The sequence below is a fragment of the Heterodontus francisci genome, chromosome 36, assembly GCF_036365525.1.
Source record: "Heterodontus francisci isolate sHetFra1 chromosome 36, sHetFra1.hap1, whole genome shotgun sequence".
NCBI lineage: Eukaryota > Metazoa > Chordata > Chondrichthyes > Heterodontiformes > Heterodontidae > Heterodontus > Heterodontus francisci.
The window spans coordinates 30,335,346-30,479,524 of record NC_090406.1 but is presented as its reverse complement, the minus strand read 5'-3'; the positions used below and the strand labels follow the sequence as shown (position 1 = coordinate 30,479,524).

Below are 144,179 nucleotides of genomic sequence, written 5' to 3'. Positions count from 1 at the left end.
GGCACTGGCAAGCAAGAACCTGGTATAAAGTGTGTCTACTTCAACGCCAGGAGCATCCGGAATAAGGTGGGTGAGCTTGCAGCATGGGTTGGTACCTGGGATCTCGATGTAGTGGCCATTTCGGAGACATGGGTAGAGCAGGGACAGGAATGGATGTTGCAGATTCCGGGATTTAGATGTTTCAGTAAGAACAGAGAAGATGGTAAAAGAGGGGGGGGGTGTGGCATTGTTAATCAAGGAGAGTATTACAGCGACAGAAAGGACGTTTGAGGACTCGTCTACTGAGGTAGTATGGGCCGAGGTTAGAAACAGGAGAGGTGAGGTTACCCTGTTGGGAGTCTTTTATAGACCTCCGAATAGTTCCAGAGATGTCGAGGAAAGGATAGCGAAGATGATTCTCGACAGGGGCGAGAGTAACAGGGTAGTTGTTATGGGGGACTTTAACTTTCCAAATATCGACTGGAAATACTATAGCTCGAGTACTTTAGATGGGTCAGTTTTTGTCCAGTGTGTGCAGGAGGGTTTTCTGACACAGTATGTAGACAGGCCAACCAGGGGTGATGCCACATTGGATTTGGTACTGGGAAATGAACCCGGCCAGGTGTTAGATTTAGATGTAGGTGAGCACTTTGGTGATAGCGATCACAATTCGGTTAGGTTTACCTTAGCGATGGGCAGGGACAGGTATATACCGCAGGGCAAGAATTATAGCTGGGGGAAAGGAAATTATGATGCGATTAGGCAAGAGTTAGGATGCGTAGGATGGGGAAGGAAACTGCAGGGGATGGGAACAATCGAAATGTGGAGCTTATTCAAGGAGCAGCTACTGTGTGTCCTTGATAAGGATGTACCTGTGAGGCAGGGAGGAAGCTGTCGAGCGAGGGAGCCGTGGTTTACTAAAGAAGTTGAAGCGCTTGTCAAGAGGAAGAAGAAGGCTTATGTTAGGATGAGACGTGAAGGCTCAGTTAGGGCGCTTGAGAGCTACAAGCTAGCCAGGAAGGATCTAAAGGGAGAGCTAAGAAGAGCAAGGAGAGGACACGAGAAGTCATTGGTGGATAGGATCAGGGAAAACCCTAAGGCTTTCGATAGGTATATCAGGAATAAAAGAATGACTAGAGTTAGATTAGGGCCAATCAAGGATAGTAGTGGGAAGTTGTGTGTGGAATCAGAGGAGATAGGGAAAGTGTTAAATGAATATTTTGCGTCAGTATTTACAGTAGAGAAAGAAAATGTTGTTGAGAATACTGAGATTCAGGCTACTGGGCTAGATGGGATTGAGGTTCACAAGGAGGAGGTGTTAGCAATTTTGGAAAGTGTGAAAATAGATAAGTCCCCTGGGCCAGATGGGATTTATCCTAGGATTCTCTGGGAAGCTAGGGAGGAGATTGCAGAGCCTTTGTCCTTGATCTTTATGTCGTCATTGTCGACAGGAATAGTGCCGGAAGACTGGAGGATAGCAAATGTTGTCCCCTTGTTCAAGAAGGGGAGTAGAGACAGCCCTGGTAATTATAGACCTGTGAGCCTTACTTCGGTTGTGGGTAAAATGTTGGAAAAGGTTATAAGAGACAGGATTTATAATCATCTTGAAAAGAATAAGTTCATTAGAAATAGTCAGCACGGTTTTGTGACGGGTAGGTCGTGCCTCACAAACCTTATTGAGTTTTTCGAGAAGGTGACCAAACAGGTGGATGAGGGTAAAGCAGTGGATGTGGTGTATATGGATTTCAGTAAGGCGTTTGCTAAGGTTCCCCACGGTAGGCTATTGCAGAAAATACGGAAGTATGGGGTTGAAGGTGATTTAGAGCTTTGGATCAGAAATTGGCTGGCTGAAAGAAGACAGAGGGTGGTGGTTGATGGCAAATGTTCATCCTGGAGTTTAGTTACTAGTGGTGTACCGCAAGGATTTGTTTTGCGGCCACTGCTGTTTGTCATTTTTATAAATGACCTGGAAGAGGGTGTAGAAGGGTGGGTTAGTAAATTTGCAGATGACACTAAGGTCGGTGGAGTTGTGGATGGTGCCGAAGGATGTTGTAGGGTACACAGGGACATAGATAGGCTGCAGAGCTGGGCTGAGAGATGGCAAATGGAGTTTAATGCGGAAAAGTGTGAGGTGATTCACATTGGAAGGAGTAACAGGAATGCAGAGTACTGGGCTAATGGGAAAATTCTTGGTAGTGTAGATGAACAGAGAGATCTTGGTGTCCAGGTGCATAAATCCCTGAAGGTTGCTACCCAGGTTAATAGGGCTGTTAAGAAGGCATATGGTGTGTTAGCTTTTATTAGTAGGGGGATCGAGTTTCGGAGCCACGAGGTCATGCTGCAGCTGTACAAAACTCTGGTGAGACCGCACCTGGCGTATTGCGTGCAGTTCTGGTCACAGCATTATCGGAAGGATGTGGAAACTATGGAAAGGGTGCAGAGGAGATTTACTAGGATGTTGCCTGGTATGGAGGGAAGGTCTTACGAGGAAAGGCTGAGGGACTTGAGGTTGTTTTCGTTGGAGAGAAGGAGGAGGAGAGGTGACTTAATAGAGGCATATCAGATAATCAGAGGGTTAGATAGGGTGGATAGTGAGCGTCTTTTTCCTCGGATGGTGATGGCAAACACGAGGGGACATAGCTTTAAGTTGAGAGGTGATAGATATAGGACAGATGTCAGAGGTAGTTTCTTTCCTCAGAGAGTAGTAAGGGCGTGGAACGCCCTGCCTGCAGCAGTAGTAGATTCGCCAACTTTAAGGGCATTTAAGTGGTCATTGGATAGACATATGGATGAAAATGGAATAGTGTAGGTCAGATGGTTTCACAGGTCGGCGCAACATCGAGGGCCGAAGGGCCTGTACTGCGCTGTAATGTTCTAAAAAAAAAAGGACTGAATCTACTGGGGACCTCGCTGCTGCAGGTTAGTTACTGTCCGAAGCACACAACTACCAATGCATTATCCATGGGCTGTTTTTGGGCCTAATCTCTTCCCATGTGTAACTAGTGTTCTTTGAATGGTTTAAAATAATAGTCCATTTCCCATATCAGAGATGGGCAACAAATCTACACACATATGCACAGAGAGACACACATAAATACACAGATATGCACACAGAGAGAGACACATACACAGATATGCACACAGAGAGAGACACACATAAATACACAGACATGCACACAGAGAGAGACACATACACAGACATGCACACAGAGAGAGACACACATAAATACACAGACATGCACACAGAGAGAGACACATACACAGATATGCACAGAGAGAGAGACACACGTAAATACACAGACATGCAGACAGAGAGAGACACACGTAAATACACAGACATGCACACAGAGAGAGACACATACACAGATATGCACACAGAGAGAGACACACGTAAATACACAGACATGCACACAGAGAGAGACATATACACAGATGTGCACAGAGAGAGAGACACACGTAAATACACAGACATGCAGACAGAGAGAGACACATGTAAATACACAGACATGCACACAGAGAGAGACACATACACAGATATGCACACAGAGAGAGACACACGTAAATACACAGACATGCAGACAGAGAGAGACACACGTAAATACACAGACATGCACAGAGAGAAAGACACACGCAAATACACAGACATGCACACAGAGAGAGAGACATACACAGATATGCACACAGAGAGAGACACACATAAATACACAGACATGCAGACAGAGAGAAACACACGTAAATACACAGACATGCAGACAGAGAGAGACACACGTAAATACACAGACATGCACACACAGAGAGACACACATATAAATACACAGACATGCACACAGAGAGAGACACACATAAATACACAGACATGCACATAGAGAGAGACATATGTAAATACACAGACATGCACAAAGAGAGAGACACACGTATAAATACACAGACATGCACACAGAGAGAGACACATACACAGATATGCACAGAGAGAGAGACACACATAAATACACATACATGCACACAGAGAGAGACACATACACAGACATGCACACAGAGAGAGACACACGTAAATACACAGACATGCACACAGAGAGAGACACACATAAATACACAGACATGCACACAGAGAGAGACACATACACAGATATGCACAGAGAGAGAGAGACACACGTAAATACACAGGCATGCACACAGAGAGAGACACATACACAGATATGCACACAGAGAGAGACACACGTAAATACACAAACATGCACACAGAGAGACACACATAAATACACAGACATGCACACAGAGAGAGACACACGTAAATACACAAACATGCACACAGAGAGACACACATAAATACACAGACATGCACACAGAGAGAGACACACGTAAATACACAGACATGCACACAGAGAGAGACACATACACAGATATGCACACAGAGAGAGACACACGTAAATATACAGACATGCACACAGAGAGAGACACACGTAAATACACAAACATGCACACAGAGAGACACACATAAATACACAGACATGCACAGAGAGAGAGACACACGTAAATACACAGACATGCACACAGAGAGAGACACACGTAAATACACAGACATGCACACAGAGAGAGACAAACGTAAATACACAGACATGCACAGAGAGAGAGACACACGGAAATACACAGACATGCACAAAGAGAGAGACACACGTAAATACACAGACATGCACAGAGAGAGAGAGACATGTAAATACACAGACATGCACACAGAGAGAGACACACATAAATACACAGACATGCACACAGAGAGAGACACATACACAGATATGCACAGAGAGAGACACACATATAAATACACAGACATGCACACAGAGAGAGACACATACACAGATATGCACACAGAGAGAGATACACATAAATACACAGACATGCACAGAGAGAGAGACACATACACAGACATGCACACAGAGAGAGACACATACACAGATATGCACACAGAGAGAGATACACATAAATACACAGACATGCACACAGAGAGAGACACACGTAAATACACAGACATGCACACAGAGAGAGACACACGTAAATACACAGACATGCACACAGAGAGAGACACATACACAGATATGCACACAGAGAGAGACACACATAAATACACAGACATGCACACAGAGAGAGACACATACACAGACATGCACACAGAGAGAGACACACATAAATACACAGACATGCACACAGAGAGAGACACATACACAGACATGCACACAGAGAGAGACACACGTAAATACACAGACATGCACACAGAGAGAGACACACGTAAATACACAGACATGCACAGAGAGAGACACACATATAAATACACAGACATGCACACAGAGAGAGACACATACACAGACATGCACACAGAGAGAGACACACGTAAATACACAGACATGCACACAGAGAGAGACACACGTAAATACACAGATATGCACACAGAGAGAGACACACATATAAATACACAGACATGCACACAGAGAGAGACACATACACAGATATGTACACAGAAAGAGACACACGTAAATACACAGACATGCACACAGAGAGAGACACACATAAATACACAGACATGCACACAGAGAGAGACACATACACAGATATGCACACAGAGAGAGACACACATATAAATACACAGACATGCACACAGAGAGAGACACACATAAATACACAGACATGCACACAGAGAGAGACACATACACAGATATGCACACAGAGAGAGACACACATATAAATACACAGACATGCACACAGAGAGAGGCACACATAAATACACAGACATGCACACAGAGAGAGACACATACACAGATATGCACACAGAGAGAGATACACATAAATACACAGACATGCACAGAGAGAGACACACATACACAGACATGCACAGAGAGAGAGACACACATATAAATACACAGACATGCACACAGAGAGAGACACATACACAGATATGCACACAGAGAGAGACACACACATAAATACACAGACATGCACACAGAGAGAGACACATACACAGATATGCACACAGAGAGAGACACACACATAAATACACAGACATGCACACAGAGAGAGACACATACACAGATATGCACAGAGAGAGACACACATAAATACACAGACATGCACAGAGAGAGACACATACACAGATATGCACACAGAGAGAGATACACATAAATACACAGACATGCACAGAGAGAGAGACACATACACAGACATGCACAGAGAGAGAGACACACGTAAATACACAGACATGCACACAGAGAGAGACACACGTAAATACACAGACATGCACACAGAGAGAGACACATACACAGATATGCACACAGAGAGAGATACACATAAATACACAGACATGCACAGAGAGAGAGACACATACACAGACATGCACAGAGAGAGAGACACACATATAAATACACAGACATGCACACAGAGAGAGACACATACACAGATATGCACACAGAGAGAGATACACATAAATACACAGACATGCACAGAGAGAGAGACACATACACAGACATGCACAGAGAGAGAGACACACATAAATACACAGACATGCACACAGAGAGAGACACACGTAAATACACAGACATGCACACAGAGAGAGACACACATAAATACACAGACATGCACACAGAGAGAGACACACGTAAATACACAGACATGCACACAGAGAGAGACACACATAAATACACAGACATGCACAGAGAGAGAGACACATACACAGACATGCACAGAGAGAGAGACACACATATAAATACACAGACATGCACACAGAGAGAGACACATACACAGATATGCACACAGAGAGAGATACACATAAATACACAGACATGCACAGAGAGAGAGACACATACACAGACATGCACAGAGAGAGAGACACACGTAAATACACAGACATGCACACAGAGAGAGACACACGTAAATACACAGACATGCACACAGAGAGAGACACACATAAATACACAGACATGCACACAGAGAGAGACACACGTAAATACACAGACATGCACACAGAGAGAGACACACATAAATACACAGACATGCACAGAGAGAGACACACATATAAATACACAGACATGCACACAGAGAGAGACACATACACAGATATGCACACAGAGAGAGACACACATATAAATACACAGACATGCACACAGAGAGAGACACATACACAGACATGCACACAGAGAGAGACACACGTAAATACACAGACATGCACACAGAGAGAGACACACGTAAATACACAGACATGCACAGAGAGAGACACACATATAAATACACAGACATGCACACAGAGAGAGACACATACACAGATATGCACACAGAGAGAGACACACGTAAATACACAGACATGCACACAGAGAGAGACACACATAAATACACAAACATGCACAGAGAGAGACACACATATAAATACACAGACATGCACACAGAGAGAGACACATACACAGATATGCACACAGAGAGAGACACACATAAATACACAGACATGCACACAGAGAGAGACACACGTAAATACACAGACATGCACACAGAGAGAGACACATACACAGATTATGCACACAGAGAGACACACACGTAAATACACAGACATGCACACAGAGAGAGACACACATAAATACACAGACATGCACAGAGAGAGAGACACATAAATACACAGACATGCACACAGAGAGAGACACACGTAAATACACAGACATGCACACAGAGAGACACACATAAATACACAGACATGCACACAGAGAGAGACACACGTAAATACACAGACATACACACAGAGAGAGACACACGTAAATACACAGACATGCACAGAGAGAGAGACACAAATGAATACACAGACATGCACACAGAGGGAGACACAAATGAATACACAGATATGCACACAGAGAGAGACACACGTAAATACACAGACATGCACACAGAGAGAGACACACATAAATACACAGACATGCACACAGAGAGAGACACACATAAATACACAGACATGCACACAGAGAGAGACAAACGTAAATACACAGACATACACACAGAGACACATGTAAATACACAGACATGCACACACAGAGAGACACACATAAATACACAGACATGCACACAGAGAGAGACACACGTAAATACACAGACATGCACACAGAGAGAGACACACATAAATACACAGACATGCACACAGAGACACATGTAAATACACAGACATGCACACACAGAGAGACACACATAAATACACAGACATGCACAGAGAGAGAGACACACGTAAATACACAGACATGCACACAGAGAGAGACACACATAAATACACAGACATGCCCACAGAGCCACATGTAAATACACAGACATGCACACACAGAGAGACACACATAAATACACAGACATGCACACAGGGAGAGACACACATAAATACACAGACATGCACACAGAGAGAGACACACGTAAATACACAGATATGCACACAGAGAGAGACACACGTAAATACACAGACATGCACACAGAGAGAGACACACGTAAATACACAGACATGCACACAGAGAGAGACACACATAAATACACAGACATGCACACAGAGAGAGACACACGTAAATACACAGACATGCACACAGAGAGAGACACATACACAGATATGCACACAGAGAGAGACACACGTAAATACACAGGCATGCACACAGAGAGAGACACACATAAATACACAGACATGCAGACAGGGAGAGACACACGTAAATACACAGACATGCACACAGAGAGAGACACACATAAATACACAGACATGCCCACAGAGCCACATGTAAATACACAGACATGCACACACAGAGAGACACACATAAATACACAGACATGCACACAGGGAGAGACACACATAAATACACAGACATGCACACAGAGAGAGACACACGTAAATACACAGATATGCACACAGAGAGAGACACACGTAAATACACAGACATGCACACAGAGAGAGACACACGTAAATACACAGACATGCACACAGAGAGAGACACACATAAATACACAGACATGCACACAGAGAGAGACACACGTAAATACACAGACATGCACACAGAGAGAGACACATACACAGATATGCACACAGAGAGAGACACACGTAAATACACAGGCATGCACACAGAGAGAGACACACATAAATACACAGACATGCAGACAGAGAGAGACACACGTAAATACACAGGCATGCACACAGAGAGAGACACACGTAAATACACAGACATGCACACAGAGAGAGACACACATAAATACACAGACATGCACACAGAGAGAGACACACGTAAATACACAGACATGCACACAGAGAGAGACACACGGAAATACACAGACATGCACACAGAGACACATGTAAATACACAGACATGCACACAGAGAGAGACACACGTAAATACACAGACATGCACACAGAGAGAGACACACGTAAATACACAGACATGCACACACAGAGAGACACACATAAATACACAGACATGCACACAGAGAGAGACACACGTAAATACACAGACATACACAGAGAGAGAGACACACGTAAATACACAGACATGCACACAGAGAGAGACACAAATGAATACACAGACATGCACACAGAGGGAGACACAAATGAATACACAGACATGCACACAGAGAGAGACACACATAAATACACAGACATGCACACAGAGAGAGACAAACGTAAATACACAGACATGCACACAGAGACACATGTAAATACACAGACATGCACACACAGAGAGACACACATAAATACACAGACATGCACACAGAGAGAGACACACGTAAATACACAGACATGCACACAGAGAGAGACACACATAAATACACAGACATGCACACAGAGACACATGTAAATACACAGACATGCACACACAGAGAGACACACATAAATACACAGACATGCACACAGAGAGAGACACACGTAAATACACAGACATGCACACAGAGAGAGACACACATAAATACACAGACATGCCCACAGAGACACATGTAAATACACAGACATGCACACACAGAGAGACACACATAAATACACAGACATGCACACAGGGAGAGACACACATAAATACACAGACATGCACACACAGAGAGACACACGTAAATACACAGATATGCACACAGAGAGAGACACACGTAAATACACAGACATGCACACAGAGAGAGACACACGTAAATACACAGACATGCACACAGAGAGAGACACACATAAATACACAGACATGCACACAGAGAGAGACACACGTAAATACACAGACATGCACACAGAGAGAGACACATACACAGATATGCACACAGAGAGAGACACACGTAAATACACAGGCATGCACACAGAGAGAGACACACATAAATACACAGACATGCAGACAGAGAGAGACACACGTAAATACACAGGCATGCACACAGAGAGAGACACACATAAATACACAGACATGCACACAGAGAGAGACACACGTAAATACACAGACATGCACACAGAGAGAGACACATACACAGATATACACACAGAGAGAGACACACGTAAATACACAGGCATGCACACAGAGAGAGACACACATAAATACACAGACATGCAGACAGAGAGAGACACACATAAATACGCAGACATGCACACAGAGAGAGCCACACATAAATACACAGACATGCAGACAGAGAGAGACACTCATAAATACACAGGCATGCACACAGAGAGAGACACACATAAATACACAGACATGCAGACAGAGAGAGACACACATAAATACGCAGATATGCACACAGAGAGAGACACACGTAAATACACAGATATGCACACACACAGAGCCACAGACACACAAAAATACACAAAGGCACAGACAAGCACCCACAGACACAAACACACACAAACAGGCATCCAGACACACACAGATGGGTGGAACTGTTGCAACAAGGAGACACTGCAGGCCTCAGTGAAACACCCAGAGAAATAGTGAGCAGAGAGCAGGTCAGATTACAGAAAAGAATTTGTTAGTCCAATCTCCCAATAACTCTAAGAAGGGCTTTATGAATTTTTAAGTTTGGAAACTGGCCTAGTCAAACAAAAAGTCAGTGGGACTCGTAGCCAACTCTAGCTTGGCACTTGGCCCACATACTTAACTTTTCATTTTATACCCACTGAGGGTCCAAGACATTTCCATCAACTTAAGTACAGGCCATGTGGTGACAGGTTAAAGTCTCAGCGACAGTCCAGGAATGACTGGTCCTTAGTGAGGAGTTTCACTGGGTCATTACACTGGATGGCCTCCACATAATGGACTCAAGTGCTAATCCTCTGTGGCCAGGCCAGTGTGGAGCTGTAAGGACACTGACTTTCGTTTGCTGTCAACTGTCTGTTGTTCTTCATGCATTCAGGCCTCCCAGGGTGGCCTCTGGCTGTAACAGGTCAGGACCAGACCAAACAAGCCAAGCTCTATAAGCAGCTGGTTTTACTCCAGATCTGAAACCTCACCACCTGTGAATACACTGTGCTCAGCTCTCTCTCCGTAGGCAACTGGCTAGATTCTAAACGTGTAGCGGACATCAACCACCCCCCCCCCCCCACCCCAGCACACACTGAGAAGAAAGGTCCCAGTGTCTGTCCCACAACTGCACCAAGATAGCTATGGGTGGGCTACAAATTAACCTCAGGACCCCGATGTTAGGGGCAGATGTTCACCAAGAAGGCTGCCCACCTCTGGATTAAAGACAGCACATAAAGAATAAAGATTGACAAAGAAATTCCAAAGCAGTTTTAACTGATTAATCAATGAAAGTCCCTGCTCCTAATCATTATCAATAGCTCCTGCTGGAAAGACAGTGTGTGTGTATGTGTGTGTGTGTGTATATGAGGAAAGGCCAGGTCTGGGCTCCACCGTACTGCCAGCCAAGGGTTAATAGCTGGTGAACATTAATTGATTGGTCATTTGTGTAAGGCACCAGAGAGATCCCAGTGATCCATGTTCCACATTGTCTCCCCTTTGTGACCTACTGTGCTGTGTTTAACCATGCACCCTGACTCTGTGCTGTGTTTAACCATGCACCCTGACTCTGTGCTGTGTTTAAACACACACCCTGACCCTGTGCTGTGTTTAAACACACACCCTGACCCTATGCTGTGTTTAAACACACACCCTGACCCTATGCTGTGTTTAAACGTACACCCTGACCCTATGCTGTGTTTAAACACACACCCTGACCCTGTGCTGTGTTTAAACACACACCCTGACCCTATGCTGTGTTTAAACACACACCCTGTCCCGATGCTGTGTTTAAACACACACCCTGATGCTGTGCTGTGTTTAAACACACACCCTGACCTTCTGCTCTGTTTAAACACATACCCTGACCCTGTGCTCTGTTTAAACACACACCCTGACCCTGTGCTATGATTAAACATGCTCCCTGACCCTGTGCTGTGTTTAACCGCACGCCCTGACCCTGTACTGTGTTTAAACACACACCCTGACCCTGTGCTGTGTTTAAACATACACCCTGACCCCGTGCTGTGTTTAAACACCCTGACCCTATGCTGTGTTTAAACACACACCCTGACGCTGTGCTCTGTTTAAACACACACCCTGACCCTGTGCTATGATTAAGCATGCTCCCTGACCCTGTGCTGTGTTTAACCACATGCCCTGACCCTGTGCTGTGTTTAAACACACACCCTGACCCTGTGCTATGATTAAACATGCTCCCTGACCCTGTGCTGTGTTTAACCACATGCCCTGACCCTGTGCTGTGTTTAAACACACACCCTGACCCTGTGTTGTGTTTAAACATACACCCTGACCCCATGCTGTGTTTAAACACCCTGACCCTATGCTGTGTTTAAACACACACCCTGACGCTGTGCTGTGTTTAAACACACACCCTGACCCTGTGCGGTGTTTAAACACACACCCTGACCCTGTGCTATGATTAAACATGCTCCCTGACCCTGTGCTGTGTTTAACCGCACGCCCTGAACCTGTGCTGTGTTTAAACATACACTATGACCCCGTGCTGTGTTTAAACACAAAACTTGACCCTGTGCTGTGTTTAAACATGCACCCTGACCCTGTGCTGTGTTTAAACGCACACCTTGACCCCATGCTGCATTTAAACATGCACCCTGACCCCATGCTGTGTTTAAACACACACCCTGACCCTGTGCTGTGTTTAAACATACACCCTGACCCTGTGCTGTAATTGATCAAACACCATGACTGCACTGTGTTTGATCACACACCATGACTGTGCTGTGTTTGATCACACACCCTGAATGTGCTGTGTTTGATCACACACCATGATTGTGCTGTGTTTGATCACACACCATGACTGTGCTGTGTTTGATCACACACCCTGCCTCTGCCTGTATCACCTGTGCTTTAAACTGCAACCCATGATTAAGGACCCCCTGCCCCGCCCTGCCGATTCTCCCTTTGATTAGTACCCTATCCCTACTCATTGACCTAATGATGGCCAAGGAATGGTCACTCAGTAACATTAGGAGTTTGCAAGGGTGATTGTTGGGTAAGAAATGGCCCCCAGGTCCATGATGCATCAGACCAGTGCATTGCGGAGAGCTGCTAATACCCAGTGTGGTCTTTTATTGTAAGGAAGGCAGGGATCAGCACAGAGACTGTCAGCCAGGGTCCTATGTGTCAAACACTAGAAAGCTGACCTTAAAGAACAGACTGTTTATGAATAATATTTATAATTCTGCCCAGATCATGTTCTCATGCAGCCATTAACTGAAAAAGATTAATTAAATACAGCACTAACTGCAGTTTGCACTCTCTACTAACTAGCTCTTACTTCATCAAACGCTATCAAACTGCAGCTCTACTAAACAGCAGGTGCTCCCTTTAAACAACACAGTCAATAAGCAACCAGTCCATCCCCAGTCAGGCCCGAAGGATGAAGCCTGGCTAATTCACAGTATGGTCAGCAGCTCAGTTAATGTGGAGCAGTTCACCGACAAGAGGAAACACCTTCAGTAACTGAGCATGGAGCTAGCAGTTGATGGAGACACTGGACCCATGGACAAGCTCCATGTTCAATTTAGTACACAGTATTTAGTATATAGTATTTAGTATGCTGTATTTAGTGTATTTAGTGAGGAACAGTGTGGCTTTCGCGCAGAGAGATCCACCAATGACATGCTGTTCTCCCTTCGCCAGCTACAGGAGAAATACCGCGAACAACAGATGCCCCTCTACGTTGCTTTCATTGATCTCACCAAAGCCTTTAACCTCATCAGCAGACGTAACCTCTTCAGACTACTAGAAAAGACCGGATGCCCACCAAAGCTACTACGTATCATCACCTCATTCCATGACAATATGAAAGGCACAATTCAGCATAGCGGCGCCTCATCAGACCCCTTTCCTATCCTGAGTGGCATGAAACAGGGCTGTGTTCTCGCACCTACACTCTTTGGGATCTTCTTCTCCCTGCTGCTCTCACATGCGTTCAAGTCTTCAGAAGAAGGAATTTTCCTCCACACAAGATCAGGTGGCAGGTTGTTCAACCTTGCCCGTCTAAGAGCGAAGACCAAAGTACGAAAAGTCCTCATCAGGGAACTCCTCTTTGCTGACGATGCTGCATTAACATCTCACACTGAAGAGTGTCTGCAGAGTCTCATCAACAGGATTGCGACTGCCTGCAATGAATTTGGCCGAACCATCAGCCTCAAGAAAATGGACATCATGGGACAGGACGTCAGAAATGCTCCATCCATCAATATCGGCGACCACGCTCTGGAAGTGGCTCAACTATCACCAGTAACCTGTCTCTCGATGCAGAAATCAACAAGCACATGGGAAAGGCTTCCGCTGCTATGTCCAGACTGGCCAAGAGACTGTGGGAAAATGGCGCACTGACACGGAACACAAAAGTCCGAGTGTATCAAGCCTGTGTCCTCAGTACCTTGCTCTACGGCAGCGAGGCCTGGACAACGTATGTCAGCCAAGAGAGACGTCTCAATTCATTCCATCTTTACTGCCTCCGGAGAATCCTTGGCATCGGGTGGCAGGATCATATCTCCAACACAGAAGTCCTCGAGGTGGCCAACATCTCCAGCATATACACCCTACTGAGTCAGCGGCGCTTGAGATGGCTTGGCCATGTGAGCCGCATGGAAGATGGCAGGATCCTCAAGGACACATTGTACAGCGAGCTCGTCACTGGTATCAGACCCACTGGCCGTCCATGTCTCCCCTTTAAAGATGTCTGCAAATACGACATGAAGTCCTGTGACATTGATCACAAGTCGTGGGAGTCAGTTACCAGTGATTGCCAGAGCTGGCGGGCAGCCATAAAGGCAGGGCTAAAGTGTGGCGAGTCGAAGAGACTTAGCAGTTGGCAGGAAAAAAGACCGAAGTGCAAGGGGAGAGCCAACTGTGTAACAGCCCCGACAACCAATTTTATCTGCAGCACCTGTGGAAGAGTCTGTCACTCTGGAATTGGCCTTTATAGCCACTCCAGGCGCTGCTTCACAAACCACTGACCACCTCCACACGCTTACCCATTGTCTCTCGAGACAAGGAGGTCAAAGAAGAAGAAGATTTAGTATACTGTATTCACTGCTCACAATGCGGTCTCCTCTACATTGGGGAGACCAAATGCAGATTGGGTGACCGCTTGCAGACCCATCAGCTCAGTCCGCAAGCATGACCCTGATCTTCCAGTTGCTTGCCATTTTAATTCACCGCCTTGTTCTCATGCCCACATTTCTGTCCTCGGCCTGCTGCAGTGTTCCAGTGAACATCAATGCAAGCTCGAAAAACAGCACCTCGCCTTCCAATTAGGCACTCTACAGCCTTCTGGACTCAATATTGAGCTCGATAATTTCAGACCATGAGCCCCATTATTTTTTGTTGATTTATAATTTTTACTTTTATTTTATTTATATTGTTACGACCAGGTGAGAAAGGCATCTAAGGTTCCCTCTCAGCCTTCACCTGGTCTTACCAGAACAAGGTTTAATTTTAAACACGCAGTGCTTTTAGCTCCCCCTTGGTGAATCCTTGTTCACTCTTTTCTTTTGGGCCTCCTTATCTCGAGAGACAATGGATACGCGCCTGGAGGTGGTCAGTGGTTTGTGAAGCAGCGCCTGGAGTGGCTATAAAGGCCAATTCTGGAGTGACAGGCTCTTCCACAGGTGCTGCAGAGAAATTTGTTTGTTGGGGCTGTTGCACAGTTGGCTCTCCCCTTGCGCCTCTGTCTTTTTTCCTGCCAACTACTAAGTCTCTTCGACTCGCCACAATTTAGCCCTGTCTTTATGGCTGCCCGCCAGCTCTGGCGAATGCTGGCAACTGACTCCCACGACTTGTGATCAATGTCACACGATTTCATGTCGCGTTTGCAGACGTCTTTATAACGGAGACATGGACGGCCGGTGGGTCTGATACCAGTGGCGAGCTCGCTGTACAATGTGTCTTTGGGGATCCTGCCATCTTCCATGCGGCTCACATGGCCAAGCCATCTCAAGCGCCGCTGACTCAGTAGTGTTTATAAGCTGGGGGTGTTGGCCGCTTCAAGGACTTCTGTGTTGGAGATATAGTCCTGCCACCTGATGCCAAGTATTCTCCGAAGGCAGCGAAGATGGAATGAATTGAGACGTCGCTCTTGGCTGGCATATGTTGTCCAGGCCTCGCTGCCGTAGAGCAAGGTACTGAGGACACAGGCCTGATACACTCGGACTTTTGTGTTCCGTGTCAGTGCGCCATTTTCCCACACTCTCTTGGCCAGTCTGGACATAGCAGTGGAAGCCTTACCCATGCGCTTGTTGATTTCTGCATCTAGAGACAGGTTACTGGTGATAGTTGAGCCTAGGTAGGTGAACTCTTGAACCACTTCCAGAGCGTGGTCGCCAATATTGATGGATGGAGCATTTCTGACATCCTGCCCCATGATGTTCGTTTTCTTGAGGCTGATGGTTAGGCCAAATTCATTGCAGGCAGACGCAAACCTGTCGATGAGACTCTGCAGGCATTCTTCAGTGTGAGATGTTAAAGCAGCATCGTCAGCAAAGAGGAGTTCTCTGATGAGGACTTTCCGTACTTTGGACTTCGCTCTTAGACGGGCAAGGTTGAACAACCTGCCCCCTGATCTTGTGTGGAGGAAAATTCCTTCTTCAGAGGATTTGAACGCATGTGAAAGCAGCAGGGAGAAGAAAATCCCAAAAAGTGTGGGTGCGAGAACACAGCCCTGTTTCACACCACTCAGGATAGGAAAGGGCTCTGATGAGGAGCCACCATGTTGAATTGTGCCTTTCATATTGTCATGGAATGAGGTGATGATACTTAGTAGCTTTGGTGGACATCCGATCTTTTCTAGTAGTCTGAAGAGACCACGTCTGCTGACGAGGTCAAAGGCTTTGGTGAGATCAATGAAAGCAATGTAGAGGGGCATCTGTTGTTCACGGCATTTCTCCTGTATCTGACGAAGGGAGAACAGCATGTCAATAGTCGATCTCTCTGCACGAAAGCCACACTGTGCCTCAGGGTAGACGCGCTCGGCCAGCTTCTGGAGCCTGTTCAGAGCGACTCGAGCAAAGACTTTCCCCACTATGCTGAGCAGGGAGATTCCACGGTAGTTGTTGCAGTCACCGCGGTCACATTTGTTTTTATAGAGGGTGATGATATTGGCATCGCGCATGTCCTGGGGTACTGCTCCCTCGTCCCAGCACAGGCACAGCAGTTCATGTAGTGCTGAGAGTATAGCAGGCTTGGCACTCTTGATTATTTCAGGGGTAATGCTGTCCTTCCCAGGGGCTTTTCCGCTGGCTAGGGAATCAATGGCATCACTGAGTTCCGATTTGGTTGGCTGTATGTCCAGCTCATCCATGACTGGTAGAGGCTGGGCTGCATTGAGGGCAGTCTCAGTGACAGCATTCTCCCTGGAGTACAGTTCTAGGTAGTGCTCAACCCAGCGGTCCATCTGTTTGCGTTGGTCAGTGATTATGTCCCCCGATTTAGATTTGAGGGGGGTGATCTTCTTGATGGTTGGCCCAAGAGCTCTCTTCATGCCATCATACATTCCTCTGATGTTTCCGGTGTCTGAGGCCAGCTGAATATGACTGCATAGGTGTTGCCAGTAGTCGTTTGCGCAACGCCTAGCTGTTCTTTGTGCAGTACTTCTGGCTGCTTTAAGTGCTGCGGATGTTAAATCGCTGGGGGCTTTCTTGTAGTTCAAAAGTGCAATGCGCTTAGCGGCTATGACAGGTTCCAGCTCTTCATTATGAGATTGAAACCAGTCTGCATTTCTCTTCGCACTTTTGCCGTAGGTGGTCAAAGCTGACTCATAGATGGCGTCTCTGATGTGGGCCCACTTGGTCTCAGCATCCCCTGTGGGAGTGTTTTGAAGGGCTGTTACAAGTGAATTTAGAAATTTTTGTAACAGCTGTGGGTGAGAAATTCTGCTCGTGTTGATGCGCGGGTGGCCCTTCTGCTTGGAATGATGCAACTTCTTTGGTCTGAGTCTAACCTTGCTGCACACCAGGGAGTGGTCGGTGTCGCAGTCCGCACTGTGGAAGCTGCGTGTGATTTGAACACTGTTTAAGGCGGCTCGCCTTGTGACAATGAGGTCTAGCTGGTGCCAACGACGTGATCTTGGGTGCCTCCATGAAACCTGGTGACAGGGTTTAGTGTGAAAGAACGAGTTGGTGATGCAGAGGTTATGATAGGTACACAACTCAAGCAGTCTCTGCCCGTTCTCATTCATCCTTCCAACGCCATAGCGCCCAAGGCAGGAGGGCCATGAGTCATGGTCGGCCCCAACCCTGGCATTAAAGTCCCCCAGCAGGAATAGGTGTTCGGTGTTGGGGATGCTGCTAATGATGTTATGGAGTTGTTCATAGAACTGGTCTTTAGCTTCAGGTGCGGAGCAGAGTGTTGGAGCATAGATGCTGAGTAGGTGTACTGGACCAGAGGTGGTGAGCAGTCGGATGGACAGTATGCGTTCCGAGCCATTTGAGGGAGGCTCTATCATGCTGAGCAAGGAGTTTCTGATGGCGAAGCCCACTCCATGCTGTCTTGGTTCTTCAGGATCCCTGCCCTGCCAGAAGAAGGTGTAGTCTTGCTCTGCTAGAGAGCCACTCGCGGGGAGGCGAGTCTCCTGAAGTGCTGCAATGTCCACATTGAATCTACTGAGCTCGTTGTTAATGATGGCGGTCTTCCGAGAATCGTTGATTTGTGTAAGGTCTTCCGACAAGCCAGGACACATAGTTCTGACGTTCCAGCTTGCAAAGCGAAGGGCTGGTACCTTCTTTCCTTTTTTCATGTTGTTTGGTGCGGTGTATCAGTCCACCTTTCGGGCAATGACCCTGAGCTCCAAGCACCCATTGAAGCAGGCAGACTGTGGCGGGACAGAACCTTATTGACCGGGGGCTGCCCGGTTTGAGGCGGGCGGTAGCTGTCCAGTGAGGTGCAATGACCTCTCCCACCGACAAAGGCAACCCGTGGCGCCCAGTTTCTACGCCAATTTATCTGGACTTATAACCCGTAACTGCTGCCTTCCGTGTTGTTTTAGTCGCTGTGAGGCAACTATGGAGTGACCTCTCCATGGCGCATGCCTGGGCAAATTTATGGAGGTTGAGAGTTGCCCAGTCGTTAAAACCCCCCTCTCGGCCTTTCTGGTGGGGTCCAAAGGAGTGCAGGACACGACGTTTGGCACCAGTATGGCTGCAGGAACTGCCGGAAACATGCCAAAGGTGACACATGACCGCCTACGGGGTTCCGCTCCGGATTTTCTGTTAGGGTTTACTCCCTTAGCCTTGGTCTCTCCCGAGACGCCCACAAGGCAGTGGGGTTGTTGGGGCCCCTACACAGGTGTAGGATGGTGCCGGTGGGAGGAGGGGATGCAAGGGGGAGGGGTAGAGGGAGGGGGTGGGGGGTGGTGCAGGGGAAGGGGGTGCGGGGTGAAGATGGTGCGAGGGGGGGGCGGGCTGGGACGGGGTTGTGAGGGGGTGAGCTGAGAGGGTGGAGCAGGGAAGGGGACGGGGGTGGGGGGGGGTGGAAGGGGGGTAAAGGGGGGGGGGAGGGGGGGTGGAATCTGGTGCAGGTAATAAGCCATTTCCTCAGTGCCCACCATCGACGTCCGGAAAGCTCATCCACGTCCTTCGGGAGGTGAAGCATCATTTGGCAGACTTAGAGGTGATTACATTTGCTAAGGGTTTTTTTTGCAGTGGTTTAAATAAAGGCATGCAGCATTGCCGACAGTGCGCTGCAGATGCTCTCCGAGCCATCTCCCGCGGGCGCTTTGAAGTTGCGGCCGGGGGGGCCGTCGTGGATGTTTTGGGTGTTCGGGGCACCTTTTCACAGGACTTCTCTCGGGTCCCGCAGCTCCTTCTTCACCTCAATGGACTTACCGCATGCCGTGGCTGCAGACATTCTGGACTGTGAAGACAGCAGGATCGGAGATTGAAGTATCGGCAGCTGTGCTCGTCAGTTTCATCCGGATCAATTTCATTGAGAAATCCTTGTTCACTACGTTCCAATTATAAGGCAAAGAAACCAGCACAAACAGATTTGCTTAGGTTTAAAGAAGAAAAGTTGAAATTTATTAAACTTAAATATAAACTCTAATTTGGTTGATACCAACGGATACACGACACGCCCAAGCTAGCATGCATACGTGATACACACTTGCAAATAGACAGAAAAGTGAAGAAAAAAAAATAAACTGGGAAAGTTTGAGACAATATCTGAAGAGTTTTTGTTAGGGTTCTTCGAGCTCACTGTAGAGTCCTTGATTGTAGGTAGATCTTGCTTTTCGTTGTGGCCTAATATTCTTCTTAAACCTTGTTTGCTGTGGAAGACTTTTCTCTCTTGGGGTTCACGAGTCTTCAGTGGATTCAGAGGCTTGTGAGAAAGAGATGGGAGGAGACAGGAGAGGTCTTCTCAGTCCAGGAGCAAACAGTCTTTCTGAGTTCAAATTCTCTGGGGCTAGTTCAAAAGACCCTGGAGCAGCTAGTTAGTCATGTTACCAGCTGGTCTGACCAGTCCTGGATTGTATCACCTCAGCAGTCTCTGGAATACTCCTCTTACACACAATACCTGGTGATCAAGGTCTATTGTGGGTTGAATGTGTCAGGGAATGGTCCTTTGTCCTTCCAAGCACTGTCTGTTAATATGAAAATGTCTTTTTCCAGCCATGGTTGATCTGTTTAACAAGTCTTTTCTCGCTCCAGCAACAGTTTAAAATCAATGTTCATGACAAAATTAATGTGCCTCATTCTTGGCAGGTGGGGGCCTAGCATGACAATATATATAATTTACTCCCTTTTTAATTATTTATTTTTTAACCATATGCTCATCTTAAACTTATTTTTCATGTTTTTGTTTTCGTACAGAGCTGTTCATTATTCTGCTATTCGCACTCTCTCTAGACTCGTGCTTTGTCTTTCGCTACAACTATTTAGCACTCCATTTGCATTCTGTTCCATGATATCTGTCATTTAATCTCCTCCCCCCCCCCCCCCCTCTGTCCTATCAATAGTCCTTCCTTCTTGTCTTCTTCCCACCTCGCCCCTTTCACTTGCTCAAAGACTGTTACATTTCTAACTCTTGCCAGTTCTGATGACGGGTCACAGACCTGAAACGTTAACTCTGTTTCTCTCTACTCAGATCTACTGAGTATTTCCGGCACTTTCTGTTCTCATTTCAGAGTTCCAGCATCCGCAGTATTTTGCTCTTATTTCCATGACCAACCTGTTGCACAAACTTTGCCACTTGTGGGATCTTGCTGTGCACATATTGGCTGCCAAATTCCCCTGTATTACAACAGTGACTAAACTTCATAAAATAATTTATTGCTTGTTAAAGCACTTTGGGGCATTCCAAGGTGGTGGAAGGCCCTATAAGACTGCAAGTGTTTTCTTTCTTTGAAGTAACAACAATTTAGACTGATTAAAGGTAACCCTCTTCCAATCCGCCTAATCTCGATGTATATTGTGCTGATATGCAAACCTGTAGAGAGTTTGTTGCCATCTCCTGGGCACAGCAGTTTTGTTATGTGGGGTGAAGTGCCAGCTTGAGTTGGCAATGTGGGGTAGGAGGGCCTGACAATTATTCACAGCCGTTTGTCTGAAGCGTGTCTCTGATTTAAAAGGTCCCATACAGTCAACATAAAGATATCAGAGGAAGGGGAAAGCTGAAGACAGACTTTCTGATTTCAGACCATTGAATTTGTACTGGAGTCACAGCCAATTTATCCCAGTTTAACTGAATAGAATCACACAGCACAGAAGGAGGCCATTTGGCCCATCATGCCTGTACCAGCTCTTTGACAGAGCTGTCCAATTAGTCCTATTTCCCTACTCTTTCCCCATAGCCCTGCAAATTTTTCTGCTTCAAGTATTTATCCAACTCTGATAGTTACTATTGAATCTCTTTCCACCACCCGTTCAGACAGTGAATTCCAGATCAAATGCATTTCTGATGATAATAACTCACTGTGTAACAAATAGAGGGGGTGGGTTTCCAGTGGATCTTTACTGAGGAGCATTCCCTAGCGGAGGCACTGGGACTCAGGCTGGAACCTATTCCATACAACGGCAAATTTGGAGGGGGTGGAAAGGGCGGGGACCTCTTCCAGTTTCCCCGCCTACGCCCTGATTGCAGTGTGGGGGTGTGGCTGGGGATGAAGGGGTGGTCATGTGGGGGCGATCCCAGACTGTCTCGGGATTCCTGACGCACACATCATCTTTAGGCCCAGAGAGACAGTTATAGGTGCTGTTCAGGGCCACAGGTGAACCTCACTGCGCAGGAATCGGCCGGCAATCGACCCCTGTGGAAATCGACTGTGGTTTTTAATTCTGGGCCCACTATTGAGGGAGCAACATCACAAAGTCAAATCTAAATGTGGCAGCAACGTCTTTAAGCTGAGTGGTCTAGGCAGAGGCAGGCACGACTCTGGTATTCCAGCTGGCAGTGGTTGGGAAACCCCTGGAACAACACTACTGGGGAGGACGCACGCCCCTAATATGGTGATGACCCCATCCTAGGATTTGTTGGGGTCACGATGTCTGTCCCCCGAATGATGCAGCAAATTTCTACTCTACGTGGGTGAATGTGCACCTGGGGGTTCTTCTATTGCTCTCCCATAACAGACAGAAGGGCTATGAAAAAAAAGTTATGCCATTTTGGCGTGATTTCCACAGCTCCTCCGGGTGGGATGAGTGAAATAACCCCAGAGCACTTCCTTTGTCTGTCAGGATACTTTCAGTCAAGATTCTCTTTAGTAAGGAGAGGCTGCCATCTGGTGGCTTGTCCAAGAGCTGATAACAGGAACAACTTGCATTTATATACACCTTTCTTTGGCCTGTCTCGAGAGACAATGGGTAAGCGCCTGGAGGTGGTCAGTGGTTTGTGAAGCAGCGCCTGGAGTGGCTATAAAAGCCAATTCTAGAGTGACAGACTCTTCCACAGGTGCTGCAGATAAAATTGGTTGTCGGGGCTGTTACACAGTTGGCTCTCCCCTTGCGCCTCTGTCTTTTTTCCTGTCAACTGCTAAGTCGTCGACTCGCCACTCTTTAGCCCCGCTTTTATGGCTGCCCGCCAGCTCTGGCGATCACTGGCAACTGACTCCCACGACTTGTGATCAATGTCACAGGACTTCATGTCGTGTTTGCAGACATCTTTAAAGTGGAGACATGGACGGCCGGTGGGTCTGATACCAGTGACGAGCTCGCTGTACAATGTGTCCTTGGGGATCCTGCCATCTTCCATGCGGCTCACATGGCCAAGCCATCTCAAGCGCCGCTGGCTCAGTAGGGTGTATATGCTGGGGATGTTGGCCGCCTCGAGGACTTCTGTGTTGGAGATACGATCCCGCCATCTGATGCCAAGGATTCTCCGGAGGCAGCGAAGCTGGAATGAATTGAGATGTCGCTCTTGGCTGACTTACGTTGTCCAGGCCTCGCTGCCATAGAGCAAGGTACTGAGGATACAGGCGTGATACACTCGGACTTTTGTGTTCCGTGTCAGTGCGCCATTTTCCCACAGTCTTTTGGCCAGTCTGGACATAGCAGTGGAAGCCTTTCCCATGTGCTTGTTGATTTCTGCATCGAGAGACAGGTTACTGGTGATAGTTGAGCCTAGGTAGGTGAACTCTTGAACCACTTCCAGAGCGTGGTCGCTGATATTGATGGATGGAGCATTTCTGACGTCCTGTCCCATGATGTTCGTTTTCTTGAGGCTGATGGTTAGGCCAAATTCGTTGCAGGCAGCCACAATCCTGTTGATGAGTCTCTGCAGACACTCGTCAGTGTGGGATGTTAATGCAGCATCGTCAGCAAAGAGGAGTTCCCTGATGAGGACTTTCCGTACTTTGGTCTTCGCTCTTAGATGGGCAAGGTTGAACAACCTGCCACCTGATCTTGTGTGGAGGAAAATTCCTTCTTCTGAAGACTTGAACGCATGTGAGAGCAGCAGGGAGAAGAAGATCCCAAAGAGTGTAGGTACGAGAACACAGCCCTGTTTCACACCACTCAGGATAGGAAAGGGGTCTGATGAGGTGCCGCTATGTTGAATTGTGCCTTTCATATTGTCATGGAATGAGGTGATGATACTTGGTAGCTTTGATGAGGCGCCGCTACACCTTTAATGTCGTGAGATGTCCCAAGGCACCTCACAGGAGTCTAATCAAACAAAAATTGACACCAAGGTTAGGAAGGAGACAGTCAAACAAGTGACCAAAAGCTTGTTCAAAGAGGTAGGTTTTAAGGAACATCTTAAAGGAGGAAAGAGAGTTGGAGTGGTTTAGGGAGGGAATTCCAGAGCTTGGGATCCAAATAGCTGAAGGCATGACCACCAATGATGGGGTGAAGAGAATGGCAGCTGTGTAGGAGGCTAGAGCTGGAGAAACACAGAGCTCTTGGTGGATTGTAGGGCTGGAGGAGTTTACAGGAATAGGGAGAGCTGAGGCCTTGGAGCCGTTTGAACACGAGGATGAGAATTTTAGAATCGACGAGTTGCTGCACTGGGAGCCAGTGTAGGCCAGTGAACACAGGGTGATGGGTGAATGGGACTTGGTACAAATTAGGATTCAGGCAGCAGAGTTTTGGATCAGTCAAATGAATGAAGGGTGGATAATGGGAGGCTGGCCAGAAAGGCATTGGAATAGTCAAGTCTGGAGGTAACTAAAACATGGCTGAGGGTTTTACTGGATCTAAAGAAGCTTACCGCACAGCCCATTGTGTCTGTGTTGGGTCTTTGCTAAAACATCCCAAAACTAATCTCATTACCTCATTCACTCCCTTTAGCTCTGCACCTTTCTCTGCTTCAAATATTTATCCAATCTTCCCTTAAAAGATGAAACAACCACATGATGTGACAAAACATTCCATGCTTGATAACAAACGGTATAATTTTCTCCCAATCTCTGCCTTCACTCCCAATGACAATTTGAAATTGATAATAGAAAGCAGTGATTTGCTTCAAGGCTGCAGCTTGTGACGATGTTTTATTATGGAATAGTTCATTCAGTGCCACAAGGAGAAAGATTGCTTCACTTGGGACCCTCTGCTGGTGCTCAGTCCCCCAGTGCCAGGAGTATTTGCACATTTCCCTGGTGACCCAGGCAGCAGCAAACTCTGAACAATAATTCAGGAGTCAGGCATATGCGATGGTCATCACACAGGACAGTAGCTTGAATACTAAGCACACACAGGCTCGCACTCGAGGTGTTATTGATGTGGCTGCTGTTGAAACAGATATTCCCGGCAAACAGGCAAGACCACCGGTCACAGACACAGAGGAAAGGCAGAACAAGTGAGCCCCCATTCCTCCAGTATGTTGTATATGAATAGTCCAGCAGTGTCCATATACAGCAGCCTCCAAATGCAGTGTTGGAATGGGTATGGGCCATTCAGCCCCTCAGTCCCACCATTCTATTAGATCATGACTGCTCTGTAACCAACTCCATTCACTTATTTTTGATCCATATCTCTTGATACCCTTACTTAATAAGAATCTATTGATCTCAGTCTTGAAAATGTCAAATGACACACCCCCTCCTCCGCCCAGCATATTGGAGGAAGGAGTTCTAGTTTCCCATGAGTATGTGAGGGTAAAATTGCTTCCAAATTTCACTCCCAACTGGCCTACGTCTAATTTTAAGAATTGTTCCCTCGTGTTCTGGATTCCCCCACTAGCAACCTCATTTTAAGCAGTGATCTCATTGCTCACCTTTGCACTGAGACTCTTCTTTTCAGATCTCTCCAGTCTCCCTGAGTAACCCTGTGATTATATCCTGGTTGATTGCCTCCCACATCAGCAGCCACTGTGCTCTCCACATTCCTACCCTCTTTTGTTTATTAGTTATAAAACTGTAGGAGTGGGGGGAGGGGGAGGTATTTTACCATGTGATGCAGCCAGAGGTCATGTGATGATTCCTCCGGGAAGAATCTGTCCCATCAGAATTGGCAACCCGAGGATCACGTTCAGCTCTGGTCCCCGTACCAATCTCTGGGCTGAAGATTTAGGTCCCGCCGGGGGCAGGAACGCAGACAGGCAGTGGGTGAAAATATTGGTAGCAGCAGACATGCCAGTTTCCTGCCGTTCCCAGCACCGCCGAGTTTCACCAGGGCAGAGGGAGCACGGCCCAAGGTCCTACCCAGTGCATTATCCACAGCAATTAATATTGTTAAAGAGCTTGTTGAGTGGCATGTTTTGATTTTGAAGGGGGTGCACTGGCTGCAAGCCCGGTCAGGGGCAGACCAGGTGCATGCAGGCGGACACAAGGTGGGGAGCCAGTCATGGCCGCCTCAGGGAATTAGCTGGGCCTAATGAAAGGGTGAACAGTGCAGAGGGGGATTCGGTCATTGGCGCACCACGTGCCTTCAGGTAAATGCAGGTTGCAGGGAGAGTGGGCAGCGCAAGGTGTTGTCACCTTCCTGGCATAAGAGGAGGGGACAAGGCTTCAAAACACAATAGAGCGGCCACCAGAGCACAAGGAAGGCAGCAGCTGGCAATGGGGGCACAACACTCAGATTTTGAGTCCAGTGGCGACGAGGAGCAACACCCTCCACAGAAAGGGCAGAGCACCAGGCATCAAGAGGGCAGGGGAGAGGGACAAGAGGTTGGAAGGCAACGAAAGCCATAGCTTCAGCATAGGATCCAGTGGTAAAGAAGGACCTACCTTGAGATGACCAAGAACCAGTGCCACAGAAGACTGCGACTCTGCAGGCAGATGGTCACAGAGATCTGTACCCTCGTCACCAAAAACCTCACACTCCGCAGCACTGGTCATCGTGCCCTGCCAGTACCCATCAAATTCACTGTGGCCTTGAACTTCTTCATTTCTGGCTCCTTTTAAGGATCAGCTGTGGACCTTGGTGGCATCGAGCAGATGGCTGCACACCACTGACTCTCACTGGTCACTGATGCCCTCTTTGCGAGATCTGAACAGTACCTTCAATTCCCAGGCATTTGCAGCCTCGCAGGCACAGAGGGCAGTGGGTTTTGCCTCCATCGCTGGACTCGCCCAGGTCTAGGGCACCATTTATTGCACCCGTGTGGCCATCAAGGCACCCAGTGACTGGCCAGTGAGATCCATCAACAGGAAGGGCTTCCACTCCTTCAACTTTCAGCTGGTCCCTGACCATGTATATGCTCACTTTCCTGCCAGCTGCCATGACTCTTTCATCCTCCACCTGTTCAGGATGCTGCAACTCTTCATTCCACCCCCAAACTACGTGGATGGATTCTAGGGTACAAGGGATATCCCTCGAAGAGATGGCTACTCACCCCTTCACAAGACCCTGAGGCAGAGCCACAGAAACGCTACAACCAAAGCCATCTGCTCACAAGGACCACCATCGAGCAGGCAATCGGGCTTCTGAAGATGCGGTTCCGGTGCCTGGACCAGTTGGGTGGTGCCCTGCAGTACAATCCTGCAAGAGTCTCATGCATTGTGGTGGTCTGCTGTGCTCTCCATAACATGGTCCTCTAACAGGTGTGGACCTTGCAGAGGGTGAGGCCCCAGAAGGACGCAGCTCATTGGAGGAAGTGGAGGAGGAAGAAGGGGGAAGATGGAGAACACAGAGGTGCCTTGGTGGAATTGGGAAGTGGTCGGTGCTGGCGCGAGACTTGATGTTTTTTTTTATTCATTCATAGGATGTGGGCGTCACTGGCTAGGCCAGCATTTATTGCCCATCCCTAATTGCCCTTGAGAAGGTGGTGGTGAGCTACCTTCTTGAACTGCTGCAGTCCATGTGAGGTAGGTACACCCACAGTGCTGTTAGGAAGGGAGTTCCAGGACCCACGACAGTGAAGGAATGGCGAGATAGTTCCAAGTCAGGATGGTATGTGACTTGGAGGGGAACTTGCAGGTGGTGGTTTAGTTTAGCTTAGTTTAGTTTAGTTTAGAGATACAGCACTGAAACAGGCCCTTCGGCCCACCGAGTCTGTGCCGACCATCAACCACCCATATTTATACTAATCCTACACTAATCCCATATTCCTACCACATCCCCACCTGTTCCTATATTTCCCTACCACCTACCTATACTAGGGGCAATTTATAATGGCCAATTTACCTACGAACTTGCATGTCTTTTGGCTTGTGGTGTTCACATGCATTTGCTGCACTTGTCCTTTTAGGTGGTAGAGGTCATGGGTTTGGAAGGTGCTGTCGAAGGAATCTTGGTGCGTTGCTGCAGTGCATCTTGTAGATGGTACACACTGCTGTCACTGTGCGTCGGTGATGGAGGGAGTGAATGTTGTGGATGGGGTGCCAATCAAGCGGGCTGCTTTGTCCTGGATGGTGTTGAGCTTCTTGAGTGTTGTTGGAGTTGCTCCCATCCAGACAGGTGGAGAGTATTCCATCACACTCCTGACTTGTGCCTTGTGGATGGTGGACAGGCTTTGGGGAGTCAGGAGGTGAGTTACTCGCTGCAGGATTCCTAGCCTCTGACATGCTCTTGTAGCCACGGTATTTATATGGCTACTCCAGTTCAGTTTCTGGTCAATGGTAGCCCCTAGGATGTTGATTGTGGGGGATTCAGCGATGGTAATGCCATTGAATGTCACGGTGATCTGTTTAGATTCTCTCTTGTTTGAGATGATCATTGCCTGGCACTTGTGTGGCGCGAATGTTACTTGCTACTTATCAGCCCAAGCCTGGATATTATCCAGGTCGGCTGCATTTCTACACGGACTGCTTCAGTATCTGAGGAGTCGTGAATGATGCTGAACATTGTGCAATCATCAGCAAACATCCCTACTTCTGACCTTATGATTGAAGGAAGGTCACTGATGAAGCAGCTGAAGATGCTTGGGCCTAGGACACTACCCTGAGGAACTCCTGCAGTGATGTCCTGGAGCTCAGATGATTGACCTCCAACAACCACAACCATCTTCCTTTGCGCTAGGTGTGACTCCAACCAGCGGAGAGTTTTTCCCATGATTTCCATTGACTTCAGTTTTGCTAGGGCTCCTTGATGCCATACTCGGTCAAATGCTGCCTTGATGTCAAGGGCAGTCACTCTAACCTCAACTCTTGAGTTCAGCACTTTTGAACCAAGGCTGTAATGAGGTCAGGAGCTGAGTGGCCCTGGCGGAACCCAAACTGAAAGTCACTGAGCAGGTTGTTGCTAAGCAAGTGCAACTTGACAGCGCTGTTGATGACACCTTCCATCACTTTACTGATGATTGAGAGTAGACTGATGGGGCGGTAGTTGGCCAGGTTGGACTTGTCCTCCTTTTTGTGTACAGGACATACCTGGGCAATTTTCCACATTGCTGGGTAGATGCCAGTATTGTAGCTGTACTGGAATAGCTTGGCTAGGAGCGCGGCAAGTTCTGGAGCACAGGTCTTCAGTACTATTGCCAGTATATTATCAGGGCCCATAGCCTTTGCACTGACTTCAGTCGTTTCTTGATATCACACGAAGTGAATCAAATTGGCTGAAGTATGGCATTTGTGATGCTGGGGACTTCAGGAGGAGGTTGAGATGGATCATCAACTCGGCACTTCTGGCTGATGATTGTTGCAAATGCTTCAGCTTTATCTTTCGCACTGATGTGCTGGGCTCTCCCTTCATTGTGATGGTCTCATAAAGATGCCATCAACGTCAGGGATCGTCTGATTCAGGCACATTTCAACTGAGCCCCTCTTACCCAGGATAAGCCCATAGTCTGGAACTCACTCGAAGCTGCCTGTGCTAATAATTCCATTGAAGACACAGCCTGGAACATGTAAACTCTTACCACCAATGAAGGATGCACATCTGCCCAGAGGTTTCACTGCTACAGTCCACAGACTCATGCTCACCTTCACAAATTCATACCTCTGGTCCTACCATTAATAAAAGGTCTGGCTTCATATGAATATATGAACATACCCTCTAGCCTGCTCCACCATTCAATAAGATCATGGCTGATCTGCTTGTGTCTCGAATTCCACACTCCAATCTACCCCCGATACGCCTTGATTCCCTTGCCTAACAAGAATCTATCTAACCCCGCCTTAAAATTATTCAATGACCCCGCCTCCATCATCTTCTGAAGCAGAGAGTTCCAAAGTAACATAACCCACTGAGAGAAAAAATTTCTCCTCATCTCTGTCCTAAAAGGGTGACCCCTAATTTTACAACAGTGGCTCCTAGTTCTGAATTCACCCACAAGAGGAAACATCCTTTCCACATCCACCTCGTCAAGAGCGTTCAGGATCTTATAAACTTCAATCAAGTCTCCCCTCACTCTTCTAAACTCCAGTGTAAACAAACCCAGTCTGTCCAACCTTTCCTCATAAGGTAACCCGCTCATTCCAGGTATCAATCTAGTAAACCTCCTCTGATCCGCCTCCAAAGCATTCACATCCTTCCTTAAATAATGAGACCAAAATTGCACATAGTATTCGAGATGTGGTTTCATCAATGCCCTGTATAACTGAAGCATCCCATCCTTACTTTTATTTTCAATTCTTCTCGTAATAAAGGATAGCATTCCATTAGCCTTCTTTATTACCTGCTGTACCTGTATACTAACTTTTTGTGACTCATGCACTAGAACACCTAGGTCCCTCTGCACCTTGGAGTTCTGCCGTTGTTCTCTGTTTAAGTAATACTCTGCTTTTTTATTCTTCCTGCCGAAGTGAACAACTTCACATTTTTCCACATTATACTCCATCTGCCAGATTTTTGCCCACTCACTCAACCTATCTATGTCGGACTGCAAGTTCCTTATGTCCTCTTCACAACATACTTTCCTATCTATTTTTGTGTCATCTGCAAATTTAGCTACCATGCCATTGCTCCCCTCATCAAAGTCATTTATATAAGTTGTAAAAAGTTGAGGCCCCAGCACAGACCCCTGTAGGACTCCACTCATCACATCCTGCCAATCAGAAAAGGACCCATTTATGCATATTCTCTGTTTTCTGCCAGCGAGCCAATCTTCTATCCATGCTAATATGTTACCCCCTACACCATGAGCTCCTACTTTGCACAATAACCTTTTATGTGGCACCTTGTCAAATGCCTTCTGGAAATCCAAGTACAGTGCGTCAGCGGGCTCCCTTTTATCTACGGCACATGTTGCTCCTTCAAAGAAATCCAATAATTGGTTAAACACGATCTCCCTTTCACAAAACCATGCTGACTATTCCCAATTACCTTAAGTTTTTCTAAGTACCCAGCTATAGCCTCCTTAATGATCCATTCTAACACCTTCCCCATGACAGACGTCAAGCTAACAGGCCTATAGTTACCTGTTTTCTGCCTGCCCCTGCTTCTTGACTAGACGGGTTATATTTACTATTTTCCAGTCTGATGGAACCTTTCCAGAATCTAGCGAGTTTTGAAACATTAACACCAATGCATCTACTACCTCATTAGCCACCTCTTTTAAAACCCTAGGAGGAAGCCCATCAGGACCTGGGGACTTGTCAGCCCGCAACTCCATTAGTTTGCTCAGTACCGTTTCCCTGGTGATTGTAATTTCACCAAGTTCCTCTCTTCCTTCCACCTCCTCATTTACAACTATTACTGGTATGCTTTTGTATCCTCTATAGTGAAGACAGAAGCAAAATATTTGTTCATTTCATCTGCCATTTCCTTATTATCTACTATTAACTCCCCATTCTCACTCTCTAGAGGACCAACACTCACTTTACTTACTCTTTTCCTTTTTAAATGCCCGTAGAAACTCTTGCTATCTGTTTTTACATTTCTAGATAGCTTCCTCTCATACTCTAATTTCTTTCTCCTGATTAACCTTTTAGTCATTCTCTGCCATTCTTTATATTCTGACCAATCAGCTGACCTGCTACTCATCTTTGCGCAATTATATGCTTTTTCCTTAAGTTTGATCTTTTCCTTAACTTTTATTAGTTAACCACAGATGGTGGATCCTCCCCTTAGAATTTTTCTCGATAGTAGGAATATACTTATCCTGAGTATTCTGAAATATCCCCTTGAATGTCTGCCACTGCGTCTCTACTGATCTATCTCCTAGCCTAGTAACCCAGTTCACTTCAGCTAGCTCAGCTTTCATGCCCACATAGTTGCCCTTATTTAAGTTTAAAATACTAGTCTTAGACTCACTCTTCTCTATTTCAAACTGGATGTAAAATGCAATCATATTGTGGTCGCTCCTACCTAGAGATGTCTTTACTCGGAGGTCATTAATTAATCCTGTCACATTACACAAAAAAAGCAAGCCTAATATAACCTGCTCTCTGGTTGGTTCCAGAACGCGCTGCTCTAAGAAACTATCTCGAAAGCATTCTATAAACTCCTCATCCAGGCTACTATTGCCAATCTGATTTTTCCAGTTTATATGTAAATTAAAATCACCCATGATTACTGCTGTCCCTTTATCATAAGCACCCAATATTTCTTCTTGTCTACTTCGTCCTACATTATGGTTACTGTTAGGGGGCCTGTAGACCACTCCCACTAGTGACTTCTTTCCCCTACTATTCCTCATTTCCACCCAGACTGATTCTACCTCTTGATCTCCTGAACCAAGGTCATCTCTAACTATTGCAACAATGCCATCCTTGATTAAGAGTGCTATCCCTCCACCTTTACCTATCTTCCCATTCTTCTTGAATGTTATATACCCCCTCAATATTCAGAATCCAATCCTTGTCATCCTGTAGCCACATCTCTGTAATGGCTACCAGATCATATTTATTTACTTCATTGTGTGCTATCAGTTCGTCTACTTTGTTATGAATGCTATGTGCATTCAGATACAGAGCCTTTAGTTTTGTCTTTTTTTTATCTTTGTAAAATCTAGTCTTGACTGTTGCAGTGTTCTAAGGTTTTTTCTCTCTGTCCCTTCCTGCCATTCTCTGACCTTCATTTCCCATGCTCTCCTGCCTTGACTCTACCCTTTGGTTTGCTACATCTACCCAGGCTTGATCCCTCACTTCCCTTGTTTAGTTTAAAGCCCTCTCTACTTCCCTAGTTGTACAGTTTGCTGGAACACTGGTCCCAGCACGGTTCAGGTGCAACCATCCCAATGGTACAGCCCACTTTCCCCAGTACTGGTGCCGGTGCCACACGAACCGAAACCCACTTCTCCCACATCAGTCTTTGAGCCACATATTCAATTCACTAATCTTATGTGCCCTCTGCCAAATGGCACGTGGCTCAGGTAATAATCCAGAGATTATTACCCTTGAGGTTCTGCTCTTCAATTTGATGCCTAGCTCCTTCATACTGTCTAGGCAGAACCTCTTTCCCAGTCCTACCTATGTCTTTGGACAACAACAACTGGATCCTCCCCATCCCACTCCAAGTTCCTGTCCAGGCCTGAGCAGATGTCCTGAACCCTGGCACCGGGTAGGCAACACAGCCTTCTGGACTCACGCTCCCGGCTGCACAGAGCAGTGTCAATCCCCCTCACTATACTATCCCCTACTACCACTACATTCCTTTTTGCACCCCCCCATTTGAATGGCTTCCTGTACTACAGTGCCATGGCCAGCCTGGTCATCCACCTTGCAGATCCCGCTTTCATCCACACAGGTTGAGAGTGCCTCAAACCTGTTTGACAATTGCAAAGTCCGAGACTCCTCCACTACTGTCTGCTCAGTCCCTTTACCTGCCTCACTCATGGTCACACCCTCCTGTCCCTCATTGCTGACCAAAACAGATGACCCTGTTCTAAGAGGTATGACTGTCTTCCAGAACAAAGTGTCCAGGTATTCCTCCCCTTCCCTTATGTTGTGCAGTGTTTGCAGTTCGGCTTCCAGATCAATAATCCTGATCCGGAATTCCTCTAGCTGCTTACCCTTCCTGCAGTCGTGTTTGTCCAGGATCGCCCTGGCATCCAAAAGCTCCCACATACCACAGCTGCAACATAACACCTGTCCTGCCATTGTTACTTATGCTAGCAGTTAATTTACTTTAGTTACTTTCTTAATCATTTTCTTAATTAACTCTCTCATTGTTTCCTAACCTATTAAGCTTAACTAGTATTACTGAATAAAACCAATATCAATGCCAATATTTACATGGCATAAACACAAACAGTGCACAGTTACAGGTAGGAAACACCTCACTCAGTGCTCTGCCTGACACAGTGGCATCCACTCTCTGCCACTCCTACCCAGTGCTCCCTTTGTGGCCTTGGATGAGGTGGAAACAACCTGCTTATGTATCTGTCTGCGGCTGAGATGCACGTGGCGGTCGTCCTCGGCATGGAGTTGCCAGTGGGGGCACTGGGCCCCTGCACGGATGGTCACGCCATCAGAGGGGCCAAGGAGGCCGATGATACTGATGGTGCTCCACAAGGGGTGGCTCACCCAGTAAAACAAGGTGACCTCCCTGCGGGCTTGTGGGGGAGAGGAGTACCTCTTCCATGGGCAATCTGTGAGCCACGGAGGGCCCCGGCAGCAAAGGCTATCCCTCTGTTAACACAGCCCCAACCCCCAGCCCTCATTGCCCATCCTCCCCACCCCTTAGCTGGGCCCTGCCGGACTGGCCCCATTGACTCCCCTCACTTACCGGGGGTCCAGGGCTCCAGCGATGGGCCTGGTTCTGGGCTTCCTGTAGTACCAGCAGTGGCCACTGCTCCTGGTGGCACTGCTGATACTACCGAGCTGCTGGCCTTCTGATTGGCCAACAGCTCTTGGAGGCTGGATCCCTGTCCTTAAAGGGACAGGGATCCCAGCGCCGGACATTTAAGTACCTGAGCGCCGTTGAATCGCACTGAAGGGGCTCTGAATGGCAGAGGTGGGGGTCCCCTCACCTTTTCGGCCCAGCACTGGGAGCCCCACTGGCACAACTAAATCCAGCCCTTGCTCCATCAGTAGGTCAGCAAGTAGTTTGATGGGTAAAACAGCAGCCACAGTAATGGCTGCCACTGTGGGTTTAAATTGGCCCACTCTCTTACAATCCCACCTCTGTTCCCACCCCCGTGATCGCTAATTGGCCGCCAAACCCGTTTCTAGACCAGTTATGGGGGTGACCCCTTGAAAATCAGGACCAGTGACTCTTTCCCCCGGGGCCGGGAATGGGACCTGGAAACATGGCCAACATCCGTTTCCCACTCCCCCATGACCACCACCCCCCACCCCCCGCACCCCCCCTGCACCGGAAGGAAAGTCCTGCCCTCTGCTCCTGTTACATAGAATTAGATATTATTTACAGCACAGAAACAGGCCATTCGGCCCAACAGGTCCATGTCAGTGTTTACGCTCCACACAAGCCTCCTCTCACCCTATTTCATATCCTTCTATTCCTTTCACCCTCGTGTTCTTGTTTATATTCCCCTTGAATACAACTAAGCTATTCACGTCGATGTCCCCCAAGGGTAGCTGGTTCCACATTATAAGCGCTCTCTCAGTACGAATGTCCTCCTGAATTCACGATTGGATTTATTAGAGACTATTTTATATTTATCACCCCTAATTTTGGACTCCTCACAAGTGGAAACCACTTCTCTGTATCTACCCTATCAAACCCTTTCATAATCTTCAAGACACCGATCAGGTTACCCCTCGGCCCTCTCTTTTCTCTTGTGGAGCACTATTGATCTTTGTCATCAACCATAGTTGCTATTTGTTTACACAATGTTGCATGTCTCTTCACTACACCACAGTTTGCGCTGGCACTGTTTACAGTCCTTCCCCCGTCCCCAGCCCCCTTCAGTTTTAATTCGTCTTAGCCCCCTGTGCCTGTTGCTCCAAGTAATGGGACACAATAACAGAGGGAATGCAAAACTCACAAAACAATCATGTTGAACTTCCATTCACAGTATTACTGTATGGCCCCATCTGCCATTCGAACAGAGTTGGGATTCGGGTGAGGAGCTGGGGTTTGGAAAGTCTGGAGTGAGGAGTGTGTGCGAAGTATGAAGCAGAGTTTATACAGTGGAATGAATGAAAAGCAACGAATGAGGGTGGCATCTGAGGATCATGGAAAAGGGAATAGGTGGTAGGGAAGGCGGACTGTAGAGCAAGGGGCATTTCCAGTCAATGCTCAAGGAGATGAAATAGGCCACAATTCCATATACTGTGCATGCCCTGGGTAAGGGCAGTCATTAACTGAGGCACACAGGTTTTATTTCTGCTCTGTGCTGAGTTAGTTGATCTCTCCTGGATTTAGGGTAAGGCTGGCGCAATTGGCCTCAGTACCACAGGTTCGGGGAAAATGAGCCTGGGTTTCCACTCCTGATAACTAGGCTGGAAAGTGGATGCATGTAGAAATTGATTCAGAACACGGCACGGCTTCAACACGATATCTCTTCAGTTGAACTTACTGTCTGGGCCACATGTGAAAAATGTCCATTTAAGCAAGTTTCTGCAGCGTAAGCTGTGCCTGTGTTGTATGAACCACAACAACAGCCAGCAACACCAGAGAGGAACCAGGCCAATGGGGAAAAACAAGTTATTCTCCACACAGGTTAAAGGTGTGAACTGCTGTTCCCCTAGTCAGTAACAGATGTGCACCATTATTACTAAAATCACAGGATACAGGTGTGTGTTGGTGTTCCCCCCAGTCCCAGAGTACAAGTGTGTCTGTGTGTTGGTGTTCCCTACCCCACCCCAGTCCCTAGGTACAGGTGTGTGTTAGTATTTCCCCCCAGTCCCAGGGTACAGGTGTGTGTTGGTGTTCCCCCCAGACCCAGAGTACAGGTGTGTGTTGGGTGGTTCCCTCCCCAAGTCCCAGGGTACAGGTGTGTGTTGATGTTACCCCCAGTCCCAGGGTACAGGTGTGTGTTGGTGTTCCCCCCAGACCCAGAGTACAGGTGTGTGTTGGTGTTCCCCCCAGACCCAAGGTACAGGTGTGTGTTGGGTGGTTCCCCCCCAGTCCCAGGGTACAGGTGTGTGTTGGTGTTCCCCTCAGTCCCAGGGTATAGGTGTGTATTGGTGTTCCCCCTAGACTCAGAGTACAGGTGTGTGTTGGGTGGTTCTCCCCCAGTCCCAGGGTACAGGTGTGTGTTGCTGTTCCCCCCTGTTACCCCCTCCCCCGCCCCTACAGCCATTCCCGGATTGCAGGTGTGCCTGGTTACATACAGATGATCAATTGCAGACTTTGCACTAGGTGGCAGTTTTCGTTTAGATCAGTCATGTCTGTGCTCAGTTCCTCTACCTGAGTTCCTGTTCTCTACAGACTGAGCCGTTCCTCTCTAAAGCCGTTTGCTTTTCACCCGGCTGCTCCGGTCCTGGTTTGTCAATTTCGGGAGTTAATTGCTGGGTGGAAGCTGCATTAGCTGGAAGCGGCAGGTCGGTGAGAAACTTCAGTGCCTAAGTTATTACTTTTAGAGTTGTTTTAATGGAATGAAAGGGGCCAGAGCTGCTGCGAGTGCGGCCGGAGGGATGGGAGGAGATGGTGTGGGTAGAAAGGGGTAATGAATGGGGGTTAAAGGAGAGACACAGTAAAAGCTGAAATAGGGATAGGAGGGCTAGAAATTAACAGGGAAATGAGAGTGGAGGGATAGCACATAGAATGGGGCAGGTGGAATGAGAAGATAGAGGGAGTGAAAGATACGGGGTAGGATGGGAGTTTTTGCTTAATTAAATAAGAATTCGAACAACTTTATGGTGGATGTTCTTTTTGCAGTCGTCTTTTCATTTAGTTTTGAGATTATGGAGCCAGTTACCTTTTTAATGTCTACTATTCTGGGGATTAATCTCAGTATATTTTAAGATGCCGCTCGGTTGGAAGCTGTGAAGTTTTCTGGCTGGTAAATTGATAGACCATCCTTGTTCCCCCTGTAACCTGGCCGTTCCACTTCTCATCAGAACATTCTGTTTTCCTAATATTGGAACTTAAATGTTTAAAATGTCAACTTTCCAGAGGTTTTGTTTTGGCTGTGTGGTGAATTATCTTTTGACTCTGTTTGCTGAATAAATAATTGTAAAGTAATTTCTGACTGAGTGGGATCAAAGGGCTCTTTGATATGACCCAGTTTAAGCTTATTGTGTACAAAATATGGATTAATTGTTTTCTTCGGGGTTCAGGATATCCATATGTACAAAGGGAAGGCTTCCTTCAGCTTGTATGAGATCCATGACCACATTATCACATTGATCAGTGGCAAAAATAAGGGATCCAACTTCAGGGAAGGGTTCTGCCTTGACCCTGGAGGGGAAATCTGGCTGAATCCCCTTGTATGAAGATCTGGATGGTGAAGAGTCAGCTCTATTCCAGAAAGGGAGACAAAGCAGGAATTTTCAGGCCAGTTAGCCTAACATCTGTCATAGGGAAAATGCAAGAATATTATTAAGGAGTTTAAAGCAGGGCACTTAGAATTTTTTTTAATTCTTTCATGGGCATTGCTGGCAAGGCCAGCATTTGTTCCGAAGAAGGGTCACTGACCCGAAACGTTAACTCTGCTTCTCTTTCCACAGATGCTGCCAGACCTGCTGAGTGAATCCAGCATTTCTTGTTTTTGTTTGTTACCCATCCCTAATTGCCCTTGATAACAGAGTGGCTTGACAGGCCATTTCAGTGGGCAGTACAGAGTCACTGGTGTCACATATAAACCAGACTAGGTAAGGACGGCAGATTTCTTCCCTAAAGGACATTAGTGAACCGGATGGGTTTTTATGACAATTGATAGTTTCATGTCACCATTAATGAGACATTCTTTCAATTCCAAATTTTTTAATTAATTGAATTTAAATTCCACTAGCTGCCATGGTGGGATCTGAATCTGTGTCCCCAGGGCGCTGGCCTGGGCCTCTGGATTACTAGTTCTGTGACATTACCACTATGCTACTATCTCCCCGATGCAATTAGGCAGAGTCAACATGCTTTTGTGAAAGAGAAATCATGTTTGACTAATTTATTAGACTTCTTTGAGGAAATAACAATGTGGATAAAGGGGAACCTGTAGATGTTCTATGCTTGGATTTCCAAACGGCATTTGATAAGGTGCCACATCAAAGGTTACTGCACAAAATGTGTTCATAGTATAGGGGGTAACATATTAGCTTACCTGATAGCTCTATCCATGCTATCAGGAAGCAGAGTGTAGGGATAAATGGGTCATTTTCAGATGGAAAGCTGTAATTAGTGGGTCAGTGCTGGGACCTCAACTATTTACGATCTATATAAATGACTTGGACGAGGGGACTGAAAGTATGGTTGCTAAGTTTGCTGATGACACAAAGATAGGTAAGAGAGTATGTTGTGGGGAGGGTATAAGGAGTCTGCAGAGGGATTTAGATAGGTTAAGTGAGAGGGCAAAAATTTGGCAGATGGAGTATAATATGGGAAAAATGTGAACTTGCCCACTTTGGCAGGAAGAATAGGACAGCAGTATGTTATTTAAATGGAGAGAGATTGCAGAACTCTGCAGTACAGAGGCATCTAGGTATCCTGGTGCATGAAGCACAAAAAGTTAGTATGCAGGTACAGCAAATGATTTGGAAGACAAATGGAATGTTGTCGTTTATTGCAAGGGGGATGGAATATAAAAGTAAGAAAGTTTTTGCTACAGTTGTACAGGGCATTGGTGAGACAACATCTGGAGTGCTGTTTACAGTTTTGGTCTCCTTATTTAAGAAAGGATATAATTGTATTAGAAGCAGTTCAAAGAAGGTTCACTCGACTGATTCCTGGAATGAGAGGGTTATCTTGTGAGGAATAGTTGGGCCGATATCCATTGGAGTTTAGACGAATGAGAGGTGATCTTATTGAAACATAAGATCTTGAGGGGACTTGACAGGGTGGATGCTGAGAGGATGTTTCCCCTTATAAGAGATTAGTACAAGGGGCCACAGTTTAAAAATAAGGGGTCTCTCATTTAAGACAGAGATGAGAATTTTTTTCTCTCAAAGGGTCATTAGGCTGTAAAATTCTCTTCCCCTGAGAGCAGTGGAGGCTGGGTCATTGAATATTTTTAAGGTTGAGTTAGATACGTTCTTGACTGACAAGGGAGTCAAAGGGTATGTGGGTAGACAGAAAAGTAGAGTTGAGGTCACGATCAGATCAGTCATGATCTTATCAAATGGAAGAGCAGGCTTGAAGGGCTGAATGGTCGTCTCCTAATTCATATTATGTAAACCTAGTCCATGACATTGGACGTTAGCAAATCACACTGTCCTATGTGAGTCCTTTCTCCATACTGAGGAGGGATACCTAGTGATGAAGGAACACTGAGGCTCAGGATGACAGCTGCCGGAGAGTGTTTCCTGGAGGCTGGGTGTGTGAACATGTGCTCCTATCCAGGTCTCAGAATCTCCTCCATTTGGAGAGAGACAGGCAGCTGCTCCAGTTGGTGGAACCAACCTGTGAGGAGTTTATGTTGTGTCCCAACTGTGGCAACTTCTGGTTGACACTGTCCATTACCGTTTTTTAATTAAAACATTGCAATGTTTAATGGACAATTGGTGTCCTGATGATGAATTCTTTGTGGTATCTTTGGGATTGGTTGGACTGTAAGATGTCAGAGACTTTTCTAGAGTAGATAAGGTGGTTTGTGTTGTGTGCATTTATACATTGAGGCTCTGGATTATGCGCTATTTATATGTGGTGGTGTGAGCCTCCTCTTTACCACTGGCTCCTGACCGGGTAGCAGCATTAGGTTGGTGGCCTTATGCCTCAGAGTCAAAAGATAAGGGGTTCAAGCACAGCCCCCAGAGTTATGGCTGATGCAGTACAAGGGGACAGCTACATTGTCAGAGGGGATGTCCTTCAGATGAGACATTAAAGGGAGGCCCTGTCTGCTTAGTCCAATGATTTCAGGTGAATATTAAAGATTCCAAATAAGAGCAGAGTTGTCCTAGAAAAGGCTGAGCTGGGATGACTGCTCTCTTGGCTGGTTTATTCTTAAATTCCTTTCAGAACACTGTCCAAACATCAACTGACTATCCAAAGGAAACCAATAATAATCTTGAGAATCAAGCCTCCTGACCCCTATAAATCTTGACCTGTCAATTCTCTGTAAACATCTCCCCTTAATCCAGAAATCCCCTGCTGGGTATTTATTTGAAGACAGGTGATTTCCAGTAAGGGTTGTTTACAATAAAGGCTGGCTCAGGTCAGCAAATGAAACTTGACCCGAGCCCGACAGAACCACGTCCGACCCGAGTCCGACCCGGCCCAAGTCCTTTCATTTTTTCCCGCGCCTGACCCGACCTTCAGTTAACCTAGTTTCTGTTTTTCACTTTGTTGCTTGTCTGCACAAGCGTAAAAAAACTGTTACTAAACAACCTTTCAAGTCCAAAAGGTACATTAACATTGGAGCCATGTACCGGAGGTGTTGATGGAGTGTACCCAACCAGAGCCCCAATGCTCGACCCGGAAGAGCGACCCGACACGTTGTCGGGTCCCGTCTGGTTCGGGTCAGGTAGCCATGCTCTAGTTTACAAACCAAGTCCCCTCAGTGTCCTTTCAATGACCCCAGTGGGGGGAAAAAAAATCCATGGAATCCTTTTCATTTTTCCCAAATAAAACAATGTCCATAATTCTTAAATACATGAGTCTTCAAAAATACTTTAAAAATATGGAAGCACTGTCATAACGTTGGGGATAGAGGAAAAGTCTGCAGATTTTAGATATGAGACAAAATAGTGAATTAGGAAAACTATTTCAGCTACGGAATTGGTTTGTGGATATCGCATCTTTTTAATGGGGTGAACTATTGCTAATGAGCAATTCAATAATTCATGGTCTTCTCCTGCACTCGAGGCATCTATAAAATATTGATGGTACCTTTGTTCAATGTTGCAGACATCAAGCATTTACCAGGATTGTTTGCCCTGGTACAGTTGGGTTTGTTCCAGCTTACAATGGAGATTGTGAACAGTTTAGATGCTGATTCAGTGTCTTTCGCAAGATAATTATGGACGAGAAATTCAGCTTATCTGAATTTATTCATTCACTTGATGTGTTTCCTGCACTGAACACACAGCTAGGTCTGTGCTGAACAATTCATCTCCCCACTGCGAGGGAAGAGAGATAGACAATGCCAGGAGGATTAAATTGGATGTAATTATCAGCAGCCAGTGTTGAACATTAGGACAGGGGGAGGAGGCGGGCTGAGGTGTGTCTGGGCAGAAGGAGGTGGGCAGGGGCTGTGGGGTAAGGATGCACTCTGCTTGAATGAAGAACAGCAATTTAGAACTACTTTTTAGATCACTGGGTGATGCAGCTTCAGATAGCCCATGGGAGTAATTTTGACTTTGGGTGATGAAAGATGATGGACACAAGGCAAACAATCCATTCAGGTGGGGTGTCTTCTCTTGATGCAACTTCGCTAATGGCGGTGAAGGCCAATCCTCGAGAGGCAGGTTCTGCCACAAGTGCTGCACATGAAGCTGTCAAGTGACACTGTGAGTTGTTTTTGACATTGGCACCTGTTGCCAAGCTGCTGTAGTCATTGGTCGTTGTGGTAGTGCATGCCAGTCCACGGGATGTGTCACCATTTCCCTCTTTTGCCAGCAAGTGACTCCTAAGTGCGATAGTCAACATTTAGGACCTTCATGTCATGCTTGCAGGCATCCTTGAAGCGGAACTTTGTGCATCCCACTGGTCGTCTGGCCCCAGCAACCTCACCATACAAAAGGTCCTTGGGTATGCAACCGTCTTCCATCCTGTGGACGTGTCCGATCCACCGAAGCCACCTCTTTGATTAGCGCCAACAAACTTGGGAGCTCTACCGCATTTGTGAATTTTGTCCTGCCAGGATATACCCAGAATGTGCCGCAGACAGCGAAGATGGAAATTACCAAGTTCTTTTCCTGGTACCTGTAAGTTGCCCTTGTTTTACAGCCATACAGCAAGGTGCTGAGAACACAGGCTCATTAGCTCGGTCCTAAGTTGGCCAAAGGTGGTAGCTGCTTTCTCTGTGTATATCGAGCTTTGCATCAAGGGACAGATTCTGTCACTGTGGATCCAGGGTAGCAGAATTTGCTAATCCCTTGCAGTGGGGTTTTATTTAGTGTGAGCAGGGGCAGAGATGCAACATCTTGTCCCATGACCACAATTTTCTTGACTGTTATAGTCAAGGAGAAGCAGTTACAGGCATGGGAGAGGCAGTCCATGAGTCCTTGTAGCTGAGTTTCCATGTGAGTGACTAGCACAACATCAGCGTAGAGGAGTTCTCTGATCAGGACGTGATGTGTTTTTGTTTTCCCTTTCGGGCTTTATTTATTTATTTAGAGATACAGCACTGAAACAGGCCCTTCGGCCCACCGAGTCTGTGTCGACCAACAACCACCCATTTATACTAATCCAACATTAATCCCATATTCCTTACCGCATCCTCACAATTCTCCTACCACCTACCTACAGTAGGGGCAATTTACAATGGCCAATTTACCTATCAACCTGCAAGTCTTTGGCTGTGGGAGGAAATCGGAGCACCCGACGGAAACCCACGCGGTCACAGGGAGAATTTGCAAACTCTGCACAGGCAGTACCCAGAACTGAACCTGGGTCGCTGGAGATGTGAGGCTGCGGTGCTAACCACTGCGCCACTGTGCAAAGTTGCCATCTGACCTAGTGTGCAAGTAGACCCTTTCCATATCTGCAGGGAAGGTGAAGGTCAGGAACATGGAAAAGAAGATGCCAAACAGGGTGGGGGCTAGGACACGACCCTGTTTCACTCCATTCTTCGCTCCGAAACTGTCGGAAATGGAGCCATCAAACTGTACAGTGCTGTGAGAGACTGAGGAGCTTTAATAGGCAGCCAATTTTTCCCAAAATCTTGCAGAGCCCTGCTCTGCTGATGGTGTCAAATGCCTTAGTGATATCTACAAAAGTAAAATAAGGTAAAGGGGTATACTCTGTTCCCTACACTTCTCGTAGCTGGTGTATGGAGAAGATCATATCCACAGTAGATCTGCTGGCACAGAAACAGCACTGTGCTTCCGATACACTGGGTCTGCATGTAAATGGAATCTTTTAAGTTTGACCCTAGCAAAGGCCTTCCCCTTCTCACTAAGTGGCAAGATGCCCCTATGGTTGTTGCAGTCTCCTCTGTCGCCTTTTGTTTTTGTAGTGTGATGAATTTTTAGGCATCATGCATTTCCTGTGGAATAGAGCCAACTTTTCAGCAAAGAAGCTGAAGGTCACAAAGGTGTGGCAATAGATGGGATTTTCTGTGCTTGAGCAGTTTGGCTGAGATTGCATCCTTGCTGGGTGCCCTTCTGTTCGCTAGGTGATCTATGGCCTTCTCGTGCTCCAGTGATGAGGGTCCTTCTTCTAACTCATCCATGACAGGAAGTTGCAGGAGAGCGTCAAGCACAGACTGGGAGATCTCCGACTCAAGAGTACAGCTCACAGTTGTGTTCAGCCCAGTAGGACATCTGTTTACTTCTGTCGGTGAGTACTTCACCATCTGCTGACTTCAAGGAAACAACTTTGGTGATGGCAGGGCCAAGTGCCCTGTTGATCCCTTCGTACATCGCTCATAGATTTCCTCTGTCACATGCAGTTTGGACTTCTTGACATAAGCTGATCCAGTGTTTGTTTACGCATCACCTCCCTCTCCTTTGCACAGCTGTCTTGGCTACTTTAGGTCGTGCAGTGTCTTAGCTGTTGGGTTTATGTTTACGGCTGTTGTTATGACCAAGTGAGAAAGGGTCTGGGGTCTTTATCAGCCTTCACCTAGTCTTATTGTAACAGGGTTTAATTTTAAACACACTGTTTTGAGCTCCCCCTTGGTGAATCCTTGTTCGCCGCTTTCCAATTATAAGGCAAAGAAATGAGTACAAACAGGCCTTCTTAGTTTTAAAGAAGAAAATTGAAATTTAGGTATCTCATTCTTGGCAGGTGGATGCCTGCATGACACTGTCCAGAATTTGTAAATATGTAAATAGAAAAGAAGCTTGTCTTTGCCTCTACATCACATAGAAGTGAATGGATTGAATGGTTCATCAGCAACATTTTGCATTTAGAAAAAGGTGGTAGCTGTAGAGCAAGGCCAGTCTCCATTTCACTGCACCCCTCCATCACCACCCACCCCAAACCAAACCAAGTCTCCAGTACATTCAATACATTCATGTCTAACTCTGCTCTGTGCAGCATGTGCTGTTTTAACCTTCAAATGCTACATGCAAATTCTCCACAGTCTGAACACGTCGTTTATTTACCAGTTAGTCTAACACCAACCTGCTATAATGGAAAAGAGGACTGCAACCTGATCTTATCTCATCTCAAGAATTTTAAAAACTGAGTTCTAATTTTCAAACTGCCATGGTGCATTACTAGTCCAAGTTAAAACAGACTGATTTTGTTGTATATTTGGAGGAAGTTGTAAAGAAAGAAGGGCATCAAGGTGACCAGATTACATGTTTAATGTCATCATGCACTGGGCATGCTCATAACATAGGAATACATTACACTGCTTTCCCTTTGGAAAAAAAATTATAAACTATTTACAGGTACACTAACTATACAACTTCAAAAACACAAATCTGAATATGCACACTTGGCAAAATAACAACTGATTCTTTTCTTTCAACGATATCTATAAATCAAGTTTAAGAACAGGTTTACAAAGTCTTCCTGATCTCTCAGATTTTGGACTGTGGTTTCAGTTCAGGGCTTGGAGAATATCTTGTTTATTTTTTGAAACTGGTACTTCTGACGCCAAAATCTGAACTGGTTCACACTCTGGCCAAAGCTTGCTATCAAGTAGGTCATGTGATCTACATAGACTCCTTGAAATGGATGAGTTGCCCATGATGATGGTTGTAAAGGAGTTTTTGGTGGCTTATTCCTGCAGTTTTGGCAAACGATACATTAGCTAACCAAAGATTCTAGATCACGGTGTAGACCAGGCCAATAAACAAAACTTCTGGCTGTGGATTTCATGTTAACTATACACATGTATTCAGTATGAAGTTCTGTCAGAATCCTGTCTCTTAAAGAACTAGGTACTACCACTCTGACCCCAATTAATGCATCCCTATTCACAACCAGTTACGTTGAGTGTGGAATGGTTGAAGTTCCTTGTCTGTACACCAGTGCAACTCTGTCCAACCATTTAACGTCTGTTTGTAGATGCTTTTTTTCTCGCTCTCTGAGAGCCCTTCTTCACCTGGCTTCAAGTCATGATTTGTGTTGTAATGAACGAGTAGTGCATCACCAGTCAAGCTTCTCTTACATGCATCATAAGAATCTTCTGCTTTAGACCATTCCCATTCCACATCTTTTTTCAACAACTCATATGTAGCTAACACCATTGCAAGCTCGGGCAGAAATCATGAGTAGTATTGGACCATGCCTAGAAAAGATTTAAGCTCAGACACATCTTTTGGCTTTGAGGCATTGACTCTTACCTCCTATCTTTTTTTTTATCAAGCCAAGGTACACTACCTCAAATTGCACAGAAGCACATTTGCTCCTTTTCAACACATTGTGATCATTGAGCCTTTCACTTCATCCAACACTTGAAGATTCTCCTCCACTGTGGTCACGATTAACACATCAGCCTGATTATGCATGTGATGCAGCACCCCTTGCAAAATCTTATCCATTTTTGGAAGATTTTCAGTGAAGACTTTATGCCATAGGGTAACTTCATGTAAGAGTATAACCCCATGTGTGTTTGTCGTGAGATTCTGCTGACTCTCTCTCTTGATCCATATTGAGCTGTGCATAAGCATGGGACAAATCCAACTTTGTGAATAGCTTGGATCCTGCCAACTCTGCATACAAATCTTGAGAGGTTAGTAGTCGATACAGCTCATTGTCCACTGCCTCATTGATTTGTGACTTTGCAGTCCCCACAATCATAGTCTCACTGTTTTGTTGACTTGGGCATTACTACATTTGGGGTTGCCCAATCACTGTGATCAGTTTTCACTAGCACATTGTTCCTCTCTAGCTTCTTTAGTTTTTCTTCAACCTGGGTTTTGAGAGCATAAGGAACCAGCCTCGCCTTGCAATATACTGGTTTTGCATCAGGCCTAATGCAATAATTCTACCTTTTGTGGCTATTTTCAAATGTTTTTGTAACTACTCAATAGCTGATCCTGCTTCTTGGTTGTCTCAACTTGAAAAACATGCTTCCAGTCCAACTTCAGCTTACAAAGCCAGTCTTTGTCCATTAACATTGGTTTGTTGATGTACCTCACTACAACAATGGGTAGCTTAGAGTCATTGAGTCACAGAGAGATACAGTACCGAAACAGGCCCTTCAGCCCACCGAGTCCGCGCCAACCATCAACCACCCATTTATACTAATCCTACATTAATCCAATTTTCTCTCTCACATCCCCACCTTTCCTTAATTCTCTTACCACCTACCTACACTAGGGGCAATTTTTTACAATGGCCAATTTACCTATCAACCCGCAAGTCTTTGGCTTGAGGGACTTGCTCTTATATTGGACATTGCACTTTTTGTCCAATTTCTAACTTCACAGTATGTTTTCAATTGAACTGTGTTTTCAAAGGTAAATCACTGAATTTGCTCTCGTGTCTTTGCTCAAAATTGAGCAATCTGTGCTGATTCAATGTGCATGTTGACGTATTGTTGATTTACTAACATATTTGTACAAAAAGTCTCTCACTTGCACTAGTGGCATAAATGCTGTACAGCCCCAGCTCTTTGCTTAAGCATTCTGGATTCACTTCAAGATTGTGAACTCCACCCTTGTAATGGAAAGCATCGGCATAACTACTAGAAAGAGTTCTTTTCCCTGCTTTGGCCTTCCCTTGGCAAGCAATTGCAATATGGCCTATCTTTTTGGCATTTCTGTACTGGCATGCTGTGTGGTTGCCATTACGGTAATAACTCACTAAACCTTTATCAAAGGCACTCTTCTGATCAGGTCTCCTTGCTTTAGATTTGGCAGAAACCTTCTGACAATGGACAGAAGCTGTATTAGGTACTTGCATCGGACAAAATTCCCGGGCATTTTTCAATGCCATCTCTATAGTAGAAGTAATCTTGCATGCTAGCACAAACAAGATTTTTTGTGTTTAGTAACTTCGACTAGATTCTTTCATCCACCAATCCACACACAATTCTGTCTCATAGTACAAGGTCTAAGAATGTACCAAAACTCTAATATTGTGATAAATTCTTCAGCATCTTGCCAACTGTTTTTGCTACTTCTCTGGTTTCTGGTTCCAAATTTGTAGCTTTCCACTATCTCTAATGGCTTAAGGTTGAAATTTTTTTGAATGGCACATTGTTTGCCTTGTTGGGAGCAAGAAAGTTTGTGTGTGTCATACACTACACTTCCAGGCCAATCTCCATGAGCAAAATTGCTTTCTTGAGCTCAAGAATTGCCTTATTCTGAGTCTGCACCTCCTTCACTTTCACCTTCGAGTTCTAATATTAGCTCTGAAGAACATGTCTGTTATTTTAATGTATGAACTGAATGGTTCTTGAGCTGTATCATACGTTCTACTTTTTTTATTTGTTTCATGTGATGTGGGCGTCGCTGGCAAAGCCAGCATTTATTGCCGGCCCCTAATTGCCCTTGAGTAGATGGGGATGGGCAACCTTCTTGAATCACTGCATCCCATCTGGTATCCAATGGGCACAGCTACTTGTTCCATTTTCAAAATGTAACAGTGACCCTGTAATCTGTCTGTAACAGTGATACAGAAGCTAAGTCAGCCTAATCAGAACAAACTCGCCAAAACCAGTCTAGTCGATAGTTGAAGAAAATAGACACTAGGACCCTGCAGAATCTTCAACTGAGGGTTTCTGAAAATATGTGGCTGCAATGAGGCTCAGCACAATCTAGCTGAAAATCTTCATCCCACCAGGTTGGTCAATGGGAACTAGCTCATTTTGTTTCTCATGGTCTCGACTGTTGTTTTGCTGCAAAAACTTTTGCACTTTAATCCCATTTCGTCGCCAAAATCTGTTAATATATTGGGAAGAACTTGTAAAGAAAGACACAAAGATGGCCAGATCACATGTTTTAAAGACATCATCATGCACTGGGCATGTTCATAACATAGAAATACATTACAGATTTGAGACCTGCCCACACAGTAGGGGCTGTACCTGGCACAAAAACAGGGTTGTACACAGTGCAACTTGTTTGAGTTGGTTGTGCCCTTGCCTCTTGAGTCAGGAAGTTGTCTGTTGAAGTCCCATGGCTTCAGCTGCTTCATCAATGATCATCCCTCCTTCATAAAGTCAACAGTGGGGACGTTGGGTCCATGGTGTTCAGCTCCACTTACAACTCATCCAATAACGAATCGGCCCATGCTGGCCTGCAACAGGACGTGGACAAACATCCAGGTTTGGGTTAACAAAAGGAACAGGGAATATTCACAAAAATGCTTGGTAATGAACATTGAGCAGTGCTGGGTTCTCTACTATTTACAAACTATATCAATGACTTGGATGAAGGGACCGAATGTATGGTAGCTAAATTTGCCAATGACATCAAGTTAGGTAGGATAATAAGTTGTCAAGAGGCAGCAAACAGTTTTCAGAGGAATCTAGATAGGTTAAGTGGGCAAATATTTGGCAGATGGAGTATAATGTGGGAAAGATGAACTTGTTCACTTTGGCAGGAAGAATAGAAAAGCAGTATACTATTTAAATGGAGAGAGAATGCAGAACTTGGTACAGAGGGAGCTGAGTGTCCTGGTGCATGAATCACAAAAGTTAGTATGCAGGTGCAGCAAGTGACAAATGGAATGCTGGCATTTATTGCAAGGGGAATGGAATATAAAAGTAGGGAAGTTTTACCGCTGCTGTACAGGGCCTTGAGAACACATCAGGGGGAGTATTGGGTACAGTTTTGATCTTTTTTGAAAAAGGATATAATTGCATTGGAGGCAGTTCAGAGAAGGTTCACTCAACTCATTTCTGGGATGAAGGACTTATCTTGTGAAGAAACATTGAACAGGTTGGGCCTATACCCACTGGAGGTTAGAAGGATGAGAGGTGATATTGAAACATAAGATCCTGAGGAGACTTGATAGGGTGGAAACTAGAAAGACTTTCCTCTTGTGGGGAAGACTAGAACTAGGGAACACAGCTTAAAAATAAGAGGTCTCCCTTTTAAAGACCGTGATGAGAGAAAATTCTTCTGAGGTCGTTAAGTCTCTTCCCCAAAAAACAGTGGAGGCCGGGTCATTAAATTTATTCAAGGCTGAGTTGTAGATTTTTGATAGATGAGGCAGTCGAGGGTTATGGGAGGGGGGGGCCGAGGGTGGGGCAGACAGGAAAGAGGAGTTGAGACAACAGTTAGATTAGCCATAATCTTATGGAATGGCAGAGCAGGCTCGAAGGGCTGAATGGCCTACTCCTGTTCATATGTTCCTAAGAAGTCCAACCACCTTCCCCCTAAGCTGTAGTGATTCAAGCAGAGGCCCACCATCCTCTTATGGCAATTTGGGCTGAACAATGTTGCAACTACAGGATTATCCACATTCCAATTTTTTTTTAATAAACAAAAAAATATAAAGTAGGTTGATACTTCAGTGCTGTTCTAAGGACAGCTGCACTGTTGGAGGTGGAACATACTTAGTTGGTCTCGTTCATGTGGATATCCGATGAGCTGAAAGGCCAGCTTCATCAGAAATAACCTTGAATGTGGGCCCCAAGTAGTGACTGTGCGTGTTTTGTTGCTGTCACTGTGTAGGTCGCTGGCTCAGTTGCCTGCAGTGGTATTTTAACTGAGCTGTGCTGATGTCGAGAGGGGAGAAATTAAATCTGAGCACAGTGGACTGCAGCAGTAAAAGTGTGTGTCATTTGAGTGGGTGCAGCCTCTCAATCAGCCTGCTAGTCAAAGCTTTGTGTGTGACTGAAACAATACCAATGGAGTGAATTTTAACTTCCATCAAAAAACTGGAGTTAGTGGGATCGGCCGTCTGTTATGCCAACCTGATTTTCCCTTCTATTCATTTCTCTGTCTATGACAACTAGATGTGATGTGCAATGGGCACCCTGATGCGCTATTGCTAATTGAAATTAAAATCTATCCCGTGATTCGAGACTCAAACAGATTTTTGGTGCTGTTAATTTTGAGCACGTGTGGTGATGTAAAAGGTCATTGAGAATCGCAGCAGTTGATGTAAACGGGGGAGGAGGGGGGAAGGGGTTGTTGGGGCTGGAACAGGATGCGCTCCAGTTCAGCTCAGTTTCCTCTCTCTGACCTTATATATACTACAACATTCCATTAGCTGGGCTTCTCGACGCCACCTGCCTCAGCTCCTCTTAAGTTGGCATTTAAAGGTTTAAGCAGCCTGATTGTATGCAGTTTACCCATTCCCAAAGTTATCTTTTTCCCTGTCTCCTTGGAATAGGAAGATTCGGGGAGAAAATGATTGCACCTGATTCGTTATACATGGTGCCTGCTGGCAGTCGGAGCACTGGGCCAAAAATGCAGCCTGCGGCCGTTAGTGTGAGCTCCTTAACTGAGTTCAAGCTTCCAGAGGTTGGTTACTCGGTGCCAGCAGGAAGGGGCACTGTCCTCTCCTGCATGCGTGCATGCCAACACCCCTCCCCACATCCCCCCCACCAACCCAGACATATTGCAAACTATGTCCCCTCCATGTTGCTCATCAGTAATTTAAAAAGAAAATTGTGTACAGGAAGTAAAAACAGGAAAAGCACAAACGGTCAGTCTGTATCTGAAAAGACAAAACAAAAGGTCAGGGCTTTGGATGAAGCCTGCCCCTTCACCAGTGGTGAATTCTGGATAGCCTGCTGCCTTGGTTCAAGATGGGGACAAAACAGAACACTGCCACTGATCATTTCTGGCAGCTCATGTGATAGACCCAGCTTGTCCCTTGCAGTGTGAGTGGACTCTTTCACAAAAATAACAATTTTTTATGTGGTGTCTTTAACAAAGTAAAATGTCCCAAGATCCTTCATAGGAACAGTTTTATCGAACAGCAATTGACACCAAGTATCATAAGGAGATCTTGGGACAAGTGACCAAAAGCTTGGGCAGAAGTAGGATTTGAGAAGCATCTTAAAGGAGCAGAGAGGTTTGCATTGAAACGGGCCATTCAATCCAACTAGTATGTGCCGGTGTTTATATTCCACACTCATTCCATCTATCTCATCTCAGCCTCTCATTTTCTCTTTCTATTCTCTCTCCTCTCATGTCTTCATCTAGTTTCCTTTTGAAAGCATTCCTGTGGTAGCGAGTTCCAAATTCTAACCACTCTGAGAAAAGGAATTCCTCCTTCTTTCCCAATGGATTTATTAGTGACTAACTTGTATTTATGGCGTTTAGTTTTGGATTCTCCCACAAGTGGAAACATTCTCTCTAGATCTACCCTCTCCAACCCATTCATAATTTTAAAGACTTCTCCCAGGCCACCTCTAAATTTTCGCTCTTCTAAAGAAAATAGTCCCAACCTATTCAATCTTTCCTGATGACTGTAATCTCAGTTCCTTGGAATTCTTTTTTGCAATTTCTCAAGTGCTTCTATATCCTTTTTTTTTGTCATATGGAGACCAGAATTGTGCACAGTACCCTCAGTGCAGCCTGAACGGAGTCCTATACAAGTTTAACATCATTTTACTACTTTTGAATTCTATATCCCTAGAAATAAATCCAGTGCTTCGGTAACATTTTAATTGCTTTTCTGACCTGCTTTTTAATGATTTTGTTCATCTGAATCCCTAGATCCCTTTGCTCTTCTACCCTATTCAGCTTCTTATTCTCTAAACCGGAAAGTTTCTATTTCTCCTATTAAAGTGCTTGGGAATAGAATTCCAGAGCTTAGGGCCTAGGCAGCCGAAGGCATGGCCAACCAGTACTAGAATGATGACGATCGGGGATGCGCAAGAGGCCAGAATTGGAGGAGTGCAGAAATCCCAGAGGGTTGTAGGACTGGAGAAGGTTAGAGATGGAGAGGGATGAGGCCAGCGAGGGATTTGAACAAGTGGATGAGAATTTTTTAGATTATGGTGTTGCATCATGTTCACAGTTTGTGGTTAATGATTCCATCCTGGAGTTTTGTCCACTGTTTGTTAAGTTCTTGCGAGCGAGTGCTTCAAATGTTAAGAGGTATGCAAGTAGCAAATCAAGTTGCAGTGCAGCTGTTGGTAAAGATGAGCTGTAAACAATTATCATATTTTCTCCAGTTACTCCTTTTGATTCCTTTGGTTATTATCACTAATCTGCATATCCCACTCTCTGCCTACCTTTTTCTAAGGTAATCACTGGGTGTGACCAGTGGTTTCTCAATGCCTGATCCAGTAAATTAGCAGCAAATGGGTACCTATTAGTCAGTGGCTTTGCATAAATAACTATCAAAGTCTGCAGGTTTATTTGTAGCAAGAGAATTGCAGTCTGAGAGATTTATATACAACAGCTTTTAAAAGAATGAAAAGCTTCAGCAAATGAGAAAAGTGGGCAACATTGAGACTGAATAAACAGCGTAGACAATGCATATCGTGGAAAAGGAAAAGTAACAATCAATTGCCAAATAGTTTAGTTTCCACTATAGTCGCAGGGATTGAGTTCATAAAATATTCTACTCTACAGCCCCTCCTATCCCATTGTAGTCAGGTCCTGCTGTCACCATCTTATGCTAGCGTTGTAAGACACCTTAGAGCCAAGTCCCACAAGTTTGAAAAGAGGAGGCAGTAAATTAGGAAACAAGGATTAGGTGATGCCAAAATTGGATTTTAAACACCTGCAGATTCTAGGAGGAAACCAAGACTAAGAGCTGAGGAATTTACCAGTCTTGAGGTTCTGTAACTACTGAGTTAGAGCAGAAGACTATACGAGGAGTCTTGGTGTCAACACTTGAGGATGCAGAGAGGAGGAAACAAATAGCCTGGGAGATTCAGATAGTAGAGGCAGAGACTGTCCTCAGTGCAGCAGTGCAAGTGTTTCATTTACTGTGCATTTCAGGGTCTGTTCTGTCTTTCACTAGGTCATTTCAATGTTATTGGCCACTCTTTTTTTTTATTTGAAATAAGGCAGCAGGGAACAGTTCCCATTTCAACTGGAAAGAGACAATAAAATGGGGCTTGTCCCAAAAAGAACTTGCATTTATATAGCACCTTTTCACAATCTCTAGATATTCAAAAGTGTATTACAGCCAATGAAGTGCTTTTTGAAGTGTAGTCACTGTTGTAAATGTTGGGAAACACAACAGACAAGCTGGACACGGGCAACATCCCACAAACAGCAATGACTTAGATGGATAATCTGTTTGTGATGGTTGAGGGATAAATATTGGCCAGTCCTCTTTGAATAATACTATAGAATCTTTTATATCCACCTGAGAGAGCAGGTGGGACTTTGATTAAAATCTCATTAAATAGACAGCACCTCCAAGAGTGGAACGGAAGCTCAAATGTGTGCTCAAGTCTCTGGTATGGGATTTGAACCCATGATCTTCTGATTCAGAGGTGAGAACGGTGCTAGCACTGAACCAAGGCAACTGGTCTGTTTGAGGGGAGGGAAGAGAGGGCACCCTATAGGTCCTCTTCTTGGGCTGATGAATAGCATTTTGTTTGAGGTTCATGTACCCTTGGCATTCCAGCCCACAAGCAGCAAGATCCCGTGAGCTGGAAAACTACCGAGGCATCTCTTTATCAGTAATTGTCCTTTTGAGGCCTGTAAGCTTTGCATAACCCTAATAATGTTCCTGTTTGGTTCTCACTAATTGAAAAGATTACACTCTTCTAAAAACTGCAGGACACTAGGCCACAGAAGAGTATCTCTTAGATACTGTTTGAATATTCAGTTGGGGGGCAGGGGGTAATTTTATTCATTCATGGGATGTGAGTGTCACTGGCAAGGCCAGCATTTATTGCCCATCCCTACTTGCCCTTAAGATGCTGGTGAGCTGCCACCTTAAACCACTGCAGTCTGTGTGGTGAAGGTACTCCAATAGTGCTGTTGGGGAGTAAGTTCCAGGATTTTGACCCAGCAACAAATCAGGATAATGTGTGACTTATGAACATATGAATTAGGAGCAAAAGTAGGCCATTTGGCCCCTCGAGCCTGCTCTGCCATTCAGTAAGATCATGGCTGATCTGTTTGTGTCTTGAATTCCACACTCCCATCTGCCCCTGATAACTTTTAGATTCTTGGGCAAGGGAATCAGCTATCTGCGCCTTTAAAAATCTGAGGCAGAGAGTTCCAAAGTCGCACAACCCTCAGAAAACATTTCTCCTCCTCTCTGTCCTAAAAGGGCGACGCCTAATTTTTAATCCGTGCCCCCTAGTTCTGGATTCACCCACAAGAAGAAATATCCTTTCCACATCCACCTTGTCAAGACTGTTCAGGATCTTATATACTTCAATCAAGTCTCCTCTCACTCTTCTAAACTCCAGTGAAAACAAGCCCAGTCTGTCCAACCTTTCTTCATAAGACAACCCGCTCACTCCAGGTATCAATCTAGTAAACCACCTCTGATCCGTCTCCAACACATTTACATCCTTCTTTAAATAAGGAGACCAAAACTGCACACAGTATTTGAGATGTGGTCTCATCAATGCCCTGTATAATTGAAGCATAACATCCTTACTTTTATTTTCCTTTCCTCTCGTAATAAAGGATAGCATTCCATTAGCCGCCTTTATTACTTGCTGTATCTGCATACTAACCTTTTTGTGACTCGTGCACTAGCACACCTAGATCCCTCTGCACCTTTGAATTCTGCAGTCGTTCTCTGTTTAAGTAATGCTCTTTTTAAAAAAATTCTTCCTGCCAAAGTGAACAACTTCACATTTTCCCACATTATACTCCATCTGCCAGATTTTTTTGCCCACTCACTCAACCTATCTATATTGGTCTGCAACCTCCTTATTTCCTTTTCACAACATACTTTCCTATCTTTGTGTCATCTGCAGATTTAGCTACCATGCTGTCACTCCCCTCATCTAAGTCATTGATCTAAATTGAAAAAATTTGAGGCCCCAGCACAGACCCCTATGGGACTTTACTCGTCACATCCTGCCAATCAGAAAAGGACCCATTTATGCATACTCTCTGTTTTCTGTCAGTCAGTCAATCTTCTTTCCATGCTAATATGTTATCACCTACACCATGAGCTCCTACTTTGTGCAATAACCTTTTATGTGGCACCTTGTCGAATGCCTTTTGGAAATACAAGTACAGTACGTCAATGGGCTCCCTTTTATCCACAGTGCATGTCACTCCTTCAAAGAACTCCAATAAGTTGGTTAAACATGATCTCCCTTTCACAAAACCATGCTGACTATTCCTAATTTTACCCTGAGTTTTTCTAAGTGCCCAGCTATAGCCTCCCTAATCGATTTCTAACACCTTCCCCACAACAGACGTCAAGCTAACGGGTCTACAGTTACCTGTTTTCAGCCTCCCCACCACCACCCTCATCCCTTGAATAGAGGCATTATATTTACTATTTTCCAGTCTGATGGAACCTTTCCAGAATCTAGCAAATATTGAAAAATTAACAGCAACACATCTACTACCTCATGAAGCACCTCTTTCAAGACCCTAGGATGAAGCCCATCAGGGCCCAGGTACTTGTCAGCCCGCAGCTCCATCAGTTTGCTCAGAACTGTTACCCTGGTGATTGTAATTTCACTAAATTCCTCTCTTCCTTCCACCTCCTGATTTACAGCTATTACTGGAATGTGTTTTTTGTATCCTCTATAGCGAACAGAAGAAAAATATATGTTCATTTCATCCACCATTTCCTTATTATCTCCTATTAACTCCCCATTCTCCCTCTCTAGAGTACCAACACTCACTTTACTCTTTCCCTTATTAAATACCCTGTAGAAACTCTTGCTATCTGTTTTTACATTTCTAGCTACCTACCTCTCCTACTCTAATTTCTTTCTCCTGATTACCCTTTTTAGTCATTCTCTGCCGTTTTATTCTGATCAATCATCTGACCTGCCACTCATCTTTGTGCAATTATATGTATTGGTGTTGGAGGGGCACTTGGAGTTGATGGTGTTCCCATGCATCTGCTGCCTTTGTCCTTCTAGATGGTAGAGGTCAATCGTCTAGGAGGTGGTGTTGAAGAAGCTGTGGTGAGTTGCTGCAGTGCATCTTGTAAATGGTACACACTGCAGCCATAGTACACCAGGGGTGGAGGGAGTGATTAGGGTGCCAATCAAGTGGGCTAATTTGTCCTGGATGGTGTCAAGTTTCTTGAATGTTCGAGCTATAACTCATCAAGCAAGTGGAGAGTATTCCATCACATTCCTGATTTCCACCTTGTAGATGGTGGACAGGCTTTGGAGAGTCAGGAGGTGAGTTACTCGCTGCAGAATTCCCAGCCTCTGACCTGTTCTTGTAGCCACAGTATTTGTGGCTGGTCCAGTTACTTTCTGGTTAATGGTGAGTTCCCAGGATATCGGTGGGGTATTCAATTGCATTACCATCATTGAATGTCAAGGGGTTTGGTTAGACTATCCTTGGAGATGGTTATTGCCTGCCACTTGTGTGGAATGGATATTACTTGCCACTTATCAGCCTAAACCTGAATGTTGTTCAGGTCTTGCTACATGTGGTCATGGACTGTTTCATTATCTGAGGAGACGCAGATGGTACTGAATGCTGTACAATCATCAGCGAACATCCCCACTTCTGACCTTGTGATGGAGGGAAGGTAATTGAAGCAGATGGAAATGGTTGCGCCTAGGACACTGCCCTGAGCACCTCCCGCAGCAATGTCCTGAGGCTGTGATGATTGGCTTCCAACCACAACCATCTTCCTTTTTACTAGGTATGATTCTACCCAGTGGCGAGTTTTCCCCTGATTACAATTGACTTCAGTTTTTCTGGGGCTCCATGATGCCACACTTGGTCAAACACTGTCTTGATGTCAAAGGTAGTCACTTTCAACCTCTGGAATTCAGCTCTTGTCCATGTTTAGATCCAGGCTGTAATGAGGTTTGGAGCCCAAACTGAGCAGGGTTTTGCTGAGTAAATGCCGCTTGATAGTACTGATGACACCTTCCATCACTTTGCTGATTTGAGAGTTGGTTGATGAGGTGGTTTGGATTTGTCCTATGTATTGTGGACAAGTCATACCTGGACAATTTTTCACATTGCTAGGTAGATGTCAGTGCTGTAGTTGTACTGGAACAGCTTGGCCAAAGGCACAGCTAGTTCTGGAGCACAAATCTTCAGCACTAAGCTGGGATGTTGTCGGGGCCCATAGGCTTTGCTGTATTGTGTGATCAGCTGTTTCTTGATCACATGGACTGAATCAAATTGGCTGAAGATTGGGGACCATCATTTTTTAAAATTTGAGCTGACAAGGTTTCTGTAGTAAGGCAGCTCTTTGAAAATGAGATTGTTCCTGCTGAGGGTTTAATCTGAATGCAAGAAAGATGGAAATAACTATCTTTTACATCTTCAGAATGTCTCAATGCTTCACCACTCAATGAAATTATTTGGGCAAGGTTTTGTGCAGAGATGCTGCTGTTGGATTGATGATTACACCTGGAGTTATAAGGCTTAAATTTGTTTGAAATTAAAGGTTTGAATGCAGACAAGACCTAAACTGGTCGTCACCTTGAGACAGTCTGCATTGGCAAAACCTGAGGCTGCAGGAATTTCCATTAGTAACATGATGGAATCCAGCTGTAGTATGATCAAGTGAAGATTTAATGTACCTCAATCCACTCTGCGTTTTAAAAATAAACTTAACAAATTAACACCTCTTAATAGTGGAGGGGAATGTAATAGCATATTAATCATTTGTGTGACAACTTCATACAGTAATTCCCTGTGCAATAGCTCAATCCTGATCAGGCACCAGGTGTGCAGAAGCTTAAGACGCTGACTATCCACTTCTGGGAATCCAGCCCAGACAGATGGGATGAATGTCTTCCCTGTCTGCTTGCTCTGAGGGTCCTATTTACGAGTGGCAAGTTCCTAGTGGGCATAAGGCCCTTACACAAATTTCCATTCATTCAGATGCCACAAGAATGGATGTTCCAAGCATAGTAGTGATGCCCCTCTGAGGTTGGAGTTGAGGCACATTATTGGGGCCATATAGCAGAAACTATTTTGTATTTAACCCATTGCTATATCTGATCTGGGAGCACCTGGTGGGACAGTCTACAGGGAGCCTTAACTAATGCTGTTGATGGTATCAAAACATGGAATAATTCTTATTCTCTAGCACTGAGGTTGGCTCCCTTATGAGTTTGGTAGATGGAATGCTTGGCATTAAGTGAAGAAGAAATACTGGGGTTTCAAGACTGTATCTGTTTTGGGATCTCTGTATAACACATGGGCATTGTGATTTCAACAGCTTCTCAGATTCACCATTTTCTTTTTGGCAAACTGAAGGTCTTAATGGAAATTGGTTACAGTGGAAGCATAATGAGAGAGAATGTAACAAAGGGTTTAGCTCCATCAGCTAAAAAAATTGGGTGTAAAATACCAAATATCAAGTGATTCCACAACCACTTCTATTTAAATAGTGCTTTTTAATGTGTAAAATGTCCCAAAGTGTTTCACTGGAGTGTTATCGAACAAAATCTGACCGATGCATGATATTGGGACAAGTGACCAAAAGCTTGATCAAAGACATAGATTTTAAGGAATATCTTGAGAGCAGTAGAGGTGGAAAAGCTTAGGGAGGGAATTCCAGAGCTTAGGACCTATGCAGCTGAAGGCATGGCCTCCAAGGGTGGAGTGAGTAAAATCTGCAATGCACAAGAGTTGCTCCAGAATTGGAGGAGCGCAGAGATCTTGAGGGTTGTAGGGCTGGGGAAGATTACTAAGATGGGGAGGGGTAAGGCCATGGAGGGATTTGAAAACAAGGATGAAAATTTTAATATTGAGGCATTGCCAGACCAGGAGCCTATGTAGGTCAGTGAGCACAGGGGTGATGGGTGAATGGACTTGGTGCAAGTTAGGATACAGGCAACATAGTTTAATTTATAGTTCTGCAAAATGATTTCAGTGTAGATAAAGTGTGAAATAGCTGTATTCTTTGCAGATTTATTTTCCACTGGCTGCTTCTGATTCTGTTATTTGAGGTATCGGTTTTACTTTAACTGCAGTGGGTTTTGAGGTGTTTGGCAGGGCTACATACAATCTGTGGGCTTTTGGTACTGAAGATTGGTGTCCCCTAATCCACCCTGAGCAGACTGGCGGTCATTTGGCAGAACGCCTCATCGCCAGAACTTTCAACCAAGCACCAAGACGTGGCTTGGCTGGTGAGAAAGACCCTCCCTGTCAGACCTTCGATACACAGCCGCCGTCTCACTCGCTCTGCACACTGCCCTTTAGGTGGCTGCGGTGGGAAAGAGACCTTGCCCACCTCCTTCTGGAATGTGCCTTTGCAAAGGAGGTCTGGAAAGAGGTGCTGTGGTTTTTGTGGAGGTTCATCTTGAGCAGATCTGTGACACAGGACTCTTATACTCTATGGGCTGTTCCCAGGGACTCTCAAATATCAACTGCTGCTGGAAGACCACCAACTCAGTGAAAGATGCTCCTTGGTCTGCCCGAAAGTTATGGATCTTCCATTGCAAAGAGATGTCCACGACCGAGTGTTGCAGACTGGCACATTCCAAGGTCCAGGACTACGTCCTGAAGGACGTACTCAAGCTTGGGGAAGCTGCCACAAAGGCCCAATGGGGAAAGGCCACAGTCTAAGGCCTGCCCTGCCATAGTATACCGAGGGGCAGGAAACTGTGTAAAAACCCCTCTGGCTGTATGATTCACCTGAAATGTATGTGGTAAATATCATGTGTAATTGCAATAGTATTGAGGCACCTCCAGAGTGCCACAGGCAGCGTGGAAAGAACTTGAACCATACTGACCTTTCTGTAAAGACCAATTTGAAATGTTGTGGAATGTACTTGTACTTAATAAAATTTCTATATTTTTGGAATAAAGTTAGCTTTTTTCCAACTTTGACATGCTGCGCTCAGCCCTCCCATGTAGGTTTTTTGAATTTTTAAAACAAATCTTGACCACTTCATTGGGTTATTTGTTTGTGCAGTTAAGTGTCATAGTGATGGGTGCTAGATTAATGTATTCTCATTTGTCCTTTTTGCACCACCTCCCAAAACCCGAGTTCCCTCACTCTCTGGTTCATTAACACCTCAAGCTGGTTCCCTGATATAATTAATTAGCAACTTTTAACATTTGCTGTTTAAAATTCATTCACCATTATGATGAACCTATGGCAGCAACAGCAGTGGTGGCCATACTGTGTTTAAACAGCTGCATGTTAAAGCCTGGCTACACGACCCGAACCTGACCAAACCTGACTACATGTGTCTGGTTCAGAAATAAAAACAAGAAATGCTGGAACCACTCAGCAGGTCTGGCAGCATCTGTGAAAAGGGAAGCAGAGTTAACGTTTCGGGTCGGTGACTCAAGAAGGGTCACTGACCCAAAACGTTAACTCTGCTTCTCTTTCCACAGATGCTGCCAGACCTGTTGAGTGGTTCCAGCATTTCTTGTTTTTATTTCAGATTTCCAGCATCCGCAGTATTTTGCTTTTATTTTGCGTCTGGTTCAGGTTAGGTCTGTATTCTGTGTCTAGCATTCGGGCTCTGGTCGGGCTGGACTGTTTTTGTTTTGTATTGTTTTCGTTTTAATCTACAACTTTTTTCTGTTTCATTAATATGTTTGTTATTGATGGGTCAGGCAGTTAAAAAAAAAAATTGAAGGACTCTGGGCCCGGGTCGGGCCCCGGTCGCGTTTTAATTTTATACCCGAGCCAGGCTTTACTGCACATTGTTAAACTGATGGGAGACAGTCACCATGAGAATGGGGGAAGTAAATCCATGCTAAAATGGTTTGTTTTATTAGCAAACATACCATCCACCCTGATGTGTCCCAGTATCTGCCCAGTTTGATTCCAGCACATTCAATCCTACCCCTCATGCTGCCCCTGTGTGTGTATGAATCTTCCCTTCCCCACACCCCCCCCCCCCCCCACCCCCCCTCAACAAGCCACATTTACCCACATTGCTTTTATTAATGGAGAACTTGGAAATCTAGAGATGGGTGGGAGGGAAGAGGAGAAATGAAGGCTAGCGCACTCTGCTTTTCCATTTAATACTTTTGACGAAGGAGGGATGCTCTGTCCACTTGCATGGTTTGTGTTTCACAATCTGATTTTGGAGGGAAAATGTCACAAGCTCATTTTTGGGAGTGAGGGGAGAGGAAATAAAGTTTGCAGTCTTTCTTTCCTGTCAATCACAGTAAAGGGCAAGTGACATTTCGCTCTAATTGAGTGGTGAAAGATGTCAGTGAGGTCCATAGGTTCCAGCTGGAGGAGACCAAAAGATTAAAGAGCCCTTTTAATTAGTGAGGTTTTCTGAATTGGGCATGAATGGGATGATCTCAGCTCTTTTGTGCTCAGCTCAGTGCCTTTACACATAGGCTGGTACCTTATTCATTTGGCTCTGGGTTTTTTGAGCGCTTGTTCTGTAGAGGTTTTATTGAACCATTATTGAATTACATCCCCTTTGTGTGCTGTATATTTTGACGTGAAGCACTGCCTAGGAAACTAACCAGCATGGTTTCACAGGGAACTGGTCTGGGACCCCTGCTTTTTACAATAACTGAATAATATAGAACAGCAGGTCTGTAGTAATAAATCTGCTTGGTACATAGCTTTGGACCAATTATGTAGATTGGTTGAGCTGACTCATGGATTTTTTTATGTGAATAAATGTAAAATAATGCAAGTGGGAACAGGGAACAGTTAAGCATATATAATCTGAAAGGCACTATATTAAGATGCAGTTTGCCCAATCCTGCAGTCCCATTAGTATTGAACAAGTGCCTCCCCTTAAAGGAGTAACACCAGTAAAATTGCAGGATGGTGACCCACCCACACTTACTTTAGTTACTTTTCTAAGTCGCAAAGCAACACATGAATCAAAACTTCAAAATCAGAGCAAATTCAAACCAATAATCATGCATTTGGTTCTGATTTTCGACTGAGGTATAAATTTGGCATGCTGGGGCCAAAGCAAGCCAAATGATCCTTTCTTCTCCCCTTTCCTCCTTCACTTTGCCTTCCCTCCCTGTAAGTTGTCTTGCACAACCCCCATGTAAACTTTCTCCTTCACAACACCCAATTATTATTTGTTTTTGTAAGTGCCTAGGTATCCAGCACCGTCCCAGCTCAAGACTGAAGACCAGATCGAAATGACACTGGTAAACATTAGCAATTAGTTGTTTACCTCCCCTCTCAGCACCCCATCCCTAAAACCGACTCTGGTTTATGCAGTGAGTAGCAGAACCACACAACTTGATTTAACACTGTGAAACATCTCTAGGCACTTCGAGTGTGTTAGCAAACAAAATTTGTCACTGTCAGAGATATTAGAACAGGTATTTGTCAAAGAAGTAGGCTTTAAGGAGTGACTTAAGGGAAAAGAGAATGGAGAAGAGGTTAGGGAGGGAATTCTAGAGTTTGGGCCAAGGCAGCTGAAGATATGGCCACCAATGACTGCGTAATTAAAGTTGGGAAAGTGTACTTCAGTCCTCTGTCTGTACTGAATCATTTGGTGTCAGAGCAGAATTGGGAGCTATTATTGGGTTCAGCACCTATGTTTGAGAGAGGAAATTGAGCCAGAGTCCCTGCTTTTGTAAGTGATCCTTCCTGGAAAGTTTACATGTAGTGTGCAAGTTGGATTAGATTTGGTTGTGATGTCCTTGTGTTCAAATCCCAGCTGGCACTGCCTAGACACACATGATGAGAAACCACTTGAATAGTGTACCAGAATGAGCCCAGCAACCATCAAATTTTAACCCAGTGAGAGTCAACACCTTCATGTGGGGTGGGGGGGTTTGCGGGTGCGGGACAGGAGTTAAAAATGGGTTGCTGAAGTATCGGTTGGTGCTGACCGTCGCTTGGCAGAAGGACCTGTATCTTGTTTGAGTTTCAATGTGTTGGGCCACCGTTGATAATATGTCATTTTAGTCCAAGATCAATTAGCTCCTGCAGCACCTTCAACTGAACCCAGCTACTTTATGTGAAGTTGAAAAGTTGTCAAGAGTGGCACCATGACTACTGCAATGTTATGATGATAACTTGTTGTGTCAACCCTGCTGGCTAGAGACTTTCCTTGCTGGGGGTAGAAACAGGGCTTGGCCCTGTTCAGAGACTGGAGATTGGTTCTGCACTATACCCAAGGCTGGTGTTTGTTAACAAACCTTTTCTAATTGTGACAAAAAATTCTGCCAACAGTTAAACTGACGGCTGATCTGCTCCCTTTTGAAAATAACCTTGCCTACAATATTGCACCTTCTCCATTAGTGCAGAATAATGGTCTGGTCACATCTTGGGAAGTAAGCATAAGAAATGGACATTACAAATTAATCTCCTTTCTTTACAGCTGAGCTGGATCATCCTTGCAGATGTGCTGATTTGGTAAAGGATCCCTAAGCGCTCTCCCAAACTGGGGAGAGTAGTAGAAAGACAGATCAGTGCCCAAAGAGCTGTATGAAAGTGAGGAGGTGAGGGGGGAGTATTGGGACAAAAATATTAACTCTTGCTATATCATATAAACTGGCTGAAGTTTCCTGTAAAACTGGGCTCTTCTATCTGATTGTTATGGAGAGTGTTACGACAGGTTGGAGGAATGCACTGTCTTTCTCTAGTTCCACTACTCACTCCACTGGTCACAATATATATTTAAATGTTTTACCCAGTTACTGATATGGCCAATTGTATACTTGATCTATATTAGTTACAGAAAAAAAAATTCACCAATCCGGTTTCTTAAATCAATAATTTTGTTAATTATAAAAGACTTATTCAATAAAGATACAAAGCTTATTTAAAAAGTTTGAAATATGGAAGTATAAATATGCACCCTTCTAAACTAAGCACATGCACACACCTTTCCCCAGCAAGAGTTTGGCTGGCTCTTGTAACTCCAAGTAGAACTAGGTTTACCTGCCTCATTTGAGGAATAAGGTGTTACTTTTCCTTTTTGACAAGAATTCCCTATAGCTCTCGGGTATCTTGTTCATATCCCCTGAACTCAGTGGTTTTTCTTACTTGGCCTTACAGCTGTAGTCAGAGCTACAGCTTGATCTTTTGTACTCTGTCAGGGCCCTTTTCTCTGCATTGGCCTTGTGTACCACAATATGGCCCATGGGTTTACCCCATAACTTCCAGCAATCTGCATGAAGGTGTCCCACCTTGTGGCAATGGAAACACTGAGGCCTCAGGACCTCAGTCCTACCCTCAGCATTTTTTTCTTTCTGGCCTGAGGAGGAGATCCTGGTATGTTCCCAGCTGGCCCTTCTCATCCCTGGCTACTTGCCTTTCTTTTACCCTCTCACCTTCTGTCATTCTCGGATTTGTGGGGATAACGGAAAAAGGGTTTGGACTTGTGGACAAGCTTGTAATCATCAGCCATCTCAGCTGCCTGTCTGGCTGTTGAAACTTTCTGGTTCTCTACATGGGTTCTTACTAATGGAGGGAGTGAATTTTTCAATTCCTCCAAGAGAACTATTTCCCTCAGGGTCTCATGTGGCCTCTATCTTTCATGCCCACATCCAACGATTAAAGCTAATTTGCTTTTCTCCCTAAAATTCTATACAAGTCTGCCCAGGCTGGTTCCAGAGGTTCTGAAATTTCTGCCTGTAAGCCTCAGGGACCAATTCATAAGCAGCGAGAATAGCCTTTTTTGCCATCTCATAATCTGCAGAAGCCTCCTCAGAAAGCTTAGCATAAATTTCATGAGCTCTGTCAATTAACCTGCTTTGTATGAGCAGTGTCCAGTTTTCTTTCAGCCATCTCATCTGTTTAGCTATCTTTTCAAAAGAAATGAAAAATGCCTCTACGTCCCTTTCCTCAAACTTTGGGAGGGCTTGCACAAATTTAAACAGCTCCCCACTGAGTGCTGGGTTGGAGTCAGATTCTTCATCAGAATTTTCCCTGGAATCAAGGCCACCCTTTTTTAGTTCCAGCCTCTTAAGCTGGTACTCCCTTTTTTTCTCTCTCCTTGCGCTCTCGCTGCCAAGCTTGCTCTCTTTTTTTTGTTTTTCCTTTTTTCCCTCTCCTTTGTCTTGCCTTTTCCCTCACGTGAAATTCTGCCTCTAACTTCTTCCTGTCCAACTGAATCTGTGCTAGTGTGACCTTGTCTTCTTCCTATTCTACTCATCCCTCTAGCTCTTTCACTTCAATCTTCAGCTTTCCGGCCACTCATTTCTGAATTTCAGGTCTCCTAGCTTTTGGTCTAATATCTAACTTCAAGTGCTCTGCCACACTTAACAGCTAGTCAGTGGACAATGCCTTTAAAGAATCATCGTTTATCCCAGACTGCTGCACAAACACACTTGCATCAAAAGTAGCCATTCTGGTTGTATATGCTTTACTCTAATGCACAAGAAACCTGGTGTTTTCCTTTCTCCCCCCCCCCCTTCCAATTATTATTACCCCACTTACAATTGCACTTTGGCTTTGGGTTATCCCAGACCAGCCCCCAATTATATGTTTCGATTGAGGTTGGAGGAATGCAGGAATGCACTGTCTTTCTCTAGTTCCACTACTCCACTGATCACAACATATGTTTAAATGTTTTACCCAGTTACTGATATGGCCAATTATAGACTTTATATGAGTCTCAGAATAAAAAAAATCTACCAACCAGGTTTCTTTTAAACAACAAAATTATTGATTTATTCTTTTGGGCCTCCTTATCTCGAGAGACAATGGATACGCGCCTGGAGGTGGTCAGTGGTTTGTGAAGCAGCACCTGGAGTGGCTATAAAGGCCAATTCTAGAGTGACAGGCTCTTCCACAGGTGCTGCAGAGAAATTTGTTTGTCGGGGCTGTTGCACAGTTGGCTCTCCCCTTGCGCCTCTGTCTTTTTTCCTGCCAACTACTAAGTCTCTTCGACTCGCCACATTTTAGCCCTGTCTTTATGGCTGCCCGCCAGCTCTGGCGAATGCTGGCAACTGACTCCCACGACTTGTGATCAATGTCACAGGATTTCATCTCGCGTTTGCAGACGTCTTTAAAGCGGAGACATGGACGGCTGATGGGTCTGATACCAGTGGCGAGCTCGCTGTACAATGTGTCTTTGGGGATCCTGCTTTCTTCCATGCGGCTCACATGGCCAAGCCATCTCGAGCGCTGCTGACTCAGTGGTGTGTACAAGCTGGAGATGTTGACCGCCTCGAGGACTTATATTGATTTATTACAAAAGACTTATTCAATAAAGATGCAAAGCTTATTAACACAGTTTGAAACCTGGAAGTATAAATATCTACGCTTCTAAAATAACCTAACACACGGGCATGTGCGAACGTGTGTGTACACCCATTAAAGGAAAAAAATAAAAGAAAAATGAAAAACTGGTTCTGCCGTGATTAACTTTTTAAAAAAAAAGTATATGGCCAAGTTATTGTCAATTCTTAAAGAAAAAGGATAAGATATGGAATGTTCCAGATGGCCTTTGGTCTGGCGTCTGGGTACGTGTAAACAGCTGTCACTGGGATCTTTCTGGAGTAGTTCCGTTCAGGAGACGTCAAGGAATAGTCTTGCAGGCTTTTCAGGAGAATTACTGCATCAGTGGTTTCAGCTATCACACTGGATTCTTGGAAGATTTTCCAAAACAACAGGTGGAAAAGGATGGTTTTGGGTGGCTTCTCTCTTAGGCTATACACCAACTGAGCATTCAAACAGTTCAAGCCAAATCAAAAAGCCCAAACCACCTGACAACCATAAACTTAGACCTATGACTTCTCTGTAAACAACTTCAATAGCTAGCAAGGCTCCTTTATGTTTATTTGAGCACTTCATTGTCTGTTCCAGTAAATGTTTGTTTTTTTTTAAATCCCAAAATGTCCTTCCAGTAACTTTAAAAAATAAACAAATCCAGGCATTTCTTTGGACTTTCAAATGAACCGATTTTCATGATACACGAGTCCTCAAAAAAAAAAAATTAATAATGGAAGCACCTTTGTGACCAGAGTTACACAAGGGCAATGATTCATTTCACTCTGTGTTTGACAAACTACTTGCAAGCAGGAATTTGCTGGTGAGTAGTTATGTGGGGTTTGGGTTTCCTTTTAGCTTTCTGCTGGGTGCTGGTGTATTCTATAGGTGTAGCAGGCGGACAAACCTAAACCATTATCAACTGTATTTTTTAAAATTTAAATTCTGCTCTTAGATCTAAGATCAGATCACTATCAGTAGCTTAAAACCGTTGGATCTCAGATGGCCAAGCACCCACTTAAAGGCTAACATTCATCTCTGACTAACTGACAACACAGTAAACCCTGCTCTTCCCAAAAATGAAAACTGGCCTATTTTGTTTGTACTTCAGCCTTTGTTTACTCCCACCCTTTTTTTTTTTGCTGGAAAAATCCCGAGGCTCAGTATTGGTTGCCCAGCGTGGAACAGAGCCAAGTAAGCAAGATGACCAGTGACAAAGCTCTGTCAACGAGGTAGGTTTTAAGGAGAACCTTAAAGGAGAGGGAATTCTAGATTTTTAGGGACTAGGCATCTACAGGCACCCCACCAATTGGGTCGATGAAGAGCAAAGATGCACAAAAGACCAGAATTGGAGAAGAGCAGGTATTTGGATGGTTGTAAGGCCGGAAGAAGTCATTTTACAACTAATGCCTCAGCACTCACCATTGTAAAGGGGTTAATTGCTTGAATGAGATTGATCCATGCAGGACACTTTTTCAGCTCCTCTCCAAAAACATTGAACCTTAAAACAAAAATCTAATTGACCTAAAGTCTGATCTTCTGACTGGCTTGTATAGCTAGATGTAATGCATTATAGGTTATAAGCTGGAGTTGGTTCCTATAGATGGTGCTGTAAATAATTTCAGGCTTGCTATATACAGAATTGGGAACCAAAGAATTGTTCTTTGTTTCATACTGAGAGCTTATGAAATGAGTTTCCTTTTGATTTGGGCTTGTATGTAGACATTTCCCTTGGGACAGCTGGACAGAAACCTGGGATGAATCTGACATTGTGGAGATTTTCTTTTTCCTTTCAGTGGAGTTGCTTCATTAACCATTTTCTACCATCCCAAGCTATTTTTGTTCAGTGCCTCTCTTAATTCAGACTCTGTCTCTGTGGTGCCAAATCGTATATTTTGTTGTCTTTAGGATTGAATTTCCTCTGTGCTGTCTTTTGCAGTTAACATATTGCATAAGATTTGCTTGTTTCAGTCACTGCCTGTTTTTGTTTTGGAAACACATACGCATGAATTTGATACAAAATGAATGAATTAATCAGGGCCCTATAAATGGCACAGAAGAAATTCAGCCCATCTGTGTTTCAGCTACATATTGCAAAATGAAAACAATTAACTGGGTGCAAAAATCATCCCCTCCCTGCCACTGAGTTAACTTGCTATTACTGTTGCTGCCCAATGTGGAGCAATTTCACCATGAGTGCATGGGCTTGCATTACTGCCAGTGTGTCAGTCAACATCTGCTGCTCTTGTGAACTCGCCTCCTGCCGATTCTTCAGATTGCTTTTGCTCGCTTTTTGAAGTTGGGGTTGTCAACTCTGGTTGAATGTATTCCTGGAGATTTCATCACGCAACCTCCTACCTCCGAACGCTCTTCGCAATCAAACAGTCTTTATCCCCATCTCCAATATTTTTATAACTAATGAAACAAAATTGTCTGAAGAAAATGACAAAGGCACTTTTAGAATACCCTTGAGTTACTCTCGAGTGTCCAGGCGATTAATCTTTAATTGGTAGAGACTCCAGGACAATCCTGGAAGCTGGGTAATCCTACTCAAAGTGCAGTCTCTGGCAGAAAGGGGCTGATGTAATCCTGTTAGGCCCAGGGAGGGGGGAAATGTTCCAGTCAAGGCATTAGTGCTAGTGCCTAGGAAGTATCTTTCAGACTCGCTGTTGCAGGGACATGCTGCCGAGAAATATGTTTTCTGTCTAAAATGGCCAGCAGCTCTGCCTGTTAATTTGTGCCTGGATTAAAGTCAGACCCTGATCTCAATTAGATGCTGATTGAATATTGCATCCGGTGGACATAAATGAAGTTATCATTGTTATACATGCAAACGTGGCTGCCTTTTTGTACACAAGAACCCAATAAACAGCACTAAATAAAAGACCAGTTATTCTTCAAACAGGTTATTAACCAGGTCACTGGAAGAACTCTTGAGCTTTTACATATGAGCAGACAGGTGGGGCCTTATTTTAATACCTCATTCAAAAGATGATCCCTTTGACAAAGTGTCAGCCTGGATTGTGTTCAAGTACCTTGTGCTTAAAGCCAACTGATTGAGCTAACTTGCATCTTCAAAAATTTCGAAATTCACTTACACAAGTTTCTTTTACCCAAGGACACAACTCGGGTAGGAAATGGGCAACCACGTGTTGAACTTCTCCCTGCATGTTCTGAAGAAATTTCACTCATTTACAACATCCTTGACCAACACTGGGAGTTATTAAATCTGATCAGTGGATATGGAATGATTTTAATTGTTTAGAGCTCTGATGCAGCTTTCCTTCCTCATGTTGGAATAGGTGTGGTCTTGAGCTCTGCCAGGGCAGGCCCTTGAATATTGGTCCTGAATCAGGTACTTTTACCATTTTAGCTAGGGTCTTAATTGCAGAAAGTCTAAGTTCAGGTTTAGCTTCATCCCTGGTTGTGTATCATGAGACACCAGCATTTAAAGTCAGGGATGTTGTGAATGCTTCACCTATCTCTCTGTATTATTGTGGTATATGTTTAGGAATAATACCAATACACTCTTTTGACACTATTCTTTGATTTAAATAAAACTGGGCCAAACAGATCCCTTTCAAGTTCAGCTGAGAAATATTGAGGAGTTCGTCGCATCACTGCAGTCTGTTGGAGACTGCCAAACAGTGGAAAGGAGATTATATTTGTAGTCAAATTATAGTTGCAAGAGATTTTATTATACAAATATAGACTGGAATAGGGAAAATGTTTGTGGTGAGAAGGGACTTTTTTTTTCTCCGGTGCATTCAGGACAATTTTCTTAGTCAACGTGTTGCCAGTCCATCAAGAAAGAAGTGCAACTTGTCCTCGTTTTCTAGACCATGAAGCAAGGAGTTGGCCTAAAAATAGGTGAACATTTGTGAAAAATGGTCCTTGGGTTTAGTGTCAGTGGAGGTCAAAGTTGGGAGGACTTGCCCAGATTAAATGGAAGGAAAAAACCATAAATAGAAGCATGAAGCAGCAATGGAAAATATTTAAATGAGATGCAAAGGTTACAAATCAAGTACCTTCCAGTAAAGTAGTTTTGAATGCTATGAATGAATAGGGAGATAAAGGGAAAAAAATCACATATAGTGCCTTTACTATACCCTCAATTTCTTTGTGATTAGATTAGATTAGAGATACAGCACTGAAACAGGCCCTTCGGCCCACCAAGTCTGTGCCGAACATCGACCACCCATTTATACTAATCCTACACTAATCCCATATTCCTACCAAACATCCCCACCTGTCCCTATATTTCCCAACCACCTACCTATACTAGTGGCAATTTATAATGGCCAACTTACCTATCAACCTGCAAGTCTTTTGGCTTGTGGGAGGAAACCGGAGCACCCGGAGAAAACCCACGCAGACACAGGGAGAACTTGCAAACTCCACACAGGCAGTACCCGGAATCGAACCCGGGTCTCTGGAGCTGTGAGGCTGCGGTGCTAACCACTGCGCCACTGTGCCGCCCATTGTGAAGTTGTCATTGTTATACATGCAAACATGGCTGCCTTTTTGTGTGCAAGAACCCTATAAACAGCACGAAATAAATTACCAGTTATTCCTCAAACAGATTATTAACCAGGTCACTGGAAGAACTCTTGCGCTTTTACATATGAGCAGACAGGTGGGGCCTTATTTTAATACCTCATTCAAAAGATGATCCCTTTGACAAAGTGTCAGCCTGGAACATGTTCAAGTACCTTGTGCTTAAAGCCCAAACTTCTGTATGAGGAGAAAATGTTACCAACTGATTGAGCTAACTTCCATCTTCAAAAATTTCGAAATTCACTTACACAAGTTTCTTTTACCCAAGAACACAACTGATGGAATATTGGGCATAACTATAGTTTCTAACATGACAAGCTCATGTCCAATTGCATTCCCATTTGGTTTTGTTGTGTGTATTCTAGGTGAGATCACTGGGTTCCTGTTTTGACAGAAAACAAACTGAATTGCAGTATGCAATTCCAAAACATTTTTTGAAAAGAAATCCTCAAATCCAGTTTTTTATAAAAAGGAGTTTAACTTAGAAGCCTTAGTCGGTGGACTTTTTATGGGGCTGTTTTTCAATTGTTAGCTTATTTTTGGTGCAGTATGGCTCAGTTATTAACCAGCTTTTGCAAGTTTTGTGTGTTGGCTTGTATGATGCATGCCAGTCTGTCTGCATGTAGGCACCACTGAACAGTGCTCAGAAACCTGGATGACCTCCTTTCCTTTTTTTCCTGGGTGCTGAGGCCAACTGTAGTGCCCTATTTCTGCCCTGGCTGAGATTATTAAACTCTGCACAGATCAGTTGAGGCAGAGACCATTGCATCTTTTAATTGAATGTTGAATAACTGTTTGAAACACAGGAAGAAGATGGGCTACAGAGAGCCAGCAGGGCAGTGGATTAGTTTTGAATTGCTCTAATCAAGGACTGACACACACCTGATGGGCCAAATGGCCCCTTTCTATGCTCCAAGCTTCTATGGTTCTATCTGGATGAAAGATCTCAGACCTGAAATGTCAACTCTGGTTTGTCTCTCCACAGCCCGCATCCCATGAAATACTGCCTAACCTGCTGAATATTTCCAGCATTTTCTGGTTTTGTTTCAGATTTCCAGCATCTGCAGTATTTTGCTTTTGTATGGATCTATCTGGGCTGCACTTCTGCACTAAGTAGCTCAATACCACACTATGCGGTGCACTTAACCACTGAGCCATTGTACGTCTAAGCACCAGTTAAAAGACCCAGAAAGGGGTTGCTTCCTGTGTAGCCAGTATTTGATCAGTGGAGCAATGAAATGTTGTGAGTACAATGTTAAGTCCTCCTCACAGCTGCAACATTTATTGTGATGCAATGAAATGAAACATGGACAGAAACTGGTTCAGCAAGAAACCCACAAAGTGGCCTGTAATTAATTACTGTAAAGAAAAGCATTAACGTGGGTGGGAATGGGGAACCCTAATGTATTTTCTTGTAGGAGGCCTGAGTAATTGGATAAATAAATGTGCCTTAATTGACCTTTGGGTTGGTGAGAAGAGGGATGGGCACAGACCCATCCCATAGCACACACAAGCCTACCCAACACATGCTTAACCTTTTTTGACTTTTCTTCCATCTCTTGGGCACTAATCCTTTGCTTAGCTTATAGTTCCACAGTGCCAGTGCCTCTCAGGCTTTAGGACTAGGTTTCAGTCTTAAAATAAAAGCAAAATACTGCAGATGCTGGAAATCTGAAATAAAAACAAGAATTGCTGGAAATACTCAGCAGGTCTGGCAGCATCTGTGGAGACAGAAGCAGAGTTAACATTTCAGGTTAGTGACCCTTCAACAGAACTGTTTCCAGCATTTCTTGTTTTTATTTCAGTCTTCATAATTGAGCTTTGAGGGTGCATCAGTGTAAAATGTCCCTGAGCTGAGCCTGATCCAGTTGTCTTTTGGCTCCATCTCACCAGCTGACTGTCAACTGGAATTTCTACTGAGCAATAGAGGCTGGAGCCTGAATGGCCCCCTTCGGATGGTGACTTCCAAGTGATATCTGGTTTGAGATGGAAACACTCACTAGGAATTGAGAAATGTAGCAACATAGAAAAAGGAGCAGGAGTAGGCCATTCGGCCCTTCGAGCCTGTACCGCCATTCAATACGATCATGGCTGATCGTCCAAACTCAGTACCCTGTTCCTACCTACTCCCCCTATCCCTTGATCCCTTTAGCCCTAAGAACTATATCTAACTCTCTTTCTTGAATATATTTAATGATTTGACATCAACTGCTTTCTGAGGTAGAGAATTCCACAGGTTCACCACTCTCTGGGTGAAGAAATCCCTCCTCATCTCCGTCCTAAATAGCTTACCCCTTATCCTTAGATTGTGATCCCTCGTCCTGGACTCCCCCGCCATCGGAAACATCTTTCCTGCATCTAGTCTGTCCAGCCCTGATAAAATTTTGTAGGTTTCTGAGATCCCCTCTCATTCCTCAAAACTCTAGCAAATACAAGCCTAATTGACCCAATCCCTCTTCATACGTCAGTCCTGCCATCCCAGGAATCAGTCTGGTGAACCTTTGCTGCACTCCCTCCATAGCAAGAACATTCTTCCTCAGATAAGGAGACCAAAACTGCGCACAATACTCCAGATGTGGCCTCACCAAGGCCTTGTATAATTGCAGCAAGACATCCTTGCTCCTGTACACGAATCCTCTCGCTATGAAGGCCAACATACCATTTGCCTTCTTAACTGCCTGCTGCACCTGCATGCTTACTTTCAGCGACTGGTGCACAAGGACACCCAGGTCTCACTGCACCTCTCCCTTTCCCAATCTATTCAGATAATCTGCCTTTCTATTTTTGCCACCAAAGTGGATAACCTCACATTTATCCACATTATACTGCATCTGTCATGTATTTACCTGAGGTGCATTAAGGAGAACTTTTTTAGCCAGTATGTAGCAAATCCAACAAGAGAAGGCGCAGTTTTAGACTTCATTTTAGGAAATGAAGATGGGCAGGTGGAAGGAATGGCAGTAGGAGAGCATTTTGGTGGTAGTGATCATAATTGTCAGTTTTAACATTAACTATGGAAAAGGACAGAGATAGAACAGGAGTTCGAGTTCTCAATTGGGGCAAAGCCAATTTTACTAAGCTGAGGAGTGATTTAGCGAAAGTGGACTGGAAACAGCTACTTGAAGGTAAATCAGTGATGGAGCAGTGGATGGCATTCAAAGGGGAGATTCAAGGGGTTCAGAGTAAACATGTTCTCACAAAGGAAAAGGGTGAGATGGCCAAATCTAGAGTCCCATGGATGTCAAGGAGCTTACAGGGTAAGACTAGGCAGAAAAAGAAAGCTTATGTCTGACACTGAGAACTCAATACTACAGAAAGCTGAGAGGAATATAGAAATTGGAGGGGTGAAATCAAAAAGGAAATTAGGAAAGCAAAGAGAGGGCATGAAAGAATATTGGCAAGCAAAATAAAGGTGAACCCAAAGATGTTTTATCAATAAATTAAGAGTAAGAGGATAACTAAGGAGAGAATAGGGCCCATAAAAGACCAAAATGATAACCTATGTGCAGGGGCGGAAGGTTTTGGTATTGTTCTTGATGAATACTTTGCGTCTGTCTTCACAAAAGAGGGGGACGATGCAAATATTAGAGGAGTGTGAAGTATTGGATGTGATCAACATAGGGAGCGGATGTATTAATGGGATTAGCATCCTTGAAAGTTGATAAATCACCAGGGTCAGATGAAATGTACCCCAGGCTGTTAAAAGAAGCAAGAGAGGAAATAGCGGAAGGTCTGATCATCATTTTCCAGTCCTCACTGGATACAGGTGTGGTGCCGGAGGATTGGAGAATTGCTAACATTGTACCTCTGTTTTAAAAAGGGAGCGAAGGATAGACTGAATAATTACAGGCCAATCAGTCTAACCTCAGTAGTGGGCAAATTATTGGAATCTATACTGAGAGACAGGATAAACTGTCACTTAGACAGGCACAGGTTAATCAAGGATAGTCAGTATGGATTTGTTAAGGGGAAGATCTTGTTTGACCAACTTGATCGAATTTTTTGAAGAAGTAACAAGGAGGGTAGTGAAGTTAATGTGGTCTACATGCATTTAAGCAAGGCTTTTGACAAGATCCCACATGGCAGACTAGTTCAAAAAAATATATAATCCCATGGGATCCAGGGAAATGCAGCAAGGTGGATACAAAATTGGCTCAGTGGCAGGAAACAAAGGGTAACTGTTGATGGGTGTTTTTGAGACTAGAGTGCTGTTTCCAGTGGTCTTTTGCAGGGCTCAGTACTGGGTGCCCTGCTTTTCATCGTATATATTAACGATTTGGACATAAACTTAGGGGGCATGATCAAGAAGTTTGAAGATGAGACAACGATTGGCCATGTGGTAGATAGCGAGAAGGATAGCTGTAGGCTGCAGGAAGATATTGATGGTTGATCAGATGGGCAGAAAAGTGGCAAATGGAATTCAACTTGGAGAAGTGTGAGGTGATTCATTTGGGGAGGTCAAACAAGGCAAAAGAATGCACGATTAATAGGAAAATACTGAGAGGTGTAGAGGAAGTGAGGGACCTTGGAGTGAATGTCCACAGATCCCTGAAGGTAGCAGGACAGGTCGATAAAGTGGTTAAGAAGGCATATGGAAGTCTTCCTTTATTAACAGAGGTATAGAATATAACCTCCCTGCTCTTATGCTGGAACTGTATAACTCATTGGCCACAACTTGAGTACCATGTGCAGTTCTGGTCACTTTATTACAGAAAGAATGTAATTGCACTAGACAGGGTACAGAGGAGATTTTTGCCAGGACTGCAGAAATGCAGCTATGAGGAAAGACTGGATAGGCTGGGGTTGTTCTCCTTGAAACAGAGAAGGCTGAGGGGAGATCTGATTGAAATGTACAAAATTGAGAGGGACCTGGCTAGAGTGGAGGTGAAGGGCCCATTCACCTTAGTAGAGAGGTCAGTGACTAGGGGGCATAGATTTAAAGTGATTGGTATAAAAACTAGAGGAGAGATGAAGAAAATCTTTTTCACCCAGAGGGTGGTGATGGTCTGGAACTCACTGCCTGAAAGGGTAGTTGAGGCAGAAACCCTCAACTCATTCAAAAGAAGTCTGGATATGCACCTCCAGTGCTGTAATCTGCAGGGCTACGGGCCAAATGCTGGAAGGTGGGATTAGAATGGGTGGATCATTTTTCGGCCGGCACGCACACACTATGGGTCAAAAGGCCTCTTTCTGTGCCTTAAACTTTCTATGATTCTGTTCTGAGATATGCACTTATGGTTCATTTGTAGAAAGGATTTAACTGTTAGAAGCATGATCACTTTACTCGGCGTTCTTCAAACTTCAAGTGGACGCAGTGAGAGAATTGGCCATGTCCGTATTTGCACTTGAAATCCCAGTGACCACACTGGAAACCAAACTATTCAAAGATGGTGGCTTTAAACCCTGGACATGTCTGCTGTCTTGTATGGATGTGCTGGTATGGAAGAAATTGGTGAAAATGTTTTTTCAAAAAAAAACCCTTCAGAACTAATGCCTAATGTCCTCACCCAAAAACACAGCTAGGAATTCTGCTCGTATTCTCAGTGTTCAGGACCCTTTTGTGATCATCTTTAGATTGAGTTCCTTTTGTGATGTATTTCAACATGCGTAGGGTTGTGCATTGTGCTCTATCTCAAATACAATACTGTCCAATGCCTTGTTTGTAAATCTGTAAAATGAGATTGAGGTAGAATTCAGTTAAGTGTATGAGAATGAACTGAAAGGTATTGACTTCTGCTTGACCACCTGTTTTTCTTGTCTCTAGGATGTCTTCTGTCCTGGACGAGTGGCTGTGGCATCATGAATACTGGCTTCCACCGGGCATCACGTGGAAAGATATGGAAGATTCTGAACATGCCCAATATCCCCGACCTCGTGACCTTGTCATTGCCATCCCATATGCCTTTGTGTTTATTGCTGTCCGCTACCTGTTTGAAAGGTAGTTTGGGGTCAGGTCACCAATATTCTATGTTCTGTACTCATTTATTTCTGTATTGTATTTTTAGTCTGCATGGCGATAAATAGAAAATTCCTCTTCAAAACTACTTCACGATATGAAGTTTTTTTTTGTTTTAAAAACCCGCATAAGACAGGATTGAAGTAAGAAATATGATCAGGTACAGGCTCGATATATAAAAGACTTGCATTTATATAGCACCTTTCACGACCATCAGACGTCTCAAAGTGCTTTACAGCCGATGAAATACTTCTGAAGTGTCACTTGTAATGTAGGAAACATGGCAGCCGATTTGCATTCAGCAAGCTGCCACAAACAGCAATGTGATAATGACCAGATCATCTGTTTTGTCACCATGCTGATTGAGGGATGAATATTGGACAAGACACTAGGGAGAACTCCCCTGCTCTTCGAAATAATGCCATGGGATCTTTTACATTCAACTGAGGGGACAGATGGGGCCTCAGTTTAATGTCTCATCTGAAGACGGCAGCTACAACAGTGCGGCACTCCCTCAGAACTGCACTGGAGTTTCAGCTTGCTCATTCTCTTGATTAATCTCTTCAATAAAACAACAGGGACACTAATTTTATGTGACTATCACTATTATTACATCGTGTGATTTCAATCATGTTTTAATAACTTGATTAGCCAATCTTTTTTGACACCATTAATCCTGCAGCTTCCCCTGATTAGAATTTTTTTTTCATTGAGAAGCCCAGAGTGTCGAGTGGCAGAGAACCAGGTGATGGGCTCCGCCAAGACTGAAGTGAGAGCAGCAAAGAAAGTAATGATTAAATATTAACCCTGGGTTTTAAAAGCCGTGTTTCTACATTACAGCAGTGGCTATACTTCCAAAATAAAGTACTTCATTGTCTGTAAAACTCTTTGGGATGTCCTGAGGCTGTGTGAAGTGCTATATACATGCAACTCTTTCTTTCTGTTATCTCAGATATTAGCAATGACTACAGCATACTCTGTTCCTTCTCAAACAGCACTTTTAAAATTTCATATCTATAACCTTGGAGAAATTGAAAGTTAAATGGGCACAAAATGGACATAAATTTAACTGATTTTTTTTTTGAGGATTAATTGGAGCTAACCTGGGTGCTGGCAAACAGACTGAATCCCATTGACAAAATATGAATGAATTAAGTAACCAGGCGTCTAATCAATATTGAGCTGTTTTTATTGCAATGTGAGTGATCGATCCTGAAGTTGCAGCTTTGGGAATCCTGTGCCGATGGCCAAGGTGAATAACACGAGCGTGGTTGGAGACCCAGTCAGGTGTCATTCAGACTCCATTGCGTAGGTTTGGGGTGCTGACTCAGATTAGCAATCTGACTGTTCCTACGAGGGCTGGGGTGAGAGGAACTGGGCGACTGAGTGCCGGTGGCACTGTGCAGAAGTTTCAAACTGCAGCTGAATTAAAGAGGTCAAATAAGGGGCAGCACAGACATTAGAGAATTGATTGAAGAACACAAATTGAATAGGGAAAATAGCTTTCTGTTCTTCAATGTATTTAGAAAGTGAAAGATGAACATCCTAATCCAACAGTCAATTGTTTAAAAACTGACTACTGGTTGAATTATTTTTGATTTAAGTTTGTCACAAGTGGTGCACCTGGCATAGAATTAGCTTTGGTTTCCATTGAGCCAGGAGTCTGTAGAAACCAGGAAGAACTAGTTATTTGGTTTTTAACCCTTTGACTGCTCCAGGTAAACAAATCTGCTGATTTCAAATCCTGAACACTGAAACATGGCAGGGTTAATTTTAACCTAACTCGGCAGGTAGGAAACCTATGGGATGGGGTGGAACACAGCATTTACAACCCCATCTGTTTATGCTCTCCTTTGACTTCGATGGAGAGTAAAAACAAGCAGAGTATAAAACCAGTGTTGCATCTGATCTTGTCTGGCAGCTAGGTTAAAATTGATGTGGTCATGTTTCAGACATGAGGGGCTGAAAAAGTGGAAAAGGCTGTGGACATTGCCGGGGCTTATTGAGTAAAGTGGAGCAAGATTGTGAAGCGCTTTTTAAAATTCACTTCAAAAATAATATTTTGGTTCTTGGTTCCGAAATATATTTTAAGCCACAAGTAAAGTGAACTTTATCTCACCTCTTGATTCAAAGTCTCTATTGTCAGCTGAAAACGGTGACAATTTTCTGGAACTGTTGATGCAATCTTTTAATTGTTCTTTAGTATTAAACCAGTGCTAATCCTAAATGTCCTGATCACTTCTACTTATATAACAAATAACATTAGTACCTGTGGAGAGACAGGAAAGGAAGGTGGATGAGAAGAGAGGAGGACATTGAAGGGTGGAGGGGTGGGAGAATGAAGGGGGAAGCGCAAATACGATGAGCCGGAGAAAGAGCGAGCAATGGGCTTGATTGTTTAGTCCGAGGTCAGTAGATAATTTAACTGTTACAGAGCCTGTTATATTCTGTACCTTGACCCCACAGATAATGCTCGGTATATTATATTGATGGGTGAAAACCGAGCCAAGTTCAGAATTTTGTTTTCTTCCTCTTACTGTTACTACTCTGGGTTGGAACTCTGCTCTCATGCCCACATAAAATTAACAAGGTTTTATTACGCTTAATCTAATGAAATACTGGTAGTGAGAAATATAACACCACAATAATTTGTATTTCTATAGTACATTTAACAAAAGAAAACATTCCAAAGTGTTTGAGAAGACAAAATTTGACACTGAACCAAAAGGGAGATTAGGGAAGGTGACCAAAAGATTTGTACGAGGTAGGTTTTAAGGAGCCTCTTACAGGAGAGAGAGGAGCAAAAGGTTGTAAGGAGGGAATTCGAGCTTGGGCTGTAAGATGGCTGAATGCACGGCTGCCGGGTCAAAGGGGGGGGAGAGATGTATAGGAGGCCAAAGTTGGAAGAATGCAGAGATCTCTAAGGGTTGTAGGGCTGGAAGCACTTGCAGAAATGCCTATGGGAGGGGCATCATGGCAATGGGGTGGGGGGGGGGGGGGGGGCGGTGTGTGAAGCTATTGTGTGATTTTGAGCACGAGGATGAGAATTTAAAATTTTAGGTGTAGGTGGATTGGGAGCCAATGTAGGTCAGTGAGCACAGGGGTGACGGGTGAGTGGAAATTCATGCGTATTAAATATGAGCAGCAGCATTTCGATGAGCCTAAGTTTATGGGAGGATGGAAGGTTGTTCAGGGCAGCATTTGAAAAATTGAGTATGGAAGAGAAATGTATGGTTTTGCAGCAGATGGGCAATGCTATGGAGGTGTAAGTAGGCAACCTTTGTAGTGGAGATGATGCAGAGCCATGCTCCCTCTGAGGGCAGATAGAACGCCATGGCTGGGAACAGTCTGGTTCAGCCAGAGACTGGCTGCTGAGGGACATGGAATGGGTGATGAGGGGGCAATGTTGAGAGACTGAACTGTTGCTATTCAGAGGGACCTGGGTGTCCTTGTACACAAATCCTAGCAAGTTAACTTCAGGTACAGCAAGCAATTGGGAAATGGTATGTTAGCCTTTATTACAAAGGGATTGGAGTATAAATGTAAAGAAGCCTGACTACAATTGTACAGGGCCTTGGTGTGTTGTGGGATGACCTTAAGAGCAAACCATCTTAAGGAGCTGTAACTGAAGATCACCGGAGGTAGTACTATCATGTCACACATGACCAGTAAGTTGTGGGTGAAGCCTGACACAGCAAGACCTGTTTAGATACAGCTTGTGCAGTAACTGTGTGTGTGTGTGTGTCCCAGTTAAAGTATTATAAAACTTGCGTTTACTTCAGATATTACTTGTAGTCCTGAGTGTCATAATAGCTTACACACCAAAGGAACAAGTAATATTATATGGTGTACCTCCTTTTCAAACCCTAGGATGTAGGCCATCGAGTCCAGGGGATTTGTCGGCTTTTAGTCCCATTAATTTCTCCAGCTCTATTTCTTTACTAATACTCATTGCTTTAAGTTCCTCATTCTCACTAAACCCTTGGTTCTCCACTGCTTCCGGGATGTTTTGTGTCTATATATCTTCACTGTAGAAAAGTATTTTTAAATGTTTCTGCTATTTTCTTCTTGTAAGTCTCTTCCTTTTCCTTTTAATAGAAACTTTCACTTTTAGCCATGGTTTGTCCAGTATTCCAATGGGGCGTTTATTCCGTATTGTTATGAATTGTGAGTTAATCATTTAAATGTTTGCCATTGCTGATCTACAGTCCGAGCTTTTAATTTCTCAATCTACCTTAGTAAATTCACTCCTCATACCTACTTAGTTTGCTTTGTTCAGTTGAGCAATACAGGACTTGACACCTGGAGTCCTCTCTACAGTTTTTCTCTTGCTTATGGAAGGATACATTTACCTGAGAGGAAGTACAACAAAGGCTCACTAGACTGATTTCTGGCATGAAGGGATTGTTGTATGAGATTGAGTAGACTAGGCTTGATATTTCTCTGGAATTTTGAAGGGGCTTGAGAGGATAGATACTGGGAGGATGTTTCCCCTGGCTGGAGAGTCTAGAATCAGGAGTCAAATAAGGGGTTGACCATTTAGGACTGATGAAAAATATTTTCCTTCAGGGTTGTGAACCTTTGGAATTCCCTATCTCAGACCTGTGGATGCTCATTCAGGACTTAATTCCCTTTGTATCCAAAGATCTATTGATTTGATATGGGGAAGTGCAGGAAGGGGAAGCTGAGGTGGGAGATCAGCCGTGATCCTATTGAACTATTTCATGTGTTGTGACTCGCTTTGCAGTGTGACGCCTTGCATTGCTTGTATACTGTACACACCCAAACCCTTATTGAATAATGTTCAAGAATCATGCAGGTTGCAGTGTGAGATGGATTGGAGTGGTGATGTTGTGCTATTTCCTTGTCTGTGCAACAAACATTCACATTCATGTAGCACAATCAAAATTTAACTGAAGAAGCAATTGCTGGGCCATGGGTAGCAACAACTGCCTTCTGAACCCCTTGTTCCTCTCCTTGCAATAAAATGGTTAAACTTTAACACTGACCCATAGTTGAGTGCAGGGTATCTGCTCGACTGCTGCTAATCAAAACTACTGCATTGACAGGTCTTGCCTTTTCTGCTTATCCAGGTTGATTGCTTTACCTCTGAGCAAGCAGATGGGTGTGAAGGAGAAATCCAGAAGGATGGCCCCTCCTAAGCCTACCTTGGAGAAGGTGTATACAACACAGAGCACATGTCCTAAGGAGGTGGGCTAGTTTACTCTATATGATTCCAGCCTGGGATGGGAGGGGACTTGCAGTACGACAAAACAATTTGATGCTCTTCCAATAGACTTCACCGCAAAAAAGCAGTTTTCGTCAGCATCTTCTGTGATCTGAAATTTGCACCCGGATCAATGACCTGAATGGGTTAGCACTTCACAGGATTATGATTACCTTTTATATCACTATGTGTTGCATCAGATTTGTGAAATCTCCTGTCCATTCACTGAAGTAGGAAAGTTTCATTCAAAATAAAATCAAAGTCAGATTCATTACCAAGCAATATAATTATACAGAAGCAAAAGAAACTAGCAGTACAATATTTGACTTGCAAAATATTTTAACTGCTCTGGGGGAAAAAAGTAGTACAAGTCCAATGTTTAAATAGCTCTCTGGATGTAACCTGGGTGCTGAGTTTCAAAGGGCCACTTTTATCCCGTAACATAGAAACAGGCAGTCAACTGGGGGACTGGAGACGATGGGAACACCAGTGCTATTCAGGCAGACAAATAGAGAACTGAGGAACATCTGGAAACGAGCAGCATTTGGGCAGACATGGGACAGTGGGTGAATGATGCCTGCCTTTGGAACCAGCACTCCATGAAAGCATTGACTATGCAGACCTGCAGAATGTTCATTGATTCAAGTAGATGGGGTGCAAACAGCCATTTGGCAGGATTCATTTTGTTTTTGTGGGAAAATATATTGAGGGTCTATTTAAAAAAAAAAGAGGGTGGTGTGTTATTACAAATCATTTTATAGGCCAGCAGAAGTGTCAATTAACGCTGTGGCTGATGCATGGTGATGTCCATCAGTGGTCTATACTACATAACAAATGTCATAATTCCTGACTGGTGATTTCAAAACCTAGCTCGGTTTGACATTATTCACCTGTGTCCCTGACTGGTAACCTGATCCTGCTGGAACTGATTTCCATGTGAGACTAGGGACTGTTCAGAAAAGAGTGTGTGTAAGACTGGCATTCTGCCACCTGTCCTCTGCAATAACTGAATGACTTTGACTTTTGATGATTGACTGCTTTGATCTGATCTATTTTTATTAGAGCAGCCAAAAGTCATTCTGCAGCATCACCCTCTGGGCTTAGGGCTAGTACTGAATCCCTGTGGTGCTGGCATTCCAGTAAAGAGGAGGCTCTTGCACAGTGAGCACAGAGAACTGAGCTGCAACACACAACGGCATAACTGCCAGAATTTTCCTGCTTCCCTCAAGCTGTCGATCGTATGACTATACAGAACAAACATATATTCAACTTGCCAGCTATGCCTAAGTGCAAGCCTGCTTGGTTAGTCCGAGCATTCTTCAGGATGGGGCATCCCACAGAGCTGCTTGTTGAGTGGATCTGACAGTCGGGAAGTTGGAATGGCCTAGGACTGGAACAGTTTTAAAGTCTGTCAGCAACTGGGGCGGAAAAAGTAATTCTAAAATAAAGATCCTTCGTTAGAGAGCACACAAGGGCTCTGTCTGAAACATCAACCAGGCTGTTCTCTGCCAGCTGATTTTGGAGACCACTCTTGACACACAACATAGTGTGTCCCATCCTTCTGGGAAACTGTTACCCAATGCAAGACACCCCACACTCCATCCTCTTCTCTGTCAACGCACACTCAAATTTATGGGGTTTTTTTCCACCTGAGGGGGATGAAAATGAGGGGCAAAAAATAAATTGGAGTTTGTTCTGAATGCTTTTGGATAATCTAAATGTGGGGGCAGACTCTGCTGTCTGGTGAAGTCACAGTGTAAGTTACTGATTGCCAGTACAAGCTGTGCATTCATAAGAATGAGCAGAAAGGTTGATCAGTGTGTTTTACTCTGTTTATTGCAGAGTGATCTCCTTGCCCTTTCCAAGCAGTGTGACACCTCGATGCAAGAGGTGAAGATATGGTTTCGGCACCGGAGAAATTGGGACAGACCCAGCATCACCCAGAAATTCTGTGAAGCCAGGTAAGAATGATGAGGCAATTAAACTAAGAGTGATAGTAGGCTCGTCCTAATATCAGACATAGAGGTGGCTCCAATATGTTAGCTTCTAACAATTCTGAAATCAGATGTGCCTCCCTACCACAGTTAGTTCTGTTGCAGAGATCCTGCCTTTCCTTTGCCTGGGTATTTTTTTTTTAAAATGTTGCAAAGTAATTCTAAAATACAATTAGAAACTAAGTGGTCGCTTGGGTTAAATACACCATCCAGTGTGGTGCTGAAACATCCAGCCACACGACAAGAAGATGCCAGGCTCAGGCTCCATCTATTATCTATGCTGAGTTAGTGGTTACAATTTGTCTTGGTGCCCTAGGTTTGGAGAGGGGGTGAGGGAGGGAAGAGACTCACCTTGGAGTTGCTGCCTACCAGCTCTACAGCATTGCCCATCTCCGCCCATCTGCTGCTGAAACCCTCATCCAATGCTTTTGCCGTGAGATATTAAGCTAAGATCACGTCTGGCTGCTCTGCTGGCTTAGGTGGATCTTAAAGATCCCTTGGTACTTTTTGAAGAGGAGCAGGGAGTTCCCAGCGTTTTGGCCAACAACCAACAAATATTTAAAAAAATTAACTGGCCATTCATCTCATTGCTGATTGTGGGATCTTGTCCACAAAATGGCTGCCAGCTTTGTCTAGATAGCAACAATCATTGCACTTCAAACTAATTAATTGTGAATTAATTCTGCTCAGTGGTGTGTTTGGCGAGTGATAATTCTTGTTGAATTCCAAACTGCTTAGTCCCAAAACTTCCCATCTGATGAAACACATCTATCCCAAGTGCTGCAACTAACGACCTGTTTACTCACTGAAAACAATGTCAACCAAACCAAGTTGGATTTGATGGCCCAATAAATATTGATCAGATCTCTGATAGATTTGTGAAAAGGTGTTTCCAGGATTAGGCAACTGTTGTAGAGTCAGTAATTTATGGCACAGAAGGAGGCCGTTTGGCCCATCGGGTCCATGCCAGTTCTCCACGGGGCAATCAAGTCAGCCCCACTCCCCATAGCCTTGCAAGTATACAATTACGTAAGAAAAGACTCCCCCAAGACCTTACCAAAGAAGATGAATGGATTGAAGAATGAGGAAAGCATAAACTGCAGCAAGTGTATACCAGAATGTCTAGAGAAGTAGTAATTTAAAAGTCAGAGCTTATTCTTGCAGAACTAGATTACATTAATGAGCAATCTGAAAGTTTGAGAGTAGTGAATGGGCCTATTCTAATATTTGGCATTTCAGTCTAATCTCTGTAAGACCATGGATTTCTGAGTTCTGCCCTTTGTGGGAAATATGGTTCCATGGGGTGATGAGTGCTGAGTGGCAGGCTAGTGTTCCTAGTGCTTATTGAGAGTTTCTTTGTATTGTGTGATTGACTTTAAGAGTAATGTCCCTTTAAGATCATTAGTATGCTAATGAGCTAGTGCCAGGACATAATCATCTGACTGGGTGCCAGTCTCTTTCTGCAACTGTAACACCAAGAGACAAGTCCTGTAAATGGTTAGCTCTGCACCGTATATACTTGTTAGCAGTTTTAATAAAGCTGTTTGAGATCTTCAACAACCTGGACTCCACGCACCTCATTTATGTTGCATCAGACAACATAAAAAGCTTCTCATTACATGGTGGCAGCTGTGGTGAGAAGACTAGATAGAAGACCACTGGAAAACATCTTTAAAAACTACCTACAGCTAAAAGAGAAAGTTTCAAAGAAATAATGGCCCAAACAGTGAAGAAAACTCTTACCTCCAGCTGTAGAAGACAGAGTGCTGAACAACAGGCTGCAAATCAATCACTGTGATCTGGTGAGTCAGTGCACCATCTGTACAGGAACCCCAGTTTAAAAAAGCTTTGAAGTGATAGCAAAAGGATGTTTTTTTAAAAGGCTCAGTAAAAGTAAAAACCAGGGAAACCCAATCCCTATGTCAGGCTGATTTGTTTTCAAAGGCTCCCTCACGCTGATTGGGTCCGTGCCTTACAGGAGGCGCCCGACAGCAAAAAGTGTGGGAATCCTCCATACACGCAGCTCCTAGCTAGAGCTATAAAAAAGAAACCCATTAAATAACTCCAGCATGAAGAGCTTTCATTCACTCAGCCAGTTTTTAAAAAAATAACTCCTAAAACCACTTGTATGAAGAATTGCCTTTTTAACAGTTGTTTGAACAAACCCCAGAGAGAAAAACACTTGAAATGCCTATTGCACCGCTGTACAAACATTGACTAGAGTGCTGGAAGCTAGACATACAGACAAGCACTGCTAAACACCTGCTGCTGTCCATCAAAGCAGCCAAGGGAGTTCTTTTTTTTAAAGGGAAAGCAGTACAGTCGCAGAGCAAGTTTTAAAGTAAAAGAACAGCCGGAAAATGGATACTAAACCTCCCAGCATGAACTGGAAGGCCACTGATATCCTACCTGAGTTCCAATTGTTCAAACAATGTAACTGTAGAATCAAAAAAACAGGCTGTACAAATAATAGCGATTGGAAATGAGGGATTGCACAGATTCAATACCTCTGGATTATCTGAACAGGGTCAGAAAGATCCCACAAAGATATGGAAAGTGCTGGAAGATCAGCTCCGTTTGAGAGTGAATCTTTGAATTCGCCACCTGGAATTGATGTCCTACAGGCAACAGCCACAGGAATCAACAGACCAGTTCATCAGTAGATGCTGTAGTAAGTGCAGCAAATGCAACTTCTCAAACTGATCTGTTAAGACTGAATAATGGAGCTGGTAATTATGTCAACACCCATTGAAGCGTTTCAGAAGGACCTCTTGTGGGTGGGGGGTTTGGGGGAAGAAAGGTCACAGCATTGATGCACCTACTGGAAGATGGCAGGAAATACGAAGCCATTGTAGATGCTGTTATCCATCTACAAGACCAGGTGCAGCCAACAGTATTGGCACCCTAACCAGGTGGAAAAGAGTAAGCAAGCTGTGTGGTAAGCGTGGTCTGTCAGACTCATGGCAAAATTGCCCTGCATTTTGAGACCTGTGTAAGGCGTGCAGTGTAAAAGAACACTGGGCCCGCCTATGCAGGAATTCTGGCTCCGAAGATGCAGCCAGACGTCATGGTAGAATACAAGTAAACAGAAAACAGGGCAACAGCAGCAAGGAAAGTGCCAGAGACCTGTATAAATGCAAGCCAATACACTAAGTCACCACTGAAACAGACCTGAGACAAGACCCAGACAGAAGTAATTTTCAGTGAGAAGACGAACAGGTGTTCCACATTGACGTCTTCAACATGTGTCAGGTTCACAAACGATTGGAAGCCACTATTAACGTCATGTGCCTAAAGAAAGCTGGCAAACATACACTCAAGGTCAAGATTGACACCAGCACTAGTGCAAATACTCTACCAGTCCGAATCCTCAAAGATATATACTGGAGTCACTGGGAATCAATGACACAATCGACAACTGCAAAGTTAACTGCATACAATTGGTAATCTATCCCTTGCAGTGGCACATGAACAATACAATGCAAGTGCAGCAAGTTGGCACGGAAACCACAAGCGTTTTACCTATAGACACAAGCAGACCAGCAGTGGTAGGATTTCCAGAGTGTAAGGTTCTCAACATCATAACCATTCACGAGAGCATTGCCAAGGGGAAATCTCAAGGACTGGAACCAGCTCACAGACTTTGACCAGCATCAAACAGTGCAGTCTGAAAATCCAGCAACAACACAACAATGCTGCACCTTCACTTCCACACTCTACAGAACCACCAGCAGCACAACAAGCCAGAATGGACAGGTCCATCCATGAGGCCAAGTAATCTTCCCCAAACAAGTCCTTGACCTTGAGCGCCAAGCCTTCAGATATGGAGGATGAGGAGATTCAAAGAACATGCAATGTCCTATCCATAGAGTCATAGAGTTTTACAGCACAGAAACAGGTCCTTCGGCCCAACGCGCCTGCGCTGACCATCAAGCACCCGCCCTAACTAATCCCATTTCCCAGCACGTGGCCTGTAGCCTTGTGTGTTATGGCGTTTCAAGTGTTCATCTAAATATTTCTTGAATGTCTTGAATGTTCCTGCCTCTACCACCTCTTCAGGCAGTGTGTTCCTCATTCCAACCACCCTCTGGGTGAAAAAATTCCTCCTCAACTCCCCTCTAAACCTCCTGCCCCTTACCTTAAATCTATGCCCCCTAGTTATTGACCTCTCCGCTAAAGGAAAAAGTTTCTTCCCAGCTATCCTATCAATGCCCCTCATAATTTTGTATACCTCAATCAGGTCCCCCCTCAGCCTTCTCTGCTCCAAGGAAAACAACCCCAGCCTATCCAGTCTCTCTTCATAGCTGAAATGTTCTAGCTCAGGCAACATCCTGGTGAATCTCCTCTGCACCCTCTCCATTGCATGTGTAAATAATTTTGATATCTAACTTGATATTTTTGCTTTTAGCATATGAGACTTATCTTTGGAAAGGAGGGGGATGTTGTGTAATTGCCTTTGAATGATGTCCCTTTAAGATCTTGGTATGCTAATGAGCTAAGTGCCAGGATGCAGTCATGTGAATAGGTGCCAATCTATCTCTCTGTCTCCAACTGTAACACCAAGAGGCAAGCCCTATAATGGTTAGCTCTGCATGTATATACTTGTTAGCTGTTTTAATAAACCTGTTTGAAATCTTCAACAACCTGGACTCCACACATCTCATTTATGTTGCATCAGACAACATAAAAAGCTTCTCATTACACTTCCCCTCTGGGGGAGGGTTTGTAAGAGCAGATTCTACCCTGGGTGTAATGGGAAATAGGGTTAAATTCACAAAATTCATTGTGGGGTGGGGAAGCTGTGTCAGCTGAGAGTGTTCGGGGGAAGCAGGGTCATGGTGGCTGATGGAAGCTGAGTCGGTGGGGGACTAGGGTCCAGGGGACTAAGCAGGGGGTACAGATGGGGAGTTTAAGAGCAGGGGCAACATCGGGAGATGGGATGCTGAGCAGCGGGAGGGTCATGGGGGGGCTGAGAACGTTGGGGACACAGAGGCTAAGAGCGGAGGTGTGTTGGTGGGGGGGAGAGAAAGAGCAGCACGGGCAGTGGAAGCTGAGAGTGGGGAGGGTGCTGGGGGCCGAACAGGGTGGCAGGGTCAAAGAGGCTGAGTAGGCGGGGAGTAGCATTATGGGGGCTGAATGGGGCTGGCGGGGTGAGGGGACAGGATTTTCTAAAACGTGAGCAAATCCTGAATGATTGATTGTATTGTTTCTTTGTAACAATGAGGAACTGTATGAAACCATCAGGTGAGGAGGGGTTGAAAGGCTCCCCTCTTGTCCCCCTCCCTGTTTGACCGCAACAGGGTTTATTCCTTTTTAAACAGTGGATGTGTTTACCAATTCAGTGAGTGTTTAACCCTTTTATGTGCTATGATCATAAAAGAACCAATTGGACAGGTTTTCTTGAGTTTAAATAAGAAAGAGGTTAATTTATTGTACTTAAAATCTAAACTCGATCTAAGTAAAATAATAAAACTAGGCTCCAACTTTCTCTCTCATGACACATGAGAATCTCACACACTCATAGGCTACAGAGTGATGAAGAATAGTTTGATTGGACTAGAGTCCAGAACAAATAAAAATAATATACAGTCTGTGAGATCTGATAATTCAGTTGTCTTCTGGCTGAATTTGTGGTTCTGCAGTTTCTGGCTGGTAGAATTGCACTTGCAGCTGGTTCATCTGGTTCAGGGTTTTCTTGGAGACTATGATGTAGGTGGCTTCTCTCCAGGCGGGGTCACCATCTGTAGCTATGAAAAACGTGGATGTTCTGCAGTCGCAGACAGATTTCAAAAACTTGCAAAGTAATAGAGAGAGAGACACACAGCCCCACAGAGAACTTGCACTGGTTAGCTCTCAAAGCTTGGTCTGCTGTGTGTAACAAAAAAACTCCAAGTTCACACAGACTGGGGAGACTGTCACATGGTGTTCTCATACTTTTTTTTGTTCTTTTTAATGAGGTCCAAAGTCTAAAAATCCCAAATCTCTCAGGTTGTATTGTTTCAATGTTTACCCCTGGAGGTACATCTGCACTATTGAATATTCCAAGATGGCTTTGAATGTCCTGCTAACGAGGGTGATTCTAGATAATTTTACTCAAGCCATTGCCCTGGCTGGGAGCTTTTTAGACATTTATCTCCACTTTATCCTGGAATGTGAGGTATTTCAATGCAAATTGTGTTGGCCATCTTGGCTGCCAATTTTTAAAAATTAAATGTAGGATTCCAGCTTTAGTAATGTAGGTTTCCAACCAGAGTTAAAAATCCTCACTCAGCATAGCATGTTTTCTTGACAATGTTTAGAGAACTTTAAGAATGTGTATAAAGAGTGACTTGTACATAAAGGAAGATTAAACTTGCTCTTAGCATATGCAAGGTTAAAAGCTCCTGCTGTTGGAGATGGAGTGATTTACCTGTGAATATTTCATTGAGGAAAGTTCTTCTAATTGGAATATACTAAGCAGTGTGATTTCAGCCACATGGAGTAAGAGGGTTCCAGATTTCATCCCTGGTCTTAAGTGGACAGATCTCTGCAAGCACGGTATTAAAATGCTACATTTGACCCCAGCCTGCCTTTACTAAGGATTCCAGTTCCTGATCACTATTCTGTGAACTGAATGCTGGAAATTGTGAGCGCGTCAATGTCTAGCTAACCTGTCATAAATGGCCACACAGGTTAGGAACCTCAGGTCACTGGCTAACCATGGAATCTATACCCTAGTAGGAGCTTGTGTTGATGTCATAGCCTGGAGAAGATCAGTGCCTTCAGGAGCAGAGCGCCACGTAATCAATGTTGCTGCCTGCTGTATCTGAGCTTTGCAGATGGGTTGGGTTATCTGTGTACTTTCTTCAAGGTTGAGGAGATTATTCATTAAATCCTCACTGTCAGGAGCCAATTACTTTAAAGGTCAAGTACTTTGTTTATTTTTACCATTTAAGACCCTGCACTGACAGCTAACACTCTAATCTAATCTATATGAGGTTTGATGATGTCTCATAAACATCACAAGACTGCTGGGTTTGAATATTTCCTCCCCTCCCCCACAGAGTTCTGATTTTTAAAAAAGGCAATTCAGGATGTTTTAGCCAATGCCCTTTCTCTACTTTGTGTGTGCATGTTCTTGAGAGTTACAGGGTGAGGGTTGGAGAGGGTTAGATTGGATGTCACTGAAGATTAATGTGTAGCAGGAAGCCATTTTGCCCATTGTGTCTGTGCTGAGGCAATCCAGAACTAATTCCACCACCCTGCTTTCTCCCAAGCTCTATCTCCCTCTCCTGTCAATATTTATCCACTTGGGTCTATTTTTTAAAAAAATCATGGTCTCGGCCTCAACCATTCCCTGTGGCAAAGAATTGCATACTTCAACCACTCTGTCCAGAAACTTCTAATTCTATATGAAACAACTTTACTGGCTGAATGTTTCTGGGTGGGTCAGGAAACCCAGAAGTGGTTATAGCAGGACATCTCGCGGTTTTCCCAGAGGCGGTCAATTAGGTACGGTGGCCTGGTTCCAAGGTCGGGAGGTCCATTTGGAGCAGCCCGTGGATAGGGCTCTCTGGTGCATACACAGTGTGGGTGCTGCTGATGGGCCAGCAGCAGGAACGGCAGTGGCCCCATGGAAGCAGCGACAGTAGCAGGGGAGTGGCTGCCCTTGCAGCAGGTACATTAGTGGAGACGTCAGTCTCCAAGAAGTGGCTGCATTGGCATGTCTACTGCTTGGGGAGACCTGAGCATTGCAATTTACTGCCAGCAAATTAATAAAAGGCCTCAAATGTTTTGCACCTTGGACCTCCCACTGTGAAGCTTCCTCCATGGCCTTGCCGGGCTCCTGAAACAGTGGGTGGGGGGGAGGGAGCAGTGTGCCATCAAGAAAAATTTAATCCATTGCCAGAAATGGGGATTGATTGCTTTATTAAGTACCCTAATTGGCTGTCTGCCTTCAGGAAAATTGCAGGTAGCATGTCGTGGAGCTGACCCAACATGAGTCCATGGAAATTTACACGCACCACCCCACCCACGCCCCCCCCCCCCCCCCCACCTCCTCCACCGCCTCCGTGGTGCCGGGTAAATGTTTCAGCCCCCTAATTCCACAACCAGAGGATTTTTTTTTCTCTCTCCATCTCATCACGATCCTTCATATTAAATTTATTCACCTTTTCTGCTCCAATTGACACTCCCGGTATCCTATGTGTCACATTATAACTGTAGATTTTCCCATCTCCTGCTATCCCATTGAATGGACATTATGGCTGTAATTTCCTTTGTTTAATAGGCCACCCAAAACTGCATAGAATACACAATCTGTGTCTTAACCATTGCCTTTTTGGATGTGATAATAGCTTCTTTCTTTTATTCTATGCCTCTTTATGAAATCCAAAATATTTAGCCTTTGTTTTAAAGCCTTTATTTTAAAGCCTTTATTTACCTGCACACTCTCTTTCGAGAAATTTGGTATTTGATCCCCTTGGCCTGTCTGTTCATCAACACACCTCTGTCTCTTTCCACTGACCTGTGTTCCTTGCTTTTCCTCCCAAGGTGCATTACAACTGTCTGCCCCTTCCACTAACCTGTCGTCCTCAATCCTTTGTTTACCAAACCCTCTACTTTTGTCTCATTGGCCTTATGCCCAGGTTCCCCCCACCCCCCCGTGTAATACTACCAGATCCCAAACCACCCGCAATGCTACCAAAATCCTAGCTACTAAATTCTGCAATCCCCCTCTGCCATGCCTCCTAAACCCCACATGTGTAACTCCAATTTGATGAAGTCACCTGCCATATCCATGAATATCTTGAGATTTAGAAAGTAAGAAATAAAAATGAATGTTGTGGGTCATGGAACATAGATAATAGAGACCACACTTGTGGTTTTCATGGGAAGATTGACAATAGTGACTGTTTCCCCAAATCAGCAATGACTGGGTGGAGGGGAGGGAAGGAGAAGGTAGACATGGACCTGTGAAGGCACATCATTTCTGGCATTTGTTGTTTCCTTTTCTGATATATTTTCAGTAACTAAAGTCTCTACCTTATGCAGATACAAGTGGGGGAGAAACCAAACACCACTGAAGTTCCCAGATTGTCCATTCAAGATTCTGACTATGTTTATAGACTAGATTTATAGATCACTTGTACAGTATATGCAGTGAAACAGTCTGCTTTAAGCTTTATTGGTAGAGGTTTAAGACTGAATAAAGGGGCTTTTCCTTTGTTTTACTTTCACCTGGTTCTGGCTCCTCGAGCTTCTGGGCCCCAGCCTGAGAGTGCTCACATCTCTTTCTCTGTTGCAGTTGGAGGTTTGCGTTTTACCTGCTTGCTTTTGTTGCTGGTCTCTGTGTGCTTCTCGATGTAAGTATAAATCCTCTTGTTTGACTGCATTGTTAACTGTGTTGGAAAGAGGCCCAAACTTTCAAGGGCTTGGCATGAAAATCCAATTCCAGAAACTGCCCTCGCACCCCCTTCTCTTGGGTTGCTATGGAGACCTGAATGACTTCTGACGGTTATTTTTACACCGTGACTGAGCTTGTTGAATTTCAGCCGCATCCCAGTGAAACACCCAATGTTTCAAAAGCAGGATGTTGGAGAAGAAAGTCACAAGTTTATTGTTCTGAACTTCTATGAGGCATTTAATCATGTTTATGTTTTACTGCTAAGTTTTAATAGTCTGTACTTTTGTTCAAAGTTCTAAGTGGTTCCCAGATAACAGATGTTTTGTATTAAGCTGCAGATAGAGAGCTGCCCATCCCAATATCTCTCTATGAGAAATGACTGTATTTAATGTTTTTAACACAGTTGATTTGTAGTGCACCAATTTGCTCCCTTTTTTTAAAAAAAAGATGTTGCCTTCCTGGGGTGTGGATTCCCCAGGCATTGGTTCTTGTTGAGGTACAGTTCCGCTGGCACTGTCTGCAGTACCTTGTCCTCCAGGCCTTAGCCATTTTGTTTTCATGAGCATCTTCTGGGTTATATGTCAGTGGGGGAGGGCAGGGCATCTGGGTCGAGCTAGGCATGGGAGAGGTGGTCACCTATCCATCCGCCCGTCAGTCACCTCCTTATACCTTCGGCTCACGTAGGAGTGATAGCTCAGCACCTGAGGGACTATGCCTGCCTAGACAGTGAGTATTGTCAGAATAGTTGGAGATGGGGACAACCGTAGCTGAGCCATGTTTTCACCCAACATCTTGACACAGACACTGTTCAGTAGGAGTCATTAGACAGTGATCAAGAGAAACCATCTGACTTTTGTGCCTCCTCTGCTCAGCACCCCATTATTTCTGTGGCGCTGATGCTGATTGCAGTACCCTGACTGCCACCCCAGCTCAGCATAAACCGGGGACAGAGCCCAAGACCTCCTGCTTTGTTACCAGCTCGGTTACCAGCCCTGCCACTGTGGGATTTGTGACCCTGCTTCTGCCGAATGTTGCACAGAATATAAGGTTTGTTTCATCTCAACGGCACCATGTAAGCGCATCCATTCCATAAACTTTTTGAATTGGATAACTGTAGTAATTGTGCTTTGCAGATGGAAGAGAAAGGGTGTGTGCAAGTAACATAACATCCTGGTGTCCTGATTTCCTAAATTACTTTGTAGGCCAACTTGTTCCCAAGTATAGGGGAAGTTTTAACAACAGATCTCCCAGCTGCTGAGCTGTCCTTCCTGTCTGAACTTACGGTACCCGAGGTGCTTCCCAGCCAAAAGGTGGGTGGTGGCCCTGACCTCACCTATACATACCTCACAGAAGCTGCTCATGAACTAACATGGCAGTGGCTTGACTGCAGTCTATGCTACTGAATCCTAAGAGCGGAGAAAACTGAGGGGGAGGAAAGGGCTCTGCTGTGTAAGGGTGAGGGCTTGCCCCAGTACCCAAAAGCACCTAGAGAGTCTGATGTCTTGTACAAACGAGCGATTCTTATTTACGAGCATGCAAGGAGAAGTCCTGCTCTCTCGAATGATTGTAGGGGTTTTGCTAGTACATTGTTCGAGTAGTCATTTTATACAGTTTTACAGGAAGTTTACTTGATAAACTATTTCTTAATCATCTCCCATCTATTGCCTTTCCTGATCTCATCCTGCTTTAGTTATATTATTCACCTCGTCACCCTCTTGATTACCCTATTCATAGGATTCTTAGGTTATTCATAGGATTTGGGTGTCTCTCTCCTGAGCCCATTTCCTTCTGATTAGATATTCATATAATTCGTGTGTCTTGCAGGCAAGCTTTCTCAAGTTACAGGGACCTAAGTAATGCCAAGTATCCCATGGTTCCCTATGCCAGTCTCCCCTACAGCTGCATTGTGTTTTTCTAGTATCCTGAACAATAACATGGGGCTCTTGAGCAATGTTCCCTCTAAGTTGTGGGGCCGCATAGCAACCAAGTTCCCATGCAGGTCCTGCACAGGTCAACCCCTTCAAGTTACTGCGCGTATGTGGTTGTATTTAATAAATAAAGGGTCCGTGCATTTAAATCACTTGTGTACTACAAAAAAATTAGAGGGTACATTGCTCTTCAGTATAATCAGTGCAACAATATTACCAAAGAAGTCATCAAGGTTCCAGCATCAGCCCAGTTGACTGCAACCAGTTCTTCAATTGTTGGGTCCTCACTGGTGAGGACGACGTCTATCAAAGTAAAAGTGTGTCTGTGATGAGAAATCCAGAACTTGTTATAAAAATACATAGAAGTTATAAGAGGGAAACGGGTCATTTGGCCCACTTAGTATGTCAGCCTTTACCCTCAATGCTAGCAAAATAAGTTCTAATCGCATTTATTAGCCCTGTTCCTATATCCCTTTTATCAACATTTTTCTTCACCCACCCATTCAATCTGATTGTCCGTCGTTGCAACACACTTGTCTTTTGTTTACAGAAACCATGGTTTTGGGATCAAAAGGAGTGCTGGAAAGGATACCCTCAGCAAGTATGTACTGGCTGTGTTTCTAATGTAAATATTTAAATCCAAAGAGTGATGCTTTAACTGGCCCACCTATCCTCTCGTGTGGGCAGCCCATCTCCGGGAGTGTCCTCAACACATTCAATTGATATTGCTGATCCACATAGTGTAAGCCAGTAGATGTCATGCTTAAACAGGGCACTGCTGATCAATCTGCATCTTGAGCACTATGTGTGCTCTCTCCATCTCAGAGATTGAAACTGTAGCGTTGGGCCAGAGACGTGCTGCAGAGCCACAAGGTTCACATCCTGGTGTTAAAAAGATTGAGGTGGGGTGAAGACTTGTGAAGCTGCGGCTCTTTAGGTCTGAGGTGACAATGTAGACTTGTATAAAAAAAAATAATTATGGGACAGATAAAGGGTACAGTAATATAGTTGTCATTGTACAAGCTGGTAGTTCAAATCACCATGGCAATTGAAATTGCCAATAAAACTGGTAAGTTGTGGGATTGTCAGTGCAAATGAATGTAAAGCTGCTGGATTGTGATAACCCAACTAATTTCCTTCATGGAAACGGACCTGCCATCCAGTCTGGCCCACATCGGTTGACTCCAATTTAGAGCAACTAAAGCCGCCTGGCCAGTGTTGCCCACTTTGGGGAAAGGGGAATTTATGATTGCCATCAGGAAAAGTGATGGGTTGCAAAACCCTGGAATCATTTAAGAAATGGGATATTGTGTTTGAAGGAGAGCAGAGGGTTTTCCCTCTGGAGGGGGATGAGTTGGGATGATCCCAATAGCTCGTCTCAACCTGTTGTCATGCTAGGCCCCCACCTACCAAGAATGAGGTACATTAGTTTTGTCATGAACGTTGATTTTAAACTGTTACTGGAGTGAAGAAAGGACTTGTTAAATAGATCATCCGTGGCTGGAAAAGACATTTGCATATTAACAAATGGTGCTTGGAAGGGCAAAGGACCATTCCCTGACATATTCAACCCACAATGGACCTTGATCACCAGGTATTGTAAGGGGAGCATTCCAGAGACTGCTAAGATGATGCAATCCAAGACTTGGTCAGACCAGTTAGTCACATGACTAACCTGCTTGGCAACCTGGGTTTTTCTGAATTGTGCCAACAGTTTGAACTCTGTGTCTATTTGCTCCTGGACTGAGAAGATCTCTCCTGTCTGCTCCCATCTCTTTCCCACAAGCCTCTGAATCCACTGAAGACTCATGAACCCCAAGAGAGAAAAGTCTCCTACAGCGAATAATGTTTGAGAAGAATACTGGGCCCCAACGAAAAGCAATCAAGGACTCTACAGTGAGCTTAATGAACTGTAAGAAAAACTCCTCAGATATTGCCTCAAATTTTTCCACTTTATTTTTCTTCTCTTTCCTGTCTCTATTTGTATCTGTGTATCGAATATGCACATTAGCATGGGCGCGTCTTGTATCTGTAGGTGTCAGCCGAATTAGAGCTTAAGTTCAAGTTTAATAAATTTCAACTTTTCTTAAAACCTAAGAAAACCTGTTTGTGCTGGTTTCTTTGCCTTTACAATTGGAAAGCAGTGAACAAGGATTCAACAAGGGGAAGCTAAAAACATGGTGTGTTAAAAATTAAACCCTGTTACGGTAAGACCAGGTGAAAGCTGAAAGAGAACCCAAGAATTCTTTCTCACCAAGTCGTAACACTGTGATCAAATCAATTCTGCAGAGTAGATAAAAATGCAATTCCAGCACTGAGATTCGTTTGCTGCTTGTTTTGTGGGGCAATCCCAGTCAGTCATTGCTTTTTGATTGTCCTCCCCCTTTGCGGGATGGGTCAAATCTAGTTTTTGTATCTGGTTCAGTATTTAGCCCAGTTTTGTTTTCTTGATGTGTTCCTTTTTATATAAATTACTTGTGTGCTCTATTTCTTGCTCTCCATTCTGCTGACATCTGTGTTTAGCCCCATTTCTCTCTCTCCCTCTCTCAAGCTACTGGTTCTGTTTCAGGTGTTGCTGCCCTCCCAGTACTGGTACTATATGATAGAACTGGCTTTCTACTGGTCCCTCCTCTTCAGGGTCTCGTTGGATGTGAAGAGGAAGGTAAGTGACTTGCTGGTCCATCACTGATCAATGCTAACATCTTAACACAAATACCTGTGTTCATATAGCACCTTTTTTAAAAAAAAACATCCAAGGTGCTTTACAGAGGCATTAGAAAACAAAATATGACAGAGCCACTTTTAAGGAGATATTAGGGCAGATGACCAAAAGCTAGGGCGAAGAGGTTGGTTTTAAAGAGTGTCTTATAGGAGGAAACCGAGGTAGAGGGGTTTAGGGAGGGAATTCCAGAGCTTCGGGCCTGGGCAGCTGAAGGCACGACCACCAAGGCGGAGCAATTTAAAATCAGTTATGCTCAAGAGGCTGGAATTAGAGGAGTGCAGTTATGAGAGTTATAGGGAAGAAGGAAATTTAGAGTTGGGGAGGGGCCAGGCCATGGATGGATGTGTAAACAAGGATGAGACTTTTAAAATTAAGGTGTTTTAACTCTTAGCCAGTATATGTCAACGAGCATGGAGTAATGGATGAATGGTATTTGGTGAGAGTTAGGACACGAGCAGCAGAGTTTTGAATGACCAAGTTTATGGAGGATACAATGTGGGAGGCTGGTCAGGGGTGTGTTGGAATGGTCAAGTCTGGTGGTAACAAAGACATGGATGAGGGTTTCAGCAGCAGACGAGCTGAAGCAGAGGTGGGGGATGGGCAATGGTATGGAAGATGAAATAGGCAGTCTTAATGACGGCGCGAATATGTGATTTAAGCTCATCTCTGGGTCAAATGTGACAGAACTTGTGATTAGTCTAGTTCAACCTCAGACAGTTGCCAGGGAGAGGGATGGAATCAGTGGCAAGGGAACTAGTTCGGAGCGGGGACCAAGGTAATGGCTTCAGTCTTCCCAGTATTGGAGGAAATTTCTGCTCATCCAGTACAGGATGTCACATAAGCAGCCTGACAATTTAGAGGCACTGGAGGGGTCGACAAAGGTAAACTATCCACTGGTATAAGCTCCTTGCAACGCAAGGGCAGCCAGGTGGTGAATTCTGATGTGAAGATCTTGAACTTGTAAGCAGTGGATGAATTGAATTAATCTGATATGGTGTGTTTGACACTATCTTAAATAATTATCTCTCAATTGCATTTTCTATTTATTGTACCATTGTCTACAGGTCTGACTTATCTATGACCTAATATAAAAAAAAATAATTGCTTCTGCAATAAAGGTTACTATGGTTTGCAAACACAACCAGCCCACTTTTGGAAGGGAATGTTTGGAATTGCAAGGCGTGATTAGTTTCTATAGATCAAAAACCCCTTGAGGAATTACCAAAGAAACAAGCTGATCTTTCAGCTGTCCTGTTTCAGCATTACATAAACAGAGAGTTGAATCAGTGACAGAAACTGAGTTTCTTCCTTCATCCTAGACCAGTGCAGCCTATATCACCTTATGCTGCTATTGCTGAAGTCTAGGTGCCACCGCACTATGGCTGCACTCAATTTCCCACTCGTACCTCATTGAGTCAGCAAATCCCATAACTATTGGTGTCAGTCTGAGATATTTGAGGCAGCTCCTGTGGGGCAGGCCTGCTGGTCCAGGGGTTTGTGGTTGGGCAACCAGTTTCATGAAACGGTTCAGAACCAGGTACAGTTCTGAAACTTCCATTTGTGTTTGTTGCAATCACCAAGCTTCTTAATAAATTACATATTCATAGTAAGGTCAATAGCTGAACTTAAAGTTGTCTTTAGAGGCCCCACAGTGCAGGGCACTGGGTTAAGAGCTCAGTCACACAGTCCAGGATCAAGCAAGTTTAGAAAGCGATGAGGTGAGCTAACTGGGCAAATATTGGTTAGCTGACACCAAGCTTGGATTTTAAAAAGTTGAGTGAGGTGTGGGGTTTTAAATCCTAATTAAGCAATGAAATGAGTTTTGATTTCAGCTCTCTATGTTGGACTGTTTATCTGGACTCTTGCCCTCTCCCATGTAACGGTTCACTGTTAAAAGTTCTGGGACATTCCCATGTGATTGGGTGCTATATAAATGCAGGAATTATAATTTATTAAGCCATGTTTTCAGGTGCATAGTACAGGAGATCTCTCCTGTTGGTTTTCCTCTACATTTAAACAGGCTCACAAGCACTTTGTTCATGTCACTAAAATTCTGAAGAAAGTCCCATATTCTAGAGTTGTGATCATTTTTCATTGGCCCCACCCTGTTTTCTGGAGTCAGGTGTTCAATGTGTGCCAACAACCCCTGTAATGCACCAAAGTAAGGATCAGAACTGACCCATTCTGAGAGGCCAGCCAGGAGAGCGTGGAATAGTCAGTTTATAGCTTCAGCTCCACCTCAACCGTATCCTCCATTGTACCAGTGAGACATATTTCCATTGCCCATTGTTTCCATCCTGTTACCTCGGATTTTGACTAATTGAGGCTGTAGCATATGGCCACTAAGATAGATGGAAATTGTCCAAACCCATTTGAACCCAACTCCAGGAGGAGGTCAGGTACAGCTAACAGCAGTCTGAAGATGAGAGAAATGTCCAGCCTCTAGGGACTGCTGATCCTTGTCAGGAGAGGTTGCCTATCTGACCAGTCTGAGATATTCATTGAAGGCACTGTACTGCTTTTAACCTGATTAAGACCCATCCAAAGGGCTGTGTGCTGTAAACTCTGACCTGGGATTGAATTGCTTATATTTTCTTCTGCTGTAGGACTTCAAGGAGCAGATCATTCACCACATTGCCACTATCTTTCTGATTGGCTTCTCCTACTGTGCAAACTACATCCGGGTGGGGACCCTGGTGATGTTAGTCCATGATGCATCTGATTATATTATGGAGGTGAGCTTTTTTTTTTACAAGATAGAGTTGTAGGGGGACTCATGTCCCACTGGTCTCAAGATATGTTCCGATTTTCTTAGATTGGATCTGTTTGGAATTTGGACTGCCAGTTAATTTGCAGGTTGGTGGTGGGGAAGCAGAAGGATCCAAACTTGCAGGCTGGTGAAAAAATTATAAGTTTTGAATCAGTGGTAAGGTTTAGAACTTGCTGGTGAAATGTTGTTTCTATTGATTGCCTGTAACTTGACCAGCCAGAATGAATGTATGGACACACAAGTGTCATGTACAAGTTTCCTACTGGTTAAATGGATTAAGGCACCATCTGGTGTCATACTGAGTCACACATCTGGAAAGTGATGGGTATGATCAGTCTGTGCTGGGTTAGGAGTTGTAGGCAGGTGGGGGAGTGTGTAGTGGGAGGAGGAGGTGGCTACAATTGGTTCATTCCCACATCTTTTCACACAAGTATTCAATGCTGGTACTCTCCATTCTCCCAGTCCTCACTTCTCAAAGCACCAGCTTTGTAATATGAGAGGCTAGCGATAGGACTGACTCACTGAAATCTGTCATGTTTAGAGAATTTTCAGATGTGTGTGATGTGGTAGCTCAGGGGCCCAACATGAGGGGGTTTAATTCTGGGGTACCTGATGGGATCTTCAGCCTGACAGACCCAGTCCATCACAGAAAATAACACTGTGCATTTATATAGTGCCATTAATGCAATGAAACATCCTAAAGTGCTTTACAGGATTGTTAGACAAAATTTGAAGTCACATAGAGATGTTAGGACAAAAGTAGGTTTAAAGGAGCAGATTAAACAAGGAGGGTGTTAGAGAGATGGGGAGGTTTAGTAAGGAAATTCCAGAGCTTAGGCCCTAGGCATTTGAAGGCATAGCCTCCAATGGTGGAGCAAAGGAAATTGGGGATGCACAAGAGGCCAGAATTGGAGCAGTGCAGATCTGAGGGTTGCATGCTGGAGGGGCAAGGCCATGGATGGATTGGAACACAAGAGAATTTTAAAATCAAGGTGTTGCCAGACCAAGAGCCAATGTAGGTCATCAAGTACTGGGGTTATGGGTGAGCGGGACTTGGTGCAAGTTAGGATATGGGCAACAAAGCTTTGGATGAGCTCAAGTTTATGAAGGGTGGGGAAGCCGGCCAGGAGAACATTGGAATAGTGGAGGTAACAAAGGTGTTTCAGCAGCAGATGAGCTGAGATGGGGTGGAAACAGGTGACATTACGGAGATGATGGAGAGGATGTGGGGTCAGAAGCTCATCTGAGTCAAACAGATGCTGAGGTTACGAGCAGTTTGGTTGAGCATCAGACTGAGGCCTTGGGGTCACTGGCAAATGAATAGAATTTGTGGTGGGGACCGAGGACAATGGCTTCAATTTTCCAAATATTTAACTGGCAGACTGTGGATACTACAAACCAATGTTCGAGGAGGAATCTGAAATAAACCCTGAATTTGAGGACTGGTTCTAGGACGGTTTTAGTTCATTAATCCTTTGTCTTTTTATTTAATTTGCAGGGTGCAAAAATGTTGAATTATGCAGGCTGGCGAAGGAGTTGTGATGTACTGTTTGTGGTCTTTGCACTGGTCTTTCTGATCACACGACTCATTATCTTTCCAAATGTGTGAGTGTTTCTTTATTTACTACATGGAGTAATTGGGGACTGTCCAATAGGGTTCAGACTGCTAATGAGAGATCAATCTATTGTCATTCATACTAATAAATACTACTTCAGAACCAAGGGAATGATTTGCCATCAGCTGGCAATTGTATTGGACTCTAGACATGACCTTTCTAGAGGAGCCCTAGGAAAACAGTCCTACAACACAGAAGGAGGCCATTTGGTCTATCATATCTTTGCTAGCTTTCTGAAAGAGCTATCCAACTAGTTGCATTCCCCTATTCTTTCCCTGTCACTTTGCAAATTTTTCTTTTCATGTACTTAATTTCCTTTTGCTTAAAGCTGTGTCACTACAGTCCTGATTAAGGCTCATCTTTACATCTGCTGAACCTCAGTTACAAAGGCTGCAATGAACAGGATTCATGTCCTTGACTGTTAGCTTCTGAGATTGGGAAATCAACCACATTTCTCCATGTTTCCTTTGGTGCTCGATCCTTCAATTTGCAGTGCAGATTCTTTTACCGGTTTGTTTTTGTTTGATAAATGCTGAGTTAAATGACTGACGCTATGAAGGGTTTCAGCCTAAAGTGTAACTTTTCTTTACTCTTTTGGATGCTGACTAGTAGGTGTGCACTTCCTGTATTTTGTGTTTTATATTTCTATGGTTGTATTTTTCCACAGTCCCTCCCCACACTTCTGTTGATCTATCCTTCACTGTGCCCTTCCTGAATCTTTGGCAATCGATCCTGTCACCACCCACTGTTACTGATTTGAAGTGTATGAACACTTAATCCTACAGTACACGACTCGTATCAGGAAGAGCAGAGGATTGGTCTGTGGCCAGGGCGGAATATGGGATTGGAAGAGCCTAGGATATGACATTAAAATTTCTGACTGCCATTACTCAGGATTAGGAAAAATACAACCTTAGAAATATAAACACAAAATACAGGAATGCACACCTACTGGTCAGCATCTGAAAGAGTAAAGAAAAGTTACCCTTTAGGCTGAAACCCTTCATCGAGTCATAGTCATTTACAGCACAGAATTGTCCTAGTGGTCATCTCTTAGTAGACAATGTGGCAATGTTGTAGATAACTGCATTTAAAAAATGACCTAAAGTACAAATCAGTAATTGAGCATCTAACCGCTCATTTGCCTAAGTCCTACTCTGAAAAGACCCGATCTTCAAAGCTGAACAAAGTCAGATGTGAATTAAAAAACACAAAATGCTGAACAGGCCTGGCAGCATCTGTGGACACAGAAACAGTTAATATTTCAGGTCAAGAACCTTTCATCAGAGATGTGAATCCTGTTCATTGGAGCCATGGAGATGGTCAGGGGGAGAGTGGGTGTGTAAATTGCCTTAGTTAGGACTGTAGTAACACTGAGGACCCACAGGTGGTGCTGTTGAGTAAAGTGGCCTGCGCAAGCTCGGTGATGCCACTATCAGGTCCTTGATGGTGCAGCAGCTGCTGCTTGGGACAAGTTTGTTCAGGGACAGCTAGCTAGGGATGAATAAGCACAGTGACTGTCAAAGTTGACTGCATGTTTGTGTTTTAGGGGCACTGGAGTATCTCTGGGAACTCTCCTTACTCTTTTTAGGTGTCTACAAATGCACAGATTTCCAGCAAATGTTAAACATCAGAGAGCGGATATAGTTTTTTAGTTTTAGAGATACAGCACTGAAACAGGCCCTTCGGCCCACCGAGTCTGTGCCGACCATCAACCACCCATTTATACTAATCCTACACTAATCCCAGATTCCTACTACATCCCCACCTGTCCCTCTAATTCCCTACGACCTACCTATACTAGGGGCAATTTTATAATGGCCAATTAACCTATCAACCTGCAAGTCTTTGGCATGTGGGAGGAAACCGGAGCACCCGGAGGAAACCCACGCAGACACAGGGAGAACTTGCAAACTCCACACAGGCAGTACCCAGAATCGAACCTGGGTCCCTGGAGCTGTGAGGCTGCGGTGCTAACCACTGCGGCACTGTGCCGCCCCTGTGCCTGCAACAATATTTAGTTTCCCACTGCATGTCGTCAACTCTACCTCCCCTGATAGCCATCCAAGGTGGGAGTAAAGTTGGTGAGGAGCTATGGACATGAACTCTGAACTATGTAGCACTAACTGTGGTATCCCCAGCTACACTCCTTTAGTATTCACATGATTTGCTCTACAGAATCCACACAAGTACCTTTTTTAACCCAGCCCCACCAACCACCATCCTTCAAATCAAAGTCTCTTCCCACCTCCATCCTATGTCACTAAAAAGATGCAGTTATTGAGATGAAACTGAATTGAATCCCATTACACTCATGAATCATGAGCTGACAGTTTTGAGAACTGCAGTCCTCAATCTCTTTGCTTGTTTGAAGCTTACTTTCCCTGTCACCAATGTCTTTGCTAACATTGAAAACTATCATTTGCAGGGTCATTTACACCACCTTCTACTATTCCATGGAGATTTTCCAGCCCTTCTTTGGTTACTATTTTTTCAACTTTCTCCTGATGGTCCTACAGCTGTTGCACATATTTTGGGCCTATCTCATTCTGAGAATGGCAGCCAAGTTTGTGTTTGTTGGGAAGGTAAGGATGTACTACGTGTGAACTGAATTGAAAATATATGGTGAGCAGACTTTGAAGGTGACATCAACAAAACTAGGGCGAGTTGATTATCAGAGTTGGGTCAGTTTCACAATTGGTTTTTGAACTCACCTCACTGGGCTTGGCTGATCATTGCAAGCCATAAGTTTGGAAAAGAAGTTCAATCATCTTGCAAATTCAGTGGGTGAGATGATCCAGTAAACTGCCCAAACCTCTATCTCCTTCCATTAAATGTTATCGGCCCATTGCAATATAACGAGGCTAACAAAAGACCCAGGTGAGAATTATAGCAACTCTTGGATGAGAGAGATGGCAATTTATGTATGGAGCTAGGATTTGCTGTGAGCAGTGACATCTAGAGTCCTAACATTGGGGAAGATCACTGATTAACATCTAGGAGACTAATCAATTTAAAAAAAAAGTATTTTGCATTTTAAGAATGACATTTATCCTCCTACTCCATGCCATAAACTAACTACCCCCTTCATCCCATTTAAAAAAAAAAATCATCCCAATGTCTGAAGAACATCTGGCTGCACCATTTTCATATCACATACCTCTAAGTGCATTGGTATCAATTAATGGCAAATAAGGGGCAATCACTCTTACACAATGAACTGATTTCCACTGGGAACCAGGGCGGAAAATGGTGTGTGTACACAGCATGTCCATCATGACCAAGACTTCGCACTCTATGTTTACCTGCCTTTCCTTTTTCTGACCCTGATGCAGCCGCTGTGTATTTCCAGCACTATTTTTCCCTCTCCCTCCTGCTAAATTCCAGGCCAACCAGCCGAGCTTTGTTTTGTTCAGAGCTGTTCCAGTTGTCACAGAAGTGATTATATCTACTTCCCATTCTGATGATTTTCTAACTTATCTAATCTTGCACCTATCTAAATATGCCCTAATATTCTGTGATTTTAAAAACTAAGGGTAACGAAGTGATATCTGAACCCAGCCCACATAGTAGCTTTGACTCTCATTTCATTGCTCAGGGCTGGTATTGGAATTAGTGACTTTTGGCCAATGTGCAGGGCTCCAAAGAACTTAATGGGGGGGGGGGAAAAAAACATTCACCTTGAGAGGTTGAGGCATTGAAATTCTTTTAGAAATTGCAGGTCTTGTGAGAGCTCAAAGATCCAGTTTGGTTGAGCAACACTATAAACTTTTACTATTCCTCCCCACCTTTATTGGATTTCCTTGGGAGGATTATTATTTCTCGACCAGAAGAGCTGAGTGGTGGAGGATGTCTATTCACCCTGCAGTTCCATTTCCCTCCTGAATGAGACTGGAAAGTTTCCAGAGTGGAAACTGCATAACCAACAATGATGTAGACTTTCAGAAAGCTTGTGGAGAAAGGGCAGGGGAAGGGATCTTACATGCTTGAAGAGCCTAAATGACTGACTTATTTATATAAAAGTACAGAGCCTCCCTTTGGAACAGTTCAAATGAGTTTTTTTGGTCTGCTGTAGATTGACAAGGATGAAAGAAGCGATGACGAAGAAAGTGACGGGGAGGAGGAAGATGGGAGGATGGAATCCAAGTCCATGTCATTGGCCAATCACAACGGTGTGCTAAATGAAATAGCAAATGGGATGAAAAGCAAATCAAATGAAAGGAACAAGCTGCCCAAAGCCAGGTAGCTGGCAGCTGCATGACTAAGGACGGGTTTAGCACTGACTGTTACTAAAAGATCCGTTCCTTAGGTTTTTGCTGATGACCCAAACAACTGCCTGCTCTGACACTCTCCCTCTACATTAGTAAAACGGTCTGTGCATTGACTCTCGGAGCGACAGAATCTATGATTCAACAGCAAAGAGCCTCTCTCTCCTTCATAATCTTGGTCAAATTTCTCATTTTTCATTTGACTTCATTATGTTTTGACAGGGGGCAGGTGTTTAACATCATGTGATATATAAAATGAGAACATCACTACTGAGACCTTCATGTGGATGGAAATTCAGGATCCGATCCAGGAAATTCTTACAATTTTGAAATGCTGATTAACAAAATGAAATTATTTGAAGAACTCTTTTGTAGAACTGACCAGTTTATTTCTCTGCTTCCCCCACCCCCCCCGCCCCCATTGTGCCATCAATTCCATAGGACTTTGCACGTGTGGTCCTCTTAGTGGATACTAGGTGGTGCTCAAGACCAGTCTGGTCTGATTCTTTCTTGGGGGAAGCCCAAAATGATGAGCAGCACAGCTGAGATAGGGAACTCACTGGGAGACTAACAAATGACAATCCAGACCCCAACTTAAACTGTTTTTGTCTTGATGTGTTAAACAGTTTGTAATATTTAGTGTTACATTTTATGTTTTTATTCAGAGGCAGAATTGTATTTTGGGGCGTGTTTTGAGTGTTTAGTCCTTGACAAATTACAAATCCTGGGAGTAGCACTGGGCCGGTCACAGAGCATCAAATTGGATTTAAATCCAGCTTCTGATTTGAAGCAGTTTAAGTGTTTTGATTAGTTTTCTGCAAAGCAACTCTGAGATTATTGAAGTGGTGCAACATGATAGAAATCCAGCTTACAACACATTTTCTCACTGCTGTTAGCATATTCTCCGACACTGAACAGGAAAGCGATGTGCTTCAAGAGTTTTAACTCTTGTAGCTCTGCCTCCTTCCCTCACTGTAGGAAACCCAATGGTTTCAGTTGTAACCAGCCTGTAACATCTTAGCACTAGGGGGCACTATTCCTTTTACTTCCAGTGCACTCTGGGTAAGATGACATCACTTGTATTGGTGGTTAATTTTTCCATGACCTTTGGTTCATAAAATATGTATCTTTTTTAAAGTTGGAATCCAAATTTCTGTGGGTATTACTGTGCTGAGCTGCACTGATTTCTGCCTACCCAGAATTCACTAAAGGCAGCATCAAGAACAGCAATCTCTGCTGGTGAAAAGATGCAATGACACAAGATGGCTTGTTCATCTCAATGAACAATTGAGATGAAGTGTGATGAATCACTGTCCCGTGACATTTATTTGTAGGATGCTTGTTTACTTGCTGACAGTAAATATTTGTTTCTCAGATCTAATCCTCCCAAATTGGGCCATCTTCGAGTCATGAAGTGCTTCATTCTCCAATGCTTTGTGTATAACGGAGTAATGCTATGGGAGAGAAGTCAATAGGTCCAGAAGGAATTTTGTTTTAAAAGTGGAAACCAGGCAAACCATGTTGACTGTATGACCAATTTGATAAAATTGAGTACTGTCTGAATTCTGAAGGGTAGAAGATGGATTGTTGCAGGGTTGTTTGAAAAACGTTTTTTTTGCAATCATGAACACTGTAGGGACTGGGGCCACATAAGATGCAACAAACAAGACTGTAAAATAATCCTATGGACTTTCTCATTTAACATGTTCGTGTTTAAGTTGCTAATGCACCTTCTTGCTCATGTTTAAGTTTTTGGAGTTAAATTGTATCAAGACTGAGTGACTTTGTTGTACAGATGACAGTCTTGGTTACACTGTAAATATACTAAAGTCTATCTGAGTGCACGTCCTTGATTAAGTACCAGAACAGATTGACATACTGCATGTCTGATTCTGCACCACTTGTTTAAATTTCTACAGAAATTGATTAAGGTTTATGTTTTGAAATATCTGAATAAATTTTTAAAATTTATTTTTCCATCCATAGCTCTGATATTAAATGAAGGTAAGGCCAGAGTTTATCAGCTGTGGTGCCTCTTGTACGGTCACTGCCTGAATGCTTCAAACTGCCTGCAGTTGTATTGTGCTGGTTAGTTTATAACTCATTATGTATTACCTGCAGCTAGCTCTTTGGAAGAGGAGTGATGTAAATACCTTGGTGATCAGACTTTAAATCTAGCTCAGACTGAAAGTAGGAAAGAAGTGAAACTGGCATTTATACACCATCTTTATCATCAAATCCATCACAAAGTGCTTCATAGCCAATAAAGTACTTTTGAAGCATAGTCCCTGAGAAGTAGGCAAACACAGCAGCCCATTTGTGGGCAGCAAGCTTCCATAAACACATGTTATAAATGACCTCCTGTGTTTAGTGGTTGTGGGATAAATATTAACCAGTGCACTGGGAGAACAGTTCGAATAGAGTTATGAGATTTTTTTTTTGTATCTGAGGGGGCAGCTTGGGCCTCTAAATATTTCTTCTAAAGGACAGTAACTCTAACAGTGAGACACTACTGCACAGAAGTATCAGCTTAGATTATGTGTCTAAGTCTCGTGCGGGCAGGAGACCACAGCACAAAACTGCCCCTAATGTAGCCCTAACTGGTAGCCCTGAGGGGCACACTAATGAAGTAGAGGCTCCTCTCGTGAGTTTGTAACAGTGGAGTGTGAGCTTGACTGTAACCAACCCAGGCAGGGCCCTCGTGGAATTGAACCCCTGCAACAGTCGGGGAAATCAGACCAACCCCAGGAGGTGGCACAGTAGTTAGCACCGCAGCCTCACAGCTCCAGCGACCCGGGTTCAGTTCTGGGTACTGCCTGTGCGGAGTTTGCAAGTTCTCCCTGTGACTGCGTGGGTTTCCACCGGGTGCTCCGGTTTCCTCCCACAGCCAAAGACTTGCAGGTTGATAGGTAAATTGGCCACTGTAAATTTCCCCTAGTGTAGGTAGGTGGTAGGAGAATTGAGGGAAGGTGGGGATGTGGTAGGGAATATGCGGTTAATATAGGATTAGTATAAATGGGTGGTTGATGGTCGGCACAGACTTGGTGGGCCAAAGGGCCTGTTTCAGTGCTGTATCTCTCTATGACTCTAAAAGGTGGTTGTTTCCCCAGAGCAGTACTGGGCAGTGTGTGAGGGTGACTGACTTTCTATTTTGAGACAATCTACGTCCATAAGAGTTGGATTACTGGTTCTGGCATGTAAGCAGCAACATTGCAATTAAAATAAAACTTCAAATAGTTTTGACATTTGGTTTGCAATGTTCATCAACTCCAAAGTATGTTCTTCAGGTATTTGAATGGCTGTAGAAGAAAAAAAATTGTCATGGAGGAAATCTCATTGCAAATAACTGTGGGATGATGGAAGAAGCAGTGTTTCCAAATCTGTAATCCTACATTATAACACACTAGATGGAAGCCTTTAAACAGAATTATTTATAAGGGTACACTAACAGTGGTTGTTACTGGATGAGTAATCCAGATGCCTGGACTAATGCTCCAGAACCATGAATTCAAATCTCACCACAGCAGCTGGGAAATTTAAATTCAGTTAAATCAATCTGTATCAGTAATGATGACCATGAAATTGCCAGATTGTCGTAAAAACCAAACAAATTCACTAATGCCCTTTTAAGGAAGGAAATCTGCTGTGCTTACCTTTCTGGGTTACATGTGAATCCAAACCCATAGCAAACTGGTTGACTCTCAGCTGCCCTCTGAAATAGCCTAGCAAGCCATTCAGTTGTATCTAACCACTGAGGAAAGTCAAATAAGAACAAAGCCAGACAAACCAGCTGGCCTCGACCCAGGCACCGGACATGACAAAGGCATATCCAGCATGTGGCAAAGTCCTCCTCTCTAACATCTGGGGACTTGTGTCAAAATTGAGAGCTGTTTGTCAGACTAGTCAAGCAGCAGCCTGACAGTCTTACTTAAAATCATAAGCTTTCACCCAATGTACCAGATTCCTCCATCACCGTCCCTTGGTATGTCCTGTCCCATGGCCAGGACAGACCAACCACAGGAGGCAGCACAGTGGTATACCATTTGGTGGAGGGTACGTGGGAGTCTTCAACAGTGACTCTGGAGCCCATGAATTCTCATGCATCAGGTCAGACATAGGCAAAGACCCCTCCTGCTAATTACCACTTACTGCCCTCCCTCAGCTGATGAATCAGTGCTCCTCCATGTTGAACACCACTTGTAAGAAGCACTGAGGGTGGCAAGGGCACAGAATGTACTATGGGTGGGGGACTTCAATACCCATCAGCAAGAGTGGTTTGGTAGCACCATAACTGACAGGTCCTTCAGGAGACAATCTGCCAGACTGGGCTTGAAGCAGGTGACGAGGGAACAAAACAAGGGGAAAAACCTACTTGATCCTGTTCTCACCAATCTACCTGTCGCAAATGCATCTATCCATCACACGATTGGTAGGATTCATCACTGCACCGTCCTTGTGACAATGAAGTCCTGCCTCCAACTTCTTGTGTGGCATTATCATCCTGTTAAAGGGGATAGATTTAGAACGGATCTAGTAGCTCAATGCTCTGCATCCCTGAGGTACTATGGACCACCATCACCAGCAGCAGCAGAATTGTACTACACCACAATCTGTAACAAAGAGAACAAAGAACATTACAGCACAGGAACAGGCCCTTCAGCCCTCCAAGTCTGCGCCGATCCAGATCCTCTATCTTAACCTGTCGCCTATTTTCTAAGGGTCTGTATCTCTTTGCTTCCTGCCCATTCATGTATCTGTCTAGATACATCTTAAAAGACGCTATCGTGCCCGCGTCTACCACCTCCGCTGGTAACGCGTTCCAGGCACGCACCACCCTCTGCGTAAAGAACTTTCCACGCATATCCCCCCTAAACTTTTCCCCTCTCACTTTGTGAGCATCAGCATATCCCTCACTCTACCATCAAGCCAGAGGATCAACCCTGGTTCAATGAGAAGTGCACATGCTAGGAGCAGCAACTGGCATACCTAAAAGAGGTGCCAATCTGGTGAAGCTACTACACAAGACGACATGCATGCTGAACAGCAGAAGCAGCATGCTGTAGACAGAACTAAACAATCCCACAACCAACAAATCAGATCAAAGCTCTACAGTCCTGCCACATCCAGTCGTGAATGGTGGTGAACAATAAGGCAATTAATGGGAGGAGGACCCTATACAAACATACCCATCTCAAAGATGGTGCAGCCCAGCACCTGAGTGCAAAAGGCTAAAGTGTTTGCAACCATCTTCAGCCAGAATTGCCGAATGGATGATCCATCTCGCCTGCCTGCTGAGGTCCCCAGCATCACAGATGCCAGTCTTCAGTCAATTCGATTCACTCCACGTGGTATCAAGAAACGGCTGAAGGCACTGGATACTGCAAAGGCTATGGGCCCAGACAACATCATGGCTGCAGTACTGAATACTTGTGCTCCAGAACTAGCCGTACCTCAAGCCAAGCTAGTCTAGTACAGCTACAACAGTCATCTACCCAGCAATGTGAAAAATTATCCTGTCCACAAAAAACAGGACAAATCCAATCCAGCCAATTTTCTGCCCCATCAGTCTACTCTCAATCATAGGTGAAGTGATGGAAGGTGCCATTGACAGTGCTATCAAGCGGCACCTGCTCACCAATAACCTATTGACCAATGCTTAGTTTGCGTTTCGTCAGACCTCATTACAGAATTGGTCAAAACATAGTCAAAAGAGTTGAATTACAGTGATGAGGTGAGAGTCACTGCCCTCAACATATAGGCATTATTTTGACTGAGTGTGGCATCAAGGAGCCCTACAAAGATTGAAGTCAATGAGAATCAGGGGGAAAACTCTCCACTGGTTGGCATCATACCTAGCATAAAGGAAGCTGGTTGTGCTAGTTGGAGGCCAATCATCTCAGTCCCTGGACATTGTTGCAGGTGTTCCTCAGGGTAGTGTCCTAGCCCCAATCATCTTCGGCTGCATTATCAATGACCTTCCTTCCGTCATAAGGTCTGAAATGGGGATGTTCACTGATGACTGCACAGTGTTCAGTACCATTCGCAAATCCTCAAATAATGAAGCTGTCCGTGGTCACATGCAGCAAGACCTGGACAACATACAGACTTGGGCTGATAAGTGGCAAGTAACATTCACGCCACACAAGTACCAGGCCATGACCATCTCCAACAAGAGAGAATCTAACCATCTACCCTTAACATTCAATGGCATTACCATTGCTGAATCCCACACCATCAACGTCCTGGGGGTTACCATTGACCAGAAACTTAACTGGACCAGCCATATAAATACTGTGGCTACAAGAGCAGGTCAGAAGCTGGGAAATCTGCAGCAAGTTACTCACCTGACTCCCCAAAACCCATCCACCATCTACAAGGCACAAGTCAGGAGTGTGATGGAATACTCTCCACTTACCTGGATGAGTGCAGCTCCAACAACACAAGGAGTTCAACACCATCCAGGACAAAGCAGCCTGCTTGTTCGGCACCCAATCCACCATCTTAAATGTTCACTCCCTCCACCACCAGCACACAGTGGCAGCAGGTTGCACATTCTACAAGATGCACTGCAGCCCCTCCTTCAACAGCACCTTCCAAACCCACGACCTCTACCACCTAGAAGAACAAGGGCAGCAGATGCATGGGAACATCACCACCTGCAAGTCCTCCTCCAAGCTACACACCATTCTCACTTGGAACTATATCGTCATTCCTCCACTATCACTGGGTCAAAATCCTGGAACTCCCCTCCTAACAGTACTGTGGGTGCACGCACACTACATGGACTGCACTGGCTCACCACCACCTTCTCAAGGGTAATTAGCATTGGGATGTGGCAAGGCCAGCATTTGTTGTCCATGAATGAACAAAAAGAAAAATCCTGTTTTTTTATTTGGCCATAAATATTGACAGGAGAAAACGGATAAAAGCATTTAATAGGCTAGTTCAGCCCTGCTCCATGCCAACACGAGCAGAGCCAGTACAGGCCTGCACTAACCTAGACTTGTAACAGTCCAAGACTGTACCATCATCAGCCAGGACCAACCCATATTTGCTCTGAAATTGACTAGTACCCACCCAGACCTGTAGCAACATCAGACAGTGCTCACCCAAACTGGTACCTATACTCTCAATTTTCCTTCATTCAATGCTGCCTGTTCAAAATTCCGTTAATTCTGTTGTAATTTTAAAAATGCTGATTTGACAAAATAGAAAAAAATCACTACGAAACTATTTATTCCAAGTCAAAACAATTTCACCATGAGATAGACAAATTGAGCTAAAATAAAACATTCTTTGTGCTGATTCCAAATTTGAGGTTTTTTTTTAAATGCCGCCTCTATTTATTATAGTGGAACATTTCAGACAATACAAAGCGATTTTAACTTCAGCTTTGGAAGTGAATATCTGGTAGTAGACAAGATTTATCCCTTGTCATGACATAGTCTGGTAGTCCCAGCAGTGGGAAAAGCACAACACTCCATTCAGAGATGAAGATTCAATTGCAGCCTCTACGGTTAGTAAGTTAGCTGTGGTAAACCACAGAGGGAACAGTTATGCTGATCAACTGTGGCTCAGGCTATCAGAAGTATCACACATCGATCAGGGACTGAATTGGTGTCGTACACTAATGCTATGTCAGGGCCTGGTGGCAGGAGCTGATCTGATGACATATACTGAGGGGTCACAGCCTGGTGTGTTACATGAATGATAGGGTGGTGGATTCAGATTCAGCAGTAGCCTTCAAAAAGGAATTGACAAAACATTTTAAGGAGAAAAATATTGCAGGAATATGGAGAAAGAGCGGGGGAGTGGGACTAACTTGACTGTCCTTCAATAGAGCTGGCACAGACTATGTGTTGAATGGCCTTGTGTGCTATACAATTCTATGAATGCAGTGTCAGGAGCTGATGCGTTCGTTATTGGTGCTGATGGCCGATACACTGAAGTATCACATGCTACTAGTTCCAAAAATGAACATAGACTAACCATTCAATTTTCCCCAAGGCAAATGCCTCAGAGTTTTGGTGATTGATAGAAACCTGGGATAGATGTGTAAATGGGTTTCGGTCACAGTTACTGCAGCCGATTGGCAGAACTCTCGAGGAGATTTCTGGTGTATTTCCCTTTTTGTTGCAGTGAAGCCACAGCTGTCTTTTAATAGCCAGTGCTGGAGGTCATTCTGCTGCCAGCTAATTCCACAATCCTGACAAAAGGAGTGTTTCTACTCAGTGACCCATTAAGAACAGATAGATCCACTTGAAGAGATGACACAGGCACGATGGGCCGAATGGCTGTAATTTCTATGATTCTATATCAGGGTTCTCCAACCTTTTAGTGGGGGGGGGGGCCACATTACAATTTTTGTCCTAGGGGGCCGCTGAGACAATTTTGGAAAGATAAAGGCAGTAAAAATTTATTTTACTATTAATCAAACAACAAATGTGCATTTTTGTGAAGAAGATTTAAATGAGAAGATAAATTTATTGACTAACTTTGTCACTATGTTCGACACTGATTTAATGAGATACCTAGCATTCGTTTGCTCGCACAAGTAGTCAATGTTTGCCCGCACACTTCTTGTAGCGATGTAGAGTATTCCAGATAGATGTCCATCTGTCAGGAGTGATCTTGATCACTCTCTCTTCCTCGCTCTGTCTCCCCATGTTCCCCCCTCTTTCTGTTCCTCCCTCTCTGTGTTGTTCCCCTCTCCCACTCTCTGTTTCCCTCTCTCTGCCTCCGTCTCTCTCAGCCCCTCTCTCTACACCCCCCCCCCCCCCCCCCCAATCTCTCTCTCTCCCTCTCTCTTTCCCCCATCTATCTGACAGTTGCAGGGAGTGGCAGCGCTCAGCACAGCAGCTTAAGAGTACAACTGGAAACACCATCTGGGTTTGTGGTTGGTCAGCTTTTTAAAAAATCACGCTGTTTCACAGCTGACAGCTGCTGACATCGGGAACAACAGTTTCTGAACTTCGGACAGATTCAGGGTTTTCCAGTGGGTTCGGACTTTTTTTTTAAAATGCCAAATCTGTCCCAAGTTGGGAAACTGCTGGTTCCCGATGTCAGCAGCTGTCAGCTGTGAAACTGAATTGCAAAGTTTTTAAAAGCGGTCAGAAAGAAAAAGCAAATGGAAATCCGCGGGCCGGATGCAAAACTTTTGGTGGGCTGGATTCTGGCCTGCGGACTGCTTGTTGGACAACCCCATTCTATATGGTTCTAGTAATTCAACTCCTGGCATCTCACTGCCTACCAGTAACAACTGGTAACTCGTGCCAAGATGACGACTTCAACTTCAGTACCACAGCTGAGGGTGGTAAAATTAAGTATACTTGATGTCCAGCCTGCTCTAAATTTGAAGCTGCAAGGGTAAAATGAAATGCTGACAATCTGAAACAAAAATAGAAAATTCTGGAACTACACAACAAGCTTGTCAATATCTAAGAGAGAAAAGGCAGATCAACATTTCAGGCACTGACATCAACCATGGTTCCCACCCTCAACACAGGCCTGTCTTTTCCCTCTGATGCTGAAGGACCTGCTGTGTATTTAAAGAATTTCCTTTTAGCACAGTGGTGATATTAGGCACTTTAATTTGAACAGAATTTTTAAAGCATCTGGATGTTTGTGAGCAGATGTGACTCATGAGTAGCCCTTGTCCACCCCCAGCTGAGTGGCAGCGAAGTGGGAATTCATGATTGTTCCAAATCTGGCCTCTTGAGCAACTTCGCTTTTCCATCACTCTACCATAGGCAGCTGTACCTTCAGCTGCCTGTGCCCTAAGCTCTGAAATTCCCTTCCTAAACCTCTCCACCTCTCTACTGCTTTTTTTTTTTAGAGATACAGCACTGAAACAGGCCCTTCAGCCCACCGAGTCTGTGCCGACCATCAACCACCCATATATACTAATCCTACACTAATCCCATATTCCTACCACATCCCCACCTGTCCCTATATTTCCCTATCACCTACCTATACTAGGGGCAATTTATAATGGCCAATTTACCTACCAACCTGCAAGTCTTTTGGCTTGTGGGAGGAAACCGGAGCACCCGGAGAAAACCCACGCAGACACAGGGAGAACTTGCAAACTCCACACAGGCAGTACCCAGAATTGAACCCGGGTCGCTGGAGCTGTGAGGCTGCGGTGCTAACAACTGCGACGCCCTCCTTTAAGGTGCTCCTTTGACCAAGCTTTTAGTCACCCCTCCTAATATCTCCTTACATGGCTAGGAGTCCAATGTTGTTTAATAACGTTCCTGCAAAGCACCTTGGGACATTTTGCCATGTTAAAAGTGCTATACAAATGCAAGTTGTTGTAGTAGCTGGGGGTGATATGGGACAATAAACTGACTCAGATTACACAACACCCTTGCTGATTTTTTTTATTCACGGGATGTGGGCATCGCTGGCTAGGCCAGCATTTATTGCCCATCCCTAATTGCCCTTGAGAAGGTGGTAGTGAGCCGCCGCATTGAACCGCTGTAGTCCATGTCGGGTAGATACACCCACAGTGCTGTTAGGAAGGGAGTTCCAGGATACTGACCCAGCGATAGTGAAGGAACGGCAATATAGTTCCAAGTCAGGATGGTGTGTGACTTGGAGGGGAACTTGCAGGTGGTGATGTTCCCATGCATCTGCTGCTCTTGTCCTTCGAGGTGGTAGAGGTCGTGGGTTTGGAAGCTGCTGTCTAAGGAGCCTTGGTGCGTTGTTGCAGTGCATCTTGTAGATGGTACACACTGCTGCCACTGTGCATTGGTGGTGGAGGGAGTGAATCAGGTGCCAATCAAGTGGGCTGCTTTGTCCTGGATGGTGTCGAGCTTCTTGAGTTGATGGAGCTGCACCTATCCAGGCAAGTGGAGAGTATTCCATCACACTCCTGACTTGTGTCTTGTAGATGGTGGACAGGCTTTGGGGAGTCAGGAGGTGAGTTACTCGCCACAGGATTCTTAGCCTCTGACGTGCTCTTGTAGGCATGGTATTTATATGGCTACTCCAGTACAGGTTCCGGTCAATGGTATGCCCGAGGATGTTGATAGTGGGGGATTCAGCAATCGTAATGCCATTGAATGTCTAGGGGAGGTGGCTAGATTCTCTCTTGTCTGAGATAGACATTGCCTGGCATTTGTGTGGTACGAATGTTACTTGCCACTTATCAGCCCAAGCCTGGATATTGTCCAGGTCTTGCTGCATTTCTACACTGACTGCTTCAGTATCTGAGGAGTCACGAATGGTGCTGAACATTGTGCAATCATCAGCGAACATCCCCACTTCTCACCTCATGATTGAAGGAAGGTCATTGATGAAGCAGCTGAAGATAGTTGGGCCTAGGACACAACCCACAGGAACTCCTGCAGTGATGTCCTGGAGCTCAGATGATTGACCTCCAACAACCACAACCATCTTCCTTTACGCTCGGTATGACTCCAACCAGCGGAAAGTTTTCCCTTGATTCCCATTGACTCTGGTTTTGCTAGGGCTGCTTGATGCTATACTCGGTCAAATGCTGCTAGATGTCAAGGGCAGTCACTCTCACCTCACCTCTGGAGTTTAGCTCTTTTGTCCATGTTTGAACCAAGGCTGTAATGAGGTCAGGAGCTGAGTGGCCCTGGTGGAACCCAAACTGAGCGTCACTGAGCAGGTTATTGCTAAGCAGGTGCTGCTTGATAGTACTGTCAACGACACCTTCCATCACTTTACTGATGATGATGAATAGACTGATGGGACAGTTCATTGGCGAGTTGCATTTGTCCTGACTTTTGTGTACAGGACATACCTGGGCAATTTTCCACATTGCCGGGTAGATGCCAGTGTTGTAGCTGTACTGGAACAGCTTGGTTAGGGGCGCAGCAAGTTCTGGAGCACAGGTCTTCAGTACTATTGCCGGAATGTTGTCAGGGCCCATAGCCTTTACAGTATCACTGCGTTCAGTTGTTTCTTGATATCACGTGGAGTAAATCGAATTGGCTGAAGACTGGCATCTGTGATGCTGGGGACTGCAGGGGAAGGCCGAGATGGATCATCCACTCGCCACTTCTGGCCGAAGATTGTTGCAATCTTCAGCTTTAACTTTTGCACTTATGTGCTGGGCTCCCCCATCACTGAGGATGGGGATATTTGTGGAGCCACCTTCTCCAGTTAGTTGTTTAATTGTCCACCACCATTCATGATTGGATGTGGCAGGACTGCAAAGCTTGCATCTGATCCGTTGGTGGTGGGATCACTTAGCATATCGATCGCATGCTACTTACGCTGTTTGGCACGCGAGTAGTCCTGAGTTGTAGCTTCACCAGAGTGACACTTCATTTGAGGTATGCCTGATGCTGCTCCTGGCATGCCCTCCTGCACTTTTCATTGAACCAAGGTTGATTCCCCAGTTCGATAGTAATGGTAAAGTAGGGGAAATACCAGGCCATGAGGTTACAGATTGTGGTTGAGTACAATTCTGCTGCTGCTGATGGCCCACAGCAATAGAATAGAATATCAATGATATTCTAACCTGTCGGAATATATAAGTTTAATAGTGTTCGTTTATTCAAAGAATCCCAACTTTCTCACAAGGTCCACTATTGTGCACTCATTTTTTTGAACCTTTCACATTCTGTGTTGCAGTGATCCTGCAAACAGCGGCAGCGAAACACAACTTTGCTTTCAGTGAGGAACATGCACTTACAAGGAACCCCCCCCCAAAAAAATCCCTAAAGGGGTCAATTGATTGCTGATGGAATGTTCATTGCATTGGCCCCTGCCAGCTGCAGATCAGCGAGAACAAGTAGGGCTCCATAAAAACAACTTGCGTTTTTAATGTAGAACATTCCAAGGCATAAGGAAAATGGATGCTGAGCCAAAGAAAGAAAGAGGGACGAGGTGGGTTTTAAGGAGGGTCTTCGAGCAGCAGAGAGTGAGCTGAGAGGGGGAAGGGTTAACAAAGGAATTCTAATGCATGCAGCCTGGCTGGTTGAAGGTATGACTGTCAATAGTAGGGTGAAGGGGTGGGAGATGCACAGGAGGCCAGAGTCAGAGGAATAGAGTTCAGGGGATACTTATAAGGCTGGAAGAAGTTACAGAGATAGGGAGGAGTGTGGCTATGGAGAGATTTAAGTTTGCAGAATTGGACGACCGGGAGCCATCACAGGTCAGTAAGAATGAAGACAATGGGCAGACTAGACTTGGTGTGGGATAGGATACAGGCACCGCAGTTTTGTTTAAACTGGAATTTATGGAGGGTGGAAAATAGGAGGCTGGCTAGGAGAGCATTGTATTCACCGAGTCCGAAAGTGAGAAAGGCATGAATGAGGGAGAGGAAAGAAATTCAGTTCACTGTTGGATCAAGCAGGATATGCAGCTATAGAGGGAACAGCCTGTAAGTAGGAGTTTCTAATTCATACATAATCCCTGGATTATTAGGAGGTAAGTCCCACAGTGCCTTTTGACGGTACATTAGATAAGGTGGCAATTTGGACCCCATATTCTGTAATTCTGTCCATGGCATCCCCAATGTAGTAGTGATTGCAGTCCCTCCTGTACTGGGAACGCTGGCATGGTGATTCCCTAGTCTCGACTCCACTGTCAACGGGTGGTGCTGATCTGAGGCCAGAATACAAACGACTCATCCTCTCTTAAACTGTATCTTATTAGACTCCAGACCTCACACTGAACTTGCGGATGGACACGCAGCCTCGTACAGGAAGCGGGCAGGGCACAGCCGCATCCACCACCTTACAGGTATCTGTATAAGGGTTGAAGAGAATCATGTTTGGGATTGATGTGTTCCCTCTCCTCTCCCCAAGGAGAAAGATCCTCCCGTTAACAGTAGTGCAACCGCTGAAGAACTTTTGGTTCAAGCATTCCTCGTCCACTGGGGTCCACTCATTAGTGTCTGTGTCCAGATGGAATGTCTGACCTCCCACTATGTATAATGCACCATTCAGAATGGTGGCACAGAGATCATACCTTGAACAGATAAAGAAAATACCAGTGTCAGTAACAGTGTGCCGATCTGTGTTTAATTCTGAGACTTCTGATACAGTGCAGCTACCTTACACTCAGTTACAGCTCATCACAGGCAAAGCGAGCCTTAAGCAGGATCGACAGGTGCTTAAATATATACAGAAAATACTGAAAAAACTCAGCAGGTCAAACATCAACTGAGCAGAAAGAAAGAGTTAGCGTTTCAGGTCTGTAACCTTTTGTCAGAACTGTAAAAAGTTAGAAATGTAACAGCTTTTAAGGAAAGACAGAGGCAGGGAAAGGAGGGAAAGAACAAAAGGGAAGGGCTGTGATAGGGTGAAAGGCAGCAGTGACTTAAATAACAAAAGGGATGATAGGGCAAGGCAAAAGGGGCTGGTGATAGGACAAGAAATAGAAGGTGGGTCTAGAGCGATTTAAGCAAAAACAGGATCAATCTAAACTTAAAGCTGAAGACATGGACATAACTACAAGATAGTGTCTAATTAACAAACTCTCTCATGAGAATGAAACAGGACCTACCGAGGCATTGGGGAGAAGGAGATCACATCCCAAACGCCACTGTCCACGTCCAGCCGCTGCACCCCACTGTAAACATCGCCCTTTGCATCCAGTCCGCACAAAACATATATATTGGTGCCGACACTGACCACTGCAGCCCTCTCCACAGGTTGCAGCATGGGCTGCATGTCCTGCCATTCTGTGCCCATCAATGGCAGTCGCTCAACATCAGCGATGACAGCCGCATCAGTGCTCCCTCCCAGCACATAAAGGTACATCCCAACACCGACTGCACAGTGCCAGTTGCGAGACTGCTTCATTGCCGGTCCTTCCATCCAACTGTTTTCACAATCGTTATAAATCAGCACCCAGTCCACACAGTACCACACTACCTCATCTCGGAAGTACCCGCCTGTCACAAAGATGAAATTCCCTGTCACAGAAACATACAGGAAACAGTTTAACTGGAGAATGGGAAACCTGCTAGGATCAAAGTTTATATAGACTGAAAATGGGTAAATTGCTAGAATTTTACCCAATGGCTTCCAGATGTTTCTGTGTTGAACGAACTGCAAATAAAATCACAAGAACTTGCAGATTTAAAACTTGTGATTTCTGAGAATCCATGCCCTTTTTCTCTTTAGGGTGGAACAGCCCTCCAAAGTAACTGCATTCCTCGGTATTAGAGTCATAGAGAGATACAGCACTGAAACAGACCCTTCGGCCCACCGAGTCTGTGCCGGCCATCAACCACCCATTTATACTAATCCTACATTAATCCCATATTCCCTACCACATCCCCACCATTCTCCTACCACCTAGGGGCAATTTACAATGGACAATTTACTTATCAACCTGCAAGTCTTTGGCTGTGGGACGAAACTGGAGCACCCAGTGGAAAACCACGCGGTCACAGGGAGAACTTGCAAACTCCGCACAGGCAGTACCCAGAACCGAACCCGGGTCACTGGAGCTGTGAGGCTGCTATGCTAACCGCTGCGCCACCCTTGAATTGCATGTTTTAAAGTCACACATTCTTGCAATCTAGTTCCAGGGTTGTTAATTACACAGAAATAATAACATTAAATAATATTAAATAACAATAAAAACTCACTGGATTCCGGTAGAGTACCAGCTGATTGGAAAACTGCTAATGTGACGCCCCTATTCAAGAAAGGAGGGGGACAGAAAGCAGGAAACTATAGACTATATAGCTTAACATCGATCATTGGGAAAATGCTAGAGATCCATTATTAAGGAAGAAATAGGACAGTTAGAAAAACATAATGCAATCAAAGAGTCAACATGGTTTTCTGAAACGGAAATCATGTTTGACAAATTTGTTAGAGTTCCTTGAGGATATAACAAGCAGAGTGGATAAAGGGGAACCAGTAGATGTTGTGTATTTGGATTTTCAGAAGGCGTTCGATAAGGTACCACATAAAAGGTTACTGCACAAAATAAGACCACAGGGTATTGGGGGTAATGTGTTGGCATGGATTGAGGATTGGCTCACACACAGAAGACAGAGATTTGGGATTAATGGGTCTTTTTCAGGTTGGAAAGCCCTAACTAGTGGGGTGCCACAAGGATCAGTCCTAGGGCCTCAACTATTTACTATCTATATTAATGACTCGGAAGAAGGGACAGAGTGTAGTGTATCCAAATTTGCTGATGATACAAAAATAGGTGAGAAGGCATGTTGTGATGAGGACATTAAAAATCTGCAAAGGGATTATAGATAGGTTAAGTGAGTGGGCAAAAACTTGGCAGATGGAGTTCAATGTGGCAAAGTGTGAGGTCATCCACTTTGGTAGGAAGAATAAAAAGGCAGATAATTATTTAGAGGGAGAAAGACTACAAAATACTGCAGTACAGAGGGATCTGGGTGTTCTTGTACATGAAACACAAAAAAATAGTTTGCAGGTGCAGCAAGTAATTAGGAAGACAAATGGAATTTTGGCCTTTATTGCTAGGGGGGTCGGAGTTTAAAAATAGGGAAGTCTTGTTACAACTGTACAGGGTGTTGGTGAGGCCACACCTGGAGTACTGCGAATAGTTTTGGTCCCCGTATTTAAGAAAGGATATACTAGCATTGGAGGCAGTTCAGAAAAGGTTCACTTGGCTGATTCCTGGGATGAAGGGGTTGTCTTATCAAGAACAGCTAAACAGGTTAGGCCTTTATTCATTGGGGTTCAGGAGAATGAGAGGTGATATTGAAATATATAAGATTCTAAGGGGGCTTGATAGGGCAGATGTTGAGAATATGTTTCCACTGGTGGGGGAATCTCGAACTAGGGGACATAGTTATAGAATAAGGGGTCACATATTTAAAACTGAGATGCGAAGGAATTTCTTCAGTGAATCGCTGGAATTCTCTACCTCAGAAAGTCGTGGAGGCTAGGTCACTAAATGTATTTAAGGAGGAAATAGATAGATTTTTGAAATCTCGGGGGGGTCGAGGGTTTTGCGGAGCAGGCCCAAAAGAGGAGTTGAGGCCTGGGACAGATCAGCCATGATCTTATTGAATGGCAGGGTAGGCTTGAGGGGTTGAATGGCCTACTTCTGCTCCTATTTCTTATGTTCTTATTGTCCATTTTTCATCGAGTAACATCATCTCCTTGGTCATTCTTTAACTTGAGGTATTGATCAGTAAGGCTTCATCTTGTCGTTTAGTGACTACGCACACAAGTGACTCACAGTTAGTTCCCTGTTGCTCAAATTTTTCAACTTATGAATGGGCCTAAGGCCATCATTTTTGGCCCTGAAAAGTGTCCAGTCTACCTCAAATTACCCCCTGGAAAGGTAATGTATCCCAAAAATGTGAGCAACAGATGAAGGTAGCTGTTTCACGCTGCTACTATGGAATAGCAACACGTCTGGTGTTCACCAGTAACAGGATGCTGCCATCAAGCCAAAAAGACGTTCTGCCTATCACACAAATGAGTAATGTGGTCTATGAATTTCAATGCCAGTGTCATGCTAGGTATAAAGGCCGTCCATCCCAAAGACTGGCATATCATATCAAACAACATGTCCCTTCCACTCTTTGCAATGGGCAAAGTACAGACTGTACCCAATCAACCCGTGCTTGCAAAACTCAAAACTCAGTGTCCAACATTAGATGAGATTCCACAATTGAACAACATTTGCTAAATAATCCTTTGTGTGCTAAGAGTTACACTGACAACTAATTTAAGATTCAGTCAGCTTGCAGTGTGGCGCATTTGCGGGTACTGGAAGCTACATATATTAAATCACAGGGTCCTGTTCTTTGCAGACAGAAAGAACATGTACACACATTGCGCTTGTTTCAGCTAAACAGAATAAATGACAGCCATTCGCTGGGTCATTCCTCAGGGCAATGCCTTGACCAGAGTCAAGCTGCCTGGTTTAAATTTCAAACAAAGCTTGGCAGTTAACTATCAGTCACCATAAACTGGTGCATTCTCCATGGCAACGCCTCTACCAAGAGTCCACTTGCCAAATAATCAGCACTTTCTTCTCATTCAGCATAAATTTGTTGCTTTCTCTTATATTGGTATTCTTGCGAATTGTCCTGATGAGTGCAAGACGAAAAGCTTCCAACAAAATGTCTCTGTTTTCAGCAATACTCAACTTAATAAGTGGTTATTTCAGCCAAACAGTACTTTCATGCTAAAGACATATGACAGCTCTGACACTTGACATTTTTGGCATGTGATGTCTTTGACATGTAATGTTATGGATTTGGATAAACACCTGATGTTTAGTTAGATAGATACAGATATCCTACCCAAAGTTTGGAAGCTATTTTCGTTTCCTCTCTTTTCTTTAACCCACCTATAAATGTACACTAATCCTGTTGCAGGAAGACAGAAGTGACCTGGGTCACTAGTCTAATATTCCCACCTTCCTATCTGGAGGAAATTGTTTGACCATCTTTTTAAATCTCATTCAGATGCATAGTTCAGGCTAGGAATTTGCTGTGAGGGGATTGTGGGATATAAATCTGAATAAATGTGAACAAGAGGTAGATGCGTTTCTGGAGAGAAAGAGAGGGCTAGAAATACAGTAAGAAGACAGATAGGTGAAGTTGCTCTATCAAAGGCCCTAATAATCTTGTTCGTAGAGAATTTATGTACTAACCCCTCACTCAAGCACCTGTTGCTCTCGATGTTGAGGGTGTGATAACTGTGATGAAATGCTTTTATTTATATTACTGTTACCAATCCCTAAATTTTATTTACCTTTTTCAAGTTTGTTCAGATATTATTAAAGGCTAATGAACCAATAATTAACAGAAGTTTTAAGTACCTGAGGCCAAATGTTGCAGTGGGTTTAACTCTGTAATTTCACCTTTGATGTTGTGTTCAAATCTAGCCCAGACTGATGGGCTGGAGTTCTCTTCTGCCTCCTGGCTATAAAGGTCCTCGATAAATTGAGTTTGGGCCACCCTCAGCTGTGAAAATTTACACTGGATGCTCCTCCAAGGTTGGGTTTGGGACAGTGTAGGGGGATGGTTATTCTGCATCTAACCATGGCTGCACCTGACCTGGGAGTATTTATAGAGGGAATTTTACATTTAACTCATGCAAAGTAAAAGCTCCCCTTAGTCATGATTCAGACACTGATGCTGGATGCCGAGTCAATTTTGAGGTGCTGATCCTGGTGCCGACAATAATCACAAGCGCAGGGGAGGGCAGGACAGGAATCCCGCTCTCCTCCCAATTGAGGCCAATTAAGATTGTTGAAAAGCTCATTAAGAGCTTGTCAGGATGTGCAGTTTAAATTTTTAAAGGAGTGGACAGGTTACCCACAGGCAGGAAGAGTTGGGGGGGAGGGGGTGTGGGCCAGTCGCACCTACCCAGGGCATCACCCCGGCCCCATAGGAGGGTCAACAGGGCAAAGGGGGACTGGGGTGTCCTTGGCCTGTGCAGGTGGCATAGAGAGTGGGCACTCAGCGCCTGGGCTTTGAACAGGATCAGCACCCCCGGCTTTGTAGGGGCAGAAGAGCAGGGGGTAAGGCTGCCAAGGACAACTGGATGACCACCTACCCAGAAGGATGGCTGCAATTGGCAATGGGGGCACAACTGTCAGATTTGGGCCCAATGGCGAAGTGCAGCAACACCGTCTGCAGGAAGGGCAGAACTTGGGCATCAGAAGGGCATGGGAGAGGAAAGAAGGGCAGGAAGGCAACGGAGGACAAACCCTGAAGACGGAGCTACTTGGAGATGACCATGAGAAAGCTATTCTCCAGGCAGATGGTTACAGACATCTGTGCCCCCGTCACCTCTGCATCTCACTGGTCACTGATGCCCTCTTTGCCAGAACTGAACAGCTCATACATTTAAATGACAGATACTGCCTCGCAGAGACAGAGGACAGTGGGTTTCACCTCCACCACTGGATTCCTCCAGGTGCAGGGCATCATCGATTGCACCCATTTGGCCATCAAGGCTGGCCAGTGGCCAGTGAGATCCATCATCAAGAAGGGCTTCCCTCAATGTCCAAATGGTCTTCAGCCACAAGAGCTTGCTCAAAATGTGAACTCACTTTCCTGGCAGCTGCCATGACTCCTTCATCCCCCGCCAATCCAGGTTGCTTCAGATCTTCACTCCAACCCCCAAAGTGCATGGATGGATCCTACGGAACAAGGGAAATCCCTTGAAGACGTGGCTACTCACCCCTCTACAAGAACCCCAAACAGAGGCACAGAGGTGATACAACCAATGCCTGCTGAGTAAGACAAGCACTGAGCAGGCTATCGAGCTTCTGAGGATGTGATTCAGGTGCCTGGACTGGTTGGTCAGAGCTCTCCAATACCATCCTGCAAGGGTTTCTGTCATTCTAGTGGTCTGCTGCGCTCTCCATAACATGGCCCTCTAGAGAGGTGTGGAACTTGAGGACAGTGAAACCCTGGAAAGAGACAACGCATTGGGAGAGAAGCAGGAGCAGGTGGCAGAGGGAGATGACACTGAACAGAGAAGTACCCCTACTGCACGATGAGATGGCCTCCTCCTGCCCCCTCTGGGAAAAGGACATACCTCCTCTCCCTCACAGCCTCCAGCATTAGATCCAGGTTGGCAGCGATGAAGCGAGGGTTGGCCCTGCCCCAGGTGCCAGGCCTCTGATTCTCCTGTAACATCTCGCTTCTCTCTGAAGTGGAAGGCTTTGATACAAAGCAGAGACTTCTCCCTCACATCAAACAGCAGCGTCAGTGACGGCTACCATGGAGTGCCTACATGAGTCCCACACTTCATCTGACCACCTCCGTTCCTGCCCCCACTAGCTCTAAGTGGACAGGAAATCTGTCTCCATATCAATTAAGTGCTTCCCCATGTGAAAATCTTAACTTTAAATCAGTTTCCCACCAGAAGCGGGTTTCTGACCAAAAAACCCACCTCCCGCCTCCATGGCGAAAATTCAGCCCTGGCTGCCTAAAATGGAAATCTGTCTTGCCTCAGTACTGACATGTATCATCTTGATAGGCATTGAAACAGGTTTTTAACTAACCTATAAACATAACAATTTCATTGTATTAATTTGAATAGGTGGTTAAGTTTATAAACTGCCCTCTAATCCTAGAACCCAAGTGACTGACTCGAGCTATTGTGCACAGACTTCATTTTGTGTTACCTACTGCTGCTACAGCGTACTGGGTGAGGTTTCTGCGACGGAGAGGAGAGCAGGCTTGCCAGGTGTTGGTTTTAGGATGAAACTGAAATAGTTCCTGCTGTTCTTGCCCGTGTTTTCCCCCCAGAACATACATGGTCTCATAGCTCCTGCTGCTTTGGGGCTGGGACTGGGGTACTGTCCAGCTCTGGGGAAGGCTGTTGTTTAACATTCTCAGGAGCCTGTTGTAAGGGTCATCCTGCAGACTGCACTTGGTGCATTTAATCAGCAGGTCCAGGAAGGTCAGGCTCAGGAAGGGGGCCCTGACGAAGTTCAGCAGCTCCAGGAATTGGCCCTCTCTGCTGCTGTGGTGGCTCACCCACTTCATCACTGCTTCAAACACCTGGTCTTCGTTGGCCACATACAGGTGGTCGCTGGCCAAGATCTCGGCCAAAGTCTCTTTGGGAAGTTGCAGAAACTCTTCCTCCTCAGCCATGATGGTGGCCAGGTGGGTGAGGGCCACCCCACGGCTGGCTGCGGCCAGGCCGGGGCAGGCCAGGTGCTGGGCCAAGGCCAGGGCCCCCATGCAGTTCCACACCCGCAGCTCCCGCTGCAGGAAGGCGGCACACAGCAGCTTCACTCGGTGAAAGAGCAGGAAATCGGCCGCCTCCAGCAAGGCCTCCACATTCTGCCAGTCCACACATACTTGGCCACTAGCGGCAAAGCCCAGCAGTAGCTGGAAGGCCCCGGGATCCAGGCCTCGCAGCACAATGTGACTCTCCGAGCTTTCCCGAGTGTCCCCATAGAATAAGGCCCGGAAATATTCACTGGCCAACGCCAGCATCCCCCTGTTGACATTGAAAAGCCTCTGGCCAACTTCAAGCACAGTGTCGGCGGCTGGATCCTTGTTCCTGTGGCTTGTCGGCTCGCAGGCCATTTTGCCCGGCCTTGTGCTTTATATTTAGCCCGATCCAGAGAGCAGACACTTTAGCTGGAGGCCAGAGCTATGTCTGGCATCTGAGTCTATTTTGATGGACCAATAAGGGTAGACAGGGTTACCAAGGTCACCAAAGAATCATCACCAGTGCTCCTTATAGAGCACCACTGCTGTAGTGAAGAAACATATGGTGCAATCAAACTGAAAGAAGCTTAATATTAACATTAAAAAGTCCCAACAAAAGGGAAGAAAACCTTCCCAAACAAATCACAATTTTATCATCAGTGTCTACCAAACACTGTTTACCCTGCATAGCTCACTGGGCACAAAAGACCTCAGCATGCCATTAGACATTGCATGTCCCCTGTCCAAGGCCACCCAATCGCGAAGAACACCATGGAAGTAAGTCAGGCAGCCAGGGCAACCACCCCCACAATGTGACATCTGACAAGCCTTAGCTAAAAAAGCAAGACTTCAATTTGCTCCACTATAGCAACTTATGTATATTGCTGGCAAGTAATAACAGACCACAGATTACACATCTGCTTCTTGTACTTTAGAGGTGTTTCAGCTTGTTTTGTTTGAACATTTGTCTTAAAGTCGTTAAAAACTGATCTCCCGTGGCATTGCTCATCCAGTACTGAGTCTACTACATTGGTGCTGTCGTCCAAACGCCACAACAGTTCACCTATCACTCTGATGCGCTGGATTTCCTGCAGTAATATATCATGTGGCTGCTGTATTGTAAATATATTACACAACTTACTGATACCCAAAGACACAAGTGCTAGGATTCTGGCTCATTCCCAACACTTCTGTTTCTGTTCACTGCCAAAAGGTCATTTCCACAAACAGGCTATGGCTCCAATAAACTAAGAACTGGGATAGTGTTAACAATTACCCTTACACATCCCATCTCTGGGATAGTGTGCATAGGATTAAGAATTGCCCTTACACATCCCAACTTTAGATTTTAAAGCCCAATCCATGACTGTAGAATGAACGGAGGATCATATAATTCCATTTCCATTGATTTAAAAACGCATGACTTTTTTTAAAGTAATCATTGTAACTGATAGTGTTGAATGCTGTGTTTTTAAAATTATGCAATGCTGGACTTTCCTAGCTTAGCTTGTAGCAGGATGGTGAAGAGCACATCACCTGCAGATTTCAGTTGAGTTACACTGTCAATTAATATACAATCACAGGTCCTCTCTATGATGAAATATCAAATGAAAAAATTGAAATACATGACTTAATTACCCTTTCTCCCGCTCCCAAAATTATACATCTTTTGGTTGGTTCGTTTTTGTGGTGAGATGAGCTCTAAGTGTCATTAACAGGCCCAGAGTGGGGAATTAAATTAAATTTTGCCTTTTAAGCAGTTTAATGGTACTGTTATTCAGCAAGAGGTTTATGACATTGTATCTCAGTAAGGGATCTAATATGGCAATACCCCAACAAGGAGCTCAGAGTACTGAATCCCAGCAGGAGTTCCATGGTACCATGTCCCAGCAAGCAGTTCATGCAGCTGCACCCTAAAAATGGTTCAATGGTGCTCTATTTCAGAAAGGGGTCAATGGCACTATACCCCCAGCAAGGAATTCAATTGACTGTGTCCTGGCAAGGAATCAGGGTTTCAGCATAGGAGAGCAGAAAAAAAGGTGTAAAAATTGTCTCAGCAACCTGGATTGCAGAATATTCCTTCACCTCCATTGCACTGACATTAATTCCAAACAAACAGCCCCCAACCCATTGAATAGTCTTCATCATCCACTACTTACACTTAAAAACCAAAAGCAGAAATGAACAGAAAGTAAGGAGTATGTGAGCCACATTCAGTGACTGACTGTCCCTCTCTGAGACTCTTTATCAATGTTCGCTCTAAACTGTGCGGTTATGTGGCCGTGCAGCAATTGCGAATATGCTGTGCAGGGAACAAACAGGCCACGCACAAGCAATGGTCTCTTTAAAATGCACTCATGAGCGGCCGCGTGTCAATCTTACAGGGACTGTGCAGCGCAACAAGCTGGCTGTGCAGAGAAAACAGAAGTTAGAGGGACCGTTGCTCTAACAATTTACCCAATTTCAGTGATTAAAGTGGTCCAATAGGGGCTGCAGAAGCTTAACTGGGAAAGGAGTAAAGGTTACCTATGATTAAACTATATCCTGTGCTTCTAACACAAGATATTCCCACACTAATCTTTCTTGAGTAAGTCTTTTGCAAATACAAGTTCCCAAAGGAGCTCCAGACAGCACATAGCTGAGCAACTTCCCATGGCAGAAAGTAAGCCATGATATGTACTTGGGGAGCTAAGTAGCTCCATCAAAGAAAATGTGCAGGAATGAAAGAGAAATGAATCTTACATGTCATACATTATAGTGTGTACCTAGAAATATACACACAAGTATGTAGACCTGCAGTGGTTTTCAGGATTTGACTGCTTGTATTTTTCTACATTAAGGGTGCTATCAATGTTGTTTTGTTGTCCAGGGTGGGTTTATGCCTGAGGTAATGATGTGTTGCTAGATTGTTTATTCAATATCAAGCCTTAGACAAGCTGTAATTTCCTTCTAAGAAACATTGGGAATGTTGGAGCCATCATCTTCAGTTCTCGCCACCAATTTCATTTCCTTCCCGGCCACTGTCTCAAGCTGAACCAGATTGTTCGCAACCTTGGTCTCCGTTTCAACCCCAAGTGGAGCTTCCGACTCCATCACCAAGACCACTTACGTTCAGCTCCATAACATGTCCCACCTCTACCCCTCTCTGAGCCCATATGCCACTGGAACCCTCAAACAGGATATTGCCACTGTCAGAGTTCAAGGGATTCAAGCTTGATACCAATTGGTTACAGCAAACCTTTTACTGAAACACAGCACAGATCAACACATTACAGTGTCTAGGCAGTAATTTACAGTTCCCAACAGATCAGATATCATCTGTTAGTTACTGAACAGAGTAGCAAGCATTGTCTACTTCTTCTTGTTCACCTTCTTTAGCCAGATGGGTGTTAGGCTCCAGCCAGCATTATGTCCACCCATACAAGCCAAAGTGTCTTCTCTTTGTCTTCTACTCCAATACTTGTTCATTACAATTCTCACTTTATACCCCAAAGTGCTGATCATCTGACTTAATAAGTCCAAGCATTTTTGTCCACGCCAGCTCAAACACTAATTTTCCTGCTTGCTCAGCAAATTTACAAATCTTGAACTCAATTCTACATAGGTACTACTATCCAACATTTAAAGACATCCTGCTTCTTCTTTGGACTGAACCAACAACTTGCCATTGTTACATTTATTATCAATCTTTTACAGATAACAGCAATTGTTGATGTGGCTTACAACTTTCAGTTATTAATTAAAAGCCCTTCCTTGATAAGTGGCAAGTAACATTTGCGTCACACAAGGATGTTTCCCCTCATGGGGGAATCTAGAACTAGGGCGCACAGTTTAAAAATAAGGGGTCTCCCATTTAAGACAGAGATGAGGAAGAATTTCTTCTCTCAGAGAGGTACGTTAATCTTTGGAATTCTCTTCTCCAGAGAGCAGTGGAGGCTGGGTCATTGAATTTATTGAAGGTTGAGCTAGACAGATTTTTGATCTACAAGGGAGTCAAGTGCCAGGCAATGACCATCTCCAACAAGAGAGAATCTAACCATCTACCCTTGACATTCAATGGCATTATCATCACTGAATTCCCCACCATCATCATCCTGGGGGTTATCAGTCATCAGAAATGTAACTGGATCAGCCAGATAAATACTGTGGCTACAAGAGCAGGTTAGAGGCTGGGAATTCTGCAGCGGGTAACTCCCCTCCAGATTCCCCAAAGCCTGTCCACCACCTTCAAGGCACAAGTCAGGAGTGCGATGGAATACTTTCACTTGCCTGGATGGGTGCAGCTCCAACACTCAAGAAGCTCAACACCATCCAAGACAAAGCTGCCTGCTTGATCAGCGCCGATCCACCACCTTAAACATTCACTCCCTCCACCACTAGCGCACAGTGGCAACAGTAAGTACTATCTATAACAGGGTTGTCCAACTTTCTCGTAGGGGCAGCGGGGGGGGGGGGGGGGGTGGTGTGGTGAGGCCACAGAACAATTTTTGTCCTACTTAGGGGGCTGGTGAGACAATTTCAGAAAGATCAGGGCATTACAACTTATTGTACTATTGATCAAAACAACAAAAATGTACATTTTTGTGAAGAAGCTTTAAGTGAAAAGCTTAATTTATTGGCTTACCCCTCTGTGTTGTTCTCGCTCTGTGTCCCCCCTCTCTGTCCCAACCCCTCTCTCTCTGTCTCCCCCTCTCTCTTTCTCTGTCCCCCTCTCTGTCCCCCCTCTCCCTCCCACTCTCTCTGCCCTCCTTCTCTCTGCCCCTCCCTCTCTCTCTCTGCTTCCCCCTCTCTCTCTCTCTCCCTCTCTGTTCCACCCCTCTCTCACTCTGTCCCACTCTCTCTTTGTTTCCCCCCCTCTCTCTCTGTCCCCCTCCCTCTCTTTTTCTCTGCCCTACCCTCTCTCTCTGTCCCCACTCTCTCTTTCTCAGTCTCTCTCTAATAAGAACATAGGAGCAGGAGTCAACCATTCAGCCATCGAGCCTGCCCCGCCATTCAATATGATCGTGGCTGATCTTCCACTTCAATGCCTTTTTCCCCCCCCCCCACACTATCCTCATATCCCCTTATGTCATTGGTATTTCGAAATCTGTCAGCTTCTGCTTTAAACATACTCAATGACTGAGCTTCCACAGCCCTCTGAGGTAGAGAATTCCAAAGATTCACAACCCTCTGAGTAAAGAAATTTCTCCTCATCTCTGTCCTAAGTGGCTTCCCCCTTATTTTGACATTCTGTCCCCTGGTTCTAGACTCCCCAACCAGGGGAAACATCTTAGCTGCATCTACCCTGTCTATCCCTTTAAGTATTTTGTAAGTTTCAATGAGATCACCTTTCATTCTTCGAAACTCTAGAGAATACAGGCACAGTTTCCCCAATCTCTCTTCATAGGACAGTCCCGCCATCCCAGGAACAAGTCTGGTGAATCGTCATTGCACTCCTTCTGTAACAATAATATCCTTCCTAAGGTATGGAGATCAAAACTGCACATGGTACTCTATGTGCGGTCTAACCAAGGTTCTATACAATTGAAGCAAGACTTCACTACTCCTGTACTCAAATCCTCTTGCGACAAAGGCTAACATACCATTAGTCTTCCTAATTGCTTGCTGCACCTGCATGAAAGCTTTCAGTGACTTATTGAAAAGGACACCCAGGTCCCTTTGTACATCTACACTTTTTAATCTCTTACCATTTAAGAAATCCTCTGCACATCTGTTCCTCCTACCAAAGTGGATAACCTCACATTTTTCCACATTATATTCCATCTGCCACGTTCTTGCCCACTCACTAAGTCTGTCCAAATCCCCTTGAAGCCGCTTTACATCTTCCTCACAACACACATTCCCACCTAGTTTTGTGTCATCCGCGAACTTGGAAATACTACATTTGGTCCCCATATCTAAATCATTGATGTATATTGTGAACAGCTGGGGCCCAAGCACTGATCCCTTGTCACAGCCTGCCAACACGAGAATGACCCGTTTATTCCTATTCTTTTCTTTCTGCCTGTTAACCAATCCTTAATCCATGCCAGTATATTAGCTCCTATCCCATGTGCTTTAATTTGCTAATTAATCTCCTGTGGGGAACTTTATCAAAGCCTTCTGAAAATCCAAGTATAGCATGTCCACCTAATCCCCTTTATCAATTCTGTCAGTATGTCAGTAACAGGATGTCAGTAACATCCTCAAAAAGCTCCAACAGGTTCATCAAACATGATTTCTCATTCATAAATCCATGTTGACTATGCCCAATCAGATTATTATCCAAGTGTCCATTTATCACATCCTTTAGAATAAATTCTAGCATTTTACCAACGACTGATGTAAGGCTAACAGGTCTGTAATTCCCTGTTTGCTCTCTCCCTCCCTTCTTAAATGGTGAGATGACATTTGTGACCTTCCAATCTGCAGAAACCGCTCCAGAATCTATAGAATTTTGGAAGATGATCACCAATGCATCCACTATCTCCTTAGCTACCTCTTTCAACACTCTAGGATGTAGAATATCAGGTCCTGGGGACTTATCAACCTTCAGCCCCATTAATTTTTCTAATACAACCTTGTTACTAATACTAATTTCCTTCAATTCCTCATTCCCCCTAATCCATTGGATCTCTAATTCTGGGAGATTTCTTGTACCTTCTTCAGTGAAGACAGACACAAAGTAGTCATTTAGCTTCCCTGCCATTTCTCTATTCCCCATTATAAATTCTCCTGACTCTGCCTGTAATTGACCTACATTTGTCTTAGCCAAACATTTCCTTTTTACATACCTGTAGAAGTTTTTATAGCCCATTTTTATAATTTTTGCTAGCTTACAGTCATATTCTATTCTCCCTTTCTTTATCAGTTTCTTCGTCTTCCTTTGCTGTAATCTAAATTCCTCCCAATCCTCAGGTTTACTACTATTTCTGGAAACTTTGTAGGCCTTTTCTTTTAATCTTATACAATCCTTAACTTCCTTTGTTATCCACAGTTGACTGCCTTCTTTTGGGGTTTTTGTACCTTGAAGGAATGTATAGTTGCTGTAAACTATGTATTATTTCTTTAAAGAATATCCATTGCCTATGTAATGTTATACCTTTTAAAGTATTTTCCCAATCCACCTCAGCCAATTTGCCCCTCATACCTTCATAATTTCCTCTGTTCAAATTTAACACCCTGGCTTCAGACTGAACTACCTCACTTTCAAACAAAATGTAAAATTCTATCATATTATGGTCACTCACCCCTAAAGGTTCTTTTACAACAAGATTATTAAACATCCCTTTCTCATTACATAATACTAGATCTAAAATAGCCTGTTCTCCAGTTGGTTCCTCAACATACTGCTCTAGAAAACCATCCCTAACACACTCCAAAAACTCATCCTCCACAGCATTTATCAGCGCAACACCACCTCCTTTTCCTTTTTGCTTGTCCTTCCTAAATGTCGAATATCCTTGAATATTCAGTTCCCAGTCTTGGTCACCCTGTAGCCACATTTCCGTTATGGTAATTAGATCCTACCCATTTACCTCTATTTAGACCTTTAAATCATCTACCTTGCTGGGAATGCTGCAAGTATTCAAGTAGAATGCCCTTAACCTTGTCCTCTTGACGGTCTGCATTCTAAGCCTAGTTGATGCTCGCCTTTGTTTCGCCTGCCTTCTAATGTCACTTGCTACTTTTCTACCTCCTGTTACCAGCTTTACTTCCTTCCAATTTGAGCTATGCCTCAGGTTCCCATCCTCCTGACAAGCAAGTTTAAACCCTCCCCAACAGCACTAGCAAATCTCCCTGTGAGGATATTAGTTCCGGTCCTGTTAAGGTGTAGCCCGTCCATCTTGTACAGGTCCCACCTGCCCCAGAACTGGTCCCATGCCTCAGAAATCTGATGCCCTCCCTCCTACACCAATTTTCCAGCCACGTGTTCAATTGATCAATGCTCCTATTCCTGTGCTCACTATCACATGGCACTGAGAGTAATCCTGGGATTATTTTGCATCGGTCTTCACAGTGGAGTACACTATAAAAATCCCACAGATATCAGACAAGCAAGGAGCAAATGAGAGGAAAGATCTTGTAACAGTCTCTATCACGAGAGACAAAGTATTTGACAAACTAATGGGACTAAAGGCAGACAAGTTGCCAGAACCTGATGTCCTACATCCAAGGGTTTTAAAGGAAGTGGCTGCAGAGATAATGCAGGCATTGGTCGAAATATTCCAGAACTCACTGGATTCCGGGAGGGTCCCAGCAGATTGGAAAACTGCTAATGTGATGCCCCTGTTCAAGAAGGGAGGGAGACAAAAAGCAGGAAACTATAGGCTAGTCAGCCTAACATCGGTCGTTGGGAAAATGCTAAAGTCTATTATTAAGGAAGAAATAGCAGGGCATTTAGAAAAGCTTAACGCAATCAAACAGAGTCAAAATAGTTTTGTGAAAGGGAAATCATGTTTGACAAATTTGCTAGAGTTCTTTGAGGATATAACAAGCAGAGTTGATAAAGGGGAACCGGTAGATGTAGTGTATTTGGATTTCCAGAAGGCAATTTATAAGGTGCCACATAAAAGATTATTGCACAAGATAGGAGTTCACGGTATTAGGGGTAATATATTAGCATGGTTAACTCACAGAAGACAGAGAGTAGGGATTAATGGGTCTTTTTCAGTTTGGAAAGATGTAACAAGTGGAGTGCCACAAGAATCAATCCAAAGGCCTCAATTATTTACTATATATTAATGACTTGGAGGAGGGGACAGAGTGTAATATATCCAAATTTGCTGACGATACAAAAATACGTGGTAGGGCATGTTGTGATGAGGACATAAGGAATCTGCAAGGAGATACGGATAGGTTGAGTGAGTGGGCAGATGGAGTTTAATGTAGGAAAGTGTGAGATCATGCACTTTAGTAGGAAGAATCAAAAGGCAGAATATTATTTAAATAGAGAGAGACTACTAAAAAATGCAGCAGAGAGGGATCTGGATGTTCTTGTACATGAAACACAAAAAGTTAGCATGCATATACAGCAAGTAATTAAGAAGGCAAATGAAGTTTTGGCCTTTATTGCTAGAGGGTTGGAGTTTAAAAACAGGGAAGTCTTGTTCCAACTGAACAGGGTGTTGGTGAGGCCATACCTGGAGTACTGTGTACAGTTTTGGTCCCCGTATTTAAGAAAGGATATACTGGCATTGTTCAAAAGAGATTCACTAGGCTGATTCCTGGGATGAAAAGGTTGACTTATGAAGAACGGCTAAACAGGTTAGGCCTTTATTCATTAGAGTTTAGAAGAATGAGGGGTGATCTTACTGAAACGTACAAGATGCTGAGGGGGCTTGATAGGGTAGATGTTGGGAAGATGTTTCCACTAGTGGGGGAATCTCAAACTAGGGGACATAGTTACAGAATAAGGGGACACTCATTTAAAATTGAGATGCGAAGGAACTTCTCTCAGAGGGTAATGAATGTCTGGAATTCTCTACCCCAGAGAGTTGTGGAGACTAGAGCACTGAAAGTATTTAAAGAGGAGGTAGATAGATTTTTGAAATATCAGGGAGTTGAGGGCTATGAGGAGCTGGCATGAAAGAGTTGAGGTCTGGGACAGATCAGCCATAATCGTATTGAATGGCGGGGCAGGCTTGAGGGGCCGAATGGCCTACTCCTGCTCCTATTTCTTATGTTCTTATGTACTACTTTGGAGGTCCTGCTTTTTAATTTCCTTCCTAACTCCCTAAAATCTGCTTTCAGGACCTCATCCCTCTTCCTACCTATGTCATTGGTACCAATGTGGACCATTACTTCTGGCTGTTCACCCTCCCCCAGAAGGATGTCCTGCAGCCGCTCAGTGACATCCTTGACCCTGCTGCAGAAACGCCTGCCTGATCCCCTGACTATTGAATCCCCTATCACTATTACTCCTCCACTCTTCTTCCTTGCTTCCTGTGCAGCTGAGCCACGGACTTTGCTCTGGCTGCACTCCCCCGAGGAACCATCGCTCTCACCAGTATCCAAAATGGAAAACCGATTAATAAGCAAGATAGACTCAGGGGACTCCTGCACTGCCTGCCTGGTTCTCTTAGACTGCCTGGCAGTCACCCATTCTCTCTGCCTGCATGCTCCTAACGTGCAGTGTGACCACCTCCCTAAACGTGCTATCCACATAGTCCTCCGCCTCACGGATGCACAACAGTGACTCCAGCTGCCACTTGAGTTCCGAAACCCGGAGCTCAAGCTTCTGCAGCCAGTGACACTTCCTGCAGATGTGTTCGTCTAGGATACGTGGTGCGTCCATGACTTCCCACATACCGCAGGACGTATATTCCACTTGGCCAAGCTGACCTGCCATAATGTAACTTTTAAAACTTTTTATTACAATGAGTAGTAAAATGACTAACCAGTTACTCACCAATCAACTTCTTGCCCTGTACCAAAGAGAACTGAAGGCTGAAAAAAGATAGAAGAAAGAAAGGAGCCCCTCCCTCAAGCACCAAACTCCCATTTTACAATCTGTGCACTCAAATTTATTTTCTTCTTAATTTATAGTTCCCCTCCTTACTGAACTCCCTCAATTACCAAATTCACTCTTAACACTCTGTGCCCTCCAGCAGCACCCAATGCAGCCCACCCTCTTTCTCTCTCTGTCCTCCTTCTCTCTTTCTGTCCCTCTTCTCTCTCTCTCTCTCTCTGTCCCTCTTCTCTCTCTCTCACTCTGTCCCTCTTCTCTCTCTCTCACTCTGTCCCTCCCTCTTACCCTCTCTCTCTGTCCCCCTCTTTCTCTCTCTCTCTGTCCCCCCCACCCCCACTTCCTCTCTGTCACCCCCCCTCTCTCTTTCCCTCTCTCTCTCTCTCTGCCCCCCTCGCTCTCTCTGTCCCTCTTCTCTCTCTCTCTCCGTCCCTCTCTCTTTCTGTCTCCCCCTCCCTCTCTCTTTCTCTGTCTCCCCCTCCCTCTTACTCTCTCTGTTCCCTTTCTCTCTCTCTCTCTCTGTTCCCTTTCTCTCTCTCTCTCTCTCTGTCCTCCTTCTCTCTCTCTCTCTCTCTGTCCCCCTTCTCTCTCCCTCTTCTATCTCTCTCTCTGTCCTCTCTCTCTCTCTCTGTCCCCCCCCCTCTCTCTCTCTCTCTGTCCCCCCTCTCTCTGTCCCTCCCACCTCTCTCTGCACCCCCCCACACAGAATCATTACAGTACAGAAGGAATCCATTCGGCCCATCATATCCACCACTGGCTCCCTCAGTTCCCCTGCCTTCTCCCCATAACCCTGCATATTCTTCCTTTTCATATAACTGTCTAATTCTCTTTTGAATCCTTCAATTGAACCTGCCTGCACCGCATTCTCAGGCAGCGCATTCCAGACCTTAACCACTCGCTGTGTGAAAACGTTTTTCCTCATTTCACTTTTGCTTCTCTTACCAAATACTTTAAATCTGTGCCCTCTCATTCTTGATCCTTTCACAAATGGGAACAATTTATCTCTATCTACTCTGTCTAGACCCCTCATAATTTTGAATACCTCTATCAAATCACCTCTCAGCCTTCTCTTATCCAAGGAAAACAGTCCTAACTTCTCCAATCTATCTTCATATCTGAAATTCCTCAACCCTGGAACCATGTTGTTGGTTGGCACAGACTTGGTGGGCCGAAGGGCCTGTTTCAGTGCTGTATCTCTAAAATAAAAAAAGTAAAAAAAAAATAAAAATCTTTTCTGCACTCTCTCCAATGCCTTCACGTTTTTCCTCAAGTGCGGTGCCCCGAATTTGACGTAATACTCCAGCTGAGGCCAAACTAGTGTCTTATACAAGTTCAACATAACTTCCTTGCTCTTGTACTCTATGCCCGATTAATAAAGCCCAGGATACTGTACGCGTTATTGACTGCTCTCTCAACCTGTCCTGCCACCTTCAATAACTTACGCACATATACACCTAGGTCCCTCTGCTCCTGCCCCCACTTTAGAATTGTACCCTTTATTTTATATTGTCTCTCCATGTTCTTCCTAACAAAATGAATCACTTCACATTTCTCTGCATTGAACATCATCTGCCACCTGTCTGTTTTTGAAATTCTACACTATCCTCCTCACATTTCACAATGCTTCCAAGTTTCGTATCATTTGCAAACTTTGAAATTGTGCTCTGTACACCAAGGTCTATGTCATCAACATATATCAGAAAAGCAAGGGTCCCAACACTGAGCCCTGGGGAACTGCACTACAAACCTTCCTCCAACCCGAAAAACATCCGTTAACCACTACTCTTTGTTTCCTGTCACTCAGCCAATTTCGTACCCATGTTGCTACCGTCCCTTTTATTCCATGAGCTACAAGTTTGCTCACAAGTCTGTTGTGTAGCACTGTATCAAACACCTTTTGAAAGTCCATGTACACCACATCAACAGCATTGCCCTCATCAACCCTCTCTGTTACCTCCTCAAAAAACTCCAGCAAGTTAGTTAAACATGATTTTGCCTTAAGAAATCCATGCTGGCTTTCCTTAATTAACTCCCACTTGTCCATGTGACTACTGATTTTGTCCTGAATTATTTTTTCTAGAGGTTTTCCCACCACTGAAGTTAAACTGACTAGCCTGTAGTTGCTGGGCTTATCTTTACACCTTTTTTGAACAAGGGTGTAATGTTTGCAATTCTCCAGTCCTCTGGCACCACTCCCGGGTCTATGGAAGACTGAAAAATTATGGCCAGTGCCTCTGTGATTTCCCCCCTCACTTCTCTCAGTATCCTTGGATGCATCTCATCCGACCCTGGTGCTTTAAGTACAGACCCCCTATCTAATACTGCCTCTTTATCAATTTTAAACCCCTCTAGTGTCTGATTTACCTCCTCTTTCAACATTGCCCGGGTTGCATCTTCTTCCTTGGTAAAGACAGATGCAAAGTATTCATTTAATACCTCAGCTATGCACTCTGCCTCCAGGTGTAAATCGCCTTTCCAGTCCCTAATCGGCCCCACTCCTCCTCTTACCACCCTTTTACTATTTATATGCCAATAGAAAACTTTGGGATTTCCTTTAATGCTAGCAACCATTTTCTTTTCATGTTTTCTCTTTGCTTCTTTTATTTGCTTTTTCGCTTCCCCTCTGGACCTTTTATATTCAGCCTGGTTCTCAATAGTATTTTCTACCCGGCATTTGTCATAAGCACATTTTTTCTTCTTTATCTTAATCTCTGTCTCTTTTGTCATCCAGGGAGCTGTGGATTTGTTTGCCTTACTTTTCCCCTTTGACGGAACATATCTCGACTGTGCCCGAACTATGTCTTCTTTGAAGGTAGCCCATTGTTCATCTACTAGTTTTTCTGCCAGCTTTTGACTCCAATTTATTCGCCCCAGCTCCATTCTTACCCCCATTGATGTTAGCCTTCCCCCAGTTCATTTTTCTTAACCTGGATTGCTCTTTGTCCTTTTCCATAGTCAGTCTAAACCTTATGATACAATGATCACTGTCCCCTAAATGCTCTCCTACAGATACTTGATCCACTTGGCCCACCTCATTACCAAGAACCAGGTCAGCAGTGCCTCCTTTCACGTTGGAATAGCAACATACTGTTGTAGAAAATTCTCCTGAACACACTCTAGGAACTCTTGTCCTCACTGCCCTTTACACTACTTTTATCCCAGTCTATGTTTGGATAATTAAAGTCCCCCATTATAACTACCATATAATTTTTGCACCTCTCTGTAATTTACTTACAAATTTGTCCTTCCCACAATTGATGGCCTATAGACAACACCGAGTAATGTAACTGCAACATTTTTGTTCCTAAGCTCTAGCCAAATTGATTCTGTCCTCGACCATGCTGGTACATCCTTTTTCTCCAGCACTGCAATGCTCTCCTTAATCAATACTGCCACCCCTCCCCCTTTTTTCCCTTTCCTTTCTTTCCTGAGCAGCTTGTATCCAGGAATATTTAACACCCAGTCCTGCCCTTCTTTGAGCCAGGTCTCTATTATCGTCACAACATCGTATTTCCACATGGCAATCTGTGCCGGCACCTCACCAGTCTTATTAACCACACTCAGTGCATTCACATACATGCACATTAACCCTGATTCAGACTTCATTACTTTCTCCCCACTTACTCTGACCCCACTCAATAACGTACTATTCCCTACTCTCGTGCTTTCTATCTCCCCCAGTATTCTGTGCATCTTGGTATTCCTCTCTAATACTTGCTGCTGGTTCCCACACCCTTGACAAGTTACCAGTTTTGCTTCCCACCAATCTGAGCTGCCCCTCAGGTTCCCACCAATCTGAGCTGCCCCTCTGGTTCCCACCAATCTGAGCTGCCCCTCAGGTTCCCACCAATCTGAGCTGCCCCTCTGGTTCCCACCCCCCCTGACAATTTAGTTTAAACCCTCCCCAACAACACTTGCAAATTTCTCTGCAAGGATATTCATCTCCCCCTCTTTCTCTATCCCCTCCCGCTCTCTCTGTCCCCCCTCTCGCTCTTTCTCTCTCTATCTCATTCCCCCTTCTCTCTCTCTGTCCCCCCACATCGCGCGCTCTCTCTCTCTCTCTTTCCCTTCCCCCTCTCTCTCTCTGTCCACCCTCTCTTTCTCTCTGTTCCCCCCGTCCCCTCTCTCTCACCCCTCTCTCGCTCTGTCGCCTCTTTCTTGCTCTGTCCCCCCCACCCCTCTGTTCCCTCACTTCTCTGTCCCCCTTCTCTCTGCCCCCTCTCTCTCTCTCTCTGTCGCCCCTCGCTCGCTCTGTCCCCCCCTCATA

At 44.5% G+C, this 144,179-nt stretch overlaps 2 protein-coding genes across 2 annotated transcripts; one reads left to right on the top strand and one right to left on the bottom strand.

Moving 5' to 3' along the window:
* The first annotated feature begins 37,548 nt into the window (after positions 1–37,548).
* Positions 37,549–108,690, top strand: cers4a (ceramide synthase 4a). The gene is made up of 11 exons (XM_068015838.1): positions 37,549–37,626; positions 77,742–77,915; positions 83,027–83,144; positions 85,003–85,121; positions 94,441–94,498; positions 97,018–97,068; positions 99,037–99,129; positions 101,796–101,924; positions 103,458–103,564; positions 106,004–106,160; positions 107,651–108,690. The coding sequence occupies exons 2-11, from the start codon at positions 77,743–77,745 to the stop codon at positions 107,819–107,821; spliced, it is 1,176 nt and encodes a 391-aa protein (XP_067871939.1). The 5' UTR covers positions 37,549–37,626; position 77,742; the 3' UTR covers positions 107,822–108,690.
* Positions 108,691–120,281: 11,591 nt separating this feature from the next.
* LOC137351711 (kelch-like protein 23) lies at positions 120,282–129,840 on the bottom strand. Its single transcript, XM_068016444.1, has 3 exons — positions 128,928–129,840; positions 122,331–122,742; positions 120,282–121,793 (listed from the first exon to the last, which is right to left on the bottom strand). Exons 1-3 carry the CDS (start codon positions 129,838–129,840, stop codon positions 121,475–121,477), a joined length of 1,644 nt encoding a protein of 547 aa, XP_067872545.1. The 3' UTR covers positions 120,282–121,474.
* Positions 129,841–144,179: the final 14,339 nt, after the last annotated feature.

Coding starts and splice junctions, on each gene's coding strand:
- cers4a (XM_068015838.1), top strand. CDS start 77,743: ATGTCTTCTGTCCTGGACGAGTGGCTGTGGCATCATGAATACTGGCTT. Junction 99,130..101,795: donor CGTTGGATGTGAAGAGGAAG/GTAAGTGACTTG, acceptor CTTCTGCTGTAG/GACTTCAAGGAGCAGATCAT. Junction 106,161..107,650: donor AGTTTGTGTTTGTTGGGAAG/GTAAGGATGTAC, acceptor GGTCTGCTGTAG/ATTGACAAGGATGAAAGAAG.
- LOC137351711 (XM_068016444.1), bottom strand. CDS start 129,840: ATGGCCTGCGAGCCGACAAGCCACAGGAACAAGGATCCAGCCGCCGAC. Junction 122,743..128,927: donor GTACGCTGTAGCAGCAGTAG/GTAACACAAAAT, acceptor TTTCTGTGACAG/GGAATTTCATCTTTGTGACA. Junction 121,794..122,330: donor TCCTTCTCCCCAATGCCTCG/GTAGGTCCTGTT, acceptor TATCTGTTCAAG/GTATGATCTCTGTGCCACCA.